Source organism: Phodopus roborovskii, unplaced genomic scaffold, assembly GCF_943737965.1.
Source record: "Phodopus roborovskii unplaced genomic scaffold, PHOROB, whole genome shotgun sequence".
NCBI lineage: Eukaryota > Metazoa > Chordata > Mammalia > Rodentia > Cricetidae > Phodopus > Phodopus roborovskii.
In genome coordinates this window covers 8,152,472-8,295,759 of record NW_026126515.1, presented here as the reverse complement: position 1 = coordinate 8,295,759, position 143,288 = coordinate 8,152,472, and the positions used below count along the sequence as shown (strand labels likewise).

Genomic DNA, 143,288 nt, shown 5'->3' with positions numbered 1-143,288 from the left:
ATTTAAAGTTTATAAAGACACACTTTAAATAGTTGAGCAAGGGGCTCGTTGAAGTCAGGAAACGGGAACAATGGCAGCCTGGCTCTTGCTGGCTCATGTACCTTTCTTGCTAGTATGAGTGGGTAATCAAAGGTGATGTTTAGTTCCTTGTACCCATTTCTGCCCTCAGCTTCCTGATACAAAAACAAAAACATTGTTGATGTGTGGGTATGTACCCTGAAGATGTAACATTGAGCTGACTAAAAAAGTTTAGATTTGTGATTCTTTTAAGATTTTTAAATAAGATTACCATTTAAAATAAATAACAAAGTGGTTGAGCCTGTCTTTGTAACTGCAAAATGCTGAGGAAAAAATGTCTTGCTTGCTGACACTCTGTTAATCTATAACAAGTTGCTTAGACATGAATGTATGTGGGTTGTTGGAGATAATTTATTTTTCACCTATAACATGTAAAATGCTTAATCATGTAAGGGATTTGGAAAACATGTTTTTTACTTGTATTCATTGTAATCATTCACTTAAAATAGAATATAACCACATTGTAATTTTTATACTGGTTGGGAGATTTTTCTGGGGAAAGTTAAGAACAGACAGAAGGGATACATCTAGATAGAGGTAAGAAATGAAAGGAGATGAGAGATGATAGAAAGTCCCTAAAGGTGTGTGTGTGTGTGTGTGTGTGTGTGTGTGTGTGTGTGTGTGTGTTTCTTTTTCACTAGCCCCAGAAAATTGAGTTTTGCCCCACTCACCAGTCCCAGAAAATTAAATCTTGCTCCCTCAGATAGAAAAGTTAACTGAGTGATTAGTCCACCGATTCCACGGCATCCCCTCAATTCCTGAGCTGTTGCTCTAGGCTGGTCCTCACAACTGCAGATACCTATTTAGTACTGGAACTTTTCTCTGCTTTAGAACCTTGTGAAATATAATACAGACAGAAAAATGTATCTGAAACCCAGATGAACACTAGGCTGAGAACTCACAAAGTGGACACTGATAACCAGCACCCAGGCCAGGGAATAGAACATTTACCACCAGGAGTCTCCTGTGTAGTCTCCCAGCCTCATTCCTTCCTCTCCAGCCCTTCTCCTCCCAGACAAGCTCTAGATAGACTTTCCTGGAGGTCTCTCCTTGCTTTCCTTTATAGTTATACCAGCTAATTATTCATCCCTAGTCAGTATGGTTTGCCTTGTGGTGGTGTGAAATATTTGACTCTATAAAGATACGTTTATGTTGTGAAGTATTACTTTAACAGTGTGAAGGTGTGTTCCATTTGCTTATGCTGCATTTGTTTAATTGTGTAAAGATGTGTTGCGTTTGTTTTACCTTGCGAAGGCACCTGATTAGTCTAATAAAGAGCTGAATGGCAGTAGCTAGGCAGAAGAGGGATAGGTGAGGCTGGCAGGCAGAGAGAATAAATCAGAAAAATCTAGAATGGCACAGAGAATAAATAGGAGAAATCTAGAATGGGAGGAGAAAAGGAGGAGGAGGAGAGAATAAGGGAGAAAGAAAAGGACAAACCCAGGACAAGAAGCCAGGCAGCTGCCAGACAGACAGAAGTAGTAAAAGTAAGATATACAGAAGGAAAAAAAAATAAAAGGTCCAGAGGCAAAAGGTAGATAAATAGAAATTAGTTAATATAAGTTAATATAAGAGATAGCCAGAAATGAGCCTAAGTCAGGTTGAGCATTCATAACTAATAAAACATCTCTGTGTCATGTTTTGGAAGCTGGTTGGTAGCTCAAAAGAAAAAGCATGATGCATTGTGGTCTGGTTTTAAGTATATACTAATACAGTCAGTACACACACACACACACACACACACACACACACACACAAGAAAGAAAGAAAAAGAAAAAACCTTTTAGGTAACATTGTACTTTTAAGACTCATCTGTAAGGGTTATGCATGTAGCTCAATCAGTCAGTAAAGTGCTTGCTGTGCAACCATGAGACCTTGACTTTGATCTCAGAACGTACAGTGATACGTGCTTGTAATCCAAGAGCTATGGGAGGCAGAGACTGGTGGATCCCTGGGGTTTATATGGCAGCCAGCCTAGCCTACTTGACAATCTCCAGGCCAGTGAGAGACCTTGTCTGAAAAAACAAGTTGGACAGTGACTAAGGAATGTCACCCAAGTTGTCCCCTAACCTCTACACAAGTGCACTTTCTGTGTGTGCACATGTGCACTCAAACACACACAATTCATCTATGATATGGTACACAGTTGTAGTTTATCCAGTGTCACTACTCTATGGTACTCTATGGTTGGTGTATGTTTAATTATTTCTGATTTTTTTTTGGTATGCTGATTTTTGGCTAAACTATTTGCATCCTTACCAGCAAAAGATGAGAATTCCCATGGTGATATCAGTATTCTAGTCTAGATTTTGGAGATGCCAATAGGTGTGTCTTCCATGTGAGAAGCAGCAACTTATTGTTGCTCTCATTGATAACCACCTAATGTTTGGGGATTTCCCATGTTCTTATTTGGCATTTATGTTGTGTTGGTGTGTCTATTATTTGTATTTTGTTCATGTATCTTTTGCTCATTCTAATTGGTTTCTTGATTTTTTTTTCTGCTGGGTTTTAAAGATTCTTTATATATTTTTGGATAACAGTACTTTATCAGATGTGACTTTTACAAATATTTTTTTCTCATTCTGTGGCTTGTCTTACCCTTTTGACATTGTCTTATAGAGCAGAAGTTTTAAATTTTAATGAAGTCCAGCTAGCCAATCAATCATTTCTTCCATGGATTATATCTTTGGTGTTGTACCTAAATGCCATGGTCATACCCACGGCTGTCTTAGCTGCCCCTGTGCTGCCCTCTGGGAGTTTTATACATCTGCGTTTTACACTTGGGCATAGAAGGTACTTGAGTTACTTTTTGTGGTAAGGGTAGGGTCTTTGCGTTGACTCAGCTTCCTTCCCCAGCTGTTACGTCACAATGTATGAATGACTTTGCTCCTTTGGTAATGTGTGTTGTGGTGGCTTGAGTGAGAATGATCCCCACAGGTCCAGATGTTTAAATACTTGATCCTCATTGGGTGGAACTGTTTGGGAAGGATCAGTTGGTGTGGCCTGATTGGAGGAGGTGTGTTACAGGGATGGGCTTTGAGACTTTAGAAGCCTCCCACCATGCCCATGTGTTGTCTGTTTCCTATTTGTGGACTAAGCCATCTAAGTGCACACATGTGTGTCAGAGTACAACTTCTGGAATCAGTCTATTCCTTCCATCATGTGCATTCTGGAGATCAAATCTAGGTGCACCAGGCACCTGCTGAACCATCTCACAGATGCGTGCTAGAGTTTCTAATCCTGAGTGAACCAAACACTGGATTCTTGCTAACTGCTATGTCAGCACTGCTATGGTTTGGATCTCGAATGACCCCAAATGTCCACATGTCCAAGTGTGGCTCCCAGGCTGGCGCTATGGGGAAATGGTAGGACTTTTGGTGGGTCAGGCATAGTGGAGGGAGTCAGGTCCTCCGCTGAAGGGAGCCTAGCCCCTCCTCTTAGTCCTCTTCTTTCACTTAGACTTCATGATGCCATGTGGTGAGCACCTCACTCCACGATGAGCCCTCCCTCCCCACCATGTGCTGCCTCACCACAGGCCCAAAACAGCTGGACTAACCAGCCACAGACTGAAAACTCTAAGACTCTAAGCCAAAATGATCCCATTTTCTTAACTAGCTGATTATCCTAAGGATTGGTTACTATAATGGAAAGCTAACACTTGTGCTGATATGATGATATTAATTGTATTATTCTGCCTGATTGATGTGATAGATTATATGAACTGATTTTTAATTTTTAATATTTATTATTATAATCATGAGTGCTCTGACTGTATGTCTGTCTTACACCACATGTGTTTAATATCCACATAGGCCAAAAGAGTGTATCCCCTAGGACTGACGATTCTACAGATGGTTTTGAACTGCCATGTGGGTGCTGAAATTCCAATTCAGGTCCCCTGGAAGAGCAACCACTGCTCTTAACCACTAAGCCATCTCTCTAGCCCCTTAGCTGTTTTTGTTTTGTTGATTGTTGAGGTACCCTTGCAAAGCTGGGAGAGGTTCCCCTTGATGTGTGTATGATTCTTTTATTAGGTGTTGTATTTGAATTACAACATTTTAGAGAATTTTTGTGTCTATCACCTTAGGTTTTATTAATATCTTTGTCTGGATTTAGCATCAGTGAATAAGTTAAAAAGTATTTTTATGCTCCTATATCATGGAACAAACAACAAAGGCATCATCTACTGTCCTCCTTTTGTGTTTGGTGGAGTTCACTAGTAAATCCATCTGGTCCTGGTGTTTTGGAAGGAAAATGATTATTGATTTTAAAGTGTCTAGCAAATGTAGGACTTTCACGACGGTCTGTTTCTTCTGGTGTGAACTTTGGCAGATTGCATCTTTGGTGGCATTGCCTTGTTTCATGCAGGCTATCAAGTCTGTAGGCATAAAGTTGTTCACAATAGCCATATTATTTTATTACTTTCTCACTCTCTGAAGAATGTGTAATGTAGACTCCACTTAGATATTTTAATCTTTTTGTTTCCTCTCTCATATCAGAGGCTTGTCAATTTAAGGAGTGTATATTTATTTTTATTGGGACAAAACACATATAATGTAAATTTTACTACCTTAAATTTTGTATTTGTTTGTGTAATGGTCCTTGGAAATGAATCCAGGACCTCCCATATGCCAGGCAAAAGCTCTACCACTACTGTGTTCCTGTAACTCCAATCTCTATTTTACTTTTTTAGTAGCCAATATTTTTTATTCTAAAATTTCACAGTGATGTAATTTAGTTTGGGATCTTGGACTTTTGTAACCCACCCTTTTTTCCTCTTTAGTTTCTTCCTTCCTTCCTTCCTTTTTCTTTTCTTTTTTTTTTTTTAAGATGGAAAATAACTTTATTTGTTCCAGGGAGTCAGCCAGAGTCCTCAGAACTTCTGAAACTGCTTGTTGGTGCCAGCAGCCTTAGTGACCTTGAGCACGTTGAAGCGCACGGTCTTGCTCAGGGGCCTGCACTCTCCCACCGATCTGTACGTCCCTAAAACAGGGCGACAGGTGCACGGACATGTTCTTGTGGCGCTTCTCAAAGCGTTTGTACTTGCGGATGTAATGGAGGTAGTCCCGACGGATGTCGATGGTCTTCTGCATCTTCATCTTGGTTACGACAGGATGCGACCTCGGATGGAGACGTTACCGGTGAAGGGACATTTCTTGTCTATGTAGGTGCCCTCGATGGCCTCCTTGGGCGTCTTGAAGCCTAGACCGATGTTTTTGTAGTACCGAGAAAGTTTCTCCTTGCCGGTTTCTCCCCGCAGAACACGCTTCTTGTTTTGAAAGATGGTAGGCTGCTTTTGGTAAGCACGTTCTGTCTGAATGTCCGCCATCTTCCCGGCAGCCGGAGGAAAAGCCTTTCTTTTTCTTTTTTTCTTTTTTTTTTTTTTTTTTTTTTTTTTGTCTACATGTGTGTTTGTATAGTGCCTATGGGAGCCACACGAGAGTATTGGATCCCCTAGAACTGGAGTTAGAGGGCTGTGAGCCACCATATGGGTGCTGGAAATCAAACCCAGGGCCTCTGGAAGAGAAGCCAGTGTTTTTTAACTGCTGAGCCATCTCTCCAGTACCGCGCTGGATAGTTTTGATGGTTTTTCTCTCCAATTCCTCCTAGATTCTCCCACCTTCCTACCCTACCTATCCTACTTTATGCCTCACAAACAAACAAACAAACAAACAAAAACCATACCAAAAGCCCCAGCCCCACAAAACCTAAAATCAAAATAAACAAGCAAAAGACCAATAAGACAAGAAAAAGATGCCCAAACAAAGAAAATGAAACAAAATCTTCTTTTAAGATGTATTAGAGGCTGGAGAGATGACTCCGCCATTAAGGGCTAGGTTCACAACCAAAAGTAAAATGTATTAAGTTTGTTTCTATGGAGATGGGTGCATGTGGCATGTCACACATGTGGTGGTCAGAGGACAAATCGCAAGTGTTGCGCCTCTCCTTCCACCACGTGGGTCCCTGGGATCAAATTCAGGTCAGGCTTGGCAGCAAGCACCCTACCCACTGAGCCATTTCACTGGCCCCAGCTCTGATCTTATTTGGGAAAGGGAGATTGAAACATGGTACGTAGCTCAGGCTAGCTCGGAACTCACTGTGTAGCCCAGGCTGGCCTCAAACTCATATCAGTCCTCCAGTCCCAAACACCCGCATGCTGGAACTATAAACACGAGTCACCATACCCAGATTCTTAACCTTTTTTAGGTCACTGAGTTTATAATTTCATAACATTACACAGCCAGCACAGCCGTCCACCTCTTTTATCTTGCAAAGCTGAAACTCTATGCCCATTATACAGTAATTCCTATTGTCCCCCCCCCTTCATCTCTGGGAACCAGGATTATACTTTCTGTGTCTAAGACTGACTAACTTCTTTCAAAAAAATTTTTTTGGGTTTTTTGTTGGTTTGTTTGTTTGTGTTTTTTTTGGGGGGGGTTCAAGACAGGGTTTCTCTGTGGCTTTGGAGCCTGTCCTGGAACTTGCTCTGTAGATCAGGCTGGCCTCAAACTCACAGAGATCCACCTGCCTCTGCTTCCCAAGTGCTGTGATTAAAGGCATGCTCCACCAACAACATTATTTTACGTATATGAGAGTGTTGGTCTGCATGTACACCACATGCTTGCAGTACCTGCAGGGGCCAGGCGATGGCATCAGACCCCCTGGGACTGGAGTTACAGAAGGTGGTGAGTGTGTGCTAGGAATTGGCAGGATATAGTGGCTCAGTGGGCAAGAGTGTTTAGTGAGCAAGCATGAGAATGTGAGTTCAGAACCTCAGAACCCACATAAAAAGTGGCTGGCCATGGGTGCAGCTATAATCCTAGTACTGTTGGAGGCAGATGTGGAGGAATGAGGGGGATTGCTCGCCAGTGTAACCGAGGAATTAAACCTGGGTTCTCTTAACCTCTGAGGCATCTCTCCAGCCCCGAGACTAACTTTTCTTCACCTGAGTAGACACAGATGATGTTTTTACTACTGAGACTGGATTATTACACTTAACACAATGACCCGAATGAATATGCTGTTCCAGCCAGTTCCCACAGGAGTTTCTGCCATGGTTTCCCGTCCTTGTGAACTGTGATTCTCTGTATCTACCTCCCGGTCTCCATCTAGGGGCAGCGAGGCAGCCGGATGCCCTGCCCTGTGACTTCATTCCTCTCTCAGATCTAAGGCAGGTCACTGCTTTGTCAGTTAATTTGGTTTTTACTTTTGGGGAAGTCTGTCTTCTCCTTGTTGACTTGAAGCATGCTACCCCATCAGGTACAGATGCTGCAGTTATCAGCCCCTACACCGTGGCCTGCCTTTTCGTTGTCTTTACAGCTGTCTTGGATGGACCCATTCTGGAATGTTTGATGTAGCAAGATGTGTTTACCCCTTTTTTGACGTTATTCTTTGCGTCATGATTAAGAAATGTTTCCAAACAAGGCGTGGTGGTGCATGCTTTTAATCCCAGCATTTGAGAGGCAGAGGCAGGTAAATCTCTGTGAGTTTGACGTCAGCCTAGTCTACATGGTGAGTCCCAGGACAGCCAGAACTACATTGTGAGACCTGTCTTAAAACCCTGTAGATAGATAGATAGATAGATAGATAGATAGATAGATAGATGGATGGATGGATGGATGGATGGATAGATTCATATCCTAGGGACATAATTCAGTGCATGGCCACCAGGTTGGTGACCTGATTTTGATGTTCAGAACCCACATCTTGCACATAAATTGCCCTCTGACCTCCATCTGTACACCATAGCACAGGCACACCCACCCCCTCCAACACTCACACAGCATATACAGATTTTTAAAACTTTTAAAAGAAATAAATATTTTGCCTGTCTGGGGGGGGGGCAAAAGCTGAGTCTTTTGTTACTGTTATTGTTGATTTTTGTATGTTTTTTTATTAGTGGTAGGGGGAGTTTGGTTTTGTTTGGTCATTTTGTTGATTTTACCAGGTTAAAAATCCACCTGGTCAGAGATGTCTGTGAGAACGGTGTAAGAGGTACCCCAAAAGTCTATCCCTGGCCAGTTGTGGTAACAAATACCGGTAGGATATGCTGAAGAGGCAGAGGCAGGAGGATCACAGAAGTCTGTCCCTTTACAAGAGTCCCAAGTGAACTGGCAGAGCCAGCCGTGGGAAACCTGGAAACTTCAAATGCTAGTAGCATCAGCTCAGCCCGGGAAATGCTTTATCAACAAAGCAAACAGCATCCGAGAAGGCATCAGAGTCCCAGCAAGATGGTGTTGTGAGTCACCTGGTCTCAGCCCCTTCCTGCCCAGACAGTAGTTTTGGTAACAACTTCCCTTATATTCTGCATCACGCTGAACCAGCAGAAATAACCACATTTGTAAAAAGTGATTGTTTGGCCTCTTTGTCCAGAAAGACTTTTTCTCCTTGTTTTTGTTGGTTCAGGGTACGTGTCAGTGGGGGTGGGGTGGGCAGAGATCAACATGGACCATCTCCGTTGCCACTCTCCATCTTCCTTTTGAAACAGTGTCACTGAACCAGCTGTTCACTGCTCTATAACCTGGATAACAGAGCTCTGGGGTCTGCCTGGCTCTGATCCCCTGGTGCTGGAGTTAGAGTACACACCACATCTCATTTTGTCTTGTTTTTAATGTCAATGCTGAAGGTTGATCTCAGGATGTCACGATCGACAGCAACCACTTTTTACTCACTAAGTCATCTTCCCAAACTCTCCCTCCAAATGCTTCTTTTTTAGGTAATATCTCATGTTTTAGCCAGGCTGGTCTGGAACTCACCACCCATCACTCAGCCTGCCATGTGGTGGGCTTTCTTCTTCTCACCTGCCCGAGAACTGAGGACTGGGTCTCTCAGGAGGCTGAGGCAGGAAGATGTATATTCTGAGTTCAACATGGGCTACATAGCATGTACCTATCTTAAGGCTAGCAAATGAGGTGCTTTGAGAAATAGAGAGGCTTAAAAATTCTATATTACTCCTTTTTTCCTTGTGTGAAATCTTCAGACCGTTCAAGACCGTATTGTAAATGAAAATCCTCCTTGCCCCAGTACAGACAGCATTTTCAACAGTTGCATAATATGTTATTGTATAGAGATGTCATAACATTGAAACAGTCCAGCTTCTGCCTTTCTTTGTTTCTATTACAAATGATACAATATTAAATTTCTTCCATATTAACACTTTCTGTTATTCCTTTAACATAATGATATTTTAGTGACCTTATGACTATCAGGATAATAGATGTGTTTTTTATAGTTCAGAAATTGTGAAAACCTTTATATCCAAGGCCACTGGGACTAATAGATGACTGTTAAATTTTTAAAATATGGCAAAATAAAGACTCATTATAGAAGAATTTTAGGTAGCATTTGTTTACTGCCTGTGGTGATATAGTATTTATGATTTAATAAAGCTTGCCTAAGGGTTCACAATGCAAAACCAGCCACACTAGTTAGCTATAGAAGTTAGGCAGTGTGGTCCACACCTTTAATCCCAGGACTCAGAGATTTAGAGGTAGACTGATCTCTCGTTAGTTCAAGGCCACACTGCCACACAAAATTGGTCCAGTCCTAAAAGAAACAGCTCACTCAAAGGTGATCTTAGTACTGGGACCACAGGCCTTTAATCCCAACACTAGGGAGGTAGAGACAGGAGCGATATGGCTGGGTGGAGAAAGGAATAAAAGGAGGAGGAGACAGGAACTGAGAGCTTTTGCCTCTGAGGATTCAAGGACACAGGATTGCCATCTCAGCTGGATAGAAGTAAGAGCTACTGGCTTGGCTGCTTTGCTTCTCTGATCTTTAGCGTGAAGTTTGAACCCCAATATCTATCTCTGGGCCTTTTATTTTTCATGCTACAACTACATAAACTGATCTTTTATAGAGCGAGAAATAAAATGTCTGTGTTTCTTTAATGTGTGTATATGAGTGTGTGAGTATGTGTGCCATGAAAGAGTACCAAGAAAGCCCAGAAGAGGGCTTCAGATCGCCTTGAGCTGGAGTTATAGACAGCTGTGAGCCACCAGGCATGGGTACTGGAAACTAAACTCAGGTCCCCTGCAAGAACAGTACAAGCTCTTAACCACTGGGCCATCTCTCCAGACCTTATGTCTACACTGTTTTTTTTTTGTTTTGTTTTGTTTTGTTTTGTTTTGTTTTTTTTGCCCGCTCACAAAACACTGAATGCAATAATCACTTCATATATTTAAAAAACAGACCACCATTGATAAGCTTTTTCCCCATCATGGTTACTGCCTGAGAATCTGTGCTCTGGATGAGGGTTCCTGGGCCATAAATGACAACACAATATATGGTTTAAAAATTCTTCCAGAAAAGACATTAAGCAAACCTAAACAACTATAACAAGCAAAGTAATCTTAGACTCTAGAGTGAGGAAGAGTTGCTACAGTATATTATTAAAATGTCTATCTTACGACCAAAAAATGAGCTAGAAAAGGAAATAAGAAAATATGACTCATAAGAATGATGGCAATGGATAGAAACTGTCCTTGAGGAGTCCGACACTGGACTTTCTTTAAAGGGGCTTAAGATTTTTTTAATTGCTGTGTGTATATCTAACATTCCCCTTGAGGCATTGAATAGTTCTTATATTCCCAGCATATACATATATGTGCTGGCAATCATGTCTCTGTAGTAGAAGCCTCATTCTAGAGTTTGTTTACTTGTCTTGTGCCGAAGGTATAACGCTACTGTCTTTTGGCTTCTGTTATCATCAATGAGAAGTCAAAAGTTGATTATCAGGACTGGAAAGATGGCTCCTTGGCTTTTGCAGAAGGCCTGGGTTCTATTTCCAGTCTTTCTGTGGTGGCTCCCAACCATCTGTCACTCCAACCCCCAGGGATCTGATGTCCTCTTCTGACCTAAGTGGGCACTGCACACACTTGGTGAACAGACATACATGCAGGCAGAATACTCATACACACAAAATAATAAGTCCAAAAAATGGTTAAGAAATTCATTTATCTTTTTCCCTCTTCCTCCTCAAGTCACACCAAGTTTTTTTTCTTTTTATCATTGTTCTACCATTTGAATATTATAAGCTGTGTGTTCTTCTCATTGGGCTTTGCACTCATTCATATTTTTGGATCTGTGGAATTATGTACTTTCATCAGATTTGGGGGGGAGTCGACCATTATTTTCCCAATACATCCTTTTTTTCTAAGGGTTTCATGACACATGGATTAGTCCAGGTGACATTGGCTGTAGGAACTCCTGTTTTTCAGCCTTTCAGTCTCTTTGAGGGTCATCTACATCCTCCAGGAACCCTAAAGCCCTTCCCCGAAGAGTCAAATCTCAATAAAACATTTTTCTTTTTTAACTTTGGGACCTCTACATTTGAGAGAGAGAGAGAGAGAGAGAGAGAGAGAGAGAGAGAGAGAGAGAGAGAATCTGGTGATATCAAGGACACAGGGTCCAGAGAAGGAATGTGGTTTAGTAGATAATTACATTGAAGCATAGTAGTGGTGCACGCCTTTAATCCCAGCACTTGGGAGGCAGAGACAAGTGGATCTCTGAGTTCAAGGCCAGCCTGGTCTACAGAGCGAGTTCTAGGGTGGTTGCACAGAGAAACCCTGTCTCAAAGAAAAATCTTTTTAAAGAATGCATTATTGAAATCAATCCCATTCCTCTGTATAGAGTGAGGGTTTGGGTAGTGGATTATATTGTCTGGGAGTTGATAACTGGAGTCTACAGTGGATGGTGGAGTGTCAAACATCGCTCACTCTAAAGAGAGGTGGGAATCTCTGTGGGACATCAATGGACCAGAACCAGCTCTGCTGCTCTCCATGTGACCAGAGCCCTCCTCTCCTGCCCACAGCAGCCTAGAACCCCCAGATCCTGTACCCACCAGCAAAGCTGGTATATGGTATAATGTAAGGACCCACTCTAAAGACAAATGAATGTCCCGTTGTTCAAAATTCAATGGATTTTAGGACATGGGATTAATATAACAAACAGAAGGCTATTCTGGGCATGGGGCCCTGTGTATGTTCATAGGCCACTGCTCTGCCAATGGAGCCACCTTTATTCCAGGCCTTTCTGGCACTTTTGGAAGGGGGAGTTGGCTGCTCAAAGAGATGGGCTGCCTAGCAGGGGAGAGCAACATCTCTGTGGCCCAGGGAAATGGGAAAGAAAGAATGGAGACAGGTAACTTGGCAGGCCAGGGGCAATGAATGGGTGCCTGTGCTGTCCTTTGGCTAGGCTAGAGCACGGGCATTTCCTGTGGTGCCTGGGGAGGAGCATCAGTGGGTGCTGAGAGGGTCTTGAGCCACAGTCTCCCCATTTCCTCATAAAAATTCAGCTACAAACCCAACCCAGGGTGCGTCTCAGCGGCGCTGCTCACTGTGCGGTGCTGGCCCAGGGGTCATGACCTGTCCTGCACCCACCCAGCCTCATCCTACCCCAATGCTGGAAACGGAAGGATGAAGACGGAAGGAGAAAGAGCAACCTGACTCCCTTCCTCGCCTCACCCGATTGCCACCTGTCGGGGCGGGAGCCTGTAACCGCTCGTGATATTTGGCATTCTAATTGGATGTGGCTAATCTGGGTTTTTAATAACTGAAGTTGACCAGAAAGCTGGTTAAGTCTTTCAGGAATATTGCTCAGGGACAGAGAGGGGATTTAAGAAAATGTAGTTGGCAGCTGTGATTCCAGACAAAGTGACAGGGTTCCTGCTCACATTTGCTATCAGGCTGTTCTATAATCAGGCCCTGTGAATGGAAACACCCCTAAAAGGAAAGCAACTGAACTTTGAGGTTTGCTACTGCAGCTGCTCCTGGAGTCCCAATCACCTCACTGTGCCACACACAGGCAGCTCCTGTCTGTGGACAAGCCTGGCTCATCCCCTCCACCCCTCACCCCAGCACAAGGCCCAGCCTGGCTCATCCCCTCCACCCCTCACCCCTGCACAAGGCCCAGCCTGGCTCATCCCCTCCACCCCTCACCCCTGCACAAGGCCCAGCCTGGCTCATCCCCTCCACCCCTCACCCCTGCACAAGGCCCAGCCTGGCTCATCCCCTCCACCCCTCACCCCTCACCCCTGCACAAGGCCCAGCCTGGCTCATCCCCTCCACCCCTCACCCCTCACCCCTGCACAAGGCCCAGCCTGGCTCATCCCCTCCACCCCTCACCCCTCACCCAAGCACAAGGCCCAGCCTGGCTCATCCCCTCCACCCTCCACCCCTCACCCAAGCACAAGACCAGCCTGGCTCATCCCCTCCACCCCTCACCCCTCACCCCTGCACAAGACCAGCCTGGCTCATCCCCTCCACCCCTCACCCCTGCACAAGGACCAGCCTGGCTCATCCCCTCCACCCCTCACCCCTGCACAAGGCCCAGCCTGGCTCATCCCCTCCACCCCTCACCCCTGCACAAGGCCCAGCCTGGCTCATCCCCTCCACCCCTCACCCAAGCACAAGGCCCAGCCTGGCTCATCCCCTCCACCCCTCACCCCTCACCCCTGCACAAGGCCCAGCCTGGCTCATCCCCTCCACCCCTCACCCCTCACCCCTGCACAAGGCCCAGCCTGGCTCATCCCCTCCACCCTCCACCCCTCACCCCAGCACAAGGCCCAGCCTGGCTCATCCCCTCCACCCTCCACCCCTCACCCCTGCACAAGGCCCAGCCTGGCTCATCCCCTCCACCCCTCACCCAAGCACAAGACCAGTCTCACGAACACCTGCCTTTTGACCCCACTTCAGAACCAGGACTGGGTGAGTGGGAGGGGATGACATCATGCTCAGATCTGCCTAATATCCTGGTCCCGGGTCATCCTGAGGTATTCTCAGGGAAGGACTGGAGACAGAAGATGGCTATGGGAATGGGACAAGGATGGAGACTGGGTGGGGAAACAGTGCAAGGGAGTGACGAGCAGCCGCTTGCCTTTGCCTGAATCTGTGAGGACAAAACTGCTAACTGCTCAGAGTGGCTCCTTTGTCTTAAGCTGGAGGTGAGATGGTGTGTGTGTGTGTGTGTGCATGTGTGTGTGTGCATATGTGTGTGCATAAATGTGTGTGTGCATGTGTGTGCCCATGTGTGTGCATATATGTGTGTGTACACTCGTGTGTGTATGTATGTGTGTGCATATATGTGTGCATGTGCGTATGTGTGCATATGTGTGCATATATGTGTGTGTACACTCATGTGTGTGTATGTATGTGTGTGCATATATGTGTGCATGTGCGTATGTGTGCATATGTGTATATGTGTGCATATGTGTGTGAATATATGTGTGTGTGCATGTGTGTGTGCCCATGTGTGTGCACATATGTGTGTGTACACTCGTGTGTGTATGTGTGTGCATATATGTGTGCATATGTGTATATGTGTGCATATATGTGTGTATGTATGTTCTGTGCATGTGTGTGTGTGTAGCACACACTCATTCACTCTCCCTTCCAAAGCAGGCCTGGCTCCCTTCCTTGGACTCTCAGTGGGAATGACTCAGCAAGAAAGCCAGCCTGCACCCAGCCACCCCAGTGCACCCACACTGGCTGGCACAGGGGCCTGAATCTCTCACCCTGTTCACTAGGGCCAAAACTTAGAAGCTGTGCCTTCTGCCACCTCCCCTTGGTGGCCTTGAGGAGAGACTGGTCCACTCAGACAGCATGAAGCCTCCCCTGACCTCTTCCAGCTGCCTCTTAATAGGATTCCCAAGTTCCCAGTTCACACTGGATTTATTCCCCAGGGCTCATGGTCCTCACCTACAGATTTAGCAAGGGAGGGAGCACCAGCCCAGCACTCAGTGCACATCCATGTGGTCTCAAGGGACAGAGCAGTGATGCTGTCTAACCGCCGCAGGATGCAGTAACAAAGAGATGCAAGCAGCAGCTGGAAGCCACCTTTGCTCATCTGGGAGGGCATATTGCATTATATAAACAATGGTGTGGTTATATGGTGGGGCACTATGCAGGCGTTCCAAACACAGGAGCTCCAGTGCATGCAAAGAGGAAGCAGTCACAGAAGACAGCAGCACCCAAGAAAGCAGGGCGCTGATGATATGTGAGGGTTGGGGCATGCATGTGCTTGCTTACAGCCCTAGAGGCGATTATCTGCAGACTGAGTCCTTAGGAGGTGTGAGAAATTGACTGGTTGTCCCCAGGGAGAGGAAGAGGAATAAAAGACTACGGGAGGAGGTAGAAGGAGGCCTTTATGTGTGCCTTTGCGTGTTCCAGACTGCATGTTCTGAAAGATAAGCCATCATTATTGTTGAAAAACCACAATGCAGTCTGTGAAAGAAAACACTGTGGCTCTCTGACCTGAGAGCTCAGACTCCTAGCTTAGCTGTAAAAGGTTACTACCTCCCTGAGTTCTGTGCTCCCTTGTGCTGGGGTGCTCCCCTGTGCTGGGATCCTCCCCAGATCTTCACACAGCCTAGGCAAGTGAAACCAGACAGCTACGTCCTCAGTGGCCATCTGCACTGAGACCAGGCCTCAATGAGGTGTATCACTCTACCCCAGACGGGCTTTGAACTCTCAATCACCCTGCCTCAGCCTCTTGAGCAGCTGTGGGATTTCAGGCTTGCATCAGTAAGCCTGGCTTTTCACAGAATCTGAACTAAGGTGTGTGTGTATGTGTAGAGGCTTGTGGATGTGAGTGGGAATGTGTTTGTACATGAAATCCCATTGTTACAGTCTCACCATCATGTATAAAACATGAAGGCATCATGGGCCTAAGAGTCAGAAACCGATTCCCAGAGCGGCCAGCCAGGCAAATGGGCCCTAGGATACCGGAGGGGCCCAGAGGTGCCCCCTACGATCAGGGCATCTGGAGACCTGTAGGGCCCAGGAGTGACTGTGAGAATCAGTCACTCCTGGGATCATCCTTTTACACCCTAAGGAGCCACAGGGTTCCCTTACTGGAAGGGACCTTGGTACTCTGAAGAAATAATCAGGGACCAGGTGGGACTGGAGTCTCTCCACCAAGAACTTCCTAAGTGAGAAGGCCGGGCGCAGGTCAGGGTGTTATGACTAACAGCAGCAGCATGAGAAACACTTTGCTCAGCTCACCAAGGCAACCGTAGTCACCTGCCCCTGCTGTGCAGTCACAGCACCCTCACCCCTGGCTGTGACTGGAGCTGGCTTTCACTTTTCACAGAGAGAGGCCTGAGCACACTGGGACAGAGATGCCACTCAGGCTGGTAGGGACTGGACTGTAGGCGACTGAAACCCTGGCCAAGGTGACAATGACAGCACATCATTTATGTGCAGAGTTGTATGGGAATAATTCTTGCTCTATAATGCTTTGATTATTAGGTCCAAGGGTAGAAATATGGGGATTCCGTAGGCAGGAGGTGGCACCTCCTTGGCAAGATGTGGCATGTCCATAGCCACTATGCTGTTCTCCCCGAGGAGTCAGACTTAGGGTAGTTTTTAGTTAGATTTAAGAGTAAAGACTCATTCCTTCTCAACCATTGCTACAGCTGGATTTGGTCATGTGACTGAATCCCAGCCAGTGGCAGCCCCATGGAAATGTCAGGAATGAGTAAAGAGTACCCTACCAGAGAGGATCCAGCCCCTGCCCCCAATGTGAGCTGCTGCATGGATCATGAATTGGAAAGTGTAAAGAAAGGACAGTATTTGCAGGCTGACTACCTGACGCAAGGAACTGGGAAGCTGGACTAGGACAGGAGGGAGGGGCTAAGGTATGCCTTCGGTCCAGAGCAGGGCAGAGCCCAAGAGAGAGGTACCTGATGACTGAGGGGAGGAGGGGTGTGGTACAGACAAAGCTGATGGCTCCCAGCCAAACAGCACATCCTCCCCAGGTCAGCAGAGTGACTTTGCATTCTCCCCATTTGGGGGGGGGGGGGCTTTGTAGCTAGTGATATCCGGGATAGCCTTTGCTCCTCACAGCCCAAACTCAAGGAATACACTGCACTCTGCTCAGGAGAGAAAGGGTCCAGACTCAGAAGTCACCTGCCCAGGGTCATTCACTGGGAAATACCTGCACTGGGGCTTCTGTCCTTCTTGGGATCAAAAGCTGCAACTGGGACAATGTAGCTTTCTGGGCACTCTCAGCCCCACCCTGGGGATGGGGGTGGGGAAGCTGGGAAAGGCTGTTAGACAACCTCTCAACAGCGTGGGGATTGGTGGCCGGATTGCCCAACTCCGCCCACAACCCAGACAGTACATCTGTGTGCCTGCGCGAGCGCGCGCACGCACGCACACACACACACACACACACACATACACACACACACACGAGAGAGAGAGAGAGAGAGAGAGAGAGACAGACAGACAGACAGACAGACAGACAGACAGAGACAAAAAGGGGGAGAGAGTAACCTTTAACTCAAGACGCTTTACTGACATCTACTGGTAGTTTGTGGTAGTAACGCCCCCTATGATCAGGGCATCTGGAGACCTGTAGGGCCCTTTTAAAGGGATCTTTTCTTGCCTGAGAACCTGTGAAAGGCCGCTGCCACTAGGGTATCTGCTCCTTTCTTTTCTGTGTGTCCTTGGCTCACAAAGAGAGTTTATAGAGGTCTGTCCCGCCTAGTTTCTCCATCTGTGGCACTACAGAGACCATCCACCCTTCCATCACCAGCAGGCACTGGTCCAGATCCGTCACTGTGGGTTATTGATACACTCTTGATGTTTTCTTACACCCCTGGCTGCTCCTCTGTTGTGTAGGTTATCTTAGTGAGGAGCTTAAGACTTAGGTAAAACAACATAAAATCCCTGGCATAGCCAAGCAATAGTGGCACCCGCCTTTAATCCCAGCACTTGGGGAGGCAGAGGCAGGAGGATCTCTAAATTTAAGGCCAGCCAGGTCTACAGAGTTCCAGGAAAGCCAAGGTTACACAGAGAAACCCTGTCTTGATAAAAAGAAAGAAGGGAAGGAGATCCCTTGCACTCAAGGGTGGACTATTAATTCTCAGGGCTGTGAGAGTCCTCAGCCAGCACTTGACCTGCCTGTGGAACTGTTAGACCTGAGTCACACACACATATGCCCCAGGAGGTTCTTCGCAGGAGACAAGCTACAGTGTGCTTCCCTTCACAAGCAAGCACTGAGCTCTGAATATTGATTGGGTGAGCACAAATCAGGCTCTGGTCAGACTCGGGAGGCTCAGGCCTTCCTCTTTTCCTGTTTAGCCCTGGCTGATGCTGACTGGTAGGGGCTTAGGCTCCTTGTGTCTGCATGAAGACTACATACTTGGAGCCATGGAAACCAGGCATGGCAATTTTCACTTACCAGCAAGGAAAAGCTTGCTGACAGTCACTTGGTCAGGTCTCTGGAAACCTCTATTAGGGCTCAAACAGGGCCACCCAGCCCTCTGAGAGTCTGGTCATTTGGTGTGTACAAACACTGGAAATAATGGTAAATGGACTATGTACAGCTGCAGTACCCTATATGGACCCTAGGGGCGCCGGCAGCTGACTGAAAGATTTTCTTCATCATTCTGTAGTCTACCAAGCTGGGTTAGAGGGTGGTGGTGGGGATGACAATGAACATAGATGTCTCAAGAGCCAAGCCCCTCCCTGTCTCACTCCTCTATGGGGGGAAGGAGGGAGTTAGGACACACTTTCTGGAGGGTGATCGGGTAACAGGGTTCCTCTGACTCAGCCACTTCATTTCTAGGAAGTCAACCAAATAAAAGAGTTCTAAGCCTCTTGGTGTTGTTTGTGCTGACTCAGTCATTGAAATGCTACTAACAACACTGAGATGTTAGGAATAATCTGAAGTTAGACATGTACACATTCTGAGTGAGGGCCAGATGGTCAAGTGCTAAGACTTGTGTTCAACCAAAGCCCGGCGACATGCTTCCTGGTGAGGCCATCCCTGCTCGACAGTTTGACATTGCGGTGCAAGAACTCAGCTACGCAGCTCTGGCTGTGGATCATTCACATCTGTGTTGTAACATGCTTGCTTTGACTGCCACTGGGGAAATATGACACCTCACTTTCTCTGATCACTTCTTTTCTTCATATTCTATATATTCCGCATAAACCAAGATCGTGCCATATTGGGTTAAATATAATTTGTGGTAGACATCTTCTGTAGGTTTAGGGATTTTCCTCTTTATGAAATCATGAGGCTGGCTTAGCTGACATTCTATTTTCCTTTTATGTTTACAAGATGTCAAGAATTATAAACAAGGGCTGAAGAGATGTCTCAGTGGTGGTTAAGAGCTGCTCTTCCAGAGAGGAACTGGGTTCAATTCCCAGCACCCACGTGGCAACTCACACCCATCTGTACTCCAGTTCCAGGGATTCAATGTCCTTTTCTAGCCTCCATGGAAACTGCCAGCAAGTGGTACACAGACATACATGCAGCCAAACACCCATACACACTAGATACAATTAATTTTAAAAAATAAAACTTTAAATAAAGAATTATAAATAAGGCTTTAAGAGAAAGCCTTATGGACTAAATAAAGCAATTTAAATTTGAATAGTTTTCGAAAGGTGTTTTGTTTAATGTTGTGAAATAATTCTACAAGGATGGAATGCTGATAAAAATCTAATGTCCCCCAGCCTAGACACAGGGGTGTGGGGGTGGAGAGGCGCCTTTGTCCTGCCTCAATGAGAAGATGGTGCAGACTTGGCAGGAGCAGATGGGAAGAAAGGAGAGTTGGGGGAACCAGAGGAGAGGAGGGAGGGGGAACTGGGATTGGAAGGTAAAAAATAAATTAATAATAAAAAAACAAGTTAAAAAATCTAATGTCCACTATTCTGAGAAATTGTTAATTTTTCATCATTGCCCACATAACACTTCTTCTAGAAGCATCGAGTCAACATGTGTCCTCAATCTTCGTGTTCAATGTCAATGTCTTTCCTTCTGTAATCATTCAAAGGTTTTTAATTATTTCTGCATGTGAAAGGAATCATGAGAAGCCACACACAGTGAAACTGTGAGATAGTCTAACAATAGAAGACAGATATTCACACCTTCCATGACTAATGGAATTGCAACAGATTGGAAGGAGTCATTATTACAGGCTGATCTAGATTACCTATATTTGAAAGTTAATTTTTTTGGTACTTATTTTTAATTATGAGTGGTGTGTGTGTGTGTGTGTGTGTGTGTGTGTGTGTGTGTGTGTACAAATGGGGGGGACTTGCAGGAGCCAGAGACATCGGACCTCCCTGGAGTGGGAGATACAGGTGTTTGTGGGTGCTGGGATCTGAACTTAGGCCTCTGTAAGAGCAGTAAGTGCTCTTAACTGCTGAGCCTCTCTCCCTCCAGCCCTCTGAATATTTTTAACAGTAAGCATGAATTACATGTATGTATGGTGGTTATCAATAAGCAGTCATTGTACATGAAGGCATGGGACAATCACAGGATCACTCGCCAAGTCTAGGGAACTAAAATCTGTAGAAGCTTCCGGAGCCCAGGCCTAGCTGGACAAAGTGGGTCACTTAGGCATAGATCTTAGCAGGATATACCTTTGTCTGATTCCTCTCTCTCTCTCTCTCTGTCTCTCTCTCTCTCTCCTCTCCCTCCTTTCCTCCCTCTCTCTCTCCTTCCCTCCCTCCCTCTCTCTTTCTCTCTCTCCCTCTCTCTCTTTCTCTCCTCTCCTTTCCCTCCCCCTCTCTCTCTCCTCTCCCTCCTTCTCCCTCTCTCTCCTCTCTCTCCCTCCCTCTCCCTCTCTCTATCTTTCTGCCCTCCTCCCCACCTCCTCCTTCTGGACCAGTAAGTGGACCAGAAGTGGAGGAGTCAGTCTAGGATGGGTCTGGGTCTCACCTCCTCATGGAGTCAGCACCCATCCTAGTCTGGCTTCCATTAAACCCCCACATTAATGTAATCACCGTTTCTCTGCTATGGAGCCCAGTGATAATTACAGTAGTGACCGGCTAACACTTACTATGCAGCCCCTCTTCCACGTGTCCTGCGCAGGTTTAATCTATGTGACAACCCCATGATATCAGAGTTGTACACAGCCCTATCTTACAGATCAGGGAGCTGAGATGCGGAGGGCTCAGGCGATGCTGTGGGTTAAGCATGGCTCTCCAACTTTGCTTCAAATTCACTTGCCCCATGCATCAGCGCTGAGAGGTAACTGAGCCACTGAGGCGGCTTATTATACTAATGGATCAGTGGATCACTATGACAAAGGATGGTCTGTCTAACACACCTACCCTGTGTCACCATGAGACACGCTTCACCATACCCCTGTGTAGCAAGAGGCCCTCCTGGACACCAGCACCACCCTCTTGAATGTTTCAGCCTCCACCTTGAGCTAAACAAGTCTCTATTCTTTATGAACCACCCAGGCACAGGTATGTTGTTATAGCAACGTAAACTAGACTAAGACAACTGACTTCCGCTCCGGAATACAATGAGTGATGCAGGGAGCTTGCGTTAAATATCAACATGCAATCCTAGAATTTTCTCTGGCACTTCTCTCTCTTGCCTCCCTTCTACCCCCCATCACGCTTCTGCTCCTGCCAAAGCATGCTTTGAACTGCGGCCCCTCACCCATCCTACTCATTTCCAAGAAGGTGCTTACTCCCTCCCACCCAGGTTCACTGGGAAAGGCTGATTCACGCCAGGCCACAAGAAGCCATTAGCAGCACAACGCATTGCCTCTCCATAAGAAAATAAGTTATTTATTTCTGCACCATTGTGAAGACTGGCGCGTGAGGGGCACGGAGCCACGTGCTGTGAGGCTTGAGCTTTGGAAACAAGTGACCTGGATTTCATGCTTGCTGCCAATAAGTGTCACAACCTTAGCAAATCTGAGCCACTCCGAGCTTCCATCCTCTCTATAAAACTAGTGGAGTCTGAATTTAGGGGAGCCGTGGTAAGTGAAATAAGCAAGGGGTAGTCTCCTGACCCCAACGGCCTGGCACAAAGCAGGAAGCAAGAAGTGGGTGTCTTTGGTTGCGTTCTGTTTATTCACTGATCTCTCAAGCCTGAGAGTTTATTTTCATTTCATATGTATGAGTGTCTTGTCTGCATGCATGTGTGTGTGTGTCTGATGCCCGTGGAGGCCAGAAGAGGGAACCAGGTCTCCTGGAACTGGAGTTAAGGATGGTTGTGAAAAAAAAAAAAAAAAAAAAAAAAAAAAAAAAAAAGGATGGTTGTGGGTCACCATGTAGGTGCTAGGAATCCCTGAGTCCTCTGTAAGAGCAGCCAGTGCTCCTAACAATTGAGCCATCTCAGCCGAGCATTGGTGGTGCATACCTTCAATCGCAGCACTTGGGAGGCAGAGGCAGGCGGGTCTCTGTGAGTTAGCGGTCAGCCTGGTTTACAGAGCTAGTTCAGGACAGGCTCCAAAGCTACAGAGAAACCCTGTCTTGAAACAATAACAAAGTCAGATATTGAGGTATAACTTATTATTTACTTATAATTGTATTTATTTGAGAGTTTGTTTGGTTGGTTGGTTTTTGTTTTGTTTTTTGTCTTTTTTGGGGGGGTTGGGGTTTTTTTTGGTTTTGGTTTTGGTTGTTTGGTTTGGTTTGATTTTTATTTATTTGTTTGTTTGTTTTTTGCTTGTTTGGTTTGGTTTGGTTTTTCCAAGACAGGGTTTTCTCTGTGTAGCCCTGGCTGTCCTGGAGCTCACTCTGTAGACCAAGCTGGCCTTGAACTCAGAGATCTATCTACCTCTGCCTCCCAAGTTCTGGGATTAAAGATGTGTGCCACCACACCCAGCAATTGTACTTAGTTGTAATTCATTCATTCAAATATTTATTGAGCTCCTCCCCACCCTGAGGTAGACTCTGTTTTGGGGTATAGGCTACAAAAATGCTGCTGGGTTCGGCGCTACCATTAAGATTATTGATAAAAAAGAAGCGATAAACGAAAGACATAGCAGCCAGTATGGTGATGCATACGTTTAATCCCAGCACTTGGAAGATGGATCTCTGTGAATCGGAAGCTAGTCCAGCCTACATAGTGAGTTCCAGTCCAATAAAAACTTCACATTGTGACACTCTGCCTCAAAAAGAGAGAGAATAAGAGAAGGAGAAAGAAATAGGAAAGATGCCCACAGTAAGCATCCCAAGGCAGACAGATGGGAAGCTAGAGGCCGCATCACATAAAAAGGAAGGTATTCCTAAAGTGACTCCTTTGCTGCTTAAAATTCATGATGGTGGCTAGAGCTGCAGCTGAATTGGAGGAGCGCTTGCCTAGTGTGCAGAAGGCCCTGTTTCTGATCCCCAGCCTCCCATACACCAGGCTCGGGGGCACACACCTTTAACCCCAGTACTCAGGAGGTAAGAGCAGGAAGACCAGCAGTACATAGTCCTGAGGCCAGGACTACGTTAGATTCTATCACAAAATAAATAAGCTAATAATAAAACAAATGAATTATACTCGATAGGCTCACATTTCATGGAGATGTAATTGGAGGCTGGGGAAGGCAGAGGAGTTCGCCCAAGATTGGACAACACCTGACTAGAGAGACTCAAGTCCAGGCCAGTGGGCACCAAATGCTTCTGCTTTTATCCTCAGACTACATGGCCTCTCTCCCGGGCCCTGGCCTCTCTGCTGGGACAGAAGAGTGAGGTAGGAGGGATCAGATGTAAGGAATGTGCTGCCTGCTGTCCCCTGGCCACAAGGACCTGCAGTGACCTCACTGCTCGGGTCTTCCCTCCCTCCTTCCTGAATTGAGATGTCAGCCTTCTGCCTCATTTCTTCCCATCCTGGACACCTGGCACGGGAGGGCTCTCAGCAGAGGCCAAAGACGTCCCCCTGTGCCTCCAGACCATCCTTCCTCATAAAGACATAGACCGTGCCTTGTCAGACGAGCACACTCCTCCCATCTGCACTCCTCTCCTTGCCCCTCTTCTCTGCCTGCCTCTCCCCACCCTGTACTCTCCCACCTCCTGCATGCTCTGAGATGAAGGGACCAATTAATCCTGCTACCACCTCCACCTCTGAGCTGAGCTTGCTGGTCCCCAGCCATCAGCATCCCTGCCATGGCTGCCTAAGTGGTCCCAGAAAAGGGTGGCTAATTGGGGGAAAGTTTGCCTCCATCCCTCAGAGGCCTGAGCACTGCAGAGGAGGTTCCCCCAGGCTAAGCAAAGATTTTCACTCTGAGGCACCCTATCATCAGAGAGAGCTTCCGGTTACCTGGCACCCAGACCTATTGTTTCGTCCTTGACATTTGGGCCCAGATGCTGAGCATCTATGTCACATCCAACCTTCTCTTGTACCACAAACAGCAGAGCTCCTGAGAGCATCTGATAAGAGAGAGAGAGAGAGAGTGTGTGTGTGTGTGTGTGTGTGTGTGTGTGTGTGTGTGTGCCTAGTATGCACTCACTTGGGCAGATAGCATGTACTGAACACTTACGACACACTTGACACTGGAGACATAGTTGCTTAAATAGTCCACAATGCTCTCAGGGAGTGGCCATTCTGATAAAGAGGGGCAAACAGTCCAGTGGTGTCAAGTGCTGTGAGGATTCATACTTCAAAGTAGGTGGGACAAGGGAGAAGGAGCAGAGTAGTTTTACACAAGGGGAGATGGGGCAGGTTTTATTCTGGAAACCACCTGACTTTATGCAAGTGCCATGTTCCAGAAAAGACAAGTATTGGTGAAACCTTTGCATAGCAAATCATATTGAGGAAAGTGTGTTTATTGCTTGGCTCATTGTCTTGGTTTTGCTTTTTGTTGTTGCTGTTGTCTTTTGGTTTTGGTTTGTTTGAGCCAGTCAGATACAACCCAGGCTGTCCCTGAACTGGATATGCAGAGGATGGCCTTGAAGTCCTGAATTCTCCTACTACCGGCTCCCCAAGTCCTGAGATTACAGGAATGCACCACCGTGCCCAGCTTGAATCCGACACAGGCTGAGGCTTACCAGTTAGCTGGCAACAAACCTCTGCAACCTCGGTTTTCTCAGAAGAAAAATGGGTTTAATATTGCTTTTCCTCCCAGCTAGCTTACAGGGCTATTGAGAGACTCGTGGAATGAGATTTTAATTTTGTGAAGCTGCTAACTTACTATATCAAAGTAATGCAGTTGCAGCTAGAATGGAGGCAGCGTGGGCGAAGTAAGCGGCGCCTCCAGGTAGGCATTCTGGGATAATCCAATTCCGATGTGTGTGACTGACTGAGATGGCTTCCAAATCTGGGTGGACGGGGATGGTATCTTCTTATTCAGCCTTCTGAAAGCATTTAGCAGTTCCTTGGTCTGTGGGTTAGTTGTCGGCTACATTGAGCATCCTGTCTAGGGCTATCTGTTACTGCCTTAATTTCAGACCATTGCTTAACCCCAAGACCCCAGCTTCTATCCTCCATGAGCTACCTGTGCTAAAAGCCTGGAAATGAAGCATTACCCTGTCAGTATCCTTAGCCCCAGCTTGCTGCTCTGAAGAGAGGCCTCCATCGAAAGATAGGTATGGAAAGTCTGACAGACATGGGGATCTACCACTCCAAGGAGAAGCAACTGCTCACTTCATGAGATTTCTTCCTTTGGATACTCCACTTTGTGATAAAATGAAATGATTGCCACTTGGAAAGGAGTTTATTTCACTCAAATAATACCACTAAATTGAAAGGTTTATAGCACATACCTCCAGGAGAGTGCTCAGCTTCAATCAGACACTTGCCTGATTCCCTGCCCCCTCGGGAGCCCCTGCAGGTGCCATCACAGCTCAGTTATGAGAACAGATGACAAAGCCGATGGAGAATGGGGTTTAGAAACTACTTTCTGACACTATTTGCGGAGAACAAGACTACTGCCAGGGTGGGTGTCAGCAGGATGGAAGATCAATGGCAAATGTGTCCTCACCAGACATTTCAAAACCTCAAAATACACATTTTTCTCTCCAGAAGACAAGTGTGGATTCATTAACCAGAATACTTACTCTGGTCTACTCCAGGCAAATCAGAGACACCACCTTCCCCAATATTTCTGATACAGGATGGGAGTTCTCGGGTTAAAAAGGAGAAGACCGAGAGAATGCAGAACGCAGAGGGTTAAGCCACCTTTTCAAGTTCATTTGGCTGGTAAGTGGCAATGAAGTATTGTCTGCTTAACCCAGGGCCAGAATCCAAGTGAAGTTTCAAGTTGACCTCCCTATGGGGTTTTGTCAGGGACAAAGCACTTGGCTGTTCTTCCTCTTGCTCTGTTGCTTAGAGGGGCCAAGAAATCACTATACTAGGCTCAGAACTCCAGCTCTAATGTCCTTTTCTGTTGATAAATTTGGTTTCTAAATAAATAATTATCCTGTCCATTCTTGTCTGTTCCACCCATCTCCTCAATCCTGGATGATTCCCCCTCCCCCCGCTGACATCTTCTTTTTTACCCCTAACATGCTAATTCAGCACAGACTCATGCACACACACACACACACACACACACACACACACACACTACTCACCTTCCCCCTACACACACCCATATGCAAAATAAAATTAGAAACATGTCCAGCTCTCAAGGTATTTAAGGAATGGAGATTTCCAATCAGTATGGCCCAGACCCAGCCCTTTGGTCCCCCTCCAGCTCAAGCCTGTGTGTGAGGCAGGCAGAGCTGGGGGGGGGGGCGGAGGAGGGAGGGCAGGAGTGAGGCAGGCAGCTCGTGACTCCAAGCTGCTCTGGAAGGAGAAAGACCTCTTGTCCTGGGGCCACCAGATTCTCTGGAGCTGCCACCTGGTGTGCCATTCTCTCATATATAAGTTCCTTTCAGAGCATGAAAAGGTTTCCTGGCCCCTTTTTTATTTTTATGTATGCTGATAAAATACAGAGAAAACAGTGTCTGATGATTCAAAAATAGAGGCTAAGCCGATCGGCATATGGCCTTCACTTCAAAGGATTGCTCGTTTTAATCAACCGGTTGAGATAGCAATAAGCATTTATCATGTTTGCTTGCACACAGAGGAGTGGAGAAGACAGCCTTGGGAGCCATGACAGCTTGGGAAACTGAGGCTAGCAAAAGCATGGATAGTCTTGCAATGTTTCGTGTTCTTAGACTCTCTCCCCCCCCCCAACATGCAAGGATGCAGAGAGAGAGAGAGAGAGAGAGAGAGAGAGAGAGAGAGAGAGAGAGAGAGGCCATATACTAGTATCACGGTCTCTAACTGTCTCGTAGCACACGTGAGAATGGTATGAGGAGATAGATAGGGGCAGGAAAAGCTCAGGTCCCAGTCTGTGTCTGGATGAACCCCTGTTGTCCACACACACACACACACACACACACACACACACACACACACACACACACCAAAGCTGCCCCTGGGTGCCAGGTGATGCTGAAGCGGCAGAGAGTGAAAAACAGAAGCATTGTGCTAGAACCAGGTTCAAATCCAGGCCCCACCACTCACCTGCTGCATGACCTTGAACATGTGACTTAGCATTGCCTTCTTGGCCCTAGAATGGGTCTCAGCAAGCTTCAGGGACTATCCTGGAGGATTAATGCAGCTGTCATGTCATGGGTTCAGCACGGTGCCTGTTACTTAAGAAAGGGCCAATCTGTAGTGTTAATGATGATCTAAGACACAAACAATCCTCATCCCAAGTAGGCTTTACAGCTACTCTCATTCAATCCTCTACCCTACAGAAGACCCTGGAATGTAGGCTCACCCAGTAAATAGTGAACGGTGGCTATCAACACCCAGGTAGATGGGCTCTCACCCCTCAGTTACCAGACCTTCTGAGCTAATGCTGATTTTCATGGGTGTTGCCCTGGTAAGCTGAGCTCTCAACAGCCCACATCCCCTCACCCCGCAATACACACACACACACACACACACACACACACACACACACACACACAAGGTTTCCTTGGTCTTAGCCAACAGCAGGAAGGGGTGGTCATAGACAGGAAGAGGGTAGGAGGGGAGGTCAGGGTTTGCCTGGAGCTTCTGCATCAGGACTGAATCCCCACCTCCCAGTTGGAACTGGGGTTGCAGTAAGGCAGGGCACCACAACCCGCCCTGGGGGAGCCGAGAAGGGCGGGGATGTGAGGGGCAAGTCCTCAGTGCTGAGCCAGTGGCCAGAGCACCGCCCCCAGGAGCGGAGGGAGGGGTGGAGGAGCTGGGGGGTGCCCAGCTGCCATCCCCGCTGCCTCCTGGCCCCCACTCTCTGGCGCCCAAGCAGGAGGGCGGCAGCTGACCGCTCCCTCCTTCCCACACCCCCGCTACCTGCCCAGTCCCCCGAAGCGAAGCGTGAGAAGGCTGAGAGCCAGTCGGGCGAACCCACAACTTTGCAGCCTCGGGGAAAACCAGGGTCGGCGTCCGGGGCTGCTCCTGTCGCCATCCGAGCTGGGTGAGTTCATCCCCCAGTCCTCTGCGGTGCTGCGGTCGCTCCGGGGGGGCGTCTGTCCGGGTGTCCTGGAGGCAGTGGCGGAGGAACCGGCGGGGTGCCCGCGCTGCTTGGGTCCGCAGGGCTCCGATGCCGCCGTCAGAGGCCGGTGGTGCGGGCGCCGGTGCTGAGCGGACAGCTCCCCACGCTCGCGTCGCCAGCCACTCTCTGTGGGCCTTTGCGGGACTCAGGGCCCCGGCTGCGGCCGCCCACCCGGCGCCCCGCACTCCCCCAGCCCAGTCCTTTGCCTTCCCAGAGCCGCGGCGCATCTGGAGGCTGCTCCCGCGCCCCCCTGGCGACTGGCGCCGGGAAGACACTTGCTTCCCTCGCCGGAGCCTGGTACTCAAGGCTTTGTGAAGTGGGCAGCGCCCCCGTGGCCTCTGGGGATGCATGACTATGGGGAAGCTGAGTCCCCAGAGATCATCCCCCAGTGATGCCCTGAGCTGCGCCCCAGCTGTGCAGAGAGACCTCAGGTCCCTAGAGCTGTAAGCACAGTCACCTGCAAAGAAGATTACAAGGTGACCAATATCTCAGCCCGGACCTTGGCCCCAGGCCGTGGCATCCATCTATCCTGGATGCAGCCACCTTCCCAGAACTTTTCTTGTGCCTACTTCAGGCCGATTACTTAGACCACTGAAAAGTTCTTCTCGACATACAGAACCTATTTCCCTGTGGTATCCGAAGTTGCGCAGGGGCTCCGGCTGTAGGAGGTGAGGCTGCATTCGGCTCTGTGTAGGGGTAGCATCCCAAGAAAGCTGCCAAGCATCCACTAGTCCACCCAGGACGGGCTTCTTGGCATCGAAAGGGTTTCGGCGCCTTGGGGATTGTTTGGGTTTCTCCCGCCAGGAGAGAGAAAGGCGGGTGCGAATGAGCGATTTCAATTTCATTGCCTCAAAGGAAAACACTCTTTGCAAAGATTTTATAGAAATAGTCAGGGTAACCAGAGACTGGAAAATGAACTGATCAGGACTCACAGGCATGAGTAATCTAGCTACACCTCCACCCTACCCAGCCCCTGAGCACTGTATCGACTGTTTAATTGGTTTTTTAAAAGAAAAAGCCAGGTGGTAGTGGGTGGGTATACACACACAAACCCAGACTCACACAGGTAACACACGAGTCTCACAAGGGAACACACATCATGGTTCACCTCACAAACTACTCCCAAAGAGCCTTGGGTAACCTGTGAGGTCACAGAATAGTGCTCAAGATAGGAGTGGGGGGCAGGGGTGAGCCAGGATTTCCAAGAATCCAAAGGGTCTCTCCACCCTCATTTGATCCTTCTCTTCCTCCTAGAGGAGCCTCAGCCAGAGATCCCAAAAGTGGGTTGTTTTCACTACTGTGATAACATAGCAGTTCCATCCCTCAGCCCCTAGACCCCACCCCTCCCCCACAGACAATCACTCCAGACTGCACACAGGCCCTTCCCTCCTGTGCCTGTCCTCCATGACTCCAAGGCAACAGAGACTTATCCAAAGTAGGTCTGGCCAGGGGCAGGCCTCTGTGGTCTCTGGGTCTCTAACATGCTCCGTCCCAAATTGGGGAAACCGGAAAGGGTGGTCCATGGGGCAGAGTTTGGGAGATTTGTGTACAGCCCTCCCCTTAGACCAAGGAGAAGAGAACCAAGATGACCCTAGACACCGCTGTAAGGGTTCCTCTCTCCTTGCGCCCCTTAGGAATGTAATCGAGGAGATGCTGGCCCTGCGGCTGCTCAACGTGGTGGCCCCCGCCTACTTCCTTTGCATTTCCCTGGTGACCTTCGTACTGCAGCTCTTCCTCTTCCTGCCCAGCATGCATGAGGACCCCACAGCCACCCAGCTCTTCTCGCCTGCCCTGCTTCACGGAGCACTCTTCCTGTTCCTCTCAGCCAATGCCCTGGGCAATTACGTCCTGGTCATCCAGAACTCCCCAGACGACCTGGGTACCTGCCAGGGAACCTCATCCCAGCGATCTCAGTGCCCACCACCGAGCACCCACTTCTGCCGAGTGTGCTCCCGAGTCACGCTGAGGCACGACCACCACTGTTTCTTCACCGGCAACTGCATCGGCAGCAGGAACATGCGCAACTTCATCCTGTTCTGCCTGTATACTTCGCTGGCCTGTCTTTACTCCATGGTGGCCGGCGTGGCCTACATCTCAGCTGTCCTTTCCATCTCCTTCGCCCATCCCCTGGCCTTCCTCACGCTCCTGCCCACTTCAATCAGCCAGTTCTTCTCCGGTGAGTGGGCCTTGGGAGGTCTGGCAGACGAGACCTCCTAGCCCATCCCCAAGTTTTTCAAATAAAAGCACAGGATATTCAGCTCCTAGCGTCAGATTAACAGTCGTTTGGTATGATTATGCTCCAGTATTTCAGGAGGCATATTAAGAGAACAGACTGTAATCTAGCAGAGATTCAGATTAACTGGGCATGCTCTATTTCCCCTGACATTCTGCCTTCCTCATCTTTCACACTATATGTTACTCATAAAAGTTATGGCAACCAAGCTGTACACCTTTCAGGCCAGGCACTTCCTTTCGGAGCTCATGCAATGTTCCCCCATTGGTTTGGACTCCCCACCTTCTGCAGCAGTCCTGTCCACAAATCCCTTCAGGTCCTCTTACCAAACAACCACAGTGAGGCTAAACTTGACTTCAGGCCATGCTCGGCAGGAAGCTAACCACTACCCTACAATCTCCCACCCGCTAATTTCGACTCCACCAGGCACTTCTGCCTTGGTAGGTGAGCTGAGAGCCACCTCAACTGGCTACAAGTCCATTCTCCAGGGATCCAGTCTGGTGTGGGATCTGGCCCTCTGGAAGGCTGTGACCCCTGCTGGACTTCGACACATGAGTCCTCATACTGGTGTCCACGTGGGCTGTAGTTTGAATCATATGTCTCAGAGCATCCCATGATGCCTGGCCCTGCGAGACTCTGCTCCTGGCAGCAATCCTATTTTACTTGGCCTTGGCATTTATCTCTACTTCATTTCCTTCCACTCTTTTCTTGCCCTGACCTTTGATTCTGACCAATTTGCTCTCTACAATTAGTAGTGTGCACACAAATTTGGGTCTGGGGCTCTTGGGTCCGTCCATTTCTCAGATAAAGAAACTGAGTCTTAGCTGGGACTAAATAACCTGCCTAGTGTCTTACTTCCCTGGAATAACTATCTCTGGCCTGTATCCAGGTGCTTAAACCACAATTCAGTGCTGTTCCTCAGCTCCCATATTCCCAAACACAGTGACTTGACCTTTTAGAGTCAAAGAAAGGCTTCTACAGGAAGCCTGATTGTCCTGATGTACCTGGGCTGGACTGGACTGGACTGAGCTGGGCTGGGCTGGACTGGACTGGACTGGACTGGGCTAGGCTGGGCTGGGCTGGGCTGGGCTGGACTGGGCTGGACTGGACTAGACTGGACTGGGCTGGGCATTTGAAAAAAATTGGCTGTATATACCATAAGGGGAGCCTCATTTTAGCCTCTGTTGTATCTGTAACCCAGCTCTTCCCAGACATAGACCTATCATGCCATTTAGCAGTGGAAACACAGTAGCCCAGGGAGGACCAGTCATAATAAATGCCTGGATGGCTGGTGGCTAAGCTGGACCCAGAACTTGGAGCTTTAGGGCCTTCTGGATCTTGGTGCTGGCAAAAGAGGCTGCCAAGACAAAAATAAGCAAGGTGGGGGAAGGCAGGTGGGTGGGTTGGGGGTGGAGTGTGAGAGCAGGCAGGTGGAGTGAGGAGAAGAGCCAGAGAACCTGATTACACATCTTTTTCCAAGTAGTCTCACCAACCATAAAAATGGGTGGTTCCAGAAGGAGGACCTTGAAATGGTTTGATTTAAGTCTGGTGTGAGGCCTGTCCATATGTGCTAGGTTTGGGAAATACGGAAGAAAGGAAGCCTCTCGCTTTGATCTGATGGGAGAAAAGAGCCAGCCCATGCCCACCTCAGGGCCCAGGCATCTGTTCTGGCTTTAGGATGAGTCTCACATTCCTTCACGATGCCCACTAGAAAAGGGAATTCAAGACTTCTCATCACCAGATCCATCTCCTCTTCCTCCTTTCCTGGCCCTTCACATCTTTCTCTGGCCCTCTGTGCGAGGCCACACACACACACACTCAAACACACACACACACACTGAAACACACACTCAAACACACACACATTGACACACTCACACACATTGACACACACACACACAAATTCACTCACACACATTCACACACCCACGCACACACACATTCACACACACACTCTCTCTCTCACACACACTCACACACATTCACACACTCACTCACACACATATTCATACACTCACACACACATTCACACACACATTCACACACACTTTCTCACACTCACACATTCACACACACAAATTCACTCACACACATACACATTGACACACTCATACACACAATCACACACATACTCACACACACATACACACACATTCACATACTCTCTTTCTCTCACACACACACTCTCACACACATACACATTCACACACTCACACACATATTCACACACACTCACACATACACACATATTCACACAACTCTCTCTTTCTCTCTCTCACACACACTCACACACACATTTGCAAACACTTTCTCTCTCTCACACACTCTCACACACACATTCGCACACTCTCACACACACACTCACACACATTCACACACACTCTCTCTCACACACACACTCAAACACACATTCACACACACTCTCTCACACTCACACATACTCTCTCTCTCTCACACACACACACACACCTGTTCAGCTCCCTCCTTTGAGACTCTTCTTCCCCAGTTCCTGGTCCATATGGCCCAGAGCATCCCCTCTTACTGCTCAGGAGAACAGGCAAGCAGAAGTGTGGACCAAGGCAGTTGTTTAATAGAAATCACCCAAGATCAAGGCCTGCCACTGGCACCTGAGATGATTGTAAGTGGGACCCTGAAAGCCTCCCACCTTTGTGTGTGTGGTGGGTGGGTGGGGGCTCTAAAAATGAAATTTCCAAAAATGCAGATACCACTGCAGATCCTCTGCTAACACCAAAGGTAAGAGAGAGGGTCAGCTGAGGAAGTTTAAGAAGAGTTCCTTCCTTTTGGCTTCATGTCTCCTGTGTGAGCTCCATTCTTATCTAGAGAATGGAGATGACACCACTTTGCATGGACCATGGCATTTGGGTTAGTATCCCTCTGGCAGATTCCACTAGAAGGGCCAGTAGGAGAAAAAGGTGGCTAGAACATATTGAATGCCTATTTTGTGTCCCATTGGATGTGTCTCATTACATCCAATCATTAGCACTAATCTAGGAGACAGCTACTTTTTTTTTTTTTTTTTTTTTTTAAAGCTGGGGAACCAAAGGCTCTGCTAGGTTAAGTTGCTTCTAACTAGTGCAGCTTTGGATTCTGGGTCCATTCTTTTCTGGCCCACCACCTCCATGTCTAGTCTTGCTTCCTTGCTGAATGGCCTCTTTGGGAGGAGGGGGGCTGCCTTTGCCCAAATAGAATATTCTGGGGTAGGTTTGACAAAAGTGCTAGAGATGGCTGTGGCGGGGGGGGGGGTGGAAGGACAGAGGAGATTAGATGATGTAATCTTTCAGATCCCTTAAGAAAGTTTTGTGATTTTTCTGAAAGAAGAAAAATTATTACATAGTTTAGAGGCGCTGAAGCAGCCAGGCCAGGTAACTTCAAACACTTTGAAAGAAAGAAGCATGTCCCCAGAATAGCTTTCTGTAGATGCTGCATGGGGCCAGCAAAAAGCCAAAAAGGTCTTTGCCGCATTCCTTGATTTAGAAACCTGTGGGAAATGGTTTCCATCTGCCAGGCTTGTTACTGGGGCTGAGTTGCAAGGCAGGTCTGAGCTGGACAGCTCTAAGGCTCTCACATCCTAGCTTGAGGGCTAGATTGCACATCAGTATTCCTCAGGCTAGAAGGGCACCATGTCCCTGGGAGTCTCTGCCCTGCACATGGCTGCCCAAGCTAATTTGTACTGACAAGGAAAAAGTGGGTCACAGGATGGCCCAGCCCCATTTGAGTCTGTTCTCTGATGCCCCCAACAATGGTGGAGGGGCTTCTCCAAATGCCAGCTGGAACAAGATTTCTGTCCTCTGGGCAGCTAGACCTGTTTGTCTCTAACTTTGCAAAGAAAATCCTGCCACCCAAGCTCCTAGGGTTGAGGAAAGAGGCCAGCAGATCGATTCATCTTGGCTGCTGAACGAATCCATCGTGGATCAGACTAGCAGGTGTTGAAGCCTACTTCTCAGGAGTCTGGAAACTGGGGCCTGGGAAGAGGTATGCTGGGGGAAGGGAAGACGATGGAGATGTGTGTGGGTAGACGGGGTTGTAAAGCAACATCTCTGAAGCAGGCACCCAAGCCTAGCTGCAGAAGGCAATGGTGAGGTTGCCCAGCTGAGAGATGAAGAAAGACCTCTGAGTTCTGTTCTCAATCCTCTGATCCAGCTGCAGCCCAAGCCCTGGAAAGGTGGGGGGAGGCCAGAGGATCTTATTCTCCTCCTCTGAGCCATGATATTCAGCACTGACTGAAAACCACAACTCTGGCAACTCCAAACCCCTGTAATGCTGTAAACCTATGAAGCATTATTATACCCATTCTGCAGATGAGTAATCTACAACTCAGAGAGGCTAAGAACCCTGCACAGGTCCACACAGCTGGGAAATTCAAACTCAGCACGGATGAATCCTCCCACCTCAAACTCTGAGGACACATGAGGTCTCTTACTGGTGGACATTTTAAAACAGCCACGGAGAGTGGTGGGTTTGGAAGGTGTAGAAGAGGTGCTGTCCCGTGTCAGGGTGCTGAACTGGTGGCCTTAGGGATTAATCCAAGCACACTTTCCAGTATGCTTACCTTGTTACGACTTGTCTCCTCTCATGAGTTTTTGTTATAATTATGTATAATGTTTGTTTGTTCAATTTGAGGAGGGTGACGGGCGGTGTGTACGTACTTCATTGCTCTATCCTCTTGGAGCCTTAGCCAGTCGGTGTGACTGACAGGACAGCTTTGGCTGAGTGTTCCAGTGTCTCTTTTGTTAACATTAATGACAGAATTGTTCTCTAAGTCTGTTCTGTGCTCTGCCCTTGAAGCCGAGCTCGTGACTGTTCCTTCCCATGGCCAGGTCCTGTTCTCCATCATGCTGTCGCTTTCCCAAATCCTCCCAGACAGTGCTCCCAGCCTCACAGGGAGAACTGACTGCAGTCTAGACAGCAGCCCAGGTGCCAGCTCCCTCTTTAGGGTCCTAAGTTCGCTCCTCTTTCCTCGTGTGACCCTACCCTCTCCCCCGCCTGCTTCCAATCCAGAAAGTGAAATGGGAAGCATTTCTGCCTCTAGGGAAATGTGCAACGTCTAGTCTGTGCCAGAAATGCGGAGGGCTCTTTTCGCTGAGCTCATCTAGCTTGTTCTCCATCTCCCTAGGCCCCCGGTTCTTCTTCCCCTCTCCTCGAGAGCCATCAGCACTAAGGAAAACTTGGGGCAAGGAACTCTGCCACAGTCTCACAGACTGCGGAGCTGAGATTGCTACAAATCGCAACTTCCAGATCGCGAGCCTCTCTCGCTGCCTGGCAGCGGAAAGCGCCAGAGCTCGGTGCGCCTGGGTATGTGCCCTGGGTGTAAAGTGGTCTGGTGTTTCCCTTCCCCCGCAGGAGCTGTCCTCGGTTCTGACATGTTCGTCATTCTCATGCTCTACCTCTGGTTTGCTGTCGGCCTGGCCTGTGCCGGCTTCTGCTGCCACCAGCTGCTGTTGATCCTCCGGGGGCAGACCCGCTACCAGGTTCGGAAAGGGTTGGCAGTGAGAGCCCGGCCCTGGCGCAAGAACTTACAGGAGGTCTTCGGAAAGAGGTGGCTGCTGGGCTTGCTGGTCCCCATGTTCAATGTGGGGACTGAAAGCTCCAAGCAGCAGGACAAATAGCTGGCAAGTACGCCTGTCATTTCTCTGTCTCAGTTCCTCCTGAAGACCACAGCACCCCTGTCTCCACCTGTGAAACACCACAACCTCCCCTAGGAAGGGCATCATATCCACCCCGGGTCTTCAACCCTCTGAGGATTCATAACAGGTGCATTCTGACACAGAGGGGAAATAGCCATCAGGGTACCACTAGGTTTCTCAAAGCCCAGCCAGGTAGGTAGCTGCTAACCTGTTAGGATGTTTCTGCTTCAAGTTATCTTCTGGGAAGCCCTTTCCTCAGCTCCTGTCATGTCTCAGGTCCTCACTGCTTCTGCTAAAGTCCTTCTCCTCACGTAGATAGTGGAGACTACACTCTGGCTGCTGGTAGGAGACACCACAGGACCTGAAGGCTGGTAAATGGCAGCCCAGGAAGCTGTGCCAACTGGTAGGGGTGGGGATGCATGCTCGTCCCCTATAAGGGACGGATAGTACTGTGTGTCTTCAGGGAAGCACAAACACTTGCTGATTAGTCCATGTACAAGGTCTTTCCCCTGGAGACAGCAATCAATGGCCTGAGACTTTTCAATGCTGTTTCCTGCCCTGCCCAGCCCAGGAGTAGCTGGATATTCCACCCCTCCCCCCGGGATTCCTCTGGCATTTGGTCTCCAGCTTCCATATTTTTGCTAGATATTAGGAAGGGAAGAAGGAAGGGAGAAAAGGAAGTTACCCATAAGTAATAAGGGACGTGTGTTTCTATATAGCCTATATAATTGTGTGTGTGTGTGTGTGTGTGTGTAAGAGGGGATGGACGTGACAAGTGTTGTTATGAGCACAGAGGAAGTGTGAGTATTGGAGGGGCAGGATGGAGGGACAAATGGGTTGACTCTCTTGAAACCATCCAGTGTTTGAACATTACCTAGAGTGAGTGCTGACCATTGGAGGTATTTTAACAGTATCTAGACAATTATCTGGCAGGAGTGCTATGAAAGAGATTTTTGTTCTAGTTCTAGATGAACTTAAAGATCCCTTTATGTTCCTGATTCTATAGTCCTCTTTGCCACTGCTGGGCCCAAGGACAAGATCTTTAGAGGTTACCGGCTTTAGGGGTTAGCTGCTTTCATGGGGCTGGGATGAGATGAGTGTGCGGAGAGTCTAAACGTCAGAACACAGACTTTGCACCCAATCCAGCCTTTCAGGAGACCTCCTGATGTCAGCAGTAGCTAAGAGGGGCTGGCACCCGAGGACAGGGAGATGTAACTGTGTTAGGGCCAGGTGGCAGCAAAGGGAGAGAAAAGCCTGAAAGTCACAGTCAGCCCTGAGGGATTAGTGGGGATGACAGGACAGAGGGGTGCAATTGCCAGTCCATTCCTGACTGCCTGATTAGATCTAGATGGAGTACTGCCTTATACTCTGAGATCCTGTGGATCAGACAGACCCCTGGGCATATGAAGGAGTGGGAACCGCATAAAAACCCTCTCCTGACTTGGTCCCACGGCAATCCAACGTTCATACAAGCATTGAGGCTGAAGCCCACAGACTGCAGTGTCCAGTGGGTAGCCCACTGGCCCCAGTCATTGCTCCATAAGATCCTGAATTCTTGAACAAAGCTTAGGAGGATTTTATGCAGGCTCCTACTCTGGTGCCCTCCAGAGGGCTAATGTAGTAATGGCTTTTCTGCTCACACGTCACGTCTCCCTCCAGCATTGATTCTTTGGGGCCTCCTATTTATTGTTCATCCTTCATCCGTTCACAATGCCTATATTTCTCAAGCACCAACTGTGGGCAGAGTCTCGGTAACTGGCCATCCAGGTGCCCACCATCAAGGGCAGCTGATTCCTACAGGTCCACTCTGCTACCTTGGCAGTTGTTGAAGCTGAGCCCTTGGAGGGAAAATATGTGGAGGGCTGAAAGGGAGCCCAGGGTTCCTCAGTAGAGGAACCATTAAAGGTATCTTCACTCACAATTCTGGACACACTTTAAGCGTCACGAGGAAACAAGAGGTGGGAGAGGTCTAGACAACTCAAGACTTAGAGACCACTTGACCCTAGAGTTCAAATTTGGAAGCCAGCCTTGCATTGTCCAGGCTCAGCACCACGGAGCCTGACATCCCAAAAGAGGAAAGGAGAACGCCAGGTGGGCAGCTCCTTAAATACCAGTCAGTGAGCGGTGGCTGTGGGGAATTTGCCAGGTGTGGCACTTGGGTAGCATTTGTGCACATGGCCCTCTGTTATTAATGAAGAATATAAATAAAATATGTGGTTTCCAACTGTATTTCATTTGACTGTCTGGTTGGTGGCAGGACCGCAGGAATAGCATGTACTGGTGCTGACTTACAATGATTGAGAATACTTCTGGGAGCTGGAGAGATGGCTCAGTGGTCAAGAACACTGGCAGCTCTTCCAGAGGACCCAGGTTCAATTCCCAGAACCCACATGGCAGCTCACAACTGCCTGAAACTCCGATTTCAAGAGATCCAACACTTTCACACCAATGCACATAAAATAAAATTAAAAAAAAAAAAAGAGTAGTTCAGTTCCAGTTCCAGTGAGCAAGTAACTATACAAGATTCCCTGAGCAATGCACTTCTGGTACCCCTGTTCCTCCCTAGAGACCCCAGAGCCAATGAACAATCCGGCACTAATCCAGGACCCTGATTCTACCTCCTCTCACTCTCCACACACCTATGTCTATTATGACTGGTCAGGGCCATGCAGCATGGTGATGGTATGATTCTCAGCCTTGGCAGATAGTAGGTTTATGACACTGAGGTCTGTGAACCACAGTGACACTGAATAAAAGGTCTCATCTGAGAATTTTCCCCTCCCTCGTCCTTGATACAGAGGGGTAGGTAGGGAAGAAGATGAGAAGCCATCTGCTTCTTCATCTCAGTTAGCAGGCTAGCTTGAGAACAAGCCAGGGCCTCCTGATCTCTCAGGTTGCCATCATTGGGGGCAGCAAGGAGGGTTCTGGAATCTGTAGGGTATGAGCCTCTGAAGCATCCTAAAGATACTCAGACCTGGACAAATGGCACACAAAGGGAAAATGTTGACTCAGTGTGACCCATCAAAGCTCAGACCAGCACACAGCCAGCAGACCAAACCCTGATAGGCTGGGCAGCCCATTGTCAGCGTATGTTCTAGAGATCATAGCCCGCCCATTCCATAGGCCAACACCAGCCCTGCCCTTTTCAGCCCTGTAGCCTTGATGCCTAGCAGGGGTGAGGTACATAGTCACTGCTCAACAATTACTACTGAGTGCTTGCTACCCACCACTTACTCCCAGATGTGCCCAGTGCCGTGCTCTGCATACTGCAGGCTCAGCAAATTCTGATGCTGTGGAGGTTTTTGCTCTGGGAGAGGCTCATTGGAATGCTCAGGGGCAGAGAGTATTATGTCCAGTTCTCAGGATGGGGTGGAGTTTCCATTTGTGCAGGCCCGGGTAGATGGGTGAGATTTGCGCAGCTTGAGAGGGAGAAGGGCTCTTTCGGTAGGAGCGTGCCTGGAGCCTTGAAGCACAGGGACCATCACAGCAAGAAAGAATGCAATCTGAGAGCCGTTATATGATCAGGAAAGACTTTGAACACCACGCTGAGTATCTGTGATGAGTCTGAGGGACAATAAGGAGCCACTGTCATTCTGGAACGCCAGCATCAGTACTGGAGTGCCTACTCCAGAGAAAAAGTAGAGTCTTGGAAGACAAAGGAAGAGGGAGAAATACCGTCATCTGACAATTACAATTTGGGTAGAGGCGGGGCTGTGGGCTGGGCCAGAGGAGCCGTGGGTCAGAGACACTTCTCAGACACACATGGCATGACTAGAGGGGGCCACAGAGAGAGAAGCCATCTGCTGGTTGAGACTGCATGACTTCAAAGGACGGGTTGGCGGGGACACTGCTATAGGGAGGTCAGGATGCCGAGACCTGGGCCACAGGAACACTCACCTTTATCAGTGGTGTGTCAGCAGTTAACTAGCCACTCTGCCACCGTGGCGGAAGAAGGGATTGGGGGACAACTGCAGCCCACACTTTGCAGCACCACAACTCTTGACCCCCAAAGCTATGTGCCTGCTTCAGAAAGAAGCCATAAGCACTCTGGCTTTACAAGCAGTACTAAAGGGCAGTACCTGCCCCTTCGCCCAGTGCCTATGCACGCCCCCTGCTTCCAGACAGTGTGTGAAGTCTATTTTGGCTCACGTCCTGCTCAAACAAGGTATAAGCACCCCGACTCTTAGGTCCAGGAGCACACAAAACTCAGGGAAGAGAGCAAACTTGTGGAACTTTGAACTACAGCCCCTTTGCTTCTGCTTAGCAAGCTGGCCCTGAGCTCCCAGGAACTCAACTCCTTCCTTAGGGCCTCCATGGTTATTGTCATCATCTGTGCACTTGCCTGGCCCCGGAGTGACCTGTGTCCTCCAAGTGGTCCTGCTCTGATTCCAGGCATATTCACAGGGATACTTGGGATGTGCCCTCCATGAGGGTAAAAAGGAAGAAAAGATGACTCAGTAATTCAGAACATATACTGCTCTTCCAGAGGACCTGAGTTCAAATCCCACCACGCACATTAGGTGGCTCACAACTACCTGTAACTCCAACTCCATGGGGTCCCAGTACCTTTGGCCTCTTCAGGAACCTGCACTCATGTGCACAGATACAGAGACACACATGTATGAGCTCACTCGCACAATTAAAAAATAATTTTAAAAAATTTTAGAGAAAGGATTTGCAAGGACTAAGGGGCCAACTGCTTTAGTGAGGAGGCAGAGCCTAGACCTCCGTGGCCCTGTGAGTCTGCTGTGCAGGGCAGGGCAGGAGGTGCCTGGAAACAGCTCCTCTCCTCCATCCCTCCATGCTCTCATTGTACACAGTGCCGGCCCAGCTACTCCACTCATCCCTCAAACATTCACTGATGCTGACTCTGTGCCAGGCACAGTGCCAAGAACCAGAAAAGCAAAGATGAATGAGACCTCAGGGAGCTCGCAGAGAAGAAGACAAATTGCAGACAGTTGTGATTCAGCAGTAGGAGCAAGCTGATGGGAGGACAAGGCGCTACGGGAGCCTGGAGGACATCACAGCACCCGCTCAAACGTGGGTGGTCTGGAAGGCTTCCCAGAGGAGGCAACGTGTAGATCGGGCGTGATGCATAGGAACACACCAGGCAGGCAAGCAGGGCTTGGGGGTGGGAATGGAGGAAAGATGTGCATAGATTCCTGGGAATAGCAAGTCAAGGTTTGAAAGTGATGAGATGTGTCCATCAGCCACAGTTAGAGATCCTGTCCCAGGGCCATGCTCCCCAAGAGCCCTGCCTCATCTTCTTGATAATTTTTTATGAAACCATGCCTTACCTCAGCTCACAATGTCCTTTGGGTGCCAACTGATGTCTGAATGGCCTCTACACTGGAACCCAATTCTGAGGGAATCTGTCCAAGGCTGCTGATGAGTTTGGCTGCGAACATAAATAATCTCTGGATTCCCTGTGCCAAAAGAGGGGTTCGTGGGAGCTTCTTACCACCCCTGCTTTCCCGAATAGCCTCAGCAAACAGGGTGGAAGGAAGCCTTCCTACCACAAAGACTTAGGGGAAGACCGGACCCGACTGGAGGGGTTGGCCTTCCTTGTATCCATCGCGTCATCTTGCTTGGCAAGGCATCCCTTGTGGCCCTCTATGCCCAATGACCTGGTGGCCCCTCACAGTTCTTCCTTTAGTCTGAACATCTTTAACCTACACATCTCCCACTCTGTCTACATCTTCCTCCTCTATAGGGCATTGCCTTGCCTGAACCAAACTAGTCTGGAACAATCTGCCTAAATTCCCATGGCTCTCTGCTGCTGTGACTGCCCCCTCCTGTGAGTTTGTCTGCTGCCTGCACGCTACACCCTCAGAGTCAGGGAAGGAGATGTGGGGTCCTTTGCCCCAGTTCCATGTTGATATATTTTTAATAGGATTAATAATGACTAGCGTTGGCTGGGCATCTCCCATCTGCCTGGCCTTTGTCATGCATATACTTTACCTGTGTTAATTCATCTATTTCCCCAAAGCAACCTTGTGAAGTGTCAACTCTGTTATAACCCTATTTTCCACGTTTTTTTAAGGGGAGGGGGCTTAGAGAAGTTATTAATTTGCCCAAATCCCTCACAGCTAGTAAGTGGCAGAGCCTAGCTTCATAGCCGTGAAACCTGCTCCAGTGTCTAGCCTTTCTCTCCGAGCACCAGCCTCTGTGTTGTGAATTATTGTAAATATTCAACCAATTCCCTGCTGAAAAGAACAAGGAGTCAGGGTTTCCCTCGATAATTCTTGGGTCCATTCCTTCACTGTATGCACTGGACAGCTAGAATGTAGCAGGAATTAGCTGTGCAGAAGTGCTAGGCTCAGCCTCTGCCCTGAAGGGATGCTCATGATGCCTGCTGACACCCCGTGTGCGGGCCTTCCTAAACTGGGGATAGTGACAGCTTTACAGCTTCCAGAGTCCTAGGATGACAAGTCTGAGCTCCTACTGGCTGCACCCCTACAGAGACCAAATGTGGTCAAAGGGCCCTCATCATCCCAACTTTTGGAGATTCAGGTAGAGGTAGTATGGGCGTGGGAAGTGGGGTGGAGGTGGGGGTCAGAGGGAGTAGGCTGCCAGAGAAGACCTCTCTACACAAGCTCATCTAAGATGCTAAGAAAGAGACCTCCCGCAGAGCCTTGGCTGGCTACTGGCATGGCTCACAAATCCAGGCTTAGGCCAGTGAAGGTACAAAGCTCTGGAGGAGGGACCGGCACCACCCCAAACCAGAACCCCAGCGAGGCAGGGAGGAACTGGGCTCACTAGGCATCATGAGGCCTTCAGGACAAAAGGCAAACGTGCAAAGTCTTTCGGCCCTCCTGTCCCCAATGCCGCCTCTCCGGACTGCTTGTGACGCTTTACTTATTCCTCACCATTAGTGTCCCCCAGCAAAAATATTTTCAAATTCCAGGCGGCATTTGCCTCTAAACCTTTTGAAACAAGATGCCTCCTTAGGTAGGAAGCCACTGAGAGCCAGCGACTGGGGAAGGAAGCCCCCAGCAGGAGCCATGGGAAGGGCGCTGGCTGAGGACATCTTCGGGATCTGTGCGGGGAGCCGCAAGGCAGCTAAGCAGGGAGCAATGGCAGAATTGAGCAATAGCCTCACACGTCCTTGGTCAATGAGTCCATCCCACTCACTCCCCACCCCCAAAGATCATCACATCCAGTACCTGGTGATTCTGAGTCATTGGGATGACCCCCACCCCCATCCCCAGGGGCAAGCATGATGCGCTTTGCCACAAACTGCTGCCCCCTACCCCTGCCTGTTTGGTCCCCAGAGATCTATGAGTCTATAACCCCCAAAGGCCAACAAGCTTCGGGAAAGCTGAATTCTAATGCTATCTGTGTCATGGATGTGCTATGAGACCTGAACCACTCTGCCCACACGAAAACTCCCACCTAGCACGTTGTACTATGAACAGTTGGTTAGATAGCAGGAATCGAACCTAAGTGGAGAAGCCGTGGAGTGTATATAACTTGAGAACTGGAAAGACAGGAAATGAAATCATCTAAATTTGATTTTTGATGGCTGGGAGCTGCAGAGGTCACATGAGCAAGGGGGAGCTGTTCTTGCATTTAGTTCAAGACTATAGAGATTGCTCATAAAGCATGACGATGTAAAGGGAAGCCAGCCCTGGGCGGCGACGCCCATCCACGGAGCCCGCTAAGACTGAGAAATCCCTTGCCTGAGCAGCATAATTAATCCATAACAGCAGGGGGGCGGGGAGAGTGGGGCGGCTCTCAGAGAAAGGAGTTAATTAGCAACGCGTTCTGGAAAGACAATTAAATTACGGGAGACAACAGTACATTGGAGGACCCCGGAGCCCCCTATGCTGATCGCTCACACCACGCGTGGGGGTGATGTTGCAGGCGGGCGCTGCAGCACTCGAGTCTGCCGGAAGAGGGCGCCGCCCGCCGCGCCTGAGGCCACAGCCATGGGACCACGGCGTGAGACCCACTCCAGGCCCGGGGAGCTTGCTGGTGTTTACCTCGCCAAGCCACAAAGGGCTTTAGCCTGGAAAGGGCGCGCTCTGGGTCCAGATCCATGCTACCAATCATGGGCCGACGAGACCCGTCTCTACGTTGGGCCCCAGTGCGGACAGCCTGCCCGGGAGGGCGGGGAGCCAGCAGCTTGGTCTGCACAGGGGCTGTGCTTCTGCAGGTTCCCCAGAGTGCGCTGCTGGCCTGAATCCTCTGAGTCCTCCCTCCTTCTTCAGCTGGTAGTCTAGCTCCCTCGCCGTCACGCGGTGGCTTTGTTACAATAGAGATCTTTCTTGCTCTCATCTAGCCCCAGGGCTGGCGAGTACTAGGCTTCAGGAAGTTCACTCAATCACAACCACAGCCCTGGGCAACGTGATTATTAATTAGCCTTGTTCTGAAGAAGAAATCCGGGCTCCCAGAAACGCACGGTGAGTGGAGGTCGATGCCCACCTTCCGTTGGCCTCTCAGCCCTTCCCTTGGCCTGTTTTTAGCCCAAACATCTTAGCACAAAGCCTCACATCGGTGCTAATTAAGTAAGGACTCCAGGGTGAATGGCAGTTTTGTTACCTTGTTTGTCAAAGAAGCAAGAAGTATTGAGAGGGATGTGAAAATTACAGGGGATGGTATGTGTGCAAAATCCCTGGCAGTGCACTAGGACCACCAAAAGGTGGTGTCCCTGGCCCTGGACGGTTCTGGGAACCCCTGGGGACTCTTATTAAAGACGCATCAGGGCCTGTGACTCTGCATTTCTGCTCAGGCTACCTACCCTGCGGAGCTGGTCCCCACCTCCCACTGGGCCTGCACACATTCACGGTCAGCGCAGGAGTTTCAGAAATTACTGATGGGTGGGGATCAGAAGGAGGTTCTCCCGCCCAGAGAGTCTGATAAAACTGGTCTGGGTGTGACCCGATACGGATTTTTTTTTTTTTTCAAGAGGTCCTGGCAGGATACTGTTCTGTAGTCAAGCCTAGAGCTCAGTGGGTATCTATGAGGGTGTAGTAGGACAAAGTGTACGGGAGACTTGGGGGCTGAGTCACCAGAGAGGTGGGGCCAGCTGTGAGATGAAGGGTCCTAGCTACGGTGAGGCTGACAACAGCGGCCTTGACCCTTCGCTCTGCCTGGCCTAGATGGGGTGAGGCCTGGGACAGGCTGGGAAGCCCCAGAGCCGTTTGGCAGGTATTCTCCAGGATGTGTCCTAGGAAGGGCTGTATTCTGGGTGTCCGGGCCGGCTGCCAGAGGCAGGCAGGGAGCTGGCCGATTTGCTGACTAACTGTAAGTACAGAGCTGAGGCTGGTCTTGGACTGAGGCCAGCCCAGACAACCCAGCCCTCGGTTTATTAACCTGCACAGTTCACCTGTGGTGGTTACTTAGCGCCCACTACTATTGAGCGCTCACCACATGGGGTCACACTGAACTCCTTTACATCTGGCCCAACAATCTTTTAATGTTGATAGGAGCAACCCAGCTAACGAAGAAACAGGCCCCTCAGGGTTATGCAGTAGCAAGGCTCCTACAGACCAGGTGGAGGCCCCACACCACATTCGCCCCCTCCTTCATGCTCTTTCCTTGGCCATAATACTATTCCAGCCGGTCGTGGAGACACACAACCATAGTCCAACTCTCAGGAGGCTGGGGCAGGAGGATTGGAGAGAGCTAAAGGCTAGCATGGGCTATAGAGAGAAACCCTGTCTCAAAAAAAAAAAAAAAAAAAAAATCAAGATTAGGGCCACCGAATTGCTCTTCCTGTAAAGGTGCCAGCTGCCAAGCCTGAAGAGCAGATCTCCCGTACCCACCTAGTGGAAGAAGAGAAACAACTCTTAAAAGTTGTCCTCTAGCCTCCACACATTGGCTGTGGCACGCAGACACACCACACACACATGCACACACCACACACACACACACACACACACACACACACACACACACATTTTTTTTAATCAAAATTGAGTACAGTATCATATGTCTTTAATCCCTTCACTCATGGGGCAGAGGCAGGCAGATCTCTGTGAGTTTGAGGCCAGCCTATTTATCCTACATAGTGAGTTCCAAGCCAGGCAGGACTACATAGTGAGATGCTGTCTCAAGAAAAACAAAAATCAAAATGAAATAAATAAGACCAGGCCAGGTGGTGGCACACTCCTTTAATCCCAGCACTAGGGAGGCAGAGGCAGGCAGATCTCTGTGAGTTCGAGGCCAGCCTGATCTACAAAGTGAGTGCCTGAACAGCCAGAGCGGTTACACAGAGAAACCCTGACTCAAATAAATAAATGCTATTACCCAGTATCTATTTGTCAGGGCTTCACCCTGTGCCTGAGCTCACATCTCCACCTGCCTCGAGCTCCTCTCTCTAAGACTTACAGGACTCCTGCAGTTCTAGTCTGAATTGCCTTGGACTCCAGGCATGGCCTCACATCACTGTCTCCCCGCAGGCTCCTGGCTCAGGTGTCAGGGCTGCAGAGATGGGTTAACAGTGCCTCACAAGTGTTTGGTGCTGCCGGAACAAGCAAGCGAGGATGTGGGGGTGCCTTTGCTGGCAGCTGCAGTGACCAGACAGGGCTGCTGTTGGGTAATACAGGAGAGCAGAGAGTCACCCAACAGGATAGTCTGCCTGAGAACTCTCCCAGTGTACCCTGTACCCGCATGGTGTGAGGGTAGTGAACTTACAACTAACCAATAGGTTGGTCTGTACCAACACTTCCCTTCCCTGCTACGCTCAATATGATAGCTTCAACCGAGGACTCTGGTCCTCATCACTCCCGAAGTTATCAAAGTGCTCATCTTTGAAATAAAAGAGGCAAGTGGGAGGCATCACTTCTCTAGGCTCGGCTCACCCAACTGCGGTGTCTGAGGCCCACTGAGACCAATGCCGTCGAGGGTGTAATAGTCACCCGCACCCTCCTCCGTTTCAGTCATTATCCTGGTTAGTTTTTTTTATTGCAAACTCGACACAAGCAGTTGTCACCTGGAAAGAGGAAACCTCAAATGAGGAATTGTCTCCATCAGACTGGCCTGTGCTGGTGTACGTGAGAGATTCAAGTAGGAGGGCACAGCCCATTGCTGGTGGTGCTACCCCTAGGCAGGTGAGCCTGGGTTATATAGGAGAGATGGCTGAGCAAGCCGGTAGGGGCATTTTTCTATGGTTTCCATTTCCGTTCCCTCTTGAGTTCCTGCCCTGACTTCAGTTAAGACCCGAAGGTGGGAGCCTCGTAAACGTGTCCCTCACCTAAGTTGCTTTTGCTCATGGTCATGGTGTGTATCACACCAACAGAAAGCAAACTAGAACAGTCATCATTTTATACCACACAGCTAGGTCAGTGCGTGGGACACAAGCCACATTAACAATTTAAGGAATCCGCTGCCCTGAAATAACAATGGCACTGCTTTGGTCAGGTAAGGTTGGGAAATCATTAAAACCTTCAGAAGTGAAATGACCAGGATTTGAGAATATACTCTGTGTGTGTGTGTGTGTGTGTGTGTGTGTGTGTGTGTTATTTTGGGGTCTTTGGGCGAGGGTGTAGTTGTTGGGGTTGAATTAGCCCATGCTGGCCTTGAATTCCTGGTTCTCTTGTCCCCACCCCCTAGCACCACTCTTGGTACTCATTCAGAACTTTTACCCCAGCCAAGCTTTCCCGGGACCAGATGGGCTTATACTTATACCTTGGCTTGATGAGCATCTATTAGGAAAGCCTTGAAAGAGGCTTCCTCCTCGGGTTACCTTGACCCAGCTGCCTGCTGAAGGGCAGAGGGCAGTTGCTTAGACCATACCTCTGCTGTGTGGTCAGGCTGAGTATCCACAGCTGTAGGTTGGCTGTTGTATCTGCTGCCCTTCCAGTTTGCTTAGGCGGATATCTGTGTGCACTCCCTCAAAAAAAGAGAGGTCTGCTCAAAACCAGAGGGCAGGAGAATGAAATATGGGGTGAAGCATTCACGGGAGTCCCCAAGGCTTCCCTGAATGTTAAACATGGCAGGGACTCTGAGACTGATATGTGTTTGTGTATGCTTTCTTCCTACTTCTCTTCTTCCCCTAACTTTGAAATAAACAAGCTGGGAACTAACCTCAAAACATGGCACCCTAGGCGCTCAAGAGATGGGTCAGAGTGCATGCTCTACAAGCATGAGAACTGGGCTTCTCGTGAATCCTAAGCACGTGTGTAAAAGTCAGGCATGACTGTCGGTGCCTGTAACCTCAGCATTCGGGAAGCAGACACAGGCAGATCTTATGGGCTTTCTCACAATTGTGCCTAGCCAAACTGGTGAGAGCCTTGTTCTCTGAGAGAGCCTGTCTGTACTCAGGCAACAAGACCGAGAGCAATGGAGGAAGACTTCCAGTGTCTGCCTGCTCCAGTCTATCCATGAGCACACCTGGGTACAACCAGTGTGCATGTACAATCACACACACACACACACACACACACACACACACACACACACACACACACAGAGCATCTTTGGATGCTGATTAGAGGCTCTTTCTTGGCTGACAGTGGAAGAGGCTTTGTTCCGTTATTCCTTTATCTGAGGAAAGGCCAGACTTGTCAAAGATGTCCCTACCCAAGGAGTCAGTAAGTTCGTATTCTAGAAAGGGAGGCTGAGGAAAGTCACATTTTGTCAAAAACTACATTCTTCTTAAATATTATTGCCCTGGGCTTGCCTGCATCTTCCCTTCCCCTCACGCCCTTTGCAGAAGGGCCTAGAGGCATGCCCCTAGCGAGGTCACCTACTGAGCCAGCTCTCTTCTGAGAATCCCCATTCATGAATGTCATGACCTTTCTCCTCACAGTATGCTCTCAGTCCGTTCCAACGAACCTTCCACGGAGAAGCTCTCCTCTGGCCTCTCCAGGGTCATTTTCTTCATTTTAGGGGAAGTGAATGGGGATGGTCACTTGAATACAGCTCTCTGTGAAGGCGTGGTTTGCCATCAGTAGGTCACAGCAGATCTCCATTTTTCAGGGCTTCTGATTTTTCACTATCACCCCCAAATGAAGGGTGTCAGCCCCTCCCACGAGCTCACCCAGTGCTAAAGCTTATGGGCTACTCCCAGAGAACAGAGGCCATGGCTCTGTTGTTACAAGGTCCTTTATCAGGATGAAGGAGTGCTCCTCCAAGGCCATGGCAGTTCTTGGGATAAAAACTCTACAGGAGCTGGCCGTTGGTGGCGAATGCCTTTAATCCCAGCACTCGGGAGGCAGACGCAGGCAGATTTCTGTGAGTTGGAGACCAGCCTGGTCTACAGAACGAGTTCCAGGACAGGCTCCAAAGCTGCACAGAGAAACCCTGTATCAAAAAACAAACACAACAAAACAAAATGAAAACTCTACAGGAAAATTAAAAGCATCTATTTTTACCCTCGAGCCACACCTGAAAACCTTGCAGAGAACACATCCACCCTGACCCAGACCCTCAAAGAGCCAGCCTCAAAATCCCACTTTCTATTTTTTTTTTTTTTTTTTTTTTTTTTTTTTTTTTGGTATTTTTTTTTTTTTCCAATTCCCCCATTTCCTACCGGCTTCCACCCACTTGCTGTGCTCACTTGATATGCCATGGGATTTTTTCTCACTTGCTTGCTCATCTCCAGCTGCTAAAATCTGCGGCAGGGAGCATGCAGACTTTTTTCAAGCCATTCTCTAATGTCTTGCATAACCAACCCTCAGAAATTCAGGGAAGCCACGTGTTCTAAGAATGAGGAGGGATTCTTAGAAAAGATGCCAAAGTGGTCACGTGTGGACCCACAGAATGTGTCCTTCCAGGAAGCAGGGCAGAATAACCATCCTGAGTTGTTCTCTTGGGGTTAACTCTAACTATACATTTTTGCAGGAGAGTCTTAATTACCTCCAAGCAAGTGACAGTCTCTCTGAGGCTGACTTTTATCACAGGGTTTACATACACCAATTGCCTTGCTCGGTCGGCAATTTTAAGACTTGCAATGACACCCTTCCACCTGTGATCTCGGGGTGCTCCATCCTATTCTCATCTAAAGCTCCAGAGATGAAAGCTGCAAGGCCAGGACACACAGACACTTCTCTATTCTGACTGTGCTGCGCCACAGAGGGACAGACCTCTCATCTCACATCTCTTTCTGAGCAGAAAAAGGTGACCCCCCTGAAAGCAGGGACCTGGACACAGACCTCACAGAGAGCCAGAACATCTGTTAGCCCTGGCTACTGACAGTGAAAATGTTCACTTGGCCCACAGCTCTTGACAATATGTGGAGAAGCATCATCCCTGCTCGTGGAGAGAGAAACTGAAAAGGAAATAAAAAGCCAACTGACACACTCCAAAGACCTTTTTTAAAAGCAGTTATACCTTTCATCTCAGATGAAAGAAAGGACTGTTTTCAGAGAAGTTACCAGAAAAGAGCAGGATGTGATTTGATCCCCAAATGCCCTTATTTTTAGCTAGTAAGAATTTGTTTGAGTCTGAGAAAATGGCTCAGTGAGGAAGAGTGCTTGCTGCAGAAACGAGGCCCTGAGTTCAGATCCCCAACATCTGTGTAAAAGGCTACGTGTGGTCACGTGCACCTGGAATCCCAGCACCAGGAGTGTTAGACACTGGGTTGCTCAGACTTGCTGGTCTAACAAAAAACCATGGTGCTTTAGATTCAATGACAGACCCTGTCTCAAGGGAATGAGACAGAGCGTGGGAGAGGGTATCAGAGCACACATGTGCATACATGTGTACATACACATGTACATATATGCATACACCACATACACAACTAATCCCTTTTTTGAAGAAACTAGGGATGTAGCTCAGTGTGGCAGAGAGCTTGTCTAATATGCAAGGCCCTGGGCTCAATCGTCATTCAGCACTCAACAGTCAAATTAATAAATGTCTTACTTGCCAAACTGACGCAAGAGGGCCACAAGTTTAAGATCAGTCTGGGCTATATAGCAAGATACTGCCCCCAAACAGAAAAAAAAAAAAAAAAAAAATGGCAGTGCTTTGCACTTGTTGAGACAGGGTCTTGCTTGTAGCCTTGGCTGTCCTGGAACTCTCTGTTTACCAGGCTGATCCCAAAGTCACACAAATCCACCTGCCTCTGCCTCCTGAGTGTTGGGGTTAAAGCCACCATGTCTGGCTGAGGGCAGTTTTTATATGGGCACAAGTGAATATGCCGGCTGCAATCAGGTACTTAGGGGAAAGGCGACGGTGGCAGACTGACAAATTCCAGCAGATCTGACCAGACACAGATATGAGGCCGTCTCACTGGAGCACAGGTCCTAACATTAGTCCTTTTTAGTCTGTTGATTTCACCTATGGTTCATCTAAGCCAACTTTTAAAATGGAGTTCAGAAAACAACTTTCACGGGCCTGTCCTCTCCTTTTACCATATGGGGCTCTGTGGTCAGCTCAAGCCACTAGGGTTGGCAGTAAGTGCCTTCACTCACTGAGTAGTCATGCTAACCCACAGCTACAGATCTCATAAAAAGTAATGCTGGGAAGAACCTTAGTGCTTTATTAGTCAGCTCAGAGGCTATGTGACTTAGCTAAAGTCACCAGAATAGTAGGTTCATCAGGGATAGGACTTCACCCAGGGGTAGAGCAGCTGCCTGCCATGCCTAAGGCTCTAGGTTCAATCTCCAGTGACCTGGAAAAACAAAAATGAAACAGAAATGATAAACAAAAGCCAGTCCTTGGTCTCTTTGGCACCAGGCTATGAACTGTGGTGGACGCTTCCAAGATGTGGCTTAAACTGATGTTCACAGATAATCATAGATGCCTGGATGCTTCCTCACATGGGAACCATGTGGTGGGGTCGATAAGGAGCACGGATCAAGGAATGGGACTCTCCTATGACTCACAGGATCGACTTTCTGTTTTCTCTACTTTTCTGGATGCCACTTCTGGAGGATGGTCTATTTCAGAAGGGCCTTCTTGAGCCATATTTACCCAGTTTTAAATTTGTTTTAGTGGCCTTATAAGCATATGTTAGTCACTCAGACCACTGTGTGGTTCAGAAATAATGCTAGAGGACTTCCCCCTGCCAACCCTGCAGATCTTTTCACGGGAGTAAGCGTGTTACACTCCCGCTATCAAACGTAGAGGAAGCAGTTCTTGGCTGGACTGGGCAGCGGGAAGATGCCTCTCTGTAGGGCACACAGAGGAAGGCTGGCATGTGTGCTAAGGACCCCTCTGTTGTAGAAAGACCTTCAGACATGTGGCTTTACTTCATCCCAGTACACAGCGTAGCCACTGTCATTTGGAAGTTCTGTGGTATGTCAGTTGGAGGAAGTCACTGGACAGCCCCTCACTCTTCTGCCTCCAAGCATGGCAGAGTACTCGGGCTATCTGCACAGCACCCAAGTCTGAACTGTCTCCAATATTCAGCATCCAATTCCACATCCCAAATAACACAAGATGATACTTGAAACTTCAAGTAATCCACAGTTATTCTAAATTTCTTTAGGGTTTTTTGGGAGGAGTGGCTGGGAGGGCAGAGGTGCTGGGTAGAGCCCAGGGCTTCACACATACTAGGCGGTCACGCTACCAACGGCTACATGCCCAGTCCTTAGAATTCTTAAGCAGTTACAAAGCAAACAGTTTTCAAGTAAGTGACTTTTATTATTTTTTTTCCTGATATTTCACAGCCAATTTCTACATAACTTCACACTTTCTTAAAAGAATTCACATTTGGTAAATAGTCTCTACCCTAAAGAGGTTGTGGCTGAAAGGCCACTTCAGTATATGTGCAAGAGTAACTTGTGTGCTGAGGAATCATACCAGAGAAGAAGTCAGATGATGCTATGGTCAATAAAACGGTAGTAAACTACAAACAACGTTAATTCTATAACCAATTCAATCAGGAACCGTTCTGCTTCTGTGTTCCAGCATTGCCAATACCACCTGACAAAGGATCTCCTATGGGTTGGCCTGAGCTAAAACTGACTTCTCACCTTGGAAAAACAAATGCCCTGCACAATGCTTCATAAGGACTTACAGCATGCACCACGGAGGCCATTGCTACTTACATTACAGCTTTGGGTGGCCAATGAAGATCTTTCCGGTCCACTCCGTGCTTCCTCTAAGTGCTGGTCTAGCCTCTGACCTCAAAGGATTTTTCCTTTTAAGATCTGGCTTCTCTGCTGGAGCCCATCTGCTTCCAGCTCCACCAGGAACAGAACACTGCACTAACAGCCTAGATACTTGCAGCTATGGCTCTAAGGTCACGGAGGAGCAGTGTCTGGGGGTGCTAACCCTCCCTGCCACTCAGCAGTGAAGATCTACGGTGGCTTTCATCTTTTATGGGGACAGGGAGGGAAACAAAGTGCAAATCTAGGAGGAAGAGTCCAAGAGGCTTACAGCTCCACAGAAGGGTTGCCAGAGGAGTACATTTGGTTCTCATCAAGTGCTTCCAGCCTGATGCTTGGTAAAGCTCATGGATGGTGCCCAGGCAATTCCGAATGCACCTGTCTGTACAGCTTTCCTGCCAAACATTCTGCCAAAAAGGAAGCTTCCTAGTGGAGTGGCTATGATACCACACAGATTTAGGGGAGCGTATCACAAGGAGCTGGGTCTGCCCAGAGACAGTGGCTCTGCCTTTGTAAACTCTTTCAGAAAGCAAACAACTTTCAGAAAGCAGGTAATAATTCTGTGTTGATCAGAGTAGAGAGAGACCCCCATGTTGATTATTTTCCAACCAGTCATATCCAAGACATGTCTTTATAAACACAGTAGAGTCAACCTGAATCTTACTTTTTAAAAACTGTTAGAATTACAACAACTCCCTAATAAATGGGACCCTTTACTCTGGACCTTGTAAAGCCCATGAGCTCTGTCTCTGCAGATAGATGATGCTCGTCATAAAACCAGGTTAATTTGTAAAAACCAAAGATTCTTCAGGAAGATGAAAATTTTGAACAAGGGGATACACCTTTGACTCCTTACTGTTTAGACATTTAGTTCCCAGCACAAGGAAGCTGAAAGGAATGTGTCCTCTGGAACCTCCTCACATTTTCCGTCCTAAGGTCAGCCTCAGAGAACACCACACTTCAGCTCTGCTGCTACATCTAACAGGAGACACAAGACTTCCACACTGGCTCCCCATCACCACAGGGGATGAGTGAAACTCAGATGTGAATGGAGAAGGGTCATTCTCCCCTCAGAAACAGCTGGGTGAGGCGCAGCAGAGGGTAGCTTACACCAGACTCTGAGGACCCACTGATGCCATCTCAGGCTTTTGATTGTGTTAATGTTGATGGTGGCTTGTTTTTTAATTTCATATTCATTTATTTATCTAGTGTGTGTGCATATGTGATGGACAAACTGTAGTAGTTGGTTCTCTCCTCCTACCATGTGGGTTCAGGGGGATCAAATTCAGGTCATCTGACTTGGCAGCAAGTACCTCTTGCAGTCCTGACTCAAGCTTTTTAGATGTAAAGACAGGTTGTGCTATTTCAAGCATGAATTAACAAAACTTTCCAGCTAGTGACAAAATAATGTTGGCTTCTTTGAGCCCTTAATCAAAAAAGCAACTCATCAAATACAATCCCAGATGGTACTAAGTCAGCCTATATTTTAAAAGTCTGAATGATGTGCCTACTTGTGTGAGATCTGGTGTGATCAGTGTAAGTCAGATGAGATGGCTCTGTCCTTTCTTCCTTGACTTTCAAGTGCAAGAAACAAAGCTTTATGTGATTAAGTGCTTGCACCCAGGCACAACCTGTGCCCAAAGCATTTTAGGTTTTGCCCAACTGGCACGATGCCTGGTAGAATACAAACACATCCTCTTACTTTTCTCTGTGACTAAGACACTTGAAGGAGGGCCATGAAGGGATCCTTAGGTTTGACAAGTGTCTTTCTGTACACTCATCCATGTCACTGTACCTTGGGTCAGGGATGGTGAGTGGGAAGCTGGAAGAGACCCACACAGTCATCTCTCCTTTGTCCCAAGATCTAGCTAAGTGCCCACGGGCTAAGGAAAAGGGACTCACAGGCACTCACAATTGGAGGTCCTCAGAGGAACATAAATGTGCTTAACCTGTGCATGAACCACAGATTAGGACGGCAGCCAGGACCTGGCATGTGGCTTTGTGAGTGAGTTGAGGAAGGAAAGCTCTTAAATAAGCTGTTGGAAATAAGTGTAGGTAGTAGTAATAGCAAAAGAGTTAAAGGAACCACTCAAATAACTGAAAAATGCCTCTGTGTTATATGTCTGGGTGATCAGACAACACATCTAGGTCACTGCCTGAATGACTGGACCCAGATGTTAGTGATGCCTGCAATTTGGCCCACGCCTGAGGAGCTCTGCTCTTGGTGGCCTCTATAAACATCTGGGCTTGCTCCTTCAGCTGGTCTAGTTCCACCTGAGTCGCTTGGTTCTGACGAATCAACTCCTTGGTTTTCAACGTGATTTCGAGCAAACCAGACTTGTGGAGGACCACTAAGGTATTCTGGAAGCGCCTGTGCTTGCTCTGCCTCTGCTCGGAAAAGAAGTCTGGGCTGCGGCAGAGGTCTGCGGCCCACAGCGGTGAACTGTAACTGGCCGACAGTGGCGACAGAGGGGAGCTGCTCTCTAAGCCATGCAGAGTGCTGTCTGACGCACACACAGGACTGGCAGGCGACGCGAAGGTCAGGCTGGGCGCCTTAGCCACATGACTGCTGGACACAGGCTGAAGAGTCTGTGGACTCCCACCAGCCCCCAGGGAGGGCACTCCTTGTAGAGCAGAGTCCTCAGTGAGTTTGGAGCTGGGCGGGGCTGGAGTGGAAGGGCTGCATAGCACAGGGCCAGTCTTGGCTGGCTCACTGGAAGCCAGGACCGGCCCCAGTCTCTCGGTACACACTTTCTTCTGTAACCCACTTGCTCCTCCTCTTTCTTCTGAGCTGGGGGGAAGGCTCCTTTTGCCTGGGTGGGGGGCTATTTTGGTGTAAGAATTTAGAATGGGCAGGTAGTTTCTGGAGTCTGACTTTTTCTCACCAGTGTGGCACGGGCTGACAGGGGATGGCACGGGTGGGTGAAGGACGAAGAGCTGTGGCTGTGCTGAGATAACCTCGAAGGAGGGCTGGACGGTCCATGACTGCAGCTGGGATGAGCTGCTGCCCTGCAAGCAAAGGAGAAGAGCAGCTGTGTTCAGGGTGGAAGAGTGCAGGCCCCAGCTCCACCCAAGGCAAAGAAGGCAGGTGCGCAGCACAGCGGCTTCTGCTGCTGGGCTTCCCCGCGCAGGGGAGCCCCTGTTAAGAGCAGGGAGGAAGTGACCTGAAATGCACTTATATCTGACATCATACAAAAATAGGAGAAAACAAAAACCAAAGACAAAAAAAAAAAAAAAAAAAAAAAGTTTCCTAAGGGGAAACTTGAGGAAATATCTGGGGGTCTTGAGGAAGTATCTGTGTGTGCCAGTATGTAGGTGGGTGCCAAACAGTGTCAGATCCCCTGGAGATGGGGTTACAGGTGGTTGTGAGCAGTCCAGCATGGGTGCTGGGACCAAATTTGGGTCCTTGGGAAGAACAAGTGCTCCCAACCACTGAGCTACCTCTCCAGGCCTGAAATACCTGTTTTTTATTTAAAGGCTATCATTCAGAAAAAGAAATTGGAGGTAGATGAAATAATGGCACAGTCAAGGTACAACTAAGACAACAAAAACCGAGAAAGTATAATATCCTGGCCAAAGTTAAAAGATGCCAAGCTCAAGCTGGGCTTGACTTCGATGCTGGGGTGCTTGCCTAGCATGCTGGGAGTCCTCTATTGGACCCCAGCACCACCTAAGCCCTGGCATTGGCATATGACCATCATCTTGGCATTCAGGTAGTAGAATGAGGAGTGTCAAGAGCTCAAACTCACCCTCAGTTACATGAGGATTTCAAGATCAGCCAAAACGACTGGAGACCCTGTCTCAAAACTAAGAAACTCCAAAACTAAATGAAACCCAGAAGAGGTTGGCTTGTCACTGAGCTTCCTAGCTCCTGATCAACCTAGCAACCTGCCATCTGCCCTGTGTCCCTCTGCTGGAAAAGCTTCCTCACTCCTGGAGCAGCCACCCCGGGCTGCAACACATGTGGCTTGTCAACACAGCCACAAAGGAGCAACAAAAAAGGTCAAAGGGAAGCAGAGAGGGAAACGGCCCAGAGTGAAAACACCCAAAGGCACAGGGCGGCACTGGCAGGCCGGGACAGCCGGGACGGCCTCACTTGGGCCATTCCTCCCCTATGCTCTTCCCTCACAGTGAGGAGAGCGAGGTTCATGCTGAGATGGGATCTACCAAGCAAAACATCGAAACGATTGTTCAGAACTCACCAGCTCCTACCTTGCTGATCTCAGTGTATATTCTTCAGAAGTGACCAAGCAGTGTTCAGATACTAAGGCAGTGTCTGCTATAGCCGTGTTCTCATAACCTCCGGCTAAGGTGGGAAGCTCAACGCTAAAGCCATATTCTCAATATACTTGTCAGTGCAAGAACTGTATCTATATTCAGAGTTAAATTACTATAAGTTTATAAATGCTATTTGACTTAAATCACTTTTCCATTCCCCAGACTTCTCTATCAGAGCTTAACCAAGTTTTTGTGACTGACTTCTCATTCTCAAACCCTACAATCTAACTAGTATTTTCATCCACTGATGTTTCATATCTAGGGATAACCACATATTGGATACAGTTCTGTGCTAGAGCCCAGCCCAAACTACTCAAAGCGTTAGAGTCAACGGTGAGGTCCCTGTTGGCACTGCCATTCTTAGCTGCCCTGTCACCAAGGTGTGGCTCTAGTTTAGAAACTGCCTCTGCTACCGAAGCGAAGATGTCCTTCCTGCTGTGTTTGCTGTCTTCTGCACAGTGTCTCATTATATACCCAGGCTTGCAACCCTCCCGCCTCTGTGCCTGAGGACTGGGATTACAGGAGTGTATTACCATGCAGGCTTACAGACATGTCTTATACTCCTAAATTCCCAAGTTAATTCAGTTTAGAGAGAGGCCCCCAGGGTTGTGGTGTACTACAATGGTGTATGTTTTCCTAACATATATATGCAGGGAGTGGCTTCAGTGCCTAGAACTGAAAAACCCTTTTGTTTCTTCCCTAAACTCTGCCTTACGTTAGAATGACCACTTAAGTGGCTTTTTGGCTTGGTTCCACTATACATTACTACAGGAGGTCAAGGTCCATTTAAAACTAGAAATACAAAGATAAAAATGTGAGAACATAAGCCCTGACTTGTGAACTTCTGGTTTTTTGTTTTAGGCATCTCTCTCTCTCTCTCCCGTGTGTGTGTGTGTGTGTGTGTGTGTGTGTGTGTGTGTGTGTGTGCGTGCGCGCGTGTGTGTGTGCATGTGAGCTCAGGTGTCCTCAGATCAGAGGAAGACAGGGTAGAGTATTTGTATCACACACACACACACACACACACACACACACACACACACACTTTAAAAAATAAATCCTAAAGAAATGTAAATCAGAAAGCAAACAAACAAGGGGCCCCCCTCTCCTGGGAGGGAGGTCCACATCAGTTTGGCTCTAGTGTTTCTGAAATCCTCCTGCACAGCAAGTGTTTGCACAGGGAAGTACAGAAACGTTCATCTGCAGACTGTGGATCCCACTGGTGCACCTCACCTGCTTGACCAGCACGTTCTTCATGACCACCATAGGGGACAGCGCAGGGAAGGCGGTGCTTGCAGCTCTGGAGCTCGGCCTCAGCCTGTCCTCCCTGCTCCAGCCCAAAGCACTCAGCATGTCCTCTGATTCCATCTGCTCTGCAGAGCTCAAGCATTCTGAGCTGCCATCTGCTGGGCAGAAAAAAGGGTCAGTTCACATGCGCTCTAGCTAATGGCTCATAACCCAGCCTGTAAAACAGAAAGGACTCCCTAAAACAGAAAGGAACATCTTTGATAGGTGTTTCTGTGGGTCCTCTTAGGTGGAAATTTCACTGAATGTTCATCAACCATCCCTCTTGCTCTAAAAGCGTAAGCCAGGCAGGGTTCCTGTGAGAAGACTCATCCCCAGATCATGTGAGAAGTGAGTTGAAGGCTCCAAAGTGAGATCATTGGTCTCATCCTATTATTCTAACACATTTTTGGTTACATTTGGTATGTGTGGAGGTGGAGGGGGTGTCTGGAGGTCAGAGGACAACCTGCAAGAGTCAGTTCTCTGCTACTAAGTTGTCAGCGTAGTGTCAAGTGACTTTACCTACAGAGCCATTTCATCAGCACTAGGTAATTATTTTTAAAATCTATTGTTGACAAGTGGGGAGAAAGTGTGATTCCAGGCAGAATTAAGATCTTTTGAGGCCCTGGAAACCACATGATAAGATTAAAGTATAAAAGCAAAGGCAATTAAAATTTATATCCATTTTAAAATGAAAGGAAAGCTTTGTCCTGAGTTTTCTGATTGAATGGTTAGTGCTAACCGTTGGGAGAATCTACAATTGCCTAGGAGACAAAGGCACAGCCGTGAAGGATTACCTAGATCAGGTTCTCCACGTCAGTGAGGGATTATCTCCATTAGGCTAATTGGTGTGGACAGACTCGGGTGCAGGCAGGACCACTCCCTGAGCAGGGACCCTTGTACATAAAGAGAAGGCAGTGAGCTAGCACCAGCACTCCTTACTGTGCTTCCTGACTGTGGGAGGAAAGAAACTGCCTCAAGTTCCCACTGCTGTGACTTCCTGCCATGTGCAACTATAACTCAACTGTGAGCTGAAATTAACTCCTTTCCATAAATTGCTTTTGTCTGAGTATTTATTTTATCACAGTGACAGGAAAAGAAATCTTAAGGCACTTGTCAAAGCTGAAGCTAAACTGTTTCTCTCTGTTGTCCCCTGCCACCCTGTTAAGCACCTAACTTTGCTGATGTCCTGAACACATGAGAGCTTACTGGGAATCCCGCACTAAAGGGAACAAAAGGGCGCTGCCATGGTTTGCATCCGAAGTGTCTCCCACAGGCCACAGGCCTGTGTTGTGAACCTTTGATCCCCAGTTTGTGGCTCTATTTTGAAGGCCAATAGGTGGCTGAGGGCAGGCCTTGGCGTGCTGTACCAGGCTTTGACTAGGGCCTGCTTTCTCTGCTCCTGTCCATTGCTGCACACTTTTACCTCCACAGAAGAAGCTGCTGGCCTGTACCTTCTGCCTCTAAGGATTGAGACCGTTGTGAGCAACACAAAACTTTCTGTTAGATATTTTGGTTATGGCAACAGGTGCAGGCGGGGTGGTTATCTGACTACAGTTCTCCCTATGTTAATTCCACATAAAACAAATACAGTCAGATACCTGCCAGAAGAAACCAAGAGACGGTTGTACCTTGCTACAGAGGTGTCTGGGACTATTCTAAACACTCACCAATGTGCAGCTCAGTTGATAGAGAGCTTTCTGGGCATGTAACAGCCTTAGGTTCTATATCCACCCCACATAAGCTAGGTCTGGTGGTACATGCCTCCACAAGAGGTAGGGGCAGGGAGATGAGGAATTTAAAGTCATCTCTGGTTACATAGAGAGTTTGAGGCTAGGGATACATGAGCACCACCTGAAGAGAGAGAGACCAGAACAAAGCAGGCATGGCAGCACACGCCTACAATCCCATCCCTCGGGAAGCTGAGGCAGAAGGACTGAAAGTCCAAGGTAATTTAAAGAATTGTACCTTGTATCTTGTGCAGCTATGTGATTAGAAAGGCATTTTCAACAGGTATAATCCCGAATGTCTAGTGACACTTCTCAAGACATAGCTGGTGGAGTGCATCCTTGATCAAACAGTTAATCCAAATGTATACTTCTGATACACTACCAGACCAGAACTACCAGACCAGAAACAAGTGTGATTTGGGAACAGAAATGCATTCTACATATAAAGAAGCCAGTGTCCTTGGAGAAAGAGCTACTGCAAGTCTTTGGCTTAAAAGGTACAAGATGAACCTAGACAGTTTGTAGTCCCCAAAAATGAAAGAGGTGCTCAAACACTGAGGGAGAAGGTATCAAAGGAGACAATGGCAAATATAACTCACTGGCCAAATTTGAGACAATGTAGGTAACAAAAATATAAGGTTAATGGACCAACAAACTAAATTACTACAGAATTCTACACATTCAGGGTGAGTCTAAAGCTTTGAGTAGTTTGGACTGGGCTCTAACACAGAACTGTATCCAATATGTGGTTATCCCTAGATATGAAACATTAGTGCACGAAAATACTAGTTAGATTGGGGAAATAATTAAAACAGAAAATACCATCCATCTTGATTTTGCAAATTTTGCTGAAATGCTTCTCAGCCAGCATTTTGGCTAAGATCAAGTATGAATTTCATCATATCCAAGGTAACTGGAATAATTCAGGCAGAGACCATGTCCCTGGAACCTGCCCCAAGAGTTCACTGGAACTTGCCTTCTGAAAACAGGAATAAGGGTGGTCATTTTTTATACCATTCTGTGTTCGAACAGTATTAAAACAACTGACCTGACAAAGTTAAAGACTTCAGAAGAAGGAACTAAAAGGTAATGGTCCTGGGAATTATAAATGGAAGGATTATGAGTAAAGTCGTCTTCTTTGACTTTCCCAAGTGTCTAAACTTCTACTATGCAGATGCATTATCTTTATGATCTAGAAACAGATCAAAAACAAATGTGATAAAGAAAGAAAAGACCTTTGACCTTGTTTTATAGGCTCCATTTTCCAGGCCCTTCCCCAGAATCTCTAGGAAGGTCTAGAAATCTAAATCTTTAATAGATGTTTCAGACGGATTTTATGCTGAGACAAGCCTGGTAAGTATCTACATTCTAAGCAGGAAACCCAAAGTGCTGCAGGCTGGCTCACCCTGCCCTGGGCTGCCCTGGCCCTGGGCAGGACATTAACTACTCTGTTCTAACCCCCTGGGCCAGTGCTGTCCCTCTCTGAATAATAGTCTATTTATAACTGAGCATCTCATTCAGCATGCCTCTGAGAAGAAAACGTAACAATCCAAGAAGGGGAGAGTCCTAGATTTCCTAACAGCAGCATTTCCCAGTATAAGTTAGTAAATCAGTAATACAGGTGGATTGTCTCTGGAGCCTGAGTAATACCTATAAACCTTTCCCTAGACAAACCTCCATTCTCGGGATAGTAAGCCCGAATCCCCTGGCATCATCCTGGTAATCTCCTGAGACAATAATGTTGACATTAATTCAATATTGAGAGTAGTCCAAGCCACTACCCTCAGTCATAGCAATGTAGAAATGAGATTCTCAGCAGGGAATTATGAGGTTGAGCTGGGGGTTACAGCCAGCCCTCCTAAGGAAGACTCTGAATGGCTATCAATAAAACTTGCTTTACTAATATTTGGTTTTTTTTATAGTTTGTTTATTTTTATTATATGGGCATTGGTGTTTTTAGGGCATCAGTGTTTTTTAACCTGCATGTATGTCTGTAAAACTGGAGCTACAGACAGTTGTGAGCCCCCATGTGGGTGCTGGGAATTGAACCATGGTCCACTAGAAGGCAGTCAGTGCTCTTAACCACTGAGCCATCTCTCCAGCCCTTTTTTATTTTTTAAAAAATTGGTTTTTTGAGGCCACATGTCACGGTGCATACCTTTAATCCAGCACTTGGAGACAGATCCTGTGTCAAGTAATAATGATGATGACGACAACCATGATAATGATAAATAAGAGATTGGTTGGGGGGGCTGTTTGTTTGGTTTTTATTTTTTTAGATGGGGCTCATTATGTAGCCTTGACGGTCTTAGAACTCACTATGTAGACCATACTGGGTTTGAACTCATAGAAATTCACCTTCTTCTGCCTCCCAAGTCCTGGATTAAAGGCGTATTCCACCATACACGTTCAAAGATTTGAGTATCTTTTATGTGTATGTGCCCATTTGTCTGTATATACATTCACTGTGTACATGCATGTGCCCTCAGAGACCACAAGAGGGTGTCAGGCCCCCTGGAACTATATTACAAGTGGCTGTGCGTCACCTGATGTGGGAGTTGACACTGCACTCATGTCCTCTGCAGAAGCGGTCAGTGCTCTTAACTGTTGAGCCACCTTCCAGTCTCCTGTTCTACTTTCTTATCTCTAATAGAGTTCACAATTAGGCCAGGTGTCTCACAGTCCACACACAAAGGGTCCAGTTATTAGGAAAAGCTGCTAGAAGGGGATTTTTAAGTATAGCAAGGGTTACCTTAACAAATGATAGTTGCTTACCACATAAAGATGGTTCAGCCAATAACAGACCACATTTGAGATGATGACTATACCATATAGCCTAAGTATGTAACAGGCTATATCATCTAGGCTTATGAAAGTACACCCTAGTGTTCACACAAGGATGAACATCCCATAAAGATCAGCTTCTTGTAACATAATACATGACTGCATTGCTTTTAGCTAACCTTCACTCTGCTACATGGCAACAAGGCACAGTAGTATTTTATTTTTCCTTTTTCCCGCCACGAAAAAAGGGGTTAACACAACAGAACTCTGAGTATTTTTAAAAATACTTGTCTTTGAGACAGGATCTCATGTAATTCAGACTGGTCTTGAATTCATACATAGCTAAGGATGACCCTGAATCTCCGATCCTCCTGTTTCTACCTTCCAGTGCTGGGATTGCAGGCGTGTGCCAGCCTGCCCAGTTTTATGAAGTGCCAGGGATCCAAACCAGGGCTTCCTGCATGCTAGGCAAGCACTCTACAACTCAACTATATTTCCAGTACATGTTTAAATATTTTTTCTAGTAACTAGTTTGAAATAAAGGATCCAATGTTTAAAGTCTAAATTGAAAGAAAGGGGCATCAAATTACTTTTTCAGAACTAACCCCATGGTGCCTTAATGGATATCTGCCATAAGACACCAGAATTAGTCCCCCCACCCCCTTATTTTCAGAACTGCTATTTTTAAGAGCTCAGATAGTTACTTATCCTGTGTGTGAAGGTTTCTTGTCATTTTTGTACGAGTGAGTTTCAGGCAGGAATGAGTTTCAGGCAGGAATGTTTTCATGCAAATCATTCGGTAAAAGGCAGGAGAAAAAGATACTGTTAACCTGAAAAGCCAGAGTCCTTGTCTGAGTCAGCAGCGGCCACACCGAGCGGCCGAGCTGCTCTTTCCATCTCTGTGCCTCGGCCCGGCTTGGCAAAGAGTCTCCGAGGGCTCTCTCTGGATGACATTTTCCTCTCCATGTTTCAGCGGGCTGGAAGCTGGATCACAGCTAGTCTTTGCATATGGATTGCTCTATGAAAAACAACAATTACATAAGAAGCCATTACCTTCAAAGTGAACCAGGTGAGCCAAATGGTGAAGAAAACAGGGGTAAAGAATGCTAGCCTCACCCACTTCAGCTACACCTCCTCTGTTGTCTCGGCTGACCAAGCTTCAAGTTTACTAAACAGAATGGTTTCCACCCAAAAGGAGGCTCACCATCCCCTTGCTGCCCTCTAATTCCATTGCGAATTCAAGCACACAAGCCACACTCAGTGGGAGCTTTGTGAACTACTAACAAAGGGACATTTGATTCGGCTTTTTGGAATGGGTAACCAAATAAACTTGCCCTCCTCCCTAAAGAGGGGAAGGGAGGGAAGGGGAAGAGAGGGGAGGGGAGGGGAAGAGAGGGGAGGGGAACAGAGAGGAGGGGAGGGGAGGGCAAGGGAGGGGAGGGGAGGACTCCTTTCCCAGTAGATAGCTGCTGGATCATGACCTAGTGCCTCCACTCACAACATGGCACTTCTTAAATTAAGCTCTCAGTTCTTAGAATGAAGTACTGAGAGAGTACAACCAAAGTCATACATACTTGTGTGCATACACACGTATATGCTACTTCAAAAGACTTTTTACATGTATTTATTTTTGTGTATGTGTATACATTTGCATGTGCACGCATGTGTGCAGGAGTTGGTTCTATCCTTCCACCTCATGGGTCCTGGAGATCAAACCCAGGTTGTCAGGTGGCAAGCACCTCCTCCTGCTGAACTGTCTCACTGGCTCTATATGCTCTTTTTTAACATAATAATTTAAAAAAAACCCACAAGGGGGCTGGAGATAGCTCATCAGTTAATAGCACTGGCTGTTCTCCAGAAGAACTGTGTTCTATTCCCAGTACCCACACGGCAACTCACAACTGTCTGTAACTCCAATTCTAAGGTATGACACCAATGCACATAAAAGTTGAATAAATTATTAAAAAAAAAAAAAAACAAACCACAAAACGTTTACAGCCCAAAGGTACAGCTCAGTGGTAGAATGATTACTTAGTATACTTAAGGCCCAAGTTTGATCACAACAAAGAAGCAAAAACCTTTATGTATAAACATATTTAAGAAGTGCTTATAGAGGATGGGCTGGAAAGTTGGCTCAACAGTTAGGAGCAGGTTTGATTTCTCAGCACCCACATGGTGTCTCACAACAACTCTAGTCCTAGGGAATCCAAATATCTGTGGGCACTAGGCATACAAGTGGTACATAGAAATGCATACAAACAAAACACTCATATATACGAAACAAAAATTTTAAACTGTAAGTGCTTATACTGCATAAGGGTATGTAACATTGCTGTTAATGTTACTCTTAAGTTTCACAAGATCCTCCTCAGTTATAATTCCATTTTGCAATGAAGCTCAGATATATTACATTCAGTCACTTGTATACATAAACAAACATGTATCAAGTGCCCCTATAAATTGGGCATTGTGCTAGACAGGATACAGAGTGAGTAGAATAATTGTGTGTGTTTGTATCTATCCTTCCTGCAGCTTGTGATCTAGTGAAAGGAACGGATATTAACCATGTATTCATATACTTGATGGCTATGTTGACAGGAGCTACGAAGAAGTAAGGCTGACAGTCTGGGGCACCAGGAAAGGGCCATGTGGCTGGAATCTGGAGGATGGGGAGTCAGCAGGCATTAGTGCGGTCAAAGGCTATAGGTGAGCTGTGCAGTGTGTTGCAGGCCAATGTGAAGGCTGAAAGGAGAAAGAACATGGTGTATGCAGAAGTGAATGGCCCAGATGGAGAGCATAGTGCAGGAGCAGAATACCATGCACCGTCAATGGGAGTGGGGGAAGCAGAGGGAAGGCAGGCGGACACACAGGGCAGACAGGCCTTGCAATCACACATGCTGGAAAGACTATGGATATTATTAACTAAAGAGCGGTAGCAGTGGTGGCACACTCCAAGAACTCAGGAGGCCAGGTCAGGGACCTCGGGGAGTCGGAGGCCAACTTGGTCTATATAGTGAGCTTCAGGCCAGCTAGGGCTACCTGGCCAGATCCTGTCTTAAAACAACAAAAAGGAGTGACACTTTGGAGATAAAGAAAACATGGTGCCACCGAGGAAAGCAGTAATGAAACTGGGCAGGCGTAAGCAAAGCCCAGAGATGCTTTAACTCCAAATCCACTCAGGACTCCATGCACCTCAGCCAAGCATCACTGTCCCTGGAATATCCTGAAGTGTCATATCTCAACATTTCTGCTAGTTCAGGACCCAGTGAGAAACATTAGAGGGAAGCCTCTTGGTGAAATGAAACAGGACACACATGCTTCCATGCACGCTTGAGTAACTTCTTGCTCACATATATACAGACCAGTGAGTGGTTCTCAACATATGGGTCTCAACCCCTTTGGGGGTCAAAAGACCCTTCCACAGGCTCTCGCATCAGATATCCTGCACATCAGATATTTACAATTCATGACAGTTATGAAGTAGCAATGAAACAGTCTTATGGTTGGGCATCACCACAACATGAGGAACTGTATTAAAGGGTCACACAGCCTTAGGAAGGTTGAGAACCACTCTTATGGACAACTGCAGTGGACTAAAGCGACAAACTGGTCTGAATGAGAGTAAATGCTAAATGACCGTACTCGCTACATGAATCCAAGTAAAAGTCATTTTGCCCCACATCTAACTCATTTAAAGTTTGCTAGCCTCATCCAGCTCATGTCAAATCACTCTTCGACCAGTCACATGCTTAACCCTCCACACACAATGATAAAGCAATGACACTGCCACATTTAACAGAGCACTATACAAAGGCAATGTCTCTCTGTTTCACAGCTACGTTGTCTGATAGCTTGAACAATCCTTGTTCAAAAGTGGACTAAAATATAACACTGTAGCCCTAACTAAAATAGGATCCTTTTGTAGGAAACCCAACAAATGTGAATAGTGTAATTTTCCCAAAACAATACTGTTCAAAAGTGAACAGAGCCATCTTTAAAATGAAACTAGATGTGGTTTCTGGAAGCCATTCAGCTAAGGAAGGTCTGACCAAGCTGTTGATCCAGATTAGAAGGGCAAGTCAAGTCAGGTGCAACTAATTAAGAATCTGAGAAAAAAAAATCCATAATATCTTACTGAACCCCGATTAAGTCTTCTGTGATCCTCCTGACAAGACAAAAAGACTACTAAAATGCTAGTACTGTTATTAAAATGCAGTCAATAGAGCTACAGAAAAACACAAATTTACTCTGGTTCAGAGAATGTACAGGCTAATGTTGACAACAGAACCAAAACACTAAAACTTTAATAAGTTATATTCTACAAGTTTAGATCCTAGGGAGTTGGTGGCAACTGGGAATAAAAATAACAAACTGCACACGTTGCCTTTAGAGTGTCTGTTTTGGATGCAAAAAGAATTAAAAATATGTAAGTCTCTCTTCTTGATAAAGTTCAATTTAAGCAGGAAAAAAGCCTCGAGTTCCAGCCAAGGCGGCCCATGTGAGTAGAAGCACAAGGGCTATACCACCTCCCTTCTTTGGGAGCGAGTGGGCTGGCACACACAGCACACAAGATAGAAAAAACGGAGGGGTGGCATTTCCCACAAGCACCCCTAAGCCCAGGACCAGGGAAAACATAAAAACTCAAGAAATCAAGAGGGTTTTATTGTCCCTCCTCAGCATTAGTTTACGATAAAGTTAGATAGTTACAAGCATTTGAAAATGGGTTGCACAGTCTTCACCTGCCACCTCATCTCTCTGCTTCCCAACAACAGTGGGAAGCCACTATCACTTTCTACACATCTCAGACCCCTGCACTCCACTCACTCACTCTGCATGAGGACTGATGCTCCCAAGCAGGCAGAGCCACGCTAATTGGGCCTCATATGGATATACATGTAACACATTATCCAAAAGGCTGTCAATGTGGGCCGTGTACAGTAAAATTCAAATTGGAAATTAGTCAACACATAAGTTCACATAAACTGGTACAGGGTAACATTCTCAGAAGTACTCCGTTGTTCACTTCTTAAATTAGAGTCATTATTCGTCTCTAGAACCTCACCAGCCGTTGGTTCTGGTTTCATTTTGTTTCCATCTTTGCAACAGACTGGTGAGGCATTTAAGAGAATACTAAATCTAACAAATCTCCTCTGAAAGCCAAAGCAGTTTAAGCAGTCACCAAAATACCTGAGTGCAGTTTTTCCAAACACCATGACCACTTCAAGATCTAATTTTCAGGTCTTTCAGGTCTAGTCCAATATATACCCCTTATTCTAAGATGAAACCATAAGGACAAATATACCAACCAAATTAAAAGTTGGTGTAACCCGCTATCTCTGGGGAGTTTTGAGTTTGGGACGAAAAGGCAATCAAAGGGTTACAGGGAAACAATCTGAACTACAGCTTTTAGCACTATCCTTTTATAGCTACTTGGCAACATTCCTGAGAGCTCACGTTCCCTTTAAATGTGTCACGTGTATGACATGCGTGCACAAAGGTGTGAGGTGAAAGCCCAAGCAAAGGCTTATATAGAATAAAGTGATAAGGCCATAGACAGTAAAGCCTTTATTGGCCACAAAACCACAAGTAAGCCCAGTTATAAATGTATCTGTAGGTTTTCTCTGAAGTTGTTTTCTTTTGAGCTGCATTTCCACAAATACCATTCCAGGAGAATGTGTATTTTAATGACGGAAAAACTGTACCTGCCTACGTGTCTATTATTCATAATCTCCTTCACACTCCTTCCCATTCTCAAAACTGGCTGAAAAAGTCATGTCAAAGACTTCCACACGGTCACACGGTTTCCCGTGGCTCTCTCCATCCTCATCTTTTAAAGGGGGCCGTGTGATTAGAGAACGTCCTCAGATCACTTGGAAAGGGGGCTCACATTAACAGTACCCACCTATCCGTTCGCACCAGCCCACATGACATCTGTGCCAGGCAGCATGCACACCCTCCAGGCATCAACTAGTCTGCCAACTCAACAGGGCAGAATTGGGCAGACCACAGGACTATGCTGTGACTGGCATACCACCAGTCTCCAGGGCAAATGCCCAGGCAATGCCTACTGCCAGGACTTGGGCAATAAACAGAGAGCTTGGCTCTGGCCTGGGTCCTGAGTCTGGATCAAAACTGCCCTACCCACCCACTAACCATTGACTTCTTGGCACTATCCACCTTCTTCCTCGCATCCCTCCTTGGCACTACGCCTGCCTAGCTGGCCTAAAGTAGGGGACCGCAGGCCTCAGGAATAGACAGTGCACCTGTGTCTGGGCATAACTTCTAAATGAAGGTCCTGGACACTCACCTGGACTTACTCACTCGGTAAGTAGCCCTCGTGCCCACCAACCAGCCCGTTCCCAGACCCCCTGTGCTTACAGCCCAGCAGGCCTTCAAGGCTGTCCTCCTGCAGGAGCCACGGCATCCAGGGCCAGGCGGGGCACACGTGCCCTAAGGGACTCACACCACTTGCCACACACACACAGGCCCCTCCCTACACACGGTCTCTGCCTCACCCCAGATTCCCTTTCCCACGCCGGCCCGACCCTTAAAGCAGAACAACTAAATGGAAGGCAGGGATGGCGAGTCCCTCTGCTCCCAAAATTTGGCGCCCCTCTAGCCCGTTCCCCCAAAGTCCTGGTTCTCCTTTGTGTCCACTTCGCTCTCCTTCCTCTTCCACCTGCTTCCACCTGCGTTCTCAGCGCTCCCGGTCCCAAACCCTCCCAGTGCCGCCATCCCAGTTCCCACGGTGCCCGGAGCTTAGCGAGCCCTGCCTTTCTCACCTACGGCCAGGGTCGCCGCTCCACCACCAGCCCGGCGGGTCAGGTGGCGCATGCGCGGGCCGGACCCCACGACTCCATGACAACCTGACATTCGCCGGGTCTCCAGCTATCCCGCAGGCCTCCCGCCCATTTCTCCTCCCCCTCGCCAGTCACGTGGCCCGGCTCCACGGAACCCGCACCATAGAGACTGCGCGCTGTGCTCCTAGAAGGGCACTTGGAGACCCGCCCTCCCCTCCCTCCCACTTCCTCTCTCTACGCCGGAAGACGGCGGGGAGAGCGGCGCTCTCTCCACTGCGGCGGTCCTCTCTATGGTCGGCGCCTAAGGCCTCGCCGCCATTTTGCCGAGTTATCGTGCTGAGAGCCGGCGCTCATGACTGGGGTTGGAAGGCAGGGGTGCTGGCTGTAGCCACACGGCAGGAGTCGGGATTCGTTTGGGGGCCCTGAAGGGAAGCTGCCCTCGGGGCGTGTCCCCTCGACGCCGTTAGGGGTGGGCACCGGAACTGCTCGCGCCCGGCCTGCGGGGGCTGCGGCACCCAGCGTGGGAGGACTCGCTCGGGCTGGCCGTCGCGCGCGGTGTCCCTGCAGCTCGCTCACATTTTTGCCACGCCTGTCGCCCGGTTTGTCTTCCCGTCAACCCTGCAGGCCGTGCACGAGGACTAGACGCAATGAGCATTTTAGTGGGACGATTCCATGCCAGTTGATGGTTGGCTCGCTCTGCCTCGTGCAGTGGGAGGTGTCAGGGTTTATAGACGAAGTCCCGCAAGGGGAGTGCTTCACAGCTGAAAAAGAGCAAGCCTAAGCTGACAGTTCGAGGCCGCTTCTGTAGCGGCCCATGTCTGTCCGACCGGGTGCTCCAGAAAGAGCTGTTAACTAAAATGAGGATGCTATGGTTTCAGGCGCACTGGCGGCATTACAAGAGCTCAGGGTCCACAGGGCAGCTAATGGCTACTTCATTGAACAGCGAAGGTTATCGCACGTTCTTGGCACTAGTTGCAAATAATTAAACTGGACATGTGGATCTAGATGGCGAACGGTCCTGCATTGGTAATCCAAGCAGCTTAAAAGGTCATAGTTAATCACATTATTCATCCAGATACAGATAATGCTAATTTATTAGTGAGTATGAATGTGCTTATTACCATAAGCCCTCCCAACAAGTAATAATTGAATGCCTACACCGTTAAGACTGTTGTTTGGGAAATGGAGGAAATGAAGGAAATGAAAACAATGATTAACCGTTATCAAATCATTAAGAACTGTAGCTTTACTTGTATTTTCTCAGGATGCCCCAACAATTGTATGGTGTAGGTGCTGTTATACTTAGTTTATAAACTAGGGAAGTCAAGTTTGTGCCCATGATACAGCTGCAAAGCCTGAGCCCAACAGGGAAGACATACTGCCCCTAACTAAAATGATCTTTGCCTTCAAACACCTTAAAGATCAAACACATGAGACAAAATGGTCTAATAACCAACTTGAGAGAATGTTAAATGCCAAAAAAAGTGAACAAATCAATAAAAGTAAAGGAGAAAAAATTACTCAGCTTGAATTGTTATTGAAAGAAGAAGAAACTAGGTAAAGCTTAAAGACAGATAAAAGTCAGTTTATAGTAATGCAAATGGAATAATGCATACAGGCAGAAATTAATAAATGAAATATGCAGAACCATGAGGAATGGCTTTGTCTTGGACCTCAAAGGGGGAAAATAAGTCAAGATTTCCCTTGCATATTAGCAGACAGCCATTATGTAGTAACTACTTGAATTTCAAAATAATATCAGTGGTATTTATAGATAGGTGTCATTTTATGATTATTTTACTCTATGGTTCTATATGAAGAAGTCCATGGAAGTAGATAATATTGTTAGGTAGCCAAATCATTGGGTTTTTGTTTGTTTGTTTGTTGTTTGTTTGTTTCTCCCTTTATGGATTTCCCAGGGCTGTAAATTGGCCCCTGTAAGGTCAGCTTCCTGGGGCCTTTAGTCATTATTCTAAGACTCTTGGTTGGGCTAAGGCCCTGTAATGAAGAGTAGATTTTGAAGCATGAATCTTTTGGGTTTCGAGTCTTGGCAGCTTGAATCCTCTCCAGTACCCCTGGAGGCTCAAGATTTATATTGCCAACACTATTTCCAGCAGGGGGAGACATGCTACCTTCAATGCTGCACTAGAATTTTGGACTAGATTCCTACCTGTAAGAGCTGGGTCAGAAACAGCAACTCTTTCCAGTCTACTTTCTCACCTATCTGTATAGGAATTGACTTTTTAGTCTCATGTAAGGTAGCATGAAGAGTTAGCTATGTATGTATGTATGTGTATGAGATATTACATATAATTTTCAATTCTTTTATTTATTTGTAGATCGGGTGTCTCTATGTAGCTCTGAGTGGCCTGGTACTCACTTTTTAACCCAGGCTGACCTTGCCTTAAACTTGCAATGGTTCTCCTGCCTCTGCTTCTTGAATGCTGGAATTATACCTGGTATACTTTCAAAAATACAAATGTACAAATATAGGTACATTCCTATAATCCTTGGCTGAGGCAGAAGGATGACTTGAGCCTAGGAGTTCAAAGCTGCTCTAGCGATGGGGGCTAGAGAAAGATCCCAGTGCCTAATAAATAAATAAATGATACCTAAACTTGAATTTTAAATTAGTTATTTTTAAATCTTTTCAAAGATACTAGTGTAATGTGAATTAAGGAAAGCATCCAAATATCTAGTTTCAAATCCCAGCTTCTCTCAGATCATTTATAAAAGGTATAATCTCACAATTTAAAAACTGGGTAGTTTCAAGATGGGAATGGTGCTTCATGCCTTTAATCCCAACACTTAGGAGACTGAGTTAGAGGCCAGCCTGGTCTATAGTACAAGTTCCAAGACAGCCAGGGTTACACAGAGAAATCCTGCCTCAAAAAACCATACTCATGCAAAACTTTTCACATTCTCATTTCTCCTGTTTTGCCAAGGACCAGTAAAAACACAAGAACTGGATTGGTTCCTGGACCACCATGTGGGAGCCAGTGATTTCATTTTTCTGAACTTTCCTTGGCCATCTGTAACATGCTCTAGTCTTAATCAGTACCTAGCAATATTGATGCTGGTCGATTCATAAAGTTTTCAAAGAGGATTTGATGGTGTAGTGGATACATGTGTGCACTAGAGGGTCAGAGTCATGCTGAGGGAAGAGGCAGCTCTCCACCATGGACAGGCAAGAGAGACTCTTGGTCTCACACAGACAGATATGTACAGGTCAGAGGTAGAAGGGTACATGGCCTCTTTCCCCTCAGCAGCCAGGTTACTTCTTGACCTGTGCTCATAGTGTAAGACCCTCAGAATGAGGAGTCTCCCAGTTTCGGTCGGTACCCCCAAGAACTCAATGGCCAGTACAGTTGATGCAACAAGCAAGAGGCTTTAATGAACAGGAAATGTTTGTGCAAACGGGCCCCCTCAGCACACAGGCTAGAGAGAAGCATCATTCTCCAGGCACAGGCATTTTTAAAGGCAAAACCCACAAGCTTAGGCAGGGGGTGTGATCTTCTGTCCATTGAGTAAAGGACTCTTTGAGGCCAGATGGTCTCGCTGTTAGGGTCAGCAGACCATAGGGCCTCGGGGTGTGCTAATTAATCTTGTCTGGGCAAATCAGAGGTACAGCTATCTTTTTGTTTCTTAAGGACCCTATTTACCACCTACTGACTCACTGAAAGGAGGGGCAGTGTGAATTCTTGGTATCCTGCTATCTTAGGGCCTTGTGAGGGAAAGTTGGCAAATTCCAAGGAACTGATAGTGGTCTGGGTTAGCTTTCCAGGTCAGACTGTCCTTCATTTCAAGTGGGGGGGGGGTTTCCTTAACTTTATTTTTTTGTCTTTCAATAGTAGGAATCTGAAAGACCAGGATCATGAGGAAGGCAGTGTTTATATACAGTCAGGATGCTGAACATTCGGGTACAGTTTTGAGTCTAGGGGGAGGAAATTCCTCCCAAACAGCTTGCTTTCTCTCTCCTTGATGGTACCTTAAACTCCTTTCACATTCAGATTCTCAGCCTTAGTACATAGAAACATTCAAGAGCAACTTGAGCTTCATGAAAACTTGAGCTGTAGGGAGAAACAGGGAAATGAGCTTGAGTGAAGAGTCTCTTTCCAGACTCTGTTCCACACTCGTAATTCTGGAAAAGCAACACCAAAGCCTCACTATTCTTGTCTCTCTGAAACATTTGTGGGGTTTCTTTCTATTCTGATCATTTGTTCAAGAATGTCCTTGAAGAGCTGGAGAGATGGCCCAGAGATGAAAAGCATTGGCTGCTCCTTCCAAAGGACCCTGGTTCAATTCCCAGTGCCCATATATCAGCTTACAAACAGCTGTTAACTCCAGTCCCAGGGGAATCTGATGCCATCTTCTGGCTTCCAGACATTGCATGCCCACATTGCTCTGTAGTGAGATATTCACTCCGCCCCCACCTGTTGCACTGACCACGCCCATTGGGGGGTGGAGACAGGTGCGGACCTGATCTGGGAGAACTGGTCTGGAGTCAGTGACCCCAGAGGCTCTCTTTTGCTTCCTAGTCAGGGACAGATCCGGAGGCATCCTTGGAACAAGAACCTGCTGGCAGTCATCTGTCTCGATTGTAAGTGATTTCTCCTGAATAAACATCTATCCACCTGTTTTCCCCGATCCTTATTTATTCCACGATAGTGCTTGGCGAAACATACACATAAACATTTTTTTTTAAACCTTAAAAAAAATGCCTCAGATTTTATTTAGCTCACAGCTAATGGTATTTGGAGTCTGTGAAGAATGTCAGTAGAGAGGACATGATAGTCTGTGACAAACCAAAACATTCCTAAGAATTGTATACCATACTCCTGGAGGAGGTAGGCTGGACTGGATCTGTGAAGGTGTCACTTCAAGGATTGCCAATGGGTCTGTTTAAGGCAGTGTTGTTACTGGAGCAATTAAATTCACTGAACCTGCTCCATCATTACCCTATATCTTAAAAGATTAGGTGACTGAAGGGCAGGGTGGATAGCTCAGTCAGAAAATTACTTGACATGAATGTACGATGCTCCAGCATCTAAATAAGAAGCCAGGTGTGAATGTACCCTGTACACTCAGCACGGGCAATTCTTAGTTACTGTTCTATTGCTGTGAGAATGCCACCACCAAGGAAACATAACGTGTAAATGGGGGCTTATTTACAGTCTCAGAGGACTGTCCATGATCATCAGGTAGGCAGGCAGGCAGGTAGGCATGACGCCAGAGCAGTAGCTGAGAGCTCACATCCTGGTCTTCAGGCAGCAAGAGATAGTGAGACTGGGCCTGGTATGGGCTTTTGAAACTTTGAGCCCATCCCCAATGACAAACCTCCTCCAAGGCCACACCTCCTTATCCTTCCTAAACAAGTCCACCAACTGGGAATCAAGTCTATGAGCCTATGGTGGCCATTCTATCAAACCAGCACAGGGGAGGTGGAGATATAGTGGATGCCTGGGGCTTCTGGATAGCTAAACTAGCATTAATCTGCTAGTCCCAGCCCCCAGTGAGAGCTGTTCTCAAAAGTTGAGGTGGATGGCTTCTGAGGATCAAACTCAAGGTTGTCCTCTGGCTTCCATTTGCACACACATATATGTACACGCAGACTCACACACAAACACACACACACACACATTTACATACACAAAAAAGAACTAGGAGACTAGAATTGGTAAAGGAAATTAAGTTTATTTACAGTTTGGCTAAACCAGGAAGAGAGATTCTTAGTTTCTCTCCACTTCCTCTGTAGCAGCATTACAACTCTATAGGAAAGATGAGATAAGTCAAGATATATGTATCGTGAAGCTGTCAGAGCCCAGTGTAATTAATGTCTTCCTGGAAAGCAAGTTCCTCCAGTGGGCTGATGCCAGAATTTCAGCCTTTCCCTCCCACCCAGCAGGGGATCCCTGGGGAAATTTTAAATATCTGGAATCCATTGTTTCAAAAGCCTGGTAGCCAAAGGGAGGGGCATCAGTGTGTCTTCTTTTGACTAGCTCTCCTGCCACAGCTGGAACAGCACCACAACAGGCTGGGTTAGTAGCTGCCCGGTGTTAGGATGAAGTCTTGCCTAGTTGTTCACTACATGGTTTATCTCCGTCCAGAACTTGCTTCTCTGGGGCTGATTGCCTAATAATCTCAGAGCCCAAGATCTCAAAAGCAAGGCTGAAAAGCAAGCAATCACTTTCCAAGGACTCAAATACCATAGGCTGAATGACTTCTTTTTTTTTTTTTTTTTTTTTTTAATTTGGGAGGGGGCAACCTTTTGAACATTTGAATGAAAAAGTCAGTCCTCCTAATTTAAATTCAAATTCTCTTTTCCTTGCCTAATCTCAAAGAAGATTTGAGGCATGATAGAGCATTCACCCCCGCCCCCCCCCATGCTTTATCATGTTTTCAACCTATTTTGAAGACAGTGATGGTGTCGGGACCGGCGGCAGAGTGGATTCTTTATAAGCCCACCCCCTTGTCTATGAAATCGTGCATATCAGAAAACATACACAAAGACATCATTAAGAGGTCTTTTCTATGCGTGTAAAAAGGGTGTCCCTTTTAAGACTTAAAAAGCTGCTTTTATCTAGTAAAGCCTTATCCACTGGAGCCAGGGGACAGGATCTGCTGCCCTCATTCAAGTGACAGCCATCCACATGCAGAACTACAGTGCTTTTGGTCTTGTGCTTTGTGGTCAGGGATAACAGGATCACCCACAGGATCTGCCCACAGGATGAATCCGGGAAAACTCACTGCAGTGTCATGTACTAATAGTTTTATGAAATTCTCCCTGCAGCGACTTGTGACAGGGCATGGGGATTTTCTCTGGTGTCATCACACTTCAGCAGGAGTGATTGTGTTATCCAGGTGCAGGTGTTCTTAGCTGTCCTTTACCTGTTGTCTCCTCATGTCACATACAGCCAAGGAAGCAAATGACAGGCTCATCTCTATTACACGAGAGGGAATTACCAAGTGGTTGCCTAGCAACTCCCATAGAGCAATCAACACGGTCTCTGTTGTGGTATGTAGAACATTTGCATATTTCTCTTGGGTCTCTGGGAAAAAAAAAAAATAGGTATGTCTCCCCAGCTCTGAAGCTATTCAAATGGTCTTTTGTCTTGCTTCTCCTCCAGCATCCATTCTACGGTAGTTCTTACCATGAAGCACTCTACACCCTATAAGGGATTATAAGGGTGAACAAGTGTGGCCCCTGCTCTTAGCCAACCTGAAATTTAGTGTAGACAGGTGGGGAGCATGACTCACCGGTAGGACATTCACCCAGCACATACAAAACCCAGGGTATGGTCCCCAGCTCCTGGTGGGGGGTGGGAGATAATGAATATAATTGCTTTACATCTTTGATATATATAGAAATTGCTTGTTTACATGTATGAAACAACTGTGTATGTGTGGAATAAAGGTATTTGTACTTAGGATAATTCTTTTGTGTTTGATCAAAAGGGTTTTTTTTTGTTTGTTTTGTTTTTTGTTTTTTGGTTTTTTTGCTTTTATAGATCCCTGCCTTTCTAACTTACAGCTGCAATCAGTTCAAAAAGCTGTAATCAGTTCAAAATCACTTTTAAGACCCAGCTCCTATTGGAATCTAAATAATTAGCAGCTCTTAAAAGGCTCTTGTAGGAATGTGTCACTGCCGATGTCTGAGGATGGCACAGCCCAGTCTAGCCTGTATTACAGTCCTTTGGCATAATTGCCGCTGTGGTATTCACAGCCTGCACCTCTGTTTTACACATTCCAGTTTAAAGAAGCCTCCCCCTTACCTTTCTTTGTCTGCGTTTGAGCAATGTGACTGCCTCTCTCCCGTTAAGGAAGGCCTTCCGTCCTTTCTAACTCAGACCAACAGGAAAGGATGGAGGGAGGGCTGTCATCACCAACATGGTGGCAACCCAGGGGTCCACATCTGTATCCATAAACGCATCCATGGACTGGATGTCAGCACACATGCCCTTTGGGCACCCAGGAGGATCCAGAAACGTCCATGAATGTGATGGGGATCCTAAATGTGTATACTGATACCATGCTCAAAAGACTCTCTGGGCTAAAGGAGTAAGGAATGACCCAGTCTGTATCGGTGTGTTTTTCTGGAAAAAAAATATGATGAGGGTTTACAAAGCAAGTCTACCGACTGTCTTAAAGATAATGAACTGCTCAGTGTCAAAGTTAGAAAAAGACTCAGAGGCTGGAGATGGCTAAGAGGTTAAGAACACTTACTGATCTTGCAGAGGACTGGATTCATTTCCCAGCACCCACATACATACCTCTCAGAAACAAAAACAACAGCGATAACGGCTCTTGCTGCCTACGCTGACAACCTAAGTTCCGTCCCCAGAACTAATCCCAGGACACACATGGTGGAAGCAGAAAATCAAATGCCACACTTATGCTATGGCATGTTCCTGCCCATTCCCAGATATGAATAAGTGAAACTTAAAAAAAAAATTAAGTGGACAGATACTCTGTTGCCCTTTGATGCTGGCAACCCCTTCAGTACTGTAATCTATATCCTGTACACCACAATTTGTTCAGTGTATCTTCCCTTTCAGACTTAAGCTAAAATAGCAATGAAAAGAAAAAAAGTTTACCTCAGAAGCCTGTATCCAATCATATCTGATTCATTGTCCCTAACACAGAACAAAAACCTATTTTCTTTCCATTCAGAAACCCTACATCTAGACTTTCTCTAGTTGCTGCTGTGGGGATAGTTTCTGAGAGATTCCTCCCTTTTAACTAAAGGGCCCTCCAAGAAGCAGGGGATGGGAAGCGAAGGAGTTCTGGGGGGAGGCTGGGCAATCAGCTAATGGGCAGATGGATTGCCCTAGATAACGCCACTTGGAAAGATGCTGTCTTATAAGTTTGTTTACTTTTACATGTATTTTTATGTGTATGGATGCTTTGTCTACATGTATATCTATGCACTGTGTGTGTGTGTGTGTGTGTGTGTGTGTGTGTGTGTGTATGCCTGGTGCCCTGGGAGGTCAGAAAAATGTATAGGATCCCCTGAATCTGGAGTTGCAGATGGTTTGGTTGCGAGTGGCCATGTAGGTGCTGGGTATCAAACCCAGGCTCTCTGGAAGAGCAGCTTGTGCTCTTAACTGCTGAGTCATCTCTCTGGCCCCTGTGTATTTATTGTATGTTTATATTTTGAGACATGGTCTTATGTAATCCACACTGGCCTTTAACTCCCTATATGGCTCAAGATGACCTTGAACATCTGATCCTCCTGGAATGCCTGTGGTGCTGGAGAGCAAATCCAGGGCTTCCAGAATGCTAGACAGGCACTCTACCGTCTACACCCCAAGACTCTTTTGCTTTCAATGTTAGAAAGTGAGTGAACCCAAAGCTTCCTTTGTTTCCTTGTGCAAGATACAAGTGTGCATTTTACCAAGAAGCCACACCCCCAGTCCATAGGGGTTTTCATGGTATCATTGTTACAGACAGAATTTTATTATAAACTACTTGTAGAAGAAAGGTGGCCCAGTATCTCAGAACACCCAACTTCAACATCCTGTCTGTACCATACTGTCTCCTGGCCTACATGCCACTAGCCTCTACTGAAGGTCTGAAGATGCTCCTTGTCACCTCCCTTAGTTGTTTCCTGAAGGTCCCCAAGGATTCATGAGCAAACCAAGTATGAACTTTTACTTCAGCCTCTCCACTGATGCCCTAATATTTGCAAGCCCCTTAAAAGGAATACCTCTGTAAGACTACCAGCACTCTTCTGGGAACAGATATCCTCTCCCTTCTCTGCTAAGGCCACTGTAGGCCAGCAGGTTGCCAAAGTGGAAGGCAGGAAGTGGTAATGGCTCTATTGATGGGAGATGTCATTCTGTAAATATGTTTCTCTTATTGTTTAATGAATAAAGCACTGTTGACCAATAGGGAAGCAAGATAGGAGGGACTAGGAGAGGGGGAGAATTCTGGGAAACATAGGAAGGAGTCGAGATGTGATCTCAGGAAGAGAAGACTCGTGAGTCTGGTGTTTTTGGTAAGATAAGATCATGTAGAAATACATATACTATTAATTATGGGTTAATAATTTAGACAGAGCTAGCCAATAAGAAATACTAGTAACCAGCCAACAGTTTCATAATGAACACAGTGTCTCTGTGTGTTATTTGGGGCTAACATGGCTGTGGGACCAGGCTGGCAGAAAAGTGCTCATAATACCCTCTCACTGAGTGTGCACTTTCTTTTTTTTAGAATAGTAGCATTTTATTTGTTTGTTTATATATTTATTTAGAGACAGAGTCTTTCAAAGTAGTCCTGGCTGCCCTGGAACTCCCTCTGTAGACCAGGCAACTCCACAGAGATTCTCCTGCCTCTGCCTCCCAAGTACTGGAATAAAAAGGATACACTACCATACCTGGAGAGTGCACACTCTCTTAATTAGTTGGACTTGGTGATCACACCTTTAATCCCAGCACTCGGAAGTCAGGCAAGCAGATCTCTGTGAGTTTGAGGCCAGCCTGGTCTACATAGTGAGACCCTGCCTCAAAGGGCCAAAAAGAAACAAACAAAACAAAACTGCTTATGATTTTAGTTGCTCCAAGTCTAAAAGATTACTTCTCTTTTCCTCACTCCAGCTTCTCCCTTGCTGGACCTAGAAATGAGCTGTTCAAACCAGTGTATAGGATGACAGGTGATTAATTTCTTCCATTGCTCTAATTTTTCTTCCCAGGGAACCTTGCACTTAAACAGCTCAAACAGAACTCAAAATTTTCCTCCACCAATAAAAAACAAGCAAGTCAGTTAATACAAATAATTACTAATATTCGACCCAGTTGAGAAGGCTTGTGACATTCTGTAAATTCCATCCCATCATTCATAAAACCTAGGAGCATTAGAGGCTCCTCGTATAACTTTAAAATGGGGCCAGAGGAACTGCTCATGGCTTCAGAGCACTTACTAGACATCCAGGGAACATGCATCAGAGCCCCGAACCCATGTAGGGAGGTTCACTACTGCCTGTGATTCCGCCTCTATGGGATCAGGCCACCAAGTGCTCACACACACACACACACACACACACACACACACACACACACACTCGTGACATACACCCCCACAAACACACACATACATAAACACAAGCTCATGAATTTAAAAATACTAAAAATAAAGCTTGTTTTAAAACTTAAAAAATGGAGAGTTGGAGAGGTAGCTCAGAGGTTAAGAGCACTGACTGCTCTTCTAGAGGTCCTGAGTTCAATTCCCAGCAACCACATAGGGACTCACATCTGCAATGAAATCTGTATATATGATAAATAAATAAATATTCAAAATAAATAAAGGTTAAAATTCTTTTTAACTTAAAGATGATGTCAAATGTTAGGCATAGAGGTAACATCCCAGCACTCAGGAGAAAAAGTTCAAAGCCAGCCTCAACTACATGAGACATTGTCTAACAACAACAACCTACATGAAGTACACCACCCCATTCTTTTGTTTTGTTTTTGAGACAGGGTTTCTCTGTGTAGCCCTGACTGTCCTGGAACTCACTTTATAGACCAGGCTGGCCTCAAACTCAGAGATCCACCTGCTTCTGCTGGGGTTAAAGGCATGCGCTGCTGTTGGAAGCTGGATTTCATGACACTCAGTTGGTAGAGTAATCACCTGGCATGTATTAAGATCTGGGTTTAATCCCCAGCATCAGCATAAAACTGGATTCAATGGCTCGCTCCCACAATCCCAACACTTGGGGATAGAGATGGGAGGATCAGAAGTTAAAATTATTCTCAGCTACAGTGACATCAAGGCCGCCTAGAAACCCTGTATCAAAACAAAATTTACAAATAGTAATGACAATTTAAAACAAAGATGTTCCCTAATAGTCATCAACATAGGGAAGTGCCACTCATGGGGCCCCAGAAGGGCTTCCAGATGAGAGTTAGCAATGGCCATGCTCCAAGTTTAAGGGCACTTAGTATTGTTCTCCCTAAAAACACCCAATCCCACACCCAGAAAAGGAGCCGACACAAAACAAAGTATTTATATCCACAAAAGACAAAAGACAAAGAGAGAAACATGATTGCCCTGTAAGTAAATGTCAGAGCAGGATGGACCAAGAAAATTATGGTAGACAAAACTCAGGGTGTGGCATGAAATCTGTCAGATGTCAGTAGAATCCCTGATTCCTACAAGCTGGGTTTCTTCTATGACAGTTTTCCACCTCTGTGGCAAAATACCTGAATAAAGAGAGGAAAGGGTGTGGTGACACAAGGGTTTAGCTCTGTTTGTTTTGTTTGTTTTCAAGACAGGATTTCTCTGTGTAGTCCTGGAGCTTACTCTGTAGACCAGGCTATGATTTTAGTTCTTATACAAAACAAAGAAAGAAACAAAGCCAGGCATAGTGACTCGCACCTTTAATCTCACCACTTGGGAGGCAGAGGCTGGTGCATCTCTATGAATTCAAGGTATCCTGGTCTACCTATATAAAAAGACCTCATAAAAAGAGGAAGGGAGGGAGGGAGGGGGGGAGAGAGAGAGAGGAAAAAGAAAGTGAAATGGGCTGGGAGATAGTTCTATCTCCAGAACCCACATTCAGCCTGCAGTGTTCACAGGTTCAGAAGCAAGAAACAAGAGAGAATCCACTTTAGTGAGGTAGAAGGCAAAAACCACCTCCTGAAAGTTGTCCTCTGACTCCCACATATGCAATGTTGCATGCACGTGTATAGACACACACACACACACACACACACACACACACACACCATATACACATACACCATACACATCATGCACACACCAGACACACGCACATACACCATATACACACACATACATACGCACATCCTAACACACACACATCACACACATCATGCACACACCACACACAAACACACACTAAATACATTAAATAAAACAGTAGGGACAGAGAGATGTCTCAGCAGTAGAGAGTGCACACTGCTTTGGCAAAAGGTCCAGTTTTGGTCCACAGCACCCACACCACACCACACAGCCTAACTTTCCCATGCCACTTTCCAGCTTGGAATCACTACTGTGCATCCTCTAACAATATCATCCTTCATACCAGAAACTTAGGTGATGTAACATTTAAAAAATATTGCACTCATAGCCTTGGGGTCCCCCTGAAACAAACTGCAGACATTCTCCAAGTTTTGCTCTGGTACCTTCTTGATCTTACCAGAAGGATCCAAAATGTTCCAGAAGTGACAGACACCAAAACTACTCAAGCCCATACAAAGAGAGCTTCCTCTGGGTCCAAAACCTATTCTCCATTGGCATAAACATTACCTATTACAATGACCAATAGCTAGCTTGGCCTATGTTATTAAATGGTTACAACTTCAGCATTAAAAAAATATTTCCTGCCATAGTTGGCTCCCATACCTAGCAGCCAAGGCAGCCCTAGTCTAGGCCATTCTCTAGATCTGGTAATAATTAGCATTAGAGTAATAGATGGATTGGTGCCTTTTTTTCCTTTGAGTACTGGTTTTGAGAAAACAATTTTGATGATACAATGTCTGGTCCCATTATCTGCCACTTCCCATTTAGAATTCTGTCCTTTTTGCTATTGCTTTTTTTTTTTTTTTTTTTTTTTTTTAATAGGGTCTTATGTATCTCTAAGCAGCTAAGGATGTCCATGAATGCCTCATCCTCTTGCCTCTGCCTCCCAAGGGCTGGGTGAAGCACAGTAAATAGTTTTTGTTTTGTTTTTGTACTGAAGATTGAACCCAGGATCTCATGCATGTCATGCAAATGCTCTTCCAGCTGAGCTACACCCCCAGCTCCTTTTGCTTTCTGTGTAGAGTGTGTCCCTGGCCATCTGGCAGCCCCTTGCTCATCCATTCGCTTGTTCTCTGCTGGCTTGGCCTGTGGTTTTTCTGGCTGGGTGGAGAAATGCGGTATAATCTCCCATGTCCCTCAGGCTGGCCATGTGGGTTCTCACCCTCTCTGGCTGCACCCCACCCCTCCAAGCCCCTCTTCTTTATTCCACCTATTCTACACATGAGGCAGTTTCCACTTGCAAAGCACAGCCAGTCCCCTGGCTGATACCAGCCCTGGGAATGCCCAGGACAGAGCCAATAAACAATGTCATTGGCAAGAACTTCTCACCAAATATCCGAAAGACATGGTGGCCCCACATGGAGACACGTCTCTGGACTGACTGGAACATGGGGCTCTTTAGTGATGAAAATAGATAAAATCATGACCTGAAAAGCTAGCCTATGTGGGAAACAAGCCAACAACTCCCTCTCCACCCCAGGGGAAGAAACTAGAAATGGCTTTTAGTTCAAAACCAAGTGCTTTGGTACCACTGTTACTTGTTTAATGTCCCTCTCTCTTTTAGCATTAGCTTTGGCCAAAGAAAGTTTCTGGGACTAGAAACACATGGGCTCCCTATTAAAAGAATGCAAATCACCACTTTCACGGAAAATGCAATGACCAGGATGTAGACAAAGCCTTGATAACCATCAAATAATGTTAAGAAACACAGGCCAGAAAGCCTGAAATAGGGCCTCTGTGTGGTGCTCCTAAAGGAACAATTGTTGCAAGATACTTTATTACACTGTGTAAAGGTGTGTCCTTGTGATTGTTTTAATAAAAAGCAAAATGACCAATAGCTAGGCAGGGAGAATAAGTGGGACTTCCAGGCAAAGAGAGGAACTAGGAATAAAACTAGTCCCACGGAGGAGACACCAGGAGACACAGAACAAGTTGGAGGTACAGAATGAAAGGAATGTTGATTGAGAAATATGGATTAATTTTAGATATAACAGCTGATTAGAAATAACACTAAGCTATGGGTCAAGCTTTCATAATTAAAAAGAAGTCTATGCGTCATTATTTGGGAACTGGCTGGCAGGGCAAAGAAAGATTCATACAAAAAATAACACATGAAATGGTTGGTATTTAGCTAACAGGAGATGGGTTGCTATTGTATTCATTGTGGGAAATATGAAATGACCAAGGATGGATTCTGGATTGAAACAGAAAAAATAGTGCCTGGCCACTAGGAGGAATCTTCTTATGCATTCACTGTATAGTAGACATATATATATATATATATATATATATATATATATATATATATATATTCCTCTACCTAGTGTTTCGATTCTCATTGATAAATTATTGTTCCTTACCAGGATCTGTGCATTTTACATGTTAGTTTTAAATAAATATATTTATACAAACAGGAGACGTTTTTTTATCAAGTCTCTCTTTAAGAAAAAAAAACTGTCCTGGGACCAGGCACACCATAAGGTGGCTGCTGATGACCTCTGTGGACAATGGTGCTGCAACTTTAAAGAGTGTAGACTAAGGAAAAGTTGAATTTTAGAATGGATAAAACACAGCAGTTTAGTGGTTTTTGAAAAGCCTTTCTCAGTTGAGGAACTCATTCCAAGTTGGCAGGAGGATCTGTCCCATGTGGTCATTCAGAAAAGCAGGTTTTGTTTGGTTTTGTTTTTCCATCTTCTAGGATACATTTCACTTGCATGCTCAAAGCTGGAGCTCACGCAAGTTCTTGTTCTCAGTCAAGGAAAGGCAAAGCAGTCTGGATTAGGCAAACCAGTATCTTAGAACGTAAGAGTAGAGCCAGATGTGGTGGCAAAGGCCTTTCAGAGTTCAAGTTCAAGACCAGGTTGTCTACAGAGTGAGTTTCAGGATAGCCAGGGCTACACAGAGAAACCATGTCTTGAAAAACAAAACAAAGAAACAACAGCAAAACAAAGCCAAACAACTCTTTTGTCCATACACTGTGATGCAGTTACACAGTCACATCTCTGGCTAAGAGGCCAGAGGCCCCTATCCTCAGACTGGCAACTACTGTCCTCACTATAAATATGCACCTGTGGGCTGGCTGGAGAGATGGTTTATTGGTTAAGAGCACTGGCTGCTCTCCCAGAGAGCCTGGATTCAATTCCTTGCACCCACATGAAAGCTCACAACCATCTGTAACAGTAGTCCCAGGGGGTCTGCTCTTCTGATCTCTGCAGGTACCAAGCACTCATGCATGCAGACAACAAGCAGGCAGAACATCCATACACATAAATATAAACAAAATGTAAATATGCCTATGGGAAAGGAAAGGGGAAAATCTCTAATAGAGTTCACTGTGGAGACCCATCTGAATGAAGTTTCTTTCTTCCTTCCTTTTTTTTTTTTTTTTTTTTTTTTTTTTTTTTGGCTTTTCAAGACAGGGTTTCTCTGTAGCCTTGTTAATCCTGGAACTCTCTCTGGACCAGGCTGACCTCAAATTCACAGAGAACTGCCTGCTTCTGCCTCCCGAGTGCTGGGATTAAAGGCAAGCGCCATCACCTCCTGGGCTGAATAAAGTTTCTTTGTTGCTAGGTTTTCCCAGAGACGCCTCAGAGAGACCTTGTGCAGCATCCGAGGGCAGCTTTTGTCTGTGCTGGCACAGGCCTCCCACAGCTATTCAATGAGGTCTTCCCCGGTCATCAGTTCTCATTCTGGTCCAGTTTAGAGGAAGCTTTTTGTCATGAAAATATGAAGCCCTGCTTCTTGTCTTTTGTCCTCCCAAATCCTTCACCCATCTTCTAGAAGTCGTACCTGATTTTCCTCTTGAGACACCCTCGATGCTCTCTAAGCAGAGTCTTCACTCGCAGGTGCAGAGGGAGGAGGCTGTGTAACTAGTTCCGCAAATTAGACAATCCATTTCCCTGACCATGGTGTTTTGCTTGGTGTTAGACTATGGTCAAATTACCCAGTCATATGCCAGGAGAGCTTCACTGGGCAATAGAAAGAAGAAAAGAAGAAAAAACACCGCTTATGCTGTCCTCAAGCCCCCTCCCCCCCCCTTTTTTTTTCTTTCTGGTTTTTTGAGACAGGGTTTCTCTGTGTATCCCTGACTAGCTTGGGGGGAAAAAAAAAAGTCACTGCTTGTCAGGCTACGATGGCTTGAATTTTTAATCCCAGCACTTGGGAGGCAGAGACAAGCAGATACCTATGAGTTCAAGGCCAGCCTGATCGATAGAGGGAGTCCAAGGACAGGCTCCAAAAACTACAGAGAAACCCTGTCTTAGGGGTGGGGGTGGGAAGTGATGACAAAGACGATAACAAAAAAAAAAAAAAAAAAAAAAGTTATTGCTCACCATTCTGGAGGCTAAGATATCAGTATCAAGGCCCAGGCAGATTTTTATTTACCAAGGCTTCATTTCTCATATATGGTACCTTCTATGGTTCTCCAAATCCCACAGGGCCAATAAGGTCCCTCAACCTCTTGTTTAAGGGTCTAAATCCCATTCCCTGGGCCAGAACATTGATGCCCTGATCACTTTTCAAAGGGCCCACCTCTTGACGCTATGGCATTGCTGGATTAGCTAGCTTTCCACTTACGGCTTTGGGAGAGGCGCCAGCTCTCAGACCATAGCATCTTGCTGATTCCACATAACCCATCTACTTCAGACAAATATACTGCGAGAGCCCAAGGCCCCCAGAAAGGCCACCCCTGCTCCTCTCCTGGGCTTGTCGGTCCAAGCCACTGTCAGCCAGTTGTTCACTATTCTAAACTGTTTGGAGAAGCTGAGCTGAAACCATCGCCATTGCCTGATACAGGAGTGGGGGTAGTGACTCTTGTGAACACCAGGGTCCAGGGATGTTTAAAAAAAAAAAGGGGGGGTGCTCCAATGGCAAAGATGTTAAATCCCTGAAAGCCTTGGGTGGAGTCAGATTTCAGGGGTAGTGGGAGCCCTGTCCTACCAGCTGTGAAGAATGAGCTTGCTTAGGTCCTGAGCGCAGGTATTACTGTCCTTGTCCTTGTGATTAGCAGACACTGCTGAAATCAGTGGGATATCAGCGTCTCTGCTCCACACAGTATATGCATAGAATAAAAAATGCATTCTTTAAATAAAAAAATTAAATTGTGTGTGTATGTGTGTGTGTACGCATGTTCATGCAGGCCAGATGATGACCTCCCTGCCACTCATTCCTCAGCAGGCATCTGTCCTGTTTATTGAGACAAAGTCTCCCTCTGGGACCTGGAGTGACTGACTAGTATAGATTGCAGTGGACCCGGCGATGACCCCGTCTCTCCCTCTCTATCCCTGAGAGTGTACGTATACGTCCGTATACGTCTGTATCCGTCCAGCTTTGGGTTTTTTCCCCATGGATTCTGGGACTGGAACTCGGGTCCTCATGCTTGCAAGACAAGCCTGAACTGTCTCCCCAGCCCCGACTCTCTTCTGTTTGCTTGTTTGGTTGGTTGGTTTGGCCTGTTTTTAAGACTGAGGCTCACACATAACCCAGGCTAGCCTGAACTCACTACATATCCAAAGATGACCTTGAAGTCTCCTGTCTCCATCTCCTCCTGGGGGGGGGGGGGTTGGGACTGACGTGAACCATTACACCCAGTTTATGTAATACCGAGAATCAAACAGGGCTTTTAGCACACTGCAGGCTTTCAACCAGGGACATTCCCAGCCCTAAAACCTGCTGCTTAAGAACAGAGTCAGCTCTCAACTCGGTGCAAGGGCAGTGAGTGGTGAAGACTGGGAGCCAGCCAATTGCTTTCCAATAGCTAACCAGACTTTTAAAGGACTCATCAGATCACAGCTCTATTACCCTGAGGACATTTTCACTAGGAGAACTGTCCCCATGTCCCCTCCTGCCTTCCCTCCCTACCCCTACCCCCATCTAGTTTACTTGCTCCAAGAAGCTTTCCAGGTTAAAAAAAATAATAATAATAAAATAAAATAAAATAAAAAGCTTTTGTTCCCAGGCAGAGGAACTTTTTGTCCTCAGGCCAGGGCCCAGGACCCAGCTTCCCAGTCCCCTCCCTCTCCCCCTCCCGGGTGAAGTCAGGCCAAGGCTGGGTGAAGAGTTCACAGGGTGTGGGCGGTCTGCTCTGGAACAAGGAGTCCTCTTTTTGTTGTTGCTCTTCGAGTCATTTCCAGACAGATAGGAAGTAAAAAATAGTAAACATTCCTGGGCTCTAAACAACAGCTGAGAAGACTCTGAACCTCACGCTGGCCCTGCCTTTAGGTAGGAAATGTGAGGTTCAGGCTTACTTGACAAAACCAGCCCCTCCACGCTACCCCACCCTCCCCCTCATCCTGAGCTCTGTGGAATCAGCCCCTCCACCCCTCACCCCATTCCCTCACCCCCACCCTGAGCTCTGTGGAACCAGCCCCTCCACCCCTAACCCACCCTCATCCTGAGCTCTGTGGAACCAGCCCCTCCACGCCTCACCCCATCCGCTCACCTCAGCCCCCATCCCCATCCATGACTTGGGATGTGACCCAATGTAACTCCATTGTTTCAGCTCTCCCAGTCCTTGCCAACTGTTTGCCTTCCCCTGTCTGTGCATAGGCATGCTCCTTTAAGGTCATAAAATCCGCTGTTCCTTAGGAGTTAGAGCGTCCAGTCAAGACAGCTAAGTGATGCGTTCATAGTCTTTCAAAGATAAACCCACCCCTGGCCCTGTTGAGGCATGGAGTTGGGGTGGGGGGGAGGGCACTGGTCTCTAGAATGCAGACATGAAAAGCTTTATCAGGGGCTGGAGAGATGTCTCACAGGTTAAGAGCACTGACTGTTCTTCCAGAAGTCCTGAGTTCAAGTCCCAGCAACCACATGGTGGCTCGCAGTCATCTATAGTGGGATCTGATGCCCCCTTCTGGCCTGCAGACAGAACACATTTTTACACATCCACTCACTGGTGGCTGAGGTAGGGGAGGAGGTGAAGAAAGGCAGGTGGAGGCACAGGGCTGCTTTCCCTGAGTAGGGAAAATAATGGAATCTCTTCTCTAGGATATCCCTGGGCTCTGAAGAACCTTCTCTGTGGTTCTCACTGGACATCTTATTTTTGCAGTTCTATACAGGTCAGTAACCTGGGACTCCACCTAAAACCAGCATCCCTCCCAACTTCTTCCTGTTAAGACCCCATTGCTCTTCCAGGAGACCCTCTAAGAGCCTGAAAAGATACCAAAGCGGCAGGCTTGCCCATGCTCTGCAGGAAGTCTGTGGGAAACACCCCCCAGGACCCTGGGCCAGTCCCAGGGAGGCCCCTCTCCAGGAACAGGCACACGGGAGACTCAGTTCTCAATGGCTCTGTGGATGAGGGCTGTGTGGCCACAAGCCCCTTGGGAGTAGAGCTATCTGCACAACTTTGACCTTCCCATTCTTGCTTTCCTGTTGCTGTGATAAAACGCACTACTGAAGCAAGTTATAAATGAAAGTGTCCATTTGGGGCTGACAGTTTCACAGGGTTAGAGTCCATGATGAGGAACGTGGCAGCAGGCAGACCCGCACAGTGTAGGAGCAATGGCTGAGAGCTTGAGACACAACCAACCAACCACAAGGCAGAGAAGGAGAGAGCTACCGGGGAATGGCAGCAGCCTTTAAAAACCTCGAAGCCTGCCTCCACTAACATGCCTTTTCCAACAAAACCAACCCTCCTCACCTACCTCAAATAGTTCCACCATCTGGAGTCGAACACAGGGACGTAGGGGGCCATTCTCATTCCAGCCACCACAGCTCCCATTCTCCACACTCCTTGAGTATTGGTTTCTGTTTCTTGTGTTTTGTGTTTTGTTTTATTTTGAGACAGGGTCTCACTATGCTGTTACGAAAAGTTTTCCTGCCAGCCTGGTCCCACAGCCACATCAGCCCCAAATAACACACAGAGACTCTGCATTAGATATAAAGCTGTTGGCCAGTTACTAGTGTTTTTTATTGGCTAGTTAAATAGTAACCCATTTCTATCAATCTAAGTATTTCCACGTGGTCTTATGTTACCAGAGAGAGGGTCTGGTATTTTGCTCTCTTGGTCCTACATGTTGACTCTCTACTACACCTCCCAGAATTCTCCTTGTCTCCTAGCCCTGCCTATCTTGCTTTCCTATTGGCCAACAGTGCTTTATTCATTAACCAATAAGAGAAACATATTTACAGAATGACATCTCCCATCACTATGCAGTCTTGGCTGGCCTGAAACTCTGTGTAGACCAGACTGATCTTGACCTTCCAGAGATTGGCCTGCCTCTGCCTCTCAAGCTCTGGGATGAAAGGTGCTGGCCACCGCACTGCTTTTTCTTTCTCTTCTTCCTTACTTCCTTTCTTTTCTTTTAATTACACTTTTATTTATTTGGGGAGAAACATGCACCATGGTGAGCATGTGGAGTACAGAGGACAACTTGGAGGTGTCAGTTCTTATAGTGAAAAGCTTTATTCTTTTAATTCTTTGGCCTTTTTGTGGGGAGGGCAGCTCCCAAGTAAATCACACATGGAAACTTATTCTTAGTTATAAATGCTGGGCCTTAGCTTGGCTTGTTGCTAGCCAGCTTTTCTTTTCTTAAACCCGACTACCTTTTGCCTCTGGGATTTTTCCTTTTCTTCTCTGTATCTTACTTTCACTCTTACTCTGTGGCTGGATGGCTGGGTGGCTGGGTGGCTGGGTGGCTGGGTGGCTGGGTGGCTGGGTGGCTGGTGGCTGGGTGGCTGGTGGCTGGGTGGCTGGTGGCTGGTGGCTGGGTGGCTGGTGGCTGGTGGCTGGGTGGCTGATGGCTGGGTGGCTGGTGGCTGGGTGGCTGGTGGCTGGGTGGCTGGGTGGCTGGTGGCTGGGTGGCTGGGTGACTAGTGGCTGGGTGGCTGGTGGCTGGGTGGCTGGTGGCTGGGTGACTAGTGGCTGGGTGGCTGGGTGGCTGGGTGACTGGTGGCTGGGTGGCTGGTGGCTGGGTGGCTGGGTGGCTGGTGGCTGGGTGGCTGGGTGGCTGGTCCCTGATGTCCTCTTCCCCTTGTTCTCTTGCTGCTCTGTTTATACTCCCTGCCTGCCAGTTCCGCCTAGCCTTTCTCCTGCCTCGCTATTGTCTGTTCAGCTCTTTACTAGACCATCAGGGGTTTTAGACAAGCAAAGAATCACAGCTTCACGGAGTTAAACAAATGCAGCATAAACAAAAGTCAAACTTTAAAATAATATTCCCCAACAAGTTCTCTTCTTCTGTATTGTAGGTATTATCTCATGGTTTCTGTCAAGGACAATGGCTTCCAGGATGTTCTGGCTCAGTGAAATTGTCAGCTGGGGCTTTAGTCATCTGAAAGCGTGTCTAGGACTGGAGGACCTTCTTCTGAGATGGCTACTCACAGTGACAGGCAGGTGCTGGCCATAGCAGGAATTCAAAATCCCTTCCCATCCTCTCCCGGGATTGCTCAAGTGGCTCATGACATGATAGCCTGCTCCCCCAGAAGGAGTGACCGAAGAAGTAAAGTAAGGAAGAAAACATAATATCTCTATTACTACATTGGATTCCTAGAGTGGTCAGACCGAAGTACCATGAGCAAGGAGTGCTAAACCAATAAAAATGGACTATCTTATCATTCTAAAGGTCGGACTTCTGAAGTCAGGCCCCCAGTAGGGTCCTAGTCCCCACGATGAACCAGGAGACAAGCTTCTTTGCCTCTTTTAGTTTCTGGTAGCCTAGATGTCCCTCTGTGGCTGTGTGACACCACCTCTGCCCCGGCTTGCACATGACCTTCTCTGAGTCCATTTTTCTTCCTAATAAGGATGCTACTCATTGGCCAGCACCACAGCACGTGGGGACCTCAGCTATCAAGGATGTGAAGAGGAGAGCTGGGGAGGCAGCTTAGTTCAGAAAGGACTTTCCACACAAGGGTGAGGGACAAGCCCAGCCACCTGAACCATGTGAAGAGCTCAGCGTGGGGCACACATTTGTAATCCTAGTGATGAGAGGATGGGTCACTGGGGCTCACTGGCCAGGAAGAGACAAAAACACCCTGCCCATTACTGTGATTATAATTCATGCCTGGAAAGGCAGCTCAGTCAGCATGCCCACTGCTACCCAAATCCTAACACCTCCATGACACAAAGGAAGATTGCATTGGCTTTTGTGAAGGTGGGAAGAAAAACCCTAAGGTATTAACAGAAGATGCAATGACTACATGGCCTCAGAAAGAAGGAAGAAAACCATGCTGGAGCTAGCACCCAGACACCCCACTTCTGGTCTTAAAGTTGTACTTCCTGAACTACACAGAGGATGGTTCATAGTACTGGTGTCTCTCCAGACACCTCGAGGCTCTGGGATAGTGCTCTTTAGGTAATGGTTTCTTTATGGAAAGATAGGGCTCAAAATACTGAAATCTTGTTTCTGCTTTGCCAACTTGGCTAAATAACTCCTTTGGAGGTGTCTAGAAACCAGCAACTCCATCCAAGGTTCACAAGCAGGCTAGTGCCCACTGCTACCCAAATCCTAACTTCCTTTGTGTCATGGAGGTGCTTTCCAAGGAGGTAGGATGAGAATTTGTGACCTTCGGAAATCTGTCAGGTGGCTCCTCCCAAGGTAGAAGTGCACAACCTGCAGATAAACAAGGCCAGCACCTCATGGATACGACTCAGCAGTGAGTGACTTCTCTAGTCTCCACAGCACCCCTGAAGGCCGCAGTGCTTGGTGGACACTGACAGTCCAAGAAAGCGAGTCTCAGGAATGAGCCCCAGGTCGCTAGCAATAGTGAGTAAAGGAGCTGGGACCCCAGTCTAGCCTGTCTGACCCTGAAGCCTCTCTCCTGTTGTGGGATAATCTTTGTACACTGTGAAGATGTGTCTTTGCCAAGATGCCATCTTATTGGCTTAATAAAAAGCTGAATGGCCAATAGCTAGGCAGGAGAGGATAGGCAGGACTTCCAGGCAGAGAGAAGAGGAGGAGATGAATCTAGGTACAGGCAGAGACACCAGGGAGTCTCAAAGTCGGATGGATATACAGAATGAAGGAGAGGTTAAAAAAAAAAAAGCCATGTGGCAGAACATAGATTAATAGAAGCATATTAAGTTATAAGAATTAGTTGGGGACAAGCCTAAGCTAAAGGCCAAGTCTCTGTGTCGTTATATGGGGGCTGGTGGTCCTGACAAAAAATACAACTACGGTCTCTCATGTATCCACTTTACCACCAAAAATAACCACCCATCAGCACTCTGGGGAATTCAAACCAGTGTACCAGGAAGTGGGATTTTCTCCAAGCTAGAGGGATTACCATGGACATGGAGTGGATGGGTAGGCAGTAAAGACAGGAATATAGCATAAAGTGGTGCTTTAAAAAAAAAATAGAGGCAGCTAGGTGTAGTGGCGCACACCTTTAATCTCAGCACTCTGGAAGCAGAGGCAGGCAGATATCTGAATTTGAAGCCAATCTGGTCTATGTAGTAAGTGAGGCCAGCCAGGGCTACATAGTGAAACCCTGTCTCTAATCATCATCATCATCATCATTTTTAAGGCACTCAGTGGGGTTGTCTCCTGAGTGCTGGGATCAAAGGTGTGTGTTGCCACCACTCAGGTCACATATGATTTTTTTTTTATTCAGTGCTGAGGGTCAAACCTGCCTGGCACACCCAAGACTCAGGACTTAATTCTCAGAAATGGAAAAAACAAAAGGTGTGGAGAAGGTCAGGAGATACAGCTCATGTGCAAAGCTCTGTGTTTAATCCCTGTAAATGGAAAAAGAAAAGATAGAAAAATGAAGCAGAGCATAATGAAGCTGTGGCTACAATTCTAGCAACTGGGAGGTTAGGAGTTCAAGGTCAGCGTCTACTACACAGCTACAGAAGACCTTGTCTCAAAAAACTAACCATCCATATATATATATGTATATTTGAGAAGAGAGGGAATGAGGGATTTGCTGGGTTGTGGGATGTAGCTCAGTTGATAGAGTATTTGCCCTGGGGCCCTGGGTTTGACCCTCAGCACTGAATAAAAAAAAAAAAAATCATATGTGATCTAAGTGGTGGCAACACACACCTTTGACCCCAGCACTCAGGAGACAGAGACAGGGGGATCTCTAGGTTTGAGGGGGCCAGGCTGGTTTACAGAGTGAGGTTTGAGGATAGCCAGGGCTTCACAGAGAAACCCTGCCTTGAAAAGCAAAGACAACAGCAACAACAACAAAAATCACATACCGTGGTACAAGTCTGTAATCCCAGGAGCACTGGGGAGGAGGAGGCAGGAGAATCAGAAGCTAAAGTTAGTGAGTTTCAGGGCAACCCAGGCTACATGAAAGCTAGTCAAAAGAGAGGGAGGGAGGGAGGGAGGGAGGGAGGGAGGGAGGGAGGGAGGGAAACGAGAAGAGGGCTAGAGATAGGCCATGGTTAAAAGCACTGGCTGCTCTTCCAAGAAGACCCAGGCTCAATGTTTAATGCCCCCATGGTGGCTCACAGCCTTCTCCAACTCCACTCCCAAAGGACCCCACTCCTTCTGGCCTCTGTGGACACTAAGGCGGTATATACTACACAGACGTACACACAGACAGAGTACCTACACACATAAAGTAGTATTTTTAAATAAAAGGATGGAGAGACAGAAAAGAAGGAAGAAGGGAGGAAGGAGGAAAAAAGAAAAGAGCAGGAAGAAACTAGGTCCGTCTGGGCGTGGTGGCAAGTGCCTGTCATCCCACCACACAGGAGACTGAAGCCAGGGGTTCTTAGTTGCACGGTAGGACTCCGAACAAAACAAAGAAAATGGAGTCTGAAGCCGGCTGCTCAGGTTTGAAATCGAATTTCCCCTCCCAGACACGGCTCTCATCCCTCATCAGAAAATTGGGGACATGAATAAGTACCTCCCTGAGCTGTTGGAAACGTGAAATGAGGTGGTGCCTGTGAGATTCGTAGCCTGTTAAATTTTTATTTCCATTGTGATTGCCATTACTCTCCCTCTCTTATACTAGATTCTTCCATCGGGCTGATATTTGAAAATTTAAACAAAACAGGTGTCTAGCTGAAGGCTGACGACAGGGAGATCTGGATGGGAGATTGTCTTCTGATTTGGGAGTTTCTTTGCCAGCTCCAAGACAGCGCGGCACATAAGCTGATGAGTGTGATTAATTGCAATCAGCTCCTCTCCCCTTAATGAAGGAAGCTGGATGTCACCCCGAGGCTTCTGTGCGAACCGATGCAGTTACCCACTGCGTCCACATGATGTCGCTATCACTCAGACTTGGATTCCTGCAGCCACACCAGGTTACACTGGGTCACTGGAACTTAACCACTAGACTCCCAGGTAGGGCAGAAATGTTGGCGGGCGGCTAGAGATTCTTCGGCCACACCCTTTGAAACTTGTTTTTTTACACTACACTGTGTGGGCAGAAGGAGGTGGGGGTGGGAAGAAGTGACTTGGCCAAGGTGACCTGGTAACTAGGCATAGACCCGGAAGACTGCCATGGTCTCCAGTCTCCCATTTAAGTGTACCAACCCCATCCCTCCCTTGTATAAGAAGCCTTGGGATGACACAAGCTCTTTCCAGGTGGCCGACCCGACTTGTCAAGGAATTTGATTTAAAGGCGAGGCCCGGGTGACAATGAAGCCCCCCCCCTTCCCCTGAATCCTAGCTCTTTAGAGCCAACATAGGTCTCCTAGCTCCCAGCTGCCTCTTAGACCAGCTCTTGTTCTGATGTTGGGAACGATGTAGTCAGCAACTCATCCTGTGCTTTCGCCACCTGAGTGGCCCCCCTATACCTCGGGAAGGAGCACTAAAAGGCAAGGGTGCACCGACACAGACCCCAGCCACATCTCAATGTACGCTCAGGAATCTAGATGCTCAGAGGTGTCAGCTCCCATCTCTTCCCTCCCTCGAAGCCTTCAGAAGGGACCATCATGGCTGTGTCCTAAGGCATCTCTTTTCCTCACACCGCCTGCGATTACAACTGCCACTCTTTATTTTGCCACAGTGATGCCTTGTCCACCTCAGCAGTGGAGAGGGGCGTCCGCACGTTGCCACGTTTCCCTGGGCTCCAGGTTGGCACCACCAAGACTACCACAGAGTGGGTAAGAGCTCCTTACCCTCTGAAGCCAGTATCGCAAACAAGGAGGTAGAAAGCCAACCTTTCCCTGCTGGGTACGCATGGCTAGGCAGAGGAGAGAGGGAAGGAAGGAAGGCAGGAGGGACGGAGGCCTCCTGGTGCCCTCAGGAGACCACAGCCTTCTCGCCATCCATTAGGCGACAGGGGGCTTCTGGGAGCAGCCGGCCCCTCCCTTCAACCCAGTTGTCTAAGTGACAGAGGGAGAAGAGGGGAATATTGGAGCGTGTTGTGAAGATTGACATATATATGCACATTTTTTTTGAGAGTGGTTGGGTTGGGGATGAGCACAGGAAAAAGTACAACCAGTCTGGAGTTGATTTATTTTTATTGCTCTTTAAAAATCATGCAAATAATTGATATTCATTGGGGGGGGAGGAAACACAGATAAGCCAAGAGAAAACAACAATCAGCTGTTAACACCTTGGCAGATATCTGTAGTCAAGAAGAATCTTTTTGTTTCATTAATAAAATGCTGTCTTGCTGTTATACAGCCTGAGGGTCTCATTTGTTTTTTTTCTTTGTGTGCGTGCTTGAGTATAGGATGAGGACAGGGATCAACCACAGACATCATCCTCAGGAATACCAGCACCTTGACTTTTATTTTATATATTTATTTATTGAGTCAAGGTCTCACAGGGACCTGGAGATCACCAATCAAACCAGGCTGGCTGGTCAGCAAGCCCCAGGGACCCACCTGTGTCCAGGTCCAAGCAGGGTATTACACGTGTACACCATCATTCCAGACCCTTCACAGGAGGGCAGGCTGTCTGCGGAGGAGGGAGTGGGTGTAAATGTTTCTAACAAGCTCTTCTGTACTGTGGCTATCTCACCAATCAGCCCTGACCTGTACTTTTGAGAGTCTGGAAAGATGGCTCAGCGGCTAAGAGCACTGGCTGCTCTTCCGGAAGTCCTGGAATCAATTCCCAGCACCCACATGGCAGGTCACAACTGTCTGTAACTCCAGCTCCTGGGGATCTGACACTCTCACATAGACATACATGCAGGCAAAACACCACTGCACATAAAATAAAGATAAATACATCTTTTTTTTTTTTTTTTTTTTTTTTTTTTAAGCCTGGCAGTAGTAACACATGCCTTTAATCCCAGCACTCAGGAGGCAGAGGCAAGCAGATCTTTGTGAGTTTGAGGCCAACCTGGTCTACAGAGCAAGTTTCAGGACAACTGAGGTTGTCCTCAAACAAAAAAGAATCATTTTTATTTTATGTGTTTGAGTGTTTTACCTGCATATATGTGTAGGGACTGGTGCCCACAATAGCCAGAAGGCATCAGATACCCTAGAACTGGAGTTAGGGATGATGGTGAGCCTCCATGTAAGTGCTGGGAACTGAACCCAGGTTCTCTGCAGGAGCAACCAGTGCTCTGTCTGAACCACTGAGTCATCCCTCCAGATATAGGATATCTTTTCAGAACAATAGACAGATATGCTCTATATCTAGTGACATGATCGATACCTCAGCATTCTTGTCTGATAGTTAATAATTCACTCCATGAGCCAGACATATGGCTTATGCTTGTAGCTCCAGATACTAGGGAGAATGGTCAGGTCAACACATAAATGCCCTTTTGTTGTGGTTTGTTTTCTGAGATAGGGCCTTATGGGGGGCTGGAGAGATGGCTCAGCCATTAGGAGAACTTGCTACTCTTCCAGAGGACTCCAGTTTTTGGCTTGTTTGTTTATTTGTTGTTTGTTTGTCTTTTAAGATAAGGTTTCTCTGTGTAGCCCTGGCTGCCCTGGAACTGAATCTGTAGACCAGGCTGGCCTCAAACCCAGAGATTCACCTGCCTCTGCCTCCTAAGTGCCAGGATTAAAGGCATGAACAGCCACACCCTGCTACTGGCTAAGGACTCAGATTTGATTCCCAACACCCACATGACAACCCATAACTGTCTATAACTCTAAGTCCAGGGGATGCTAAACCTTCTTCAGGCCTCCAAGGGCACTAGGCACGTGCACAGACATATACATACACACAGAAGCAAAACATCCATACACATTGAAAAATAAAATGTATTCAATATCTTTTAAAGGAGATAAGGTCTCATGTAGCTCAGGCTGGCCTTGAACTCACGTGTAGCTGAGAATGAACTTGACTGGTCGTCCTGCCTCCACCTCTTCAGTGCCAAGATCACTGGTGTTCATTACCATGCCCCAGTTATTCTCCTGAGGGTGGAACCCAGAGCTTTCGTGCATGCTAGGCAAGTACTCTACCAGGCAAGCTCCTTTCCCAGCCCTGTCTTAATAAAAACAATCATTCAGCCAGGTATGGCAGCACAGACTCTAATCCCAGCACTCAGGAAGCAGAGGCAGGCAGATCTCAGTGAGTTCAAAGCCAGCCTGGTCTACAGAGTGAGTTCCAAAACAGCCAGAACTACACTGTCTCAAAAAAAAAAAAAAAAGTAAGTAAATACAATCCCCACAAATCTCTGTTCAGCAGTGGCAAGTATTACCTGGGCACCTGTACCAGGGCTTAGGAGAGACATCAGACCTGATTTTACTCTCCCCTCATTAACTGGCCTCTTGTACCAGTCACAGAGCTGTTCCAAGATAAAGACACAGGATCCCAGCAGACCAAATCTGAGTTCCCCTAGACTTCAGAGGCAGGGTACAGATTGACCAGGCTGGAGGGGGATGGGCACAGGGCAAAGCCACACAAAGGGCTAATGCAGGCTTACCTGGAAATCCTACTGGCTGAGGGCTGGTCCAGGGAGAGAAATGGCTCCATCCAGGGATGGAGCTCTGGGATCAGATAGCATGCTGGTTTTGTCACCTACCAGCTGGGACAACTGAACAAATGACCCAGCCTCATATTATATGTGTAAAACTAATGAGGGCTACTAATCATGCTGGCGTCAGTGTAACCATTCGATGAGAGAATCTGTAGATGATGAAGTACGTGGATGCTGGCTGCCTTTGCACTCAGGGAGATGGACTGACTGTGTTACCTCCGGTGCCATGTTCAGGCCACGCCCACGGATCTGCCACTCCCCACCACATCCCCTACTTCTCAGGACCCTGACTTTCTGCTTTCCATTCATTCTTTCCCCTTTCTTGATTCTACTCGCTCCTCGCTTTCACCCTGCTTTCCCTCCTCTCTTCCTCCCTTGCTGGGCCAATATGGAGGATGGGAGAGACTGTTGGAGGCAGCCCCATGCTACAGAAGGCAGGAAGCCCCTGTGTAATGTAGCCTATCATTTCTCAGAAGACAAACACCCCCTCCAGCCGGGCCAGGGCCCAGAGAAGCAGGCTCTGCCGGAGGGCTCCCGGGTCCTTAGACTGAGCAGGCAGACTGTGTGCCTGAACATTCTGGAAGGTCAGGGAAGACAGGCTGTTCACTGAATAGCAGCCCTGGCACCTGTGTTTGTGTAGGGGAGGAAATGGGCTGTGTGTGTCCAGCTGGGAGGAGCCACTGTTCTGGGATTAAATGGAGAGGGTTTGCTAGCCCCAGGCTACAACAACATCCTGGACCCTGGACAGAGCTTACCCTTCAAAGGCAGAGGGAGAGGGACTACCCTTGTGACTGGTGGGCTGGAGGTAGGGAGCAAGGGTGAGGGTGTGAGCGCCTTTTAACTTCTCCAGAAAGGTCACCACGGGACCCCATTACCAGCCATCTTGAGCGCAGGATGAGATTTTTTTTTTTTTTTTTTTCTCATACAGTTTTATCTACTCCCTGGATGGCCTCCTGTGTGAGAGCCTCTGACACTCCGAGGTCTTTACAATCGATTTCCTGGAAAAGCAGCCCAGCCAGCAGTCACGTGGGAGATGTGTGTGCTACTGGGGAGACAGGGGAGCCCTGAGCCACCCTCCCACATCATGGCACTGCCCACCAACTTCACTGAAGGAAGCAGTGTGCACAAAACTGCATGCATGCAAAGAGACCCCAGCAGCATGCTCCCTGCGGGGATTGTCCGTGTGGTAACAATCGGAGACACCTCAACTGTCCATCAGGCAAGGCTGCCACATTCTGAGAGTGGGTGGTGGCTCCTGGAATCGGGCGGACTTGCCATTTACTACAAAAGCTGGCTCGTGCTTCCCAAGTGAGGGCAGAGGAGGAGGGGAAGCTACTGAACCAGCTGTCAGTGCCATAACGATGCGAGGATTGTTACGCAGAAAGCTAAAAAAACCAAACAAGGACACTCCCCGTCCCCCGTCCCCCCCAGAGGAAGTCCAGTGTGGACTGCTCCAAGCAAACAACCGCAGAGCAATATAGTCAGACGTTTGTGTAAAATCACCGCAGAACAAAGATGCTGACCTCACACGTATGTGTGCCTGTGTGTGTTTATATGTTAACCCCTGGAGAGCCAGCCGTGATGCAAATACTGTTAAGGCTATTGTTGGGGACAATAGTGACACTGGTCAGATATGGGAGTGAGAGGAAATGCTTTCCTGTTGCTGCTGCTGTTCACCATTGTTTGCTTATTTATTCTGAAACAGAGCTTACTCTGTAGCATAGGCTGGCCTCAAACTCATGGTGATCCCCCTGCCTCAGATTCCTGGGTGCTAGGATTACAGGTTTGAGTCACGGGCTCACTTCTTTCTCTCTGCATTTATGCACCCAGAACAAAGGGCTGAGAAATCGGGAACACCACCTCTTCTGTTTGTCTGTGAGTGCTTACCCTGGGCCGCACTTCTTGGAAGACATCTTTTTTCCCAGGTCCACCAGCTTCTGCTAGGCAAGGCACCATGGATGAGACGGCTGAATGTCACCTGAATCAACATCAAAAGGCCACTGCCACACTGGAGAAGCCAATGCTGGGTTTCTGCTCCAGGTCCAATAGTGCTTAGGGAGGCAGCCCTTGCAGAGGGGGCATTGGGGAGGAGCCCAACAAGGCAGGAGTATAATGATGTGAAGTTCAGCTGCTTTTTCTTCCTCTCCCTCCATCCCCACTGATCCCCAGAAGGGTGGGAAAGGGTAAGGACAGCTCTTCCTGCCTCCATGTTGGCAGCCGGCCCATTGCCAGGCCTAAGCTAGAGCCAGCACTCTGGCCTCTGGCTGGGGCCAACCCTGCCTCTAATGGAATTACAAACAGTCCCCATTGCTAGACCAAGACCCCTAAACCATTTATCTTGCCTGGCACTGCATTCCTTAGCCTGTCCTGCCATGCTGGGCACAGGGCCTATTGCCCTCCAGGGCTCTCTGCTCTAAAAGAGGGGCCTCTGTCCTAGAGACCCATATGGCTGCCAGGACTCTGATGAGTCTGGTTTCAATTTCCAAGGAGTCTTTGCTTCCTCTTTCCTTGTTCTAGAAGGAAGAACAGTGACAAAGGACAAGACACATGGGTCACAGGCCTATTCTGCTCCAAGAGTGCACACTGGCTCATTCACAGCCGATGCCCATGTCACCCACAGATGAGGTCACCGCTCAGTACTCAGGTCTGTCCACTGCAAGAACAACATGTGTCGCCATGCCCTGGGCAGTCTCTGTTGGCAGGCTTCAGAGCAGCCTGTGGTAGAGGGGCAGGACAAGGAAAGCCCAGGGGAAATCCTGCCTCCAGGACCTCCCCAGGAAGGGAGCCTTGGCTATCTCGAGGCTCTTCCTGCTCTTAGACATCCATGTTTCTCAAGTGCTGGCCCTGCCAAAGTTGGGGTCAAGCAGGCTATGGCCCTCTTCTAGGATTCATTATTCTTACTTCTAGTATCATCATTCCCAGCCAGTTGGCAAGGCCCCTTCAAACCACCCAGCCCCATGCTGGCAATCTGCAAAGCCTAGCAGTCAGCCCAGCTCAAGCTCCATCTCTGCCACCCCTGGCCAAGCAACCTTGAACACGTCTCCAAGCATCTGTGTCTGTTTCCTTGACATTTCCATAATCACAGAAGCCTGTTGCCCGCACGCTGGGCTGGGTGTTGCCTTTTCCCTCTATTCTTTGAGAAGAATGGGTTATTCTGCAGGCACACAGGTAGCAGGGAATCAGGGTGGGCTAAGGGGGCAGGCTGTGGCCTGATGAAACACCAGATGGTACTATTCTCTCAGTTGGCTGAGAGGAGACCAAGTTCATACCAGTGGGGCTGGAGATGAATAAAGTGGTAATGGGACCAGGGCTTTTCAAATGCTCCATTTTCTCTTCATTTATTTATTTATGTGCCTTTTTGTTTGGTTGGTTTTGTTTTAGTTTTTATTATACAATATTCCGTCTGCGTGTATGCCTGCATGACAGAAGAGATCTCGTTATAGACCGTGTGAGCCACTGGGTGGGTGATAGGAACTGAACTCCGGACCTCTGGAAGACCTCTGAGCCATCTCTGCAGCCCTTCATCTTCTCTTCTTTACCTATCCCTGGCAGCTGTGTCCTGTGATAGCCGCTTTGTCCTGTTCCCCTCCAGATCCTTCCTTTAGCATCCTGTAGAAAGCCCAGTACAGAGCCAGGGCATCTGGGCAGAAGAAGGAAGGGTACCCTGAAAAGAAAGCTATGCATTGACACCTCGGATCCTTGGCATGACAGAGTGTGTTTTGTAGCAGCTGTCAGCAAAGCCAGGGTGAATTCCCAAGCCAGTTTGGTTTCTTTTTTCCTGTGAGGCTCCTCTTTTTAAAAAAGGCAGAGTACGTCGTGCCTAGTTTGCACACAGCCTTGGATTCCATCCCCAGCACTGAAAACAAACAAACAAAAACAACCAACAAGCAAACACCGGGTATGGTGGAGCACACCTGTAATCCCAGAACTTGGAGGCAGGAGGGTCAGAAGTTAAAGATCAGAGGTATATCCTACTGGTAAAGCATTTTGACTGCGTACGTTCAAGGTCATCCATGAACTCTAGGCCAGCCAGTGATATAGGAGACCTTAAGTTAAATAAAAAAAAATAATAAATAAAAAAATAAAAGCTGGGTGGCAGCACATGCCATTAATCCCAGCACTTGGGAGGCAGAGACAGGAAGATTTCTGTGAGTTGGAGGCCAGCATGGTCTACAGAGCGAGTTCTAGGACAGCCAGAGGTACATGGAGAAACCCTGTCTCGAAAAGCCCTAAATAAATAAATAAATAGCAATAAATAATAGCACACTCAGAACTATCATACTTGGTCCTCGAACAGTACGGATCTGAAAACCAATTGCTGATACACACAAAGGGACCTCACACAATGTAGTTATGCGTCCAGTAAATGCCATTAGCCTTGGGGCCGGGAAGCTGTTTGATTGTCACCAACACTGGCTTATTTCTAGGCCAACGACTCTAGGCAGCAGGGGTGGCCACACCCCACGTGAACTATGGAGCCTGGAGCCGGTGGCCAGCCTCCCACTGTGAGCTTCCGGCATGGTTCCTGTTGCTGGGGAAGTTTTTTCCCTGGTGCCCAGAAAGGACCCCAAAGACAGCCCTTCCTTGTCCTCACAGTTGGCAGAAGATCTGAGAAGATCTGAGTTGACCCTCAGAGATTAGTTGCTGGGCACAGGTCTCTGGAGGTGGTCTCTCCTCTCCTCTTGGAGACATCCCTGAAACGGATGTGATTGTAACAGACCATTTGAGGCTGAAAGCAGGCAATGAACGTCTTGCAAAGAGCCATCAGTGCTTCCTGGAAACCAACACACTGTCACATCAGGGAACTGGAGACCTCACAGCCTTTGGTAGCCACTCCCACTCTCTTACCCACCTCAGGCCTGAAAATTCAACTCAGAGACTGGCTGTTCCTCTGGCCCTCTGGCCCAGGTCCCCTGCGGCCAAGCTTCCTGGTTGAAAGATGACTCAGGGCAGAGCTACTTCCCATACCTACAGGCCAGTCGCCATCCAGGCCATCTCAGGCCACTCTGCCCTCACACACCGGCAGGCTTGTGGTAGAGGTGATATGCCCCAAGCAGGGGCCAGGGAAGCTGAGGGGAAACGCAGCCCCAAGGGTCTCCAGAGGGACACTGTCCTGCCTTCCTTAGGCCCTTCCTGTTCCCCCCTCCCCAGGAGAGCTGGCCCTGCTTGGGTCCTGAGGTGAAGCTGGAGTCAACAACATGGTTTTTGCACAAAGCTATGCTCTCAGCAGGTCAGGGGTGGACCCTGAGACTTTGCTTATCTTCTTTGATACAGGGTCTCATAACAGCCCAGGTTGTCCTGGGACTCAGGCTCCTCCTGCCTCCACCTCTTGAATGTTGGGATAACACCGTATTCAACACCACCCCCCTGGGGAGCCTGCCTTTCTAAACAAATTCTTTTGTTTTGTTTTGCTTTGTTTTGTTTTGTTTTCAGGACAGGGTTTCTCTACAACAACTAGCTTTTTAGACCAGGCTGGCCTTGAACTCACAGAGATACACCTGCCTCTGCCTCCTGAGTTCTGGGATTAAAGGCGTGCAACATCATCACCACCTGGCAACAAATTCCCTTTTGCTGCTTGTGTTGCCAACACAGTGGCCACCTCCACCACTGTCTGGGCACCAAGACTGCAGTGTGAGGAATGTCAGCCCCTGCTCTGTGTCATTTCTTCGAGGAGACCCAGGCACAGAGAGAGCAATGGGAGGCTACCGTTCAGTCTCCTTGGATTAGTAACAGGCGTGTGACCTTGGGTTGGTTCTGAAACTTCTCCTTGTGAGTTTACCTGTAAATTCAGAGTCACGTCCGTGACAAATCGAAGAATCAAATGAGCTAATCTGTCTAGACTGCTTGTGTCTGTGCCTGCCGCATGCCGAACACCACCTAAGGTGATGATGTCATTGCTATCCAAGTGCCCGCCAGTGAGTCCCCTCTCACTTTCAAAACACTGATCAGAAACCAATTTCTAGAGAATTCCCTTTAGACCTGGGAGGAAAGTCTTAAGTGGTGAGGGAAGTGGCTCAGAATTCATGCCAGGGGATGGAGGATAGCGGGCAATGGGCATTGGGGTAAGGGGCATCGGGGTAAGGTGGGAGGTGCCTGTGACACCTGAGTAGAGCCAGCCCTTGCTTCTGGCGGGTGCTCACTGCCGCCAGCCAAGGCTCAGAGCTGACTCACTGCCAGGAGGGGATGTGATTAGCATGCAGGGCAGGTACCACGAGGAAAGCTGTCTCCATGCAACCGGCTCTCGATGTGTTTCTCTGATTAATGTGGCAGAGAGAACATTGCAGCTTTTTTTTTTTTTTTTTTTCCCTGAATGGTCGCCACGTGGGGCCAGAGTCATTAGCATTGCTTCTCTGGCTTTGCCGTGACCCTGCTGACTACCCTGAGTAGATAAAAAAGAACATGGCTGAGGCCTTTGCGAGGCCCGGAGACCCCACTTGGTGGCTCAGTAGCAGCAGGAGCCGCTCATGCGAACGGTCTCTGGGCGGCCCCACCCTTCCATCCTCCCATTCCCACAAAGCATCCCTTAAAGCTCTGCTTTGGAATCTGCTTCCTCCTGGGGATGAGGAGGAGGGTGAAACCATGCTGGTTCTGGGGGGTGAGGTCCAGGTGGGGCTCGTGGGCAGTATTTGAGTCCTGAATGAACAATAGGATGGGGAAACGGGGTTCGCTGGTGTAGGAGGGGGAGCTAGAGCTCGGAGGAGACTGGTGAACAGGTAGGACTCATAGAGCAAGGGGGAAGAGGTTTGCCTGAAGATGGGACCCTTATCCTGGGGGCAACAAGTGGCTTATCATCTGGGGTGAAATGGCCTGTTAGGGATCCAACCTGGAAGTGGAGAGAATGGTTAGGAAGCAAATGCCAGGAATCCAGTACCGCTGCTCATTTCTGCATATGGACGATTCCCGCTCCCTGCCCTGGGCGCACAAATGTACAGTCATCTATAGAGGACAAAAGTGGGTGTTGCTCAGGAACATGAGACCTGCTGGTTCCTGATGGTGGGAGGGCCTCCTCTGCTGCTTGTCCTGGGCTCTATGGCACATGTTGCCACACTATTACAGACTATTGTCTGAGGAACCACTTCCTCCCCCCCCCCCCAAAAGCTGCTACTTGCTACTGTCCTCCATTTCCCAGTCCCTATCTCGAGTGGAGTGTGGAGGGTCAGACTTGCTTAGAAGAACATGACGGTGGGTACAGCTTTGGACCTCAGACACTAAGCTCTCACCAAACCCATGTCCCCACCATCACAATCTGCCAGCTCCCCCAACCTGGCTATGAACACCCTGCCTGGGAGCAGGATCTTCCATCCTGCCCTACAGTCTTTCCTAGCCAGAAGGAAGCAGCTCTCTGAAATCTGCCTGGGCTGGGAAGGGATGAGCAATAGCGCTAATTGTGGAACCTGCAGGAGAAGCTGGGAGGAGGCAGCTGAGAGAGAAATCATCTTGTGATGCACCAATTACTGATCAGCTGGGATATAATTGTGGGGCTGCCATGCCGGCTGCTGGAGGTACCAGGCCTCCCTCTCATTAATCAACGGTAATCCAGAATTACGACCTTTAATGATCTGCAAAGGCACTTATGCACACACGCACACATGCTCTCCCATGGACACAAGTAATTGATAATCAACCATGTAATTGGAGGCAATAATTCTGTCCGGGCCAGATGACAGACTCCACCCTGCCAGCAGAACAGAGCCCAAATCACAGCCACTGGTGGCAGTTTGGGGAGAGGAAGGAAGTCCCTTCTCTCCTTTAGCACGGTTTCCTCTAATCTTCTCAAGGCAGTAAGACTGTGACAATTTTTTTCCTTCTGTTGTCATATCTCTAATTTTTTTTAAAATTGCACATAACTATTCATAGCACAAAAAACTAAAAATACCATTGCAAGACTGCACCACTGTAAAGACTGGAGTTCAGATCCCCAGAACCTACATAGAGCCAGACCTGTAATTTGCAATCCCAGTGCTACTGACAATAGGAAGTAATGTCTGTGTCTGGAAGCATTGATGCTCACAGGCCAGCTAGCCTGGCCACAGGGTGCACACACACACACACACACACACACAGAGAGAGAGAGAGAGAGAGAGAGAGAGAGAGAGAGAGAGAGAGACAGAGAGACAGAGACAGAGAGAGAAGATAATAAAATGGCTGTTTTAGAACTGCAGCCAGCATGGTAATTTCAGCTTCAGCACTCGGGAGGCAGAGTCAGGTGGATTTCTGGATCCCTAGATATCTGAACTTAATTAAACTGGGTACATAATTCCCACACCCCCCACACCTCCACAGTGTCCACATCTTATCTCCTCAGGTTTGCTCCATGGGCGTCCGTGGTGCCCCCAAGCTGCCCCAATTTTCTCATCATACAGCTAGTTCAAATGTTCCCTCTTGGAGGGAAGGGGTGCTCACAGAATTCAGAGCAAAGGACAAGAAATCCCAAGAAAGGGTTTCTGAAGAGGGCTGCTCATCACTGAGCACTTATAAGCTGTCCCCAGGCTTCCAGAGACATGTTTTCATGAGTCCTTGCCCATTCAACTACCTGGTGTCACCCTGTAAGTGACACTAATCAATTCGCTAGGTTCACCAAACTAGACTTGGCCACACCTGAGGTGAACAGATGTTTGCCCACATCTCCCCACGAAAAACTGTACAACTGTACCTTTTTTTTTTTTTTTTTTTTTTTTTTTTTTTTTTTTGAGACAGGGTTTCTCTGTGTTACTTCTCTGGCTGTCCTGCACTCACTCTGTAGACCAGGCTGGCCTCAAACTCACAGAGATCTGCCTGCCTCTGCCTCCCACGTGCTGGGGTTAAAGGCGTGCACCACCACCGCCTCGCCAGGGAGTAACATCTTTATTGTGGGAATCTTTTGCCTCAGTTGCCTCTAGTTCTGGTTTGCATAGAAATTACCAGGCCATTGTTAAAACACAAACTCTAGGTAAGGAGGAAGAGGTGGGAGTCAGCCCTTCCTCCAGGCATCACCAGGTGGTTGAGGTACCTGGTCCTTCCTGCATTGGTAAGGTTTCCCACAGTCTAAGGCCTAAGCGTATGCAGACTGCAACACGAGAATGCCCTGTTTATAGGGTTCTTGTTCTGGGACAGGCTGGGTGCAGTGTGGCATATGCCAGCTTATCGGGCAGTCTCTGTGAAAATGGCAACAAGACTGTTTGGTTCTGATAGGTTTCAAAGGACAACAGCTGCTCAGGGCGACTCAGATGCCGGGAATGCAGGAAGTCAGGAAACAGCCGCGCTTGCCTTCGAGAAGACACAACCACGCGTAAGACCTCTGTGCGGCAAAGCATGGGGCAGGAAGGCCAGTCGAGGCAAAACATGGCATGTGCCTTGTGGTGGGGGCCTTGCAGGCTTCAGCCAGACTAGGACTGGGCAGAAGGCATTTGAGAAAGGTTGCCAATGAGAGTGGTAGTTACAGCCAAAAGGATGTACTGGGGCCTGGAATGATGGCTCAGTGGTTAAGAACACTAGCTGCTCTTCCAGAGGTCCTGAGTTCAATTCCCAGCAACCACATGGTAGTTCCCAACCATCTGCAATGAGATCTGGTGCCCTCTTCTGGCCTACAGGGATACATGCAGAGAGAACACTGACTATATAATAAATAAATACATCTTAAAAAAATAAATAAATAAAGCATGTTAAACAGAAACACATGCCAGGCTTGATCTGTCAAGAAGTAAACTCCAAGCGGGGTGGTGGCGGCGCACAGCTTTAATCCCAGCACTTGGGAGGCAGAGACAAGTGAATCTCTGAGTTTAAGGCCAGCCAGGGCTACACAGAGGAACCCTGTCTCAGGGGTGGGGATTGGGGGGGGAGGTAAACTCCATTTTCCTAGCTCCCTGGCTTACTTTTACTGGTAGAAGATGAGTGACATGTATTCAGGTGCTCATAGAGAGGCCGGGAAAGGTTCCTGGAGCTGAAGTTCCAATACTCAGGAAGTACAGACAGGAAGAACAGAAATTCAGAGTCATCTACGGCTCACAGGGAGCTTGAGGCCAGCCTGGGCTACATGAGACTCTGCTCTCAAAAAGAAAAAGGAGAACAGAGGAAAAAAAAGAGAGGGCTGGAGATATGGGTCAGACTGCTCGCTGCTCCCAGAGGAGCTGAGTTTGGTTCCCAGCACAGTTCAGTTGTCTCACAACCTCTGCAAGCCCAGATCCAGGGCACTCACACCCTCTTCTGACCTCTGCAAGCACCTGTGCGCGCGCACACACAGTTAAAATGATAATAAATGAAAACAAAAACTCCAAATGCCAGATGCCATGTCTCTATTCACCGCTGTATTAGGCGCAGTTTCTGTCCAATGAATGAGCATTCAGTCTCTAAGTGATTCCAGAACTACCTGGGTCCAAAAATCGGGTTCTACCTGACCCAGGAGTTGCATCCCTCTCAAAGCCCCGCGTGGCTGAAGCTGGTTGAATGCTGGTGAATGCTCTGCACCTGTTTACCCCACCACAAACAGATAGATGGAACTTTCGCTCCCAGCCAGCAGGGGGCGCGCGCGCACCGTGTTCTAGAGAGCCCCCACCTCCCTGGGAAGGGTCAGTGTGTGTTGTCCTCCCCCCTTGTGGTAGGGACCCATTATTTTCAGGGAGATTGGGTCCATATAGTAGATCCTGCTCAAGAAGGAGCTTGAACCTTGTTATTTCACTGAACATCCGAGATATTGGTATTATGGATTTTACAGTGATTGTACTAGACTATTTGTGTCCATTTTGTAACACCTATCCTTTCTCTACTCAGGAGACCTGGGCTAGAGTCCTGGCTGGAAACCATGATTCTCAGAGGATTCTCAGAGGACCGGCTCCTGCTCAGTCACTCCCTGGCAGTTCCTGCATCCTCTGGGTTTGTCACCATCCCCAAACTCAGGTGTTGAACAGACCTGCCAGGTCTTTGCTGCCACCCCACCCACCTGGGACTCCAGAGGGCACATCCTGCTGGAAGTTACTTCCAGCCACCTGGTACACATTAGGGGTGTGTTCTGGGTGCTGGGTGGGGGAGGGGGTGAAGGTCTGCCAGAGGAGGAAGCGAAGGGTTTCACACTCTCACAGGGAGACCAGCTAGTCCAAATCCTTGCCATTTGCCTTGGAGAGAAAGAAGCCTGTCATGTGGAGGTGGCCTTTCCTAAGGCTACTGTACTGCAGAGGCAAAACCAAGGCTGGTACCGGGCACTCTTGGATGTCTTTCTTTAGACCTAAGTAGATGGTGTTCTGGTGTGTGTGTGGGGGGGGGTAATTACTTCCTCCTACCCCCCCCAATACTGTCCTACCCGGCCCTAAGCCATATTCCCACCACCAGTTCAGAGCCTTTCCCCCTGAACTAGAGTCACTGCTCTCTGTTGTTACTTTTGTTCTTATTTGTTTGTTTTTGAAGACAGGGTTTCTCTGTGTTGCCCTGGAGCTCGCTCTGAGGACCAGGCTGAATTCAAACTCATAGAGATTCTCCTGCCTCTGCCTCCCGAGTGCTGGGATTAAAAGTGTGCTAACTGCTTGGACACCAGAGCTCAAAGAGAAGACTGGCACGCAAGACACCAAGATTTGAAGAGCCGTGCCTCGGTTTCCCCTTTAAGCTAGACCAGAGATTTGTGACACTGTTGTTATACACTCAAAGGCAACAGAGTCCCCTCCCACTTATTTTCTTGATATTTGGATTTTGTTGTTGTTGTTGAGGCGAGAGAAGCTTAAAGACCACTCTGAGACCCTTTCGACTCTGATGTTGCTCTTTGTCGCTATCTCATCCCCTAATGACTAACAAGAGTGTGGCATCTCGAATGAAATCCTGTTAGCGGTTGGTGGGAAGACTCGAATGTCTGTTGCTGTAGGAAACACACCCGACAGGGACCTGGCACAGACTTCTGAGGGGCCATGGTCTTTAAAGGCAGCCTCAGAGATGCCCTCCTCCAGGTTTTCTCCTGGCTCAGGCATTGGTGTCTCATAGGCATCCTTTACAAGGGCCCATTCCCCTTGGATATGGCTATGCACAAGGCTAGGCAGACATGGCGCGGTCACAGTTGAAGATGCTGGGCTCCCAGAACTGAGATGTAGGGACTGTGGAGCTGGCATGGCTGTGGTCCAGCTGCTGCTAAACACACACCACCCCCCCGGAAGCAGGCCTCCTAAATCAGCAGTGGTTTGCTTCTACTCGGTACTATTGGGTCAGCTTCCAAATGCCACCTTCTGCTGTAACAATACACATTCCCCCTTCATCCTGTGGCAGGCCTCCCATACCCTAGGGTGATCTGGGACCACCCAGCTTTGAAAGTGGGGAGCCAGCAATTAGAAAGGCTTGGAACTGGGATGTTTAACTCTGGCCAGGGTTGTTTTTAAAAGAAACACAGAAAGGAGACTAATTTTCTCAGCCCCACCAAGCTCCAAAGGCAGGTTTCCCCTTGAGTTTGAACCTGATGTTTCCTGCTCTGATCCTTTCTGAAGCACCAAAGTCACTCTGCATTTGGCACCCTTGGAGCTCTTGAACTGTCCTTTCTTGCCATCTGTCAGGCTCTTTGGTCACTCGGTATGGTCAACCATGCATTCATAGACTGTATTTTATATGGTCCTCAGATCTGTCTGTTAGGAGGCTCTGACTGGTGGGCACAGCAATGTTGGGGCTGCTGGCCTGAGATGTTGGTGAGCGGCTTGGAGGATGGATAAAGCAGCTGCTGATCTTGGGACCAGGACTAAATCTGGCTGCCTCAGGATAGGGTATTCCAGGGAGCCGGATTGCCATATTTCCTTCCATTTCACCCTGTTCACTGTGTTGCCTAAATTCTTTGAGCAGCTGCCTTCTTCACAGCGAGATGTCTGGTGTGGTACCAACTTTTAGGGCTCAAAGAAACCAGGGGACCAGTCCCACTCTCAGCACCTGAGGTTCCTCTCAGCACTTCTCAGCCCTCCCTCACCCTAACCCTAAACCCAGGGGCTGGGCTTTGATTCCCTCCCCACAGCTTCTCTTTCCTATATAAACTCAGCCATTTTGGGGATGCATTATCTTGAGCTTCTTGGCCCCTTGGTCCTCAGCTCCTCACCCTCTTCTCTCTCTGACGTGTCTCCCCCCCCCCCCCCCCGCTTTCTTTCATACCCTGGTTCAGTCTGGATCCTTCAGCTACAGCTGTCTTTGCTCTCCCTCATATCTACAGTAAAGCCTCTTCAGCCATACCTAGGGGCAGTCATGTCCTCATTTTCTTTCACCAGCCTCCAACTGGAGGACAATTGTAGCTCTCCTGTTTTTGTTTGGTTTTGGTTTGAGACACTGTTTGTTTGGCTGGTTGGTTTTCTGAGACAGGGTTGGTTTCTGAGACAGCCCAGTCTGTCCTGCAACTTGCTTTGTAGACCAGGCTGGCCTTAAACTCTGAGATCTACCTCCCCAGTGCTGGGTTGAGACAGGGTATTATGTAGCCCAGGCTGGCTTTGAACTCCACCATGATTTGGGTCTTCCTGGTCCCCTTGAATCTGCCTTTTGAGTTGTGGAACTGTAGGATACCAGCATGCCTGGATTATACAGTACAGGGCATCAAAGACAGAGTCCATCATGGTGGGTAGGTTCAGGCAGCAATCCAAGGCAGCTGGTCACAGTGTGTCTGCAGGCAAGAAGCAGAGTCCAGTAACTACTTCCTAGAAATTAAGCCTTCCTAGAAACCCTCTCATAGACACACCCAGAGATATGTTTCCATGGTGATTTTAAATCTACCAAGCTGACATGAATATTAACTATTCTAACCAGAGTGACTCTTAGATGGTGATCAATGCATCCAATACATGGGTAATTATTGTTATAGGCACATACAGGCAGCAAAATGAAAACTAAAACAGATAGACTAATGATGTAAAGACATAGCAAGAGGCTGTGTTTGGATTTGAACCAAGAACCAGCTCTTTTTTTCTTTTTTTTTGAAATAGGGTTTCTTTGTGTAGCTCTGGCTGACCTGGAATTATCTCTGTAGACCAGGCTGGATTTGAATTCATAGAGATCCCCCTGCCTCTGCCTCCCAAGTGCTGGGATTAATGGCATGTGCCATTAATCTTTCTACTGTATTATTCTTTTTTTTTTTCAATAATTATTGACTAAAATATTCCAAAATTTTGCTGGAACAAAGGAGGGTATAAATAATACATACATCACGTTACTGATAGTAAAAGTATATTATAAAAGCCACATTTATAAACAGTATGTGGTGGTATATACCTTTAAGCCCAGCAATTTAGGAGGTAGAAGCAGGTGGGTCATAAGTTCAAAGTTATCCTTGGCCTTATAGCAAGTTTGAGGCCAGTATGGAACACAGGAGACTTTGAAAACAAAGTTGAAAATTACCTTCTGGCTTGACATGGGTTTCTTTGTGTAGCCCCGGTTGTCCTGGAACTCATTCAGCAGACCAGGCTGGCCCTTGAACCAGGAGATTTGCCTGCCTCTGCCTCCCAAGTGCTGGGGTTAAAGGTGTGTTCCACCATAGCTGGGTAGTGTGGTGTGTGCCTTTAATCCCCAAACTCAGGAAGCAAAGGCAGGAAGATTTCTGTGAGTGTGAGGCCAATCTGGTCTACATAGCAAGCTGTAGGAGAACCAGGACTACATAGACCCTATCTCAAAATAGAGAAAGAAAAAAGGAAGGGAGGGAGGGAGGAAGGGAGGAAGGGGAAGGAAGGAAAGAAGGAGAAAGGAAGAGGAAATGGCCTTTTGATTCACTTATTTATGTGGTATGCTTTGAGGGCCTTCTAGGTAGACTTGGTGATAGAGTGGCACGCCTTAGCCTTGACCGCCTTAGCCTTGACCGCCTTAGCCTTGACCGCCAATGAGTCCGACGCGAGGGGCTCTCTTTGTGATGTACGTGGCTTGGCAGTGAAGCACAAAGCCAGGCAATGCTGCAAATCAGTTTCACCAAAAAGGCTGAACAGCTGAGTTTTGAAAGATGTTTAGAAATCTGCTCAAGGAAGTTAAAGGGGAAAACACTCTTCCAGGCAGAGAAAAGCCATGGAGTGGAAAGGTGCATGACAGTTTACATTGTACTCAAGGAACAAAGCAGAATTTAATAGAGTCAGAAAGAAGTGAGGTCAGTAGGAGGAGGGAAAACAGAAAAGAACCGCAGGCCATTTCCCACCAGCCCCGTGTTCCAGGCTAAGGACTTGGTCTTCATCCTGTAGAGCACCTGGAGGACTTAAACGGGCAAGCAAAGCAGTCTGCTGAGGTTGCTTTAGGGGACACTGTAATAAACCCAAGTGAACAGGAGCAGTTAAAGCTGGGGTGGGAGTCTGTGGAGGCCAGATACAAACCTGAAATTACAGGCAGGTGCCTGCCTGAAGTTGTCACCAGTTCTTACTGTATTCAGAGACTGTGCAGGACTGTCGGGCGTTGGTGGCTCACACCTTTAATCTCAGCACTCGGGAGGCAGAGGCAGGCGGATCTCTGAGAGTCCGAGGCCAGCCTGGTCTACAGAGCTAGTTCCAGGACAGGCTCCAGAGCAATACAGAGAAACCCTGTCTCAAAAAACCAAAAAAAGAAAAACAAAAAACAAGAAACAAAACAATAACAAAAAAACAGAGCCTGTGGAGGTCATGAGAAGGTAATGATGTACAAAGATTATGAGAGTACATCCATCAGAATACCCATGCTAAAGCATATACCAAGTGTTCACCGTATTCTAGTTCTCTACTCGATGGAAGCACCCTTTTATTTAATTCCTACTGAAAAGTCATAACAAAGCTTAAGGCTATTTATAGAAAATGGCCATCGTCCAGCATGTTTAACATGTGAAATCAGCTGAGAATACCTGGTGGTACAGGAGCTTGGTGTGAATCACATACATGTCTCACCAATCAGGACTCAAACCCAGGTCTGTCTGCAGAATTACCGCTGGGTTCAGATTTTGCCTACCACCTACTAGTTGTGTGTTCTGAGATGTGTTCCTTACTCATCGAGTCTGTTTTCTCACCTGTAAAATACAGAAAAGAACCAGACACACAGCCAAGTGGTGGTGGCACACCTTTAACCCCAGTAATCCTGGAGGCAGAGACAGGCGGATCTCTGTGAGTTCTAGGCCAGCCTGGTCTACAGAGGGAATTGCAGGACAGCTAGGGCTACAAAGAGGAGCCCTGTCTCAAAAAACAACAACAAAACAAACAAACAAAAAAAAAAAACAGGAAAAAAAAGAAGATCTGGATAGTTGCTGGCTGTTAATCATTGGTTAAACTAACAGAACAGGCAAGGAGAAGCTGCCCGGGCCAGCCAGGTCAGTCTTTCCCCTTCTGACCCAGCTCTGTCTTCACATGGGGCCCTCTGACGGTTTCCATCTCTTTGCCCATGAAGCAGGCTGCATGTTCCCTGCTTCTTGGAAACAGGACCCCACCTTTCTTCTGCCTTAGGTGAGCCCTGCCACCTTGGCACCTGGTGTGTGCACACACTGATCCGCTGCCGTCTGGACTGGGCTACAAGTTTCTGAATTGTGAGTGCCCACCTACCTCTATGGTGGCTTGGGCTTGGAGGTGGCACTTCTCCCTCCACACCCCACACCCGAAGTGACAACCCACAGTTCTGTCTGTGGCTCCAGAAGTGGCAGGCCAGCCGAACTCCACATTTGTCTCAGGGCTTTAGGATGCTCTCAGGTCCTTCTCGAATCATCTGCCCTTTTGCCTGGCTGGACTCTCTCCCAGGAACTGATTGCCCCTCTTTTGCAGGCGCGTCTAAAAAAAACGCATCTCACCCAGGATCCAGACAGGCTCACAACACTAATGTTGCTTTTCCATTTTCCTGGAAACTTCTATAGCTGCGGCCTGGAAAGCGTCCAAAAGTTTCCCCGAACTAAAGATAACAACAACAACAACAATAAGTTTTAAACATTTAGAGAGGCAAGGAAGACAGACCCTAAGGCAAATGTCCCTGATGATTACTGCTCAGCGAAACAGATTCAGAGGCAGGGACAGAAAAGGGAGGACGTTTCCAGGTCAATTTAAACCTTCACATTGCTTTTTTAAAAGAGTTTCAAAACAGTCGACCTCCCTGGGGCAATTAAGGAGGAAAAAAAAATCAACCCAGAAGGCAAAAGCTTCCCCTATCCCTCCCTCATCTGGAAAGTTTTCTCAGCAGAGGCTGAGCACATTCCTGGCTTCTGGCTCAGGGAAGGACTTTCCCAACCTTCCAACATTCCGGGCCCTCACTCACCCTGCTGACCTACCAAGAGTTCTGCCTGCTCCACCCCAAACAGCTGCATTCCAGCTGTGGAGTTCTTATGAAACTGCCAGGAATCCTAAGGCTGCAAGGTAAGTGAGGAGTGAGGCTTCTGACAGCCCCGCGGAAGTCTGGAAACCCGGAAACCCTGGAGCTGACATGTTTCTAGACCTCCACAGTCAGGGTGGGCTGTTGACTTAGCGAAAATGGACTCTAGGTCTTACAGAGATTAAAGGCCACGGCCAGGCTGATTCACCCGACTCCCACCCCGGCAATTTAAAAAGTGAAATTCAAATGTTTCTTTGGGAAGATTAAAAACTATTTCTATTTATTCATGAGCTCTGGGCTTTGTATTTTTTTAATATGTATTAATTATGTGTATGTATGTCTGTGGTAGATAGGTATGCGTGTGTGAGTACACATAGAGGCCAGAGGTGGAAGGCATTCCTTAGACTGTTGTGAGCCATCTGATATGGGTGCTGGAATTGAACTCAGGTCTTCGGGGGTCACTGAACCATCTCGCCAGCCCAAACTGTGGGCAGTGGTGGCACAGCCCTTTAATCTCAAAACTTGGCAGATCCCAGAGGCAGGCGGGTCTCAGTGTTCAAAGCCAGCCTGGTCTACAAAGCAGTTACAGGATAACCAGGACCGTCCTACGGAGAAACCCTATTTGAAAAAACAAAACAAAATTAAAAAAAACAAACAAACAACAAAAAAAAAAAAAAAACACCATCTTGCAAGAAGCAGGTCTCTAAGGCTGGGGAATGTAGCTCCATGGTAGCCTCTCCCAGCATGCCTGAAGCCCTGGGTTCAATCCTCCACACAACAGGATGCAAGCAAAAAATACAAGTCTGTGCGAACACACATTTGGAGATTTGCCCCTTCAGGACTCAGTGGTACAAATTTGGACTTCAGGGTCTGAAAGGCTGAGGCAGGAAGCTGGGCTCCAGAGGGACCCTGTCAGCAAGATGGTAGGAGTGATGGTAGTGTGTGGGAAGTGGAAGGCTAATTGAAAGTGAGACTCCCATGATGCAGCTCGCATGATGGGGTGGCGCTTTGCAGTGATACAGCTGTTTTGGGGTCACCCACACTCATGTAAATAATCTCTTACCCAGACCCTCTAAGTAAGCCCAATAACTGCATTGCTACACACACACACACACACACACACACAATTTGCCAGTGGTTCTGGTTTACTCCTGGGAGGTGACAATGGCTTTGCTAGAAACAAAAAAGGAAGTGTCAGTCAGTCTCCTTGTAAATTCCCTGCCCTCCTAAAAATGGTGTCTCTGCCTGTGGATTCAGATAAGGAAGAGGGCCTGGGAGGCTCACTAGAGTCCTTTAAATATGTAGCTGTTGGCCAGCCAGTGCAGAGCTGAGCAAATGGCTTTTTAGGCAGCTGAGGCCCTCAGCTGCTGTCAGCACAACTGTCACCAAGCTCCCCTGGTTGGTGTGGCAGGGCAGGAGATGCTGGAGCCCTGATATTATCTGGGACTGCAGGGTGGATGTGGGGGTGGCTCTAGAATAGTGGCAGTGGCTGGCCTGGCTCCACACTGGCTGATGATTCTGGATTCTGCTTTTTTACTAGGCCTAAAGACCACTCAGACACACAGCAACCATTAAGAGCCATGCATATGCTTTTCAAGTCCATCCTCATCTACAGCCAGGCTACCCAGTATGTGTTCCATCTTAGGAGCTAAGCAGGGTTGGACCTGGTCAGGGCAGGGATGAGAGACTCCATTCTCCAAAGAGAGGAACCTTCTACAGTCTTCCATCAGCTCCAGGGCCTGAAAGTGAGGAAGAGCCTCTGTCCCCGGAGACAATCAGGCCAAATAGCTATATATTCCCTCCTGCTGTAGCTCCCTCTTCCAAACATGCCCCCCTTTGTTATCCTTTTGCCCCGCTTAACCACACGCTTCCTATTCTGGTCCTTTCGGAATACAATCTATAGGGCTGCTGTAGCTGTACTTGCCCCCAGCCCTGACAGTATCCCCTGAGCCCTTGAGACCCTAGAAGGAAAGCACCAGGAAATCGTAAAACATTCTCCTTCCAGAAAACAATGGCTTCCCAGGTCTGTGCCAGACACACTCACAACCCCCGAAATAGTCTCATTGTCCTCATTGTGCAATGTCCAGGAATTTGGTGAAACTCATCATTTTTCAGGTTACCGATAATGCAAGTTTGGAAAGTGAAAGAGGAAGAACACAGGCTGAGAAAGCTTTTATCCAGCCACAGAGTCTCTCTCCAGATGCAAGATAGGTTTTTTTTTTTTTTTTTTTTTTTTCCAGCAGTCCTTTGGTGGGGTTAAAATTAGCTGGCAGCATTCTGGTCACATGGCAGACAACAAAACAAAAGGGAATTGTTCCCCCAGACACTCCTGAACTAGCCCCACAGACCCTGCTAATCCATGGATTTCTGGGGTCTGGCTCCCCCCTGGCATAAGAGAGGCCAGACCACAGAATGCCCTCCGGGATTGCTCTTGCTCTGGCAGGGTTAGAGCACAGTGTCAAGGTTTTTTGGAATCCTGCAGCTTGCCTTGCTTGGGAAGGCACTCTAGGGCTCCAAATTGCCTTTTGCAATTCTTCTCCCAGAAGCCAGCAAATAAGTAAACATCACGAGGACTTTGGAAGGGCAACATTGAAGGGTGACCATGGTATCCTTTGCCTTTTGGAACAACAGGCTGCGGCTGTCAGGATGATAATGTGAACCGAACACGCCCAAACTCTAAGTGACAAGGACTTCAAACACGATTCTTTATCTCTGGACCCTGATGACAGGACATGTCAGTATCTGCCTCCCAGTTTAAAACTCACACCAGCAGCTCCAAGTTAAAAATATAGTGTCTGATTCACGCACAGTCAGGAAACATGGCTGTGCTCAGTACAGAAACATGTCCGTCAACCTGGGAAAGGAATTACCGCCACGAATATGCTCCTAGCTTGCCAAAGCTTAGCAGCTGCAAGAGCCAAAAACCCAGCTGCCTGGACCGTCTGGGGAAAGGGGGGTTCTGAATCACCTGATTTCTTTCTCAGCTCCAGCATAATTCTAAGCCAGGACCATCTTGAGATGTCTCAAGGGCCAATTGCTTCTTAAAATTGTGTTTCAACACAATTCTGGATCTGCTAGTAAGGTGAAACAGATGGCTTTTATTGATTATTTATTTGGAAGGGAGTATTCAGGAATCAGAAAATTCCATCGTGATCAAATACATGGCACTAACCCAAACCAAAACACAAAATACAAGCCCCCCCCCCAAAAAAAATAAAGGCAAAGGCAATCAAGAACAGACACCCAGAGAGCCAGGTTCAAAGGCACTACAGCTATGTCCCATCAAAAGGGACAGGTCTAGTTTTTTGCCTGTGTGGCCGTCCATGGTAGTCTTCCCTTGCTTGAAACCAAAAAGGTCTCCAAGTCTGACCTCTGCTTGAAACCTCATTATACAGACAGACCTAAGTACAACCCTTCCCTCATGCTGGCCCAGCATGCAAAGTCCTCTTTAATGAGCTAGCACCATGCCCCCACCCACCCAGAGGAATAGCCTCAAGGTGTTACAAGTACATAAAGGTCTGAAAGCTGAAACCCTGGGTAAACACTTCACTGGAATATATTTAGCAGAAAATATGGAAGACCACAGAGAAAAATATGCCCCCTTTCTGGGATATTAACAAAGGTTTATGTCTAGGAAGCCTTCAGGAAATAGTGAGCGGAAAAAAGAAATACTGCTCACCTCTTCCACCTCAGGGTAAATAAATCACAAATCCTCTTTAGTTTCCATAGGCTTGGCTGGGGGATTTAATTTTTTCCCCATTAAACAGGCCACCCGGAGAGTTGGCATTACAGACCTGAAAATATACCATATCTTGAACACACTGTTTTGTTTCTGTACATTGAATCAGGCTGTGTTTCAAATGGCAGCTTGTGCAAGACGGGGGGGGGGGGGGGGGGCTGTGATTATCCGGGCTAGTGCACCCTCACCTGAAATTGCAGCATAAATGAGAGATGTTTCTCCTTGACTCACCCAATGTCTTGTCTCTGACAGGAACCTGTCCTCTATCTTTGTTGCCCAAGCTGATGTCATGTTCTAAAGGGCTGGATTTGCTAAACTGCAACAAGAAGCCTTCAGAAAGACCCAGATTGCCTACAGTGTGGGGCGGGGACCTGAGAAACAAGGCAAGGACAGGCAACTACTCTCCCTAAGATGGAGGCTGCATGATGTAAGTGGCTGGCTAAAATATCTGGCATGCTTGCAGTTTTAAGTTGCCAGCTAAATATTATTAAAAAGATAAAATACACGCAAACTGTGCAGAATGTAGGGCTGCTGTGTTTACATCCGGGTTTTGATGACTCAAAGCCTTACACTTTGGGCTTGCTGAAAAGCTCTATTAAAAACACAGCTTTCGAAAAGCCTCCAGGGAGCAGAAGGACTCAGGGGGTGGGAGAAGGATGGTAACCCCCCTCCCCCAAGATGCTGTTCAGCTGTGTTCCTGGCAAGCCTTTAGGGCCGGGGAAGTCTTAAAGGGTTAAATCTCCTTTCAGTTTGCAAGCCAGAGCCGGGAGGGTTAACCTTTTTCCAGAACATTTATTTCACCATCTCACTGACTAGAAGGAGGAGGGGCAGGCAGGCGGGCGGGCGGGAGGGAGGGAGGGAGAGCCTGCCGCGTTGAGAGGCTGCGGATCACAAGGCCATTCTGATAGCCTCCTGTCCCCATGGCAACTGCAACGGCATTTATCAGTTCCTTCTGCGCACAGGCACCGCAAATCTGCATTGCACATGGCAGGCTTCCAGCATTTCAAATGAAAGAGCACTTTGAACGGCTGCCAAGTTTGGAAGGAGCAGAACTGTCAGGGCTGCTTAAAGCTGGCAGTTTATACTGGGGAGGTTTTCACTTCCCAGAATCCTCCGGGCTTGGCAAGCTGCCAAGTACTTAGCGGAAGCTAAAAAGTAACTCGCTCCCTCCCCTCCTCTTTCTCTCTCTGCTCGCGCTCCCTCCTCCCCCCCCCACACCATTCACCGCAGTGCTCTCAAAATTTTCCACATGTCCTGTGTCACCAGTGCAGACTGTACAATGAGAACCAGAACACCGGCTGCCCACGATCAGGCTTTTCTCAATAATGGGGGTTTAGGGTGGGTTCAGACACGGACAGCGGGTTCCCGCTGTACCTGCCATAACCCCATAACCACTGGATGGGAACACATACTGTATGTGCCTTTCACCCTTAAAAAAAAAGTATATTAATAAAAATAAAAAGCAGCTTCAGAACCAGGGACACCCTAAGTACTGGGTGCGGTGGGGAATAGGGGTGGGGGACGCTGGGTGGATAGATGGCTTGGAGTTGCATGGGGGGGGCAGTGTTGCAAACGGAATACAAAATGTCCACATCTAGCTTTTCTAAGCCGTGGGGAAGGGGGTTGTTACTGAGAGCTCAACTGTTTTCTGAAGCTTTCTTACATCTCTCAGATGTCACGATGAGAAGCTCAGATGGGGAGGGAATTGGAAGGTGAGTTTTCAATGTAAAGTTTACCAGGTAACTTTTGACCACGCACACCACCTAAGAACACCCAAAGCACCGGGCTTCTACTGGCAGAAAATAGGAACTGGCACCATTTTCACTGTGCTAATTTTTTTTTTCTTTACATGAAAATCTACACTGAGATCAAGGGCTTGGGCTTTATTTCCTTCACAAATAGAACAAAAATTGTCTGCCGCTTAGGCGGTTGGATAGAGTTCAGGAAAACTATGTCTGGCATTAATTCCAAAGTGGAGGTTTTGGTTCAAGTGAGGCCCATTAATTTCAGTAAACTGTTTTCACTAGCCCAGACCCTGCTGTGCGAGGACTATTTATTACCTTTTGCTAACCTGATGTCTGCTGAGTTGCAAAGCAAAGGGGAGGGGGAACCTGGGGTGGAGATATCTCTATCTTGGATCAAATGGGTTTGCGCCTTCCTGTAGGGGGCCATGTTTAATAGTGAGTTTTCTATCCCTTCCTCTTCTTTATCAGAGCTTTTTAAAAAATCCATCTTGCAATGAATTACAGAAAAGCAAATCCGATGGAGAGGATCTGGTGAGAGCAAACAGCCATCCCTTCCCCGTTCAGAAGGGCCCCTCCCAGCCACAGGGATGCTCCTCTGCTGTCCCCTCTTCCAGGGCAGAGCCCTGACATGATTCACCCTGACGATTGGGTCTAAATCCACCAAGACAGTCAAATTTGGCATTCCTTCTCCCTTAGGAATTTTACTAGCCGTCTGAGAAAAGCACATAAATTACTCCCCCCCCTTTTTTTCCATGCCTTCTCCTCCATCCCCCTAGTGTCCCTCCCCAGTCCATCTTGATGTCATTTCAAAGAGAAGGATGAAAAGAAGGAAAAGAAGGGATTTGTCAGGCAGTCCAGTTTGTGAGTATGTTTTGCCAGGCCCCAACACACACACACACACACACACACACACACACACACACACACCAGCTGAGAAGGTTAATAAGAATTAAAAGCAAGTCAGTACTATGAAAGCATCACATCTGAAGTTGAAAAGAGGAGGGGGACTCAGAGAAAGAAAGGGGGTGGGGGGGGGGTGGGGATGAAACACGATTTGGTCCTTTAGGCTGAGAAGGGAAGAGGTGTCAGTAGCTCCATTTTGGTCAGCTTGTCAAATGTCAAATTCATTGGTCTTTCCTTTTTAACTACTCCCCCTCTCGCTGCCCCGCCCCAGCAGTCAAGTTGGTGAGGTTCCCAAGTGTGATTAATCTTTGGCAGAGGCCAGAAACAGGAGTAGGCTTCTTGGCTGCCCGTCCTGATAAACAATCTGTTCTTGGGAAGAGTAGGTGAAGGGGACTGCGGGAGGTGATCTGCGGGCATGAAAGTGGGGGTAGGAATGAGAGGAGAGGGGGACCACCGCGAGGCCCGTCCTCCTGGAGAAATGCAAGTGCCCCTCCTCCGGGACCAGTGGTTTAGGGGTGGGTCAGGTTTCCTGCCCTTAAGAATGTGAGTAGACAGTGGTTCCTTTCTTGCTGCCAGTCCCTAATGCCCAGGGCACGTCTCTGGGCCACCGAAGGCTCAAAGAAGGGGAGGAGAGCGAAACCCGTGCGCCTCACCGTTTCGGACCATCAGCAAAGCTGTGCTTTAGGCGCCACGACCCCATCCCCCAGCGAGTGTGCGCAGAACCTGCTTGCGATAAAGGGAAACCGAGGCAGTGTTAGAGAACGCCGAGGTGGGCGGCCACTGTAGAACTTATTATAAAGCATAACGGGGGAGGGGGACCAGACTCTGGGCAAAACAAAAGGAGAGACTATTTGGCGGAGTCGGAAGTCGCTGGGATCGAAACTCCGGAGGCAAGAAAGCTGGCTATGGATGTTGCAGCGGGGATATTGTGTGAGCAACCAGGCAGAAATCGGCAATATGTAAAAGTGGGAAGGGGGAGAGAGTGGGCGGAAAGGCAAATCAGTGCCTAGAAGGCTTCGCACGGCTGGGAAATGTCACCAAGGAGAGCGCAATGGCACCGAATAAAAGATGAATGATAGGCTACCTTTTGGAAAACAAATGTAAAAATACGAAGAAAGGTGAGAAGTCCCCCTCTTCGCTGAAAAGCTGATCCATTCCTCACCGCTTGCCTTCCAGCCCCAACACATACCGGCAGCTCGCTTTCCTTTGGACTTAATTACATGAAAATGCTAAACAAAAACTTGCAATTACACCCTCAATCCCTGCCACTCAGGCCCTGCACACTTCCTGCCTAGTTTTGTTTTGTAAAGAGGAGTCATTGTCTCTTTCGTTCCAAATTGGCCAAAACAACAACACCAAAAAAAAGTAAACGCACCAAATACATCTCTAACAGCTTTGAAGGCACACACACACACACACACACACACACACACACACACACACACCAGGAATCAGGAGGGAGGGAAATCATTATCTCTTCAGGAGTGCCCAGAAGGAAGGACCCAACCAACTGTACTATTGTCTTGCTCTGTCTCCTAGGCTGACAGGCATTTATTGCTTAGTTTGTCTGTTACACCAACACAGAGGTGCTAGGCTGGTCACCCAGAGGAAACCTTCCAAGGACAAGACAAAGAGTGTGACAGGGTGTAGCATCAGGCTTTCCTCTTTCACCTGGAAGGGTTCAGTGTTGCAAGAGATCTGGGTCAGGACTGGTCTCTTTTACAGCCCGCCAGGCCTCAGCATCACAGACAGGATCTCACACAGGGAGGCTCTGCAGGAAGAGTGTGATTTAAGATGGACATTTGACAGGTGAGAAGCCAGAGCTCAAGAGAAGAAACAGATTGCCTGGGAGTCAGGCATGCCGCGGCAGGGAGTCTTTGAGGAACTGCTGCGTCTTAAGGCGTTGGGGGCTAACTGCAGCAGGAAACTAGGACACCTAGGAGAAAATGGAAGTGGCTCCATTCTGGGCTGGACCCATTCTGCCTTATTTCCATCTTAAGATTCCCAGCATTGAGACAGAAAGTGCTAAGAACCAGACCTGGTCAGTCCACAGCCATTGTGGAAGTAGATGCAGAAAGACCACAGGTTCAAAACCTGTCTGGTCTACAGGATGAGTTCAAGGCCTGGCTGGACAACTTTTCAGGAGCCAGTGTAAAAATAGAAAAGGAGCTGGGGAATGTAGCTCAGCTCAGAGATAGAGCACTGCTTAGCATGCTCCAGGCCCTAGGTTTTATCCTCAGCCAGAGGCAGGGGAGTACTCTCTGGGTAGGGATGTCAAAACCCTCCAGGCCATGGGGCAGCCAAGTTTCAGCACACTTATAAGAACAGAGGGGTGTTAATTATGTGATATAACTTCCAGGTCTAGGAAGGGAAGAGGCCTTTCCACTATAAAAATCCATGCCCCGTGTTTTCCTTCTTCTCCTTCATGGTTCATTGGGCTCTTCTTAAACCTTTTTTCCTTTTATTGCTGGGGATCTGACTCAGGGCTTTGCATGTGCTAGGCAAGGCATCACCTCTCAGCTGCATTCTTTAGTCCCAGATGTGTACATTTTAAAAATGTCTCCAGGGCAACTGGAGATGCTTCTTCATCCTTTCGGCAAGGACCAGTACTTCAGATTTCCCTCTGTCACCTCTGCCTGGGGCCAGGGCACAGAAAACCTGGAGAAGAAGTAAAAGAATGGTGTTTGGGGATTGCCCAACAGTGGCTACTCCGTTTTGCTCAGAGCTTGATAGTGATTGATTTTTAACTCCCCAACAACTGGTGCTGATTTATACACAGCCTTGTAACCTACTGGGACAGTTATGGCATTAACCTGTAAATTCCTGTGGGCAGAGTGTTTTACCTTCTTGTTTCACTTTCTCAGAAGCATTTGGAACTCCTAAAGGGCTAGCAGCCCTTAAGGTGAAAGTGAATGCCACTTTACAACAACACATGAAGCCTGTTTTTTTTTTTTTTTTTTTTTTTTGCTAACTCTGGACCACCTTTGGCCCTGCTTTCCTCACCTGCACAAAAGGCTGAGGAAAGTAACACCTACCTCACAGGCTTGTGTGAAGCTTGGTGAGATAATGTCTGGAAATGCAATGCATTTTGGAACCCTTGACAAATGTCCATTATTGTTAATAACCATTTACATTTTGTTAAACATTTTATAATGCATTGTCATCCACACAGATCAACGAAGCAATGGAAACCTGAAGTGCAAATCATTTGCTCAAGGTCAGCCAACGTCCAAGGTGGACAGTATAAATATGTCTCTCTCTCTCTCTCTCTCTCCTGAGTTATAGGCTGAAGTACTCAGCATAGACAAGTCAAAATATTCGAAATTCTGGCCCCAAAACCCAAATCAAAGCAAGAAGGGATGGCTGCCCTTGACCCAGGAATGGAGAGGACCTAGGAGGAGCTTCCTGCTCTGTGACCACACCTTCTGGCTGCCCTAGCAATAAAGTACCAGAAGCAGTGGGTCTCCGAGGCTGCCTTGTGTAAATCCCCTGATTACTGTAGACTGGCGGGAAACCTCCCTCTGAGGCCCAGGCTCACAGATGGGGTGGAGGGCTAGAAATAGGCACACCAGTGGTCTTCACCGCCACCGGCCACCTCGACGTGGCCCCGCCCACTCCAAGCCTTCCTTCCATTCTAGCTTTCTTGTTGACGGTTTGAATTTTTGTCCCAAATGAATCTATGAATAGCACCTTTGTTTGGCTCCTCTACCACTTTTTCCTCTAGGGCCGTTTCCCTGGACAGCTCATTCCAGGCTTTGGGGGGGGGCACACTAGCTTTTGCTGAGGCAATGCTGGGCTCCCCCATGCCCTGGCACGCTGGCAAGAGGATGCCTGGAGGCAGGAACTAGACTCGACTACCCCCACTCCTGCGCCTTTCTTCCCCTCCCTGATCTCCGCCCCTCCAGGAAGAAAACAGCCAGAGACCGGTTCGTTCTTTCCGCCACTGTGCCAACCCCAACCATTATGCCCGCCCGCCCTTGCCTTCTCCCCAGTTTCGCTCAGAGTGCCCGCCTTGCCCCTGCACCCGACGCTGGGCAGGTCTTGGCGGGCGGTGTAGGTTCAGTTCCCCAGGGCTTCTCGGCGGCGAATCACGTTGTTCCTGGGATTTCATGCTCTAGTGGCTCTTGTGTAACCCTATGCCCTGGCCTAACTCAATACTTTTTTTTTTTAATACCAGGATTAATCCTTTAGGGAAAGGCAAATACTTTCGCCACAGATCCGACCGGGGAGTAAATGTGTAAATCACCCAGCAGCCTCCAGCCCCGATGGCCCCTTTGCTCGGGTCTGCAAGGCATAGTAACCTGCAGCACCCCTGGGGTTCCCAGTGCAAGACGATCTCAGGCCTCCAGAAGGCCAATGGAGAGCCCAACCCACACGTTTGTTTTCATCTACTTTTAAGCAGCTCCCGCAGGCCAAAAAACAGGGCTCTGCTCACTGCCCGGGCTGCGTTACCAAAAAAGGCTTTTCTCTCTGCAGAGCGCTTGGCGGCGCGCGTTGCAGTGGGGTGACGCGAGGTTCAGCCTTGGCCTGGAGAGCCAGCAGACCAAGAGCACCCCCGCCCCCCCCCCACTGTTCCATTTCGGTTCCATACGGTGGAGGCTGTTGAGGGCAGGCAGGAGTAGCCCAGATGCACAGAAGTGCCTAAGATCCTGGCAACCTTCACACCCCTAACCCTGGGCAGTGTTGCTCAGGAAAGGCCAAGTGGAAAGCTGACGTTTTGCTCCAGTTTAGAACAGTGCTCTCTGAAGATGCTATCTCAGATGGCTAGCTGAGGAGAAAGACAGCTATTAAGACAGGACTTCGATTTGTGGAGTCAGGGTTAGCATTTCCTACCTTGCTCTACAAATCTCTGCAGATGGTGCACCCCAGAACACAGCACCAGAGTTCTGTCTCTCACTCTGTTCCCCAACTTCTCACCTCCACGATCAGTTCTTCCCAGGAGATAGATCATGGCATTGCTGCAGGAGCAGAGAAATGTATCTTCAGACATTGGAGTTGTCGCCTCCCCATTCACCAATGCATCCCCGATCTGGGCCTTCTGAGACAAGCAGTTAAGAACCAGTTTATCACAGGGGACGATTCTTACTCTTTTTGAAGAGGTATAGTTATGATTTTTAAACAAAAGGATTATGAGTCTGTGGGCTGTAATGGGATTCTGTTTAAATGCATATTGATGTCCAGCTCACTATGTTCGGAGATACCATATGTGTGTGTGCACCTGTGTGTTAGTAAAAGTGAAGACAGAAGGAGATGGTACACAGAACATTCCACTATGACAATGGAATGGAACTCAACTTGCTTCCTCTACCTGCCTGGCTGGACTCTTGTGGCTAAGCTGCTATTTCTGAAGTATTTTTGTTTTCTTGGCTTGGTTTGGTTGTTTGGTTTTTCGAGACAGAGTTGCTCTGTGTAACAGCCCTGGCTGTCCTGGAACTCACTGTGTAGACCAGGCTGGCTTTGAACTCACAGAGATCTGCCTGCCTCTGCGTCCCAAGTGTTGGAATTAACGGTGGGTGCCACCACCATCCAGAACAGTTTTGGGTTTAATAATGTAAATAAATGGGTCATCCAGCCAAGCCAAAGTTCAGAAGTCCCAGGCTGGTCTGGGATGGTTGAGCCCTGTGTTTTGACTCACTCAAGGGTGGCTGTGTCCAAGGGTGAGGAAGCACTCCCTGAGAGGCTCTATGCACAAGACTCTGCTCCAAGCCAGCCAGCCAGCCTGGCAGGCAAAGTTTATTATTGCCCGGCACCACACACTGAGATTGCTGTTTTTGCAAAGCCAGAAACTGGGTTGCTCTGAGATGAAAGAGAGGCTCCCCACGGGTTCCTCTTCCTCCCTTTCTCTATATCCTTACAAGCTCTGCTCTCCTTTGCACTTGGAACCCAGAATGAAGATCTAGATGCTGGGAAATGCTGACTAGCGTCGGGAGATCAAGTGTCAAAATAAAAGTATTTCTTGTTGCTTCAACTGACTGTAACAGTGATCATAAATAATGATCACAATGCCTTCTGCACTTTAATACTTTCACAGGGAAGCCAGTGACAGTTTCAATATCATTATCAATGCTAGTGTCCAACACTGGCAGTTTCCCGGGAATGCAATAATGTGCTGTCCATACTGTATGGCATGCTTCACTCTGCAGCAGTGGCAGCTTCACAGCTTTTCTGTGTGGAAGAATTCAGTAGTACAGTCTGGAAGGGGATTCGAGGGGCTCGTGATGAAGGTGCATTTACACAGCACTTTGTATACAAGTTGTATTCAACAAAGAACCAAGTGCTAGAGGAAAATGGGGAGCACCGACACCATCCCTGGGAGCCTTAGCTTGTGTGCACCGCCTCTCAAATCAAATTTACTTGATTTAGATTCCAGGCCAGCTGCAGCAGCTGTAGACAAGTTATTTCAACCTCTTTATTTTCCTAGCCTGTAAAATGGAATAGAATCTACTTTGTAGAAAACATTAAGGGTTTAGTAATGTAAATTATGGCTTCATGTTATGTCTCTACATTATAATGAAAGTAATACTAAGGTTGATACAAAGGGACCACTTGTCCAGTACCTATCCCATTGCCAGTCTCAGAGTCACTTGTCACAAGAAACAAACTGAAATCGTCAACAACCCTTCAAGCTGGGGGAAATAAATCCATTTTGCAGAAGAAAAAGAGATGATATAATAGTGAGGAAATTCCAGCTTGCTAGGCAGAGCCCTATCAAATCACCTCCCTTCCACCAGACTTCCACAGGGATTATCTTAATTTACATAAGAAAAAGGCAAACCTAATAAATAGAACCAGCTGAAATGCCCCAGCCAGAGCTAAGACCAACCCTATCTGTTTCTACAATGAGCAATAATGATGAGCAGTGATCTCACAAGGGAGAAGAAACCGTGACCTCCCAAAGTGTACCGGGGCAGTGTGGGATTAAATCACAGCACGCCGGAGGAACTTTCAAAACTGCCTATGCTTTATTTATTTATGGTTCTAAGGACTGAGTTCGGAGCCTCGGTCATCCTGAACAAACGCTCCCTCGCAGAGCTATAGTCCCCTAGCAATCAGTGTTATTAAATGCTGGCCCATTTTATAAAACCCAGAAAAACCACTCACCTGTTTGGCAAATTCTTCACTCCCCCATTCTCTGCCCTCAACTGCGGCTGTATGCAGCCAGTTGACTGTTTTCCTTAAGGCCTCAAGAGTACTCATAGCTCATAGTCAGAAAATTTTATATAGAGTTCGGCCAAGGGGAGGGGTAGCTCATTGAGCGCCATCCTCGCAACTCTGATTGATTCCCAGGCCCGGTCACAAAAACAAATCTAAAAGGTAATTTCTGGAAGATTGGAGAAGGGCTAATTCTGCAGGTGTTTGGGCACCACTGGTGGCAAGGAATGTAACATTAATCGGGGAGGGAGTTCTCATCACAGATGAAATAGGCAATACCTTACATGAAATTTAAAGAGAAACTCGTCGAGCAGCGCATTTAATTTTACTACCTAGGGTTTGTTTGATGAGGTGGGGATCGGGAATCGTGGCTCTTAAACGTTTTTTTGTTTTGTTTTTTAACTTGGGAAAGCCAGGCAGGAAAAGGAAAGGTCATCCTCTGTTTTACACAGACAGACACAGACACAGACACAGACACAGAGACACAGACACAGACAGACAGACAGACAGACAGACACACACACACACACACACACACACACACACACACACACACACACACACACACACACACACACACACACACACGCCACCCAGCCAGCCAGCCCAGCATTAGCTCGCCAGGCCTCAGCTGTGGTACACACACAGCCCAGGGGGGGAAGGGAGGGGAGGGCGGAGGCGCGGAGGAGGGGCCGACAGGGAGGAATCTGGGCATCCTGCCGCGCATGCGCCTTTCGCGAGCAACAAGTGGGCTCCACAGACAGAGGAAGTGTAAAGGGGGGTGGGGGACTGGTGCAGAGCATGGCGGTGACGTCAGCGCTCCGCCCGGGCGGCATCCCGCGCGGCCAAGCCGGGGACAGCGCGAGCCGCAGCCCGAGCAGGAGCGCTGAGACGCGCCTCCGGAACGTAGAGTAACAATCACAACCCCACATTCCAGGCGAGCGCAAGCGGGAAGGGATGCGACCCGGGTGGAGGCGCCGAGCGAGCGCCGTGCAGCCAACGTGAGCGCCGCCAGCCTCTGTGGCCGGAGAGCTGGCCAGGCCAGGGGGCGGTGGGAGCCTGCGTGCGTGCGCTCCTCTCCTCTGCTCTCGTGTGTCTTGGAAACAGTGGCCGCGGCTGCTCCCTCCGGCGTGCAAACCCAGGCGCCGCCAGCGCAACGGCCGACGCTGCGAAGGGGAAACTCTTCCTCTTGGCGGCCACCTCCTCCCCCGGGCCTCCCGGGGAATCAGCGGCTTCAGCAAGATTGGACCTGGGCACCGGGTGGCACAACCCTCTAACCCTCTCCCCGGGGCGCCTGGCGTAGAAAGGACTCAGATCGTAGGGGGACCCCCCCCTTCGCGCTTCCACGCTTCAATCACTCCGGGGAGGGGGCCAAGAGGCCACTGGCGGCTGGCCCCGGACACCCTAGCCCCCTCCCCCCAGGTCCGGAGCTTCCAGCCCTGATCCGCCGCGCCAGGAAGAAGGCTCCGGAGCTCTTCTCCGGACCAGACAGTCGCAGTAGGAGGTGGGGGCGAGTAGCGTGCAGGACCGGTCGACCGCCCAGGCGGTAGAGCCCCCACGGAGAGGCGCTGCGCCGGCGGTGGAGACTCCTCTCCCTCCAGCCCCTGGGGCAGAACTTTCTCGCCCCCCACCGCCCCCCTCCCCTGCAGCCGGACTCCTTTCCCAGCCAGCCAGATCTCCAGGTGGAGAAGGCGCCACAGAGACAGCCCGGGAGGGGGCCTACCTTCCCCGAGGCTGGCATCATGTCGGCGGCGCAGGTGTCCTCGTCCCGAAGACAGTCTTGCTACCTGTGCGACCTGCCTCGCATGCCCTGGGCCATGATCTGGGACTTCTCCGAACCCGTCTGCCGTGGTTGCGTCAATTACGAAGGCGCCGACCGCATAGAATTCGTGATCGAGACCGCACGCCAGCTGAAGCGGGCGCACGGCTGCTTCCAAGACGGCCGTTCCCCTGGGCCGCCGCCGCCCGTTGGGGTCAAGACAGTGGCCTTGTCCGCCAAGGAAGCGGCGGCAGCAGCTGCCGCCGCGCAACAACAGCAACAACAGCAACAGCAGCAACAGCAGCAGCAGCAGCAGCTCAACCACGTCGATGGTTCTAGCAAGCCAGCCGTGTTGGCCGCCCCGTCCGGCCTGGAACGCTACGGCCTGAGCGCAGCGGCCGCCGCTGCCGCCGCCGCTGCCGCCGCGGTGGAACAACGCAGCCGTTTCGAGTATCCGCCGCCCCCGGTGAGTCTGGGGAGCAGCAGCCACGCCGCCCGGCTGCCCAACGGCCTGGGAGGTCCTAACGGCTTCCCTAAGCCTGCACCAGAGGAGGGCCCCCCGGAGCTGAACCGCCAGAGCCCCAACTCATCCTCGGCGGCGACATCGGTGGCTTCTCGGCGTGGGACACATAGTGGGCTGGTGACCGGGCTCCCCAACCCTGGGGGTGGCGGGGGACCCCAGCTCACGGTGCCCCCAAACCTATTGCCGCAGACGCTGCTTAACGGCCCGGCCAGCGCCGCGGTGCTGCCTCCGCCCCACGGTTTGGGGGGCAGCCGAGGACCCCCGACTCCAGCGCCTCCCGGTGCTCCCGGGGGACCCGCCTGTCTCGGGGCTGCTCCGGGTGTGTCGGCCACTGTATCCTCCGCACCGTCTTCGACCTCGTCGACGGTGGCAGAGGTGGGCGTGGGTGCTGGTGGCAAGAGGCCTGGCTCGGTGTCGAGTACGGACCAGGAGCGTGAGCTAAAGGAGAAGCAGCGCAACGCTGAGGCCTTGGCCGAGCTGAGCGAGAGCCTGCGCAACCGTGCGGAGGAGTGGGCCAGCAAGCCCAAGATGGTCCGTGACACCCTGCTCACGCTGGCTGGCTGCACGCCCTACGAGGTGCGCTTCAAGAAGGACCATTCGCTGCTGGGTCGCGTCTTTGCCTTCGACGCTGTCTCCAAGCCCGGAATGGACTATGAGCTGAAGCTGTTCATTGAGTATCCCACGGGCTCCGGCAACGTGTACTCCAGCGCGTCCGGGGTGGCCAAACAGATGTACCAGGATTGCATGAAAGACTTTGGCCGGGGTCTGTCCTCTGGCTTCAAGTACCTAGAGTACGAGAAGAAGCATGGCTCGGGCGACTGGCGCCTACTAGGGGACTTGCTGCCCGAGGCTGTGCGCTTCTTCAAGGAGGGCGTGCCTGGCGCGGACATGCTGCCCCAGCCCTACCTAGATGCCAGCTGTCCCATGCTACCCACGGCGCTGGTGAGTCTCAGCCGCGCCCCCAGTGCACCCCCAGGAACTGGAGCCTTGCCTCCAGCGGCGCCCACGGGCCGGGGTGCAGCCGCCAGCCTGCGCAAAAGGAAGGCATCCCCGGAACCTCCGGATTCAGCAGAAAGCGCACTGAAGCTCGGCGAGGAGCAGCAGAGGCAGCAGTGGATGGCAAACCAGAGCGAGGCGCTGAAGCTCACTATGTCCGCGGGGGGCTTTGCGGCTCCAGGGCACGCAGCAGGGGGACCACCCCCACCCCCTCCACCTCTGGGACCTCATTCCAATAGGACCACCCCGCCGGAATCAGCCCCGCAGAATGGTCCGTCCCCCATGGCCGCGCTCATGTCAGTAGCAGACACTCTGGGCACAGCGCATTCGCCCAAGGATGGCAGTTCAGTGCACTCGACCACTGCATCTGCTAGGCGAAACAGCAGCAGCCCGGTGTCTCCCGCTTCTGTGCCGGGGCAGCGTCGCCTGGCATCACGAAATGGGGACCTGAATTTACAGGTGGCGCCTCCGCCGCCTAGCGCCCACCCGGGCATGGACCAAGTGCACCCCCAAAACATTCCGGATTCCCCTATGGCCAACAGCGGACCCCTCTGCTGTACCATTTGCCACGAACGTTTGGAGGACACTCATTTCGTTCAGTGCCCATCCGTCCCTAGCCACAAATTTTGTTTCCCTTGTTCTAGAGAGAGTATCAAAGCCCAGGGGGCTACAGGTGAGGTGTATTGCCCCAGCGGAGAGAAATGCCCCCTAGTTGGGTCTAATGTACCTTGGGCCTTCATGCAGGGCGAAATCGCAACTATCTTAGCTGGGGATGTTAAAGTGAAAAAAGAGAGAGACCCTTGAACCGAAGGCCAGGGACCTCTTTTGCCCTAGACCACCTCCTCTTCAATCTAGAGGCCCCTTCCCCCCCACCCCCGCCTCCATTTCCCTTTCCCACCAAGATGTAGAATTGTGAATATAACTGCAAAAAGTTAGTCTTATGTATAGACATTATTTTCGTCGTATGTTTCTATATTTTGAAACAGGTATGTAACTTCTTCATTTGAAGGATAAGCTGGTTGTGTTAAGCAGTATACTATTGATTGGGTCATTTGCATCATATTCGTTAGCATTTATTTGGTGGCAGAATGTTTGCCTAGGTACATCATTAATAGCCCTTAGCAACAACTGCTGCTGGTGTGTATTTTTGTAAATGTTATGCACTCTGAAAGGAAAAACACACAAAAGAAAAAGATTTTTTTTGTTGTTGTTGTTTTTGTTTTGCCAAGGCCAGTGTTGCTGCCTAAAAAAAAAAAAAAAGAAAAAGAAAAAGAAAAAAAATTGATGCTATAAAATGGTGAGTCTCTCTAAACAGCCCCAAGTGTTGAAGTCTTCACTTAATTTTGTTCTGTTATGTTTTGTTTTCCTGTTTCGTTTGCAAAATGGTAAGAGGGGTGTTGGGAGGGGATGGGTGTTTTTTGTTGCAAGTTTGTGAGGGGAAAAATGTTTTGGTTTGTTTCTACTGACCTGGATGTGTTGGATCTTCACGTGTCGTTTTGTTTTGGCTTTATTGATGCACGGATGCTTTTGAACAGTAGAGCGAAAAGCTAGACATGGAGAACTTGCTCTGTTTGTCCTTTATACATTTCTGTAGTTAACAGAACACTGTAATGTGCCTTGGAGCTTAGTAACTTGTAATAAATTCAATTGATATTAATTCTGCCCTGAGTCAGCAAGTTTGTCTTTCTAGGGCTGAGGCCACACCACTCCAACTAAGGGGACAACTGTTAACCTTCTACCTGCAACCAGGAATCCTGGTCCCTTTGAAGGCTCTCAGAGCTGGCTGCCCCACCCCCTGGGTACCAGACTGTTTACATTTTTACCTCCCCTGTAATCTACAGTTGCTGACTAAGCAATTTCTGTTTACTCTTCAGCATCTTTACCCACCCCCCCACAGCCCCCATATGGGACCCAGCTGCAAAAAGCATTGTCAGAGATGCTTTTTTGGTGTCTTTCCCTGGGGCGGTGAGTAGATACTGATACCCAGTGCAGCTGTGACTTAACATGGGGACAGTGGGAAATTTAGAGTAAGAAATGTTAGGGTGTTTTGCTGATACACAAAGGGTAAAATTTACTGCTATTGCACACTTACAACGAAAGGTGTCTTGCTGGGCTTTGCTCCCTGTGTGCAGCTGGAAATGTGACCAGCCAGCCTCGCGCTCCTGCCTGCCATATATGCTGTTGCCATTTCTAGTCTGCTGTGATGGACTCTAGCCCTCTGGAGCTATAAGCTAAAATAAACCCTTTCTTTAAAATTAAAAAGTGCCTAGCTAGGAGTAGGGGCAGGGAAGGGTGTGAGCATCTGGGAGACAAATGCATGTTGATTGCAAAGCAGTTTCCACCTCATTCATTATATCCTACCCTTTAATGAGTGTTTCTTAAGTCAGGACACAGCTGATCAGAGCAGACTTAGGGGGATGGGCGTGGAAGGGGGAAAAAAAAAAAGCAAAGGTTACTTAGGCACCAAATGGAACCCATTTTACTAGCAAAGAAACTCAACTATTAATCAGCTTTGTTGTGGGCATTTGTGAAGTTCTGGTGGGTGAGGAAGGAGAAGACAGCACCCTTCAGGGCTCAGAATCCCCCATCAGACACCAGATTAGCCTTTCATCTAGCTAGAGCAAGGCAAACAGTCCTGGTGTGAACCTTGTCCTTTCCTGGAGGCAACAGAGGACTAGAGAGCAAGAGAAAGGAAGCAAAACACAACAGCGGTGAGGTGATCTGATTTAGTTCCTAGCCACTCCTGGGCCTATGGAACTGACCAGATCTGACTGCCTGCCTGCCCATGATGGAGGAAATGATGAACCCTACCTGACTGGCATCCAAGAAGGAGCAGCAGGGCAGGGCTGGGAGGTAGGATTAGGTGCAAGCACTCGTGGGGAAAACAAATCATGGGGTGTTCCTGAACACCAGTGTGGAGGTTTGGTTGGTGTTGGAGCTGGCTATTAATAATACCCTTGGGGTTTCTGTCCCAGCTTGCCACCATATTGAAGTGGAAGCCAGAAGCCGGTGTGCCCGTGTGGGTGTGTATGTTTGGGAATGGGGATCTGTAGCGCTATTGATGGATCTGTAGCCTGATACATGGGAAGTGCCTGGCTCACCTCTAAGAATCTCCCTACATATAAATAGATGTTCATTCCTGTCAGCTTCCTGCAAATGTGTCCTTGCCTTTTCATCTGTTGCCAAGTGTTGTATTGGTGCTTATGAGTCATGAAACCTATTTTCATCCTCAGGGGTAATTAACTCGGGGGGTGATAATACATAGTAGACTGTAGGAAGAGTTAATTCTAAAACCCATCCTGGCCCAGCGACCAATCACTTAAAGGTCTGGGCTGCTTTTCTTACAGACCCATTAATAAGACCAGAGCAGGTTTTGCCTGGAAGATTTCTCCAAGGTGCTCCCAACACCCACCCCAAATGCTCACGCTCTTGAAATGGGTGAGCCTAAGGGAAAAAGGCCAACTGGTGAATTTAGATGTGAGGATTGCCTGTCTGAGTGTGGACGCTGTGAGTACTGCTCGTTCTGTTGTCTACCTGTGCACACAGGGCTCCTGCCTGCCTGCCGCAGTCTCTCCGTTGCTTGGGAATTATGTTCAGGAACTTTTAGGACTACAAGTCCTTGATTACTAGTACATATGGGCAAGAGGGCCTGTCATTAAGAACTGAGAACAGTGCAGTCCCTGTGCCACCCCCCCCCCCACTTGCTGGGTGCTATTATTAGGAGAAGCAGCAGCTTCGGTAATGAAAGCACCCAGCAAAGGTTTAGGAAGCCTGACTTGACAAGACTCGGTGGAGAGAAGTAAACTAGAGGAAGCACTCAGAGGTTAGGGCAGAGCTCTGGCTGGAAGTCAATCATAAAATAGCTGGTGCAGTGAACTGAAGTTTACCATAGCCAAGGGCCGCTGCTTGATAAACGGTGGCTCTGTCTATTTGCGGGGAAGGAGGGGTGATAAGACTGCTCTTTGGTGGACTTGTTTGGCAGCTAGTGTGGTTGCCTCAACCAGTCTTAGTTTGGTTCTCAGGTAGATCCTCCCTTCCCTGAAGTGGTCCACACTGAACTCGTAGTAGGAAGGTTTTCCTATTCCAGCCCCAAGGATTGTCTGGTATTCCAGAGACTCAGGCCAAGTGTTTAGCGGACTGTAGCTCCTTTTATGTTAGTTGGGAGTATCCCTACCCCACTTTGCCATCCTTCTCACTTTGCTCCCAAACCATAGGTACTGGCCAACATTTTACAGTCTGTATTGTACAATTTATATTCCTTGACCTGTGCGTCTAATGCATTCTTAATGATTCTTTAAGTGAAGTGTGGGGAGGCAGTGAGAGTTGAACAGTTTGGGAAGAACAGGCTGATGGGTGACGTCTTGGTTACTGGAGGCGATACCATGGGTGATCCATCTGTCTGCTGGAGAGCTCTTAATATTAAGATTCCAGAGATTCCAGGTACTTTCTCCCAAGTATCCTGGGACTGGTGATAAAAAGAGTACTAAGATTCACTAACTGAATATTTAAGAGCATCTCAGCCCAGGCTAACCTGTACCTCACTATGTAGCCAAGGCTGGCTTTGAAATTTTGACCCTCCAGACACTGCCTCTGGGTACTGTTATAGGACTGCAACTCCAGGCCCAGCTTCCTGAAATTCACTTTTGGTTCCTCCTAAACTCCATCGAGTACCAGAGGGTGGACATAGGAATGACCCTTAAGGCCTAGTGCAACTGTTTATCTGGCAGCAATGGGGACCGAACCGTAGGGCTTCACCCATGCTAGGCCTGTGCTCCATCCCAGAGCCATATCCTTAGCCCTCCTTTTACTTTTTATTTTGAGGCAGGGTCTCAAATTGTTGTCTAGGATGACCTGAACTTTTTAATTATTTTTTTAAGACAGGGTCTCACCATGTAGCCCCAGCTGGCTTGGAATTTGCCATGTAGAGTAGGCTGTCCTCGAACTCACAGGGATCAGCTGTCTCTTCCTCCTGAGTGCTGGGATTAAAGAAGTGCATCATCTTGTCCAGGATGACTGTATTTATAAAGGCTAAGGTTTAGGAACATCTACAGCCCATCTGTGAGACTTGAGTTTAGAACTCAGGCCTGCCCATTATCCAGTTTATTAATGTGAGGAGGACACAGAGAAGTAAAAAAAAAAAAAAAAAAAAAAAAAAAAACTTGCCTACGATCACACAATGGCAGAGTCTGGACTGGAAAAAAAAATGCGTAAGAGACTGGGTTTAACTAGAGCTGTCTAGCAGAAGGAATGATGATGAGGTGGACAAAGTCCCCAGGGAGTGGGGTTCATCATCCTCATTAATTCTTGGAAGATGGCAACAAGCATTTGTCCCGTGGTTTGATCACACCTTAGCAACGTTTCTAGGTTTCAGACTATAAAATGTCAGGTAGGCTTGAATAATAAGTCTTTTCTTGACTTTTCATCTCTGGACACTTTCTCCCCGTTTGCTAATTGGAAACTTCTAGAGGATTGAAGACAAACAATGGGCCTCAAAACCAACTGGGAACATCCACCTGGAAGGGAGAGACGGAAGGAGAAACACAGGGGACTCTTCCTCATTCTCTCAAGCTTGGCTCTCTGCTCCTTCCCAATCACCTTTTTGCTTGACGGATTCTCCCATTGCAAAGAGCGAGCCGAACGAGAAGTGAGAACCAGGTGTCGAGTAGAGAGAAACACAGCAAGTTGCCGCCCTTCAGGCCACTCAAAGAGGAAGCTGTGTCATTCCAGTTTACACTGAGGTCCACTGAACTCAGACTGAACACCCAAGTTCAAGCCCCAGGTTGGCCTAGATCCTGTACTCTTGCCTGACCCAAGGTTCTGCACAGACCACCTCTTCCTTCCGACCTCCCAGCCCCACCGGGTCCCACTGTCTTCTTCCAGGGTGACGGTGATTGAGAGCCAGTCTTTAGGAAGACTGGAAGGGACTCAATTGTCCCTGCAAGGTTCAGTCGGGATCTTGAAGCAATGTGGGCTTTCTGGAGTCTCCTTCCATTGCCTCCCACTCCCAACTTCATGAGAGAATGAGTCCATTTCGGTGTCGGCTTTGAGTAAACAGGGGGGGGGGAGCAGGGAGTAGATGTTGCTTCTCTTTTCTAATGTCTATGGCTCCTAGAAGGAGCATGAACTCTACTGACCATTGTGTTCACTGGCATTTTACTTGTTTTAGAGGGAAATGGGCCCATCTATTCCTGGGCCTTGTTTGGTCATCCTGCCTCTTTAGTGGGTCCCAGAAATGCATCCACCAGCAGGACAGTCTATTCTGATCATAGGGTCCGACCTGGGAAAGCTTGCGTGTGAGCCTTTAGTTTAGACACTAGTAGAGAGCCATGTCCCACCTCCCAGCTGATCTCTTGTGGCTCTGGTCGGTCTTTATACCCACTTTAGGCCTTGGTCTGTGGCAATGAATCCTTTTTCCCCTCTTTTTGTGGTCGTTATGTTTTTTGTTTGTTTGTTTCAAGACAGGGTCCCTCTGCGTAACAATCCTGGCTGTCCTCAGACTCACAGAGATCTGCCTACCTCTGCCTCCCGAGTGCTGGGATTACAGGTGTGATTACAGGTGTGGGCCAACATTCCCCAGCTTCTTTTTCCATTTTAATATATCAAACCCTTGCTTAGAAAGGCCACTTGAGAGTAGACACGGTGGCACATAACCTGTGATCCCAGAATTTGGAAGGTAGAGCCAGGAAGACCAGGAGTTTAAGGTCCCCTTTGCTATATAGCAAGCACTTTAGTGGCCAGCCTGGGCTCTAAGAACACCTGGAGAGTGGGGGTGGGCGGGCTCTTGCCCAACATGGAGGAGGCCCTGGGTTCCTGCATGAAGCCAGATGTGGTGGAGACTGCTTGGAATCTAAGCACACAGGAAATGGGGCAGTGGGAGTTTAGAGTTCAAGGACATTCAAGGTCAGCCAGGCTTTGGTAGTGCATGCTGGTAATCCTAGCACTTGGGAGGCAGAGGCAGGCAGATCTCTGAGAGCTTCAGGCCAATCTCTACAAAGCAAGTTCTAGGACAGCTAAGGCTGTTAACACAAAGAAACTGTCTCAAAAAAAAAAAAAAAAAAAAAAACAGGAAAAACTGGGGGGGGGGGGTTGCCTGCCTTTAAACCCAGCATTCAGGAGGCAGAGACAGAAGGATCTCTGAGTCCATGGCCAGCCTGGTCTACAGAGGGAGTTCCAGAATGGGCTCGAAGCTACACAGAGAAAGAAGCCCTACCTCAAAAAACTAAAAGAAAAGGAAAAAAGAAAGAAAGAAAGAAAGAAAGAAAGAAAAGAAAAGAAAGAAGAAGAAGTTCAGTGTCATCTTTGGCTAACCTTGGAATTCAAGGTCATCTTGGGCTACCTAAAACCTAGTATTAAAAAATTTAAGCCAGGCGTTGGTGGTGCATACCTGCAATCCCAGAACTCAGGAGGCAGAGGCAGGTAGATCTATGTGAGTGAGGCCAGCCTGGTGTACAAAGTAGTTCTATCATAGAAGGATCCTGTCTCAGAAAACAAACAAATAAAACCCACCACTCTTATTTTTCTAAAACTACTTTTAAAAATTAAGAATATTAAAAGGAAGCTATCACTCCCAGCATTCAGGAGGCAGAAGCAGGCAGATCTCTGAGTTTGAAGTCAGCCTGGTCTATATAGTGAGTTCCAGGTCAGCCAGGACTACACAGAGGGACCCTATCTCAAAAAACCAAGAGAATGACCGAGTGAATGAGTAAGAGAGAGAGGGAGGAAGGGAGAGAGGGAGAATATACAGAATATGAAAAGCTATTCAGTTTAGCTTTGGAACCTGTCCTGGAACTCGCCTGTAGACCAGGCTGGTCTCGAACTCACAGCAATCCACCCACCTCTGCCTTGAAAAGCTATTCAGTGTAAAGTAGATCATTCTCTTTTCATTCCACATCTTCAGTCTCCCCGAAGATATCAACTGGAAGTTCTGTGTGTGTTTTCATGAGTACTGGGTGCTTGAAGGAGCTAGGATCTATACTCCAGCTCCCTTGAGCCTTGGCTCAAGGAGAATGGTACAGGAAAAAGACCTGGCCTTGAGCCACAGAGACTCTGTTGGAACCTGGGGTGCTAAGTCGAAGGTCCCCAGCCCCACATCAAGGGCTATCTTATATTCCTTATAAAGTTCTAGATGAGGCGTGTGTGCATATGTGTGTATGTGTACTTATGTATGTACTTATAGGTACCTATATATGCCATGCCTGTCTTTGGATCACATCCAGTGCACTTACATGTTACCAGCATGTTTGTATGTGTTCAGCTCCTTAAGCTAGCCTTTTATATACCCTTCTGAATGTTCTTTAGAAGGAATGGCCAGGGACAGGGCATGGAGCAGGCCAGGTGTCCTCTGCAATGTTCTACCTTCCTCACCAACCGCTATATACCCCCCCCCCACCTCCTACTACCCTGAAGCTGGCAGAATTGTTCGGTAGGGGTCAGCCTGAGGAGCCTAGCTAAAAGAAAAGGGGTAAGAGAAGCCAGGCATCTAGGGTGGTGGTAGAGATTTGCCTACCAAGCATGAGGCCTTGGATTCTGCCCCCAGCGCTACAATAAGTAATTATGTAGATAAATAATCAAGTAAATGAATAAACAAAAGCATACACGAGGGTGAGCCAGGAATGGTAGTATATGCTTGAATGCTAAGCCCTTGGGAAGCAGGCAGGAGGAGCAGAAGTTCAGAGTCAGCCTCAGTCCCACAGTTTAAGCCAGGCTGGGTTATGTGACAGCCTGTGTCAAAAACACCATCAACAAAATGAAAACAGGGTAAGAAATAATCTAACGTAAACTCCAGGCCCAATGATGGAGTAACATTGTCATATGTAATTTCTCTATTGCCATGGCTGGTCTTGGAGACTGGACGTGGCTAATATTCTTCTTCTTTGACAGAAGAACACTCCTAGTAGGTCTTGCCATTGCCTCCACTTCCCAGAGCCCAGCCTCACTCCTCCCTGACACCTTCCCCTAGTCCTGCCCCCCTTCCTATGCTCACCTGCACCCAGTCTTTCAGGGAGCAGTGTTTTGGTTGTGAGGAGAAGCAAGCACTTAAGTCCCAGGCCTAGGTTCCAGGCTCTGGAACACCTGGAGCTCGAGTAGCCCCAGGAGACCTGGCTACAGCTCAGAACAAGTTTGAGTGGCTAGTGGTGCCTGAAGCGCTCATGGCCAGCGCCCTGGGAGAGGCGGCTGTGGAATGCTAGCCTTGTGGACCTGACGGAATTAATTCAATGCCCCTGGGTCTCAGCCCAGACTGTCATGTGACAACCTCCCTCAAGCTCTCCTACCCCTAACCTCAAGTCTGCCTGGAGCCCTAGGCCTGGGGCACTATTGGTCTTGGATCCGGCCCGAAGGCAGCTGATCCCTCCTTGCAGAGCTGCCAATTGGCTTACTCCTGGGTGTGTTGGGGGTGGGGTCCTGGAGTTAGGAGAGTTGCAGGGTGACAAAGGGAGGTGATTGAGAGGTCACCAAGGTATAAGAGGAAAGGAGGGTCCTTCTCTTCTACTCTCATGCCTGTCCCACCTGCTGCTGAGGACTTTCCCCGGGCTCTCTCCTTCCACACTGTGGTTGATGGCCTGGAACAGGATGGGGTCCTTTAAGATGGCAGAGGTTGCCCTCAGAGCAGACAGTGAGAGAGTGCATAGCCCAGACAGTTGCTTCTGCACAAAACGTTCCTCTAGTCCCCT

The 143,288-nt window shown here is 48.1% G+C and overlaps 3 protein-coding genes and 1 pseudogene across 8 annotated transcripts; 2 read left to right on the top strand and 2 right to left on the bottom strand.

Moving 5' to 3' along the window:
- Positions 1–4,914: 4,914 nt before the first annotated feature.
- On the bottom strand, positions 4,915–5,415 carry LOC127230888 (40S ribosomal protein S11-like; annotated as a pseudogene).
- A 22,402-nt stretch (positions 5,416–27,817) lies between these two features.
- On the top strand, positions 27,818–36,440 carry Zdhhc22 (zinc finger DHHC-type palmitoyltransferase 22). The gene is made up of 3 exons (XM_051196101.1): positions 27,818–28,225; positions 29,938–30,479; positions 35,898–36,440. The coding sequence occupies exons 2-3, from the start codon at positions 29,954–29,956 to the stop codon at positions 36,161–36,163; spliced, it is 792 nt and encodes a 263-aa protein (XP_051052058.1). The 5' UTR covers positions 27,818–28,225; positions 29,938–29,953; the 3' UTR covers positions 36,164–36,440.
- An 18,841-nt stretch (positions 36,441–55,281) lies between these two features.
- Cipc (CLOCK interacting pacemaker) lies at positions 55,282–132,211 on the bottom strand. Of its 6 annotated transcripts, none has more exons than XM_051196097.1 (4): positions 132,063–132,211; positions 64,091–64,278; positions 58,696–58,865; positions 55,282–56,196 (listed from the first exon to the last, which is right to left on the bottom strand). In XM_051196097.1, exons 2-4 carry the CDS (start codon positions 64,224–64,226, stop codon positions 55,303–55,305), a joined length of 1,200 nt encoding a protein of 399 aa, XP_051052054.1. In that variant the 5' UTR covers positions 64,227–64,278; positions 132,063–132,211; the 3' UTR covers positions 55,282–55,302. The 6 variants fall into 6 exon arrangements, with proteins under 6 accessions (XP_051052054.1, XP_051052057.1, XP_051052052.1 ...); XM_051196100.1 differs by lacking the exon at positions 132,063–132,211 and adding an exon at positions 70,637–70,754; XM_051196095.1 differs by lacking the exon at positions 132,063–132,211 and adding an exon at positions 70,043–70,208.
- Irf2bpl (interferon regulatory factor 2 binding protein like) lies at positions 132,082–135,274 on the top strand. The gene has a single exon (XM_051196094.1). It carries the CDS (start codon positions 132,082–132,084, stop codon positions 134,419–134,421), a length of 2,340 nt encoding a protein of 779 aa, XP_051052051.1. The 3' UTR covers positions 134,422–135,274.
- Positions 135,275–143,288: the final 8,014 nt, after the last annotated feature.

Bases quoted from the DNA above. Each gene is read 5' to 3' on its own strand.
- Zdhhc22 (XM_051196101.1), top strand. From the start codon at position 29,954: ATGCTGGCCCTGCGGCTGCTCAACGTGGTGGCCCCCGCCTACTTCCTT. The intron at 30,480-35,897 runs GTGAGTGGGCCT...CTTCCCCCGCAG, and splicing joins AATCAGCCAGTTCTTCTCCG to GAGCTGTCCTCGGTTCTGAC.
- Irf2bpl (XM_051196094.1), top strand. From the start codon at position 132,082: ATGTCGGCGGCGCAGGTGTCCTCGTCCCGAAGACAGTCTTGCTACCTG.
- Cipc (XM_051196097.1), bottom strand. From the start codon at position 64,226: ATGGAGAGGAAAATGTCATCCAGAGAGAGCCCTCGGAGACTCTTTGCC. The intron at 58,866-64,090 runs GTTAACAGTATC...TCTGCCCAGCAG, and splicing joins CAAGGACTCTGGCTTTTCAG to ATGGCAGCTCAGAATGCTTG. The intron at 56,197-58,695 runs GTGAGGTGCACC...CTTTGCTTGCAG, and splicing joins AGAACGTGCTGGTCAAGCAG to GGCAGCAGCTCATCCCAGCT.